Raw genomic sequence first — 144179 nt, 5'->3', positions numbered from 1 at the left:
AATATTTTATAATCAAGCCACACCAATCTCAGAATATCATAAGAGGGCAAGGCCAGACTGTATCCCCAGATTCATAGGGAGGAGCAAAGTGTCTTAATGAGCAAGCAATCTGTGCTGAAACTACAGCATTTGAGACCCAGGTTGAGAGTTGGGGTGGAAAGGGGAGGGAAGTGGGCAAGTGGGCCAGGAGGAGCAGGAAAGAAACGAAACCCAGAGATGTGGCCTGGGCTTGGACCTGAGGTCTCTGAGAGTGACACACAGTGGTTCCCTGACCTACTACACTCGCCAGCAGCCATGTTTGCTCCCCCCAATCTTGTGATTTGTCCTTTAACTAGGATAGTGGATGCAGGAAGGCATTTATTTGGTGTCTGAAGTATACTTTACTTATGGACAGCCACGTGGCACAGTAGATAGAGTGCTGGCCTAGAATCAGAAAGATTCATCTTTGTGAGTTCAAATCTGGCCTCAGACATTTACTAGCTATGTGACCCTGAGCAAGTCATTTAACCCTGTTTGCCTCAGTTTCCTCATCTGTAAAATGAGCTGGAGAAGAAAATAGCAAATCACACCAGTACATTTGCCAAGAAAACTCCACATGGGACCAAGAAGAGTCAGGCATGACTGAACAACCAAAGAGGATGCTACCCTTTTACTCCTCTTCTTCCCCCATTAAGGAGAAGCCCCATTCTCAAAGAAATAGTAAGCACCAAAACTCAATTGTAGGTTCTGTGTGTGTACACTGGGCCTGCACTTAGGGCACCACAAACTAAGAATTCCATGTCCCTCCACCTCCACGGGTTAAGAGACAGAATCGATAATAGAAAGAGCATCATGCTTGATGACGGATGAGCCGAGTTCAGGTTTAGACTAATACTATTGTCTGTGTGCTAATGAACAGGACACCCTCTCTTGAGCCTTTTTGGTTGTTGTTCAGTCATTTCAGTCGTTTCTGTCATGTCCAACTCTTCATGATCCCATTTGGGGTTTTCTTGGCAAAGATACTGGAGTGGTTTGCCATTTTCTTTTTCCAATTCATTTGACAGATGAAGAAACTGAGGCAAACAGGGTTAAGTGACTTTCCCAGGGTCACACAGCTAGTAAGTGTCTGAGGCCAAATTGGAACTCAGGTCTTCCTGACTCTAGGCCTGGCACTATCCAATGCTCCACCTAGCTGCCCTTTCTCATTTTAATAATGGGGATGATACTTATTTTCCTTACACCTCTTCTGCCAAGGTTGTAGCAAAGCACACTAAAAATCTTAAAAACTATATAAATAGGAACTCTTTGATTAGTTATTTGTCTATGCCTTATCCTAGGCAATGTGCTATATAGAGCACTGACTGTGGAGCCAGAAGACCTGAGTTCAAATCTACTGCTTACGATCCGTGTGCCTTTAGGCAAGACACTTAACCTCCCTGGGGCTCGGTTTTCTCATCTGTAAAAAGAGGAGGCTGGACTAGGAGGCCCTTCCAGATGTAGGTCTATGAGCCTATTGGTGAGTGTTCCATTTAGGACTGGAATGTCCCATGTTCCAAGCCAAAAGCTCTAACCAGGAGTCCCCAAGGGCCTCTGCTCCTGACTAGCTCTATGACCATGTGAAAACCCCTTAAGCAATCTGAGATTTGGGCAACTCTCCAAGACTTACTTAGTAAGTTATTTGCATTGAGCGGGAATCACTGTGTTATGCAAGAAAGTATGTACTAATACATCTTTATTAATGTATCTTCGGTCTGAATGGACTTTGTTTTCTCTTGTTTGTTGGAAACTTTTCAATTGCTAAGACACAGCAGCCATCTCCAGGATTCATGGGATTCCAAGCTAGCAACTTCTCCCCTTTACTGGAAGGTTTGCACGGCAGATTGGTCCAAATAAACAAGACATCTGAGTGAACAGAGCTGTGCTCTAATTTTGTGTACGGTGTCAAATGCCACACTTGGCACAGGGCAGGCAATTATCAAGTGCTATTTTAAAATGAGATAATGCCATATGCCTTATCTCACTAATCCTTATGCTAGGTCTTCGAGGAATGGAGTCTAATTTCCCCTCCTGTATACAGCTGTCCTGATCTCCTGGATAGTTTGAGACCTCACCACTCATTCCTCTTTGCCCTCAAACTTTCCCCTCCATGTCTGCCAAATATGATAATAAATCCATATCCTGGTAAGTGGGGTACTTGGGGAGATGGTGAGGAATAAGGGGAAAGTATCATGAGGCCTATGTTCTGGAATCATGAGTCTTCCCCTTCCCCAAATTCCATATCGTTATTTAAGTACCATATTCATTCATGTATACATCTGTCCATTCAATAATCATCTGTTAATCATATACTGTGAGTTTGGCGCTCTGCTAACTACTGGAGGTTGTTGCTGTGTCTGAATCTTGGTGACCTCATTTGGGCTTTTCTTGGCAGATATAACTGAATAGTTCACCATTTCCTTTTCTAGCTTATTTTCCAGATGAGAAAACTGAGGCAAACAGGGTTAAGTGACTTGCCCAGGGTCACATAGCTGGTAAGTGTCTGAGGCCATTTGAACTCATGGCCTGGTGCTTTCTCCACTGTGCCACTAGTTGCCCTAAGGACTGGAGATATAAAGCCAAAAATAGTAAGAATTCCTGTCTTCAAGAAGCTAACATTCAGCTGGAGAGGGTCGGGGAGGATAGCATGTATGTACATAGATAAACACCAGCAAACCACAAGGTGCACTAAGACTTTTGGGACACCCTATATTGATGAAGTACATCAAAGTAACTTTTTCAGGAAGGTGGGTAGGAGGGAAAGCCCTAATAACTAGGCAAGGAGGATTAGGATAGCCCTCATGTAGGAGCTGAGACTTGAAGGAAGTTAAGGATTCTTTTTTTATTTTTAATTTTTAATCCTGGGTCTTCTTTGCCCATTCAGGGGCCTGATCCCATGGCTGAGTGACATATTTTGACCTTTATTTTCCACCTGGGCTGGTTCACTTTTGTCTAGGCAGCCTGATGACCTGACCCCCACCCCCATTAACTTCCCACAGAACCATTCCAATCTCATTCTTTGTTATTCCTCCCCCTCCCCTACACCAGCCCAATCAGTCAAATCTCATACAGATTATTCATTCCAGTCTCTGGGCTTTTGCCTGCATCATGAAATGACTTTCTACTCTCTTCTCTGCCTCTCCATCTCCCATGACTTCGTTCAAGTTCACCTCTTCCTAAAGGCCCTGACTACCACACTGAGAATCCCATTACCCAACATCTCACTTGTGTATGTGGTTGATCCCACGCTATCTTTCCATTGTGGGTGCTGATCCTGCTGAGGGAGGTCAGTTCAAGGTATGTCCCCAACTCTTGCGGGGCCTTGACAGGTTGGAAAATCACGGGGACTCAGAATCAAACAGGAACCTTCTGGAGTGGCTGGGAACCAAACGGTTCTCCCTGTCCTCATTGGTGGTAGAGTGATTCAGGCTTCCCAAATCTCCCTCGGGCCAGAAAGGCTGTTTATGGGACATCTCAGGACTACAGTGGTCATTTAACAAGGCTGTAGCCTCCCCCAAAGAAGCAGCTAGATGTCTCAGTGGATAGAGTGCTGGGCCTAGAATCAGGAAGAGTCATCTTCATGAATTCAAATCCAGCTTCAGCCTAGCTGTGTGGGGAAGTCATTTAACCACTCTTGCCTCAGTTTCCTCATTTGTAAAATGAGCTGGAGAAGGAAATGGCAAAACCATCCATTATGTCTGCCAAGAAAACCCCAAATGGAGTTAAAAAGAGTTAGACATGACTGAAAGAGGCTGATCTGGTAGCTATAGAGGCCTCCTGTTATAGTGAATAGAAGACCTGCTCTTAGAACCATGAAAAATTGTCTTCAAGCCTTGCCTTGGACATATTCTGGCTCTGTGATCCTGCCCAGGCAGTAACAGTCTAAGAGTATAAAAGTTGCTGTTCTGCATTAATCCAGGCAATCCCCTAGAGTGCCCTATACAAATAAAATCATAGATCTAGTAAAAAAAAAAAAGAAAGACCCCTGCACAACCGGCAAGTCAGCATTGGGGTAGAGCAGAGCTTTCAGAGATATCAGCTATGGTCCTAGTGGCGTTACTGAAACACTAACGTCACCCTGGACAAGTTCTCTGGACTCTTTCTCTATAGCAAAGGGTACCTGTTCTGGACCTACCTCTGCCTCCCCCAAAAGACCCACTTACCTCCTCTGGAGAGGAGACCAGGAATCCATTGGCCTCTTGGCTGCCAACTCTACCGTCCTTCACGCTGTCGTCAGCAGCACACGTGGGCTCCCGGTAGGGAGCCTCTGCGTGTATGAAGTCGCTTTGTCTCTGAGCATAGGCCTGGAGGATGCTTCCTCTCTTCTCCTCTGGGAGCTCTTGCCACAGATGGGAGATGGCTGTAGAGACGATGGGCAGGGTCACCTGCTCAGAGGAGACAACTCCATTCTGCATCAGAAGGTCCACTGTCTGCTTGTAGAAATAGAGGTATCTGGAGGAGAGGAAGGCCAGCGGTCGGAGGAGAGGGGTGGTCACCAGGAGGCCCTGTAAGAAGCCATTTATCCAAGGTGCTGCCCCCAGCCTTTTACTCTCATGCCCATTTCATTCAGGTGTGTCTGTCTCACAGATTCTCAGAATGGGAAAGGACTTTAGCCAACTGGGGAAGGGATGGTCAGAAGGTCAGAATCCAGTATCTGCATCAGAGCAGGACTGTCTTCTAAAATACCCTCTAACAAATGGTCATGCATTCCAAAAGATCCCAGATGCTACCTACTTTCTGACAGAGAGATGATGGAGTCACAGTGCTGATTGGGATACTCGGTTTTTGGGGTTTTTTTTTTTTGCCTTTTTGGAGGGAGAAAGGCAGGGCAATTAGGGTTAAGTGACTTGCCCAAGGTCACACAGCTAGTAAGTGTTAAGTGTCTGAGACTGGATTTGAACTCAGGTCCTCCTGATTCCAGGGCTGGTGCTCTATTCACTGTGCCACCTAACTGCCCCATGGGATACTCATTCTTGGACATGACCAGTGGGGGAATTTGCTTTACTTGCTATGCATATTTGTTACAAGAGGATGATTGATTTTTGTTGTTCATTGTGGGGAGAGAAAAAAATAAATGCTTGTTAATGAAAAATGATTTTAAAAATACTTATATACTCCTTAGTCACAGCAGGCCAATACATACAGGTAGTGGTAGCAGGATTAATTCTCCCTATTAGACAGCTAGGAAGACTGAAGCAGAGAATAATGAAATGCCTCAGTCATGAGTAGGGCTGGGAATAATGTCCCCAAAGTGGCTCGCCCTCTTGATATTAGACCCAGCTTTGTCCTAGATCTTAAGATTTTCTACTGATGGGGTAAGGATGAGTGATAATAAACGGTTCTTTTTGGATCATACCATTTTGACACCCTACTTGTTCCTGGGGTCCTTTAATTTTTCTGCTCCAGTCCCAAAGGCTAAAGCAGGACATTCCTGGGACAACTTAACTAGAAAACATAGACCTGGCCTGTCTGGGAACGAGTATGGTGGGAGGCCTGTAGAGAGGCTGTGGTTCTATTTCTTGGTTTGTAAACAAGGGAAAACCTGATTTGCCTGTAAGGAAGGAATATTGTTGTGAAGTGCTACCATGGCCTTTTGGAGAACTGCCTTGGTAAGTCCCTTGGTGTCCATGATTATAAACTCCATGAGGACAGAGACTTCAGCTTACATAAGCCTTCTCTGACCTCCATCCGCAATGCCCCAAAGAAAAGTCATACTAATTTCAGCTACATATAGGCCACACATCCAAGCAAAGATTCTTAACAACCAAAGCTTTCCGAATAAGGCAGGGCTATCTCAGAGGTTCAGAAATTCCTTCCTGCTAGAGGTCTTCAAGGGGAGGCTGTCTGACCTCTTGTCACACATGGTGAACAGGAAGGATTCCTATAATGATTGGGGGTTGGACTAGATGACTCCTGAGTTCCTTCATGATTCTGAGGTTCTGTGGTACTATAAATCAATAACCCTAAGGTCCTTTTGCAGTTCTAAAATTCTGTATTTCTATGGATGCTACAACTACAGCAACTTCAAAAGAAGAAATGAATCTTTGCAAGGGACCTCGGAAAGGAAGGGGTTCCGATCTTTGTGGGAAAGCTGGACCTTGAGTTTGCCTGGACAGTGACTTCGCTTTGTGCTTTGATGATATAGTGAATTAAGTATTGGACTTGGAATCCAAATGTGTGAGTTCTACACATATATTAGCTGTGTGACCCTGGGCAAGTCACTTAACTCTTGGCCATAGTTTTCTCATCTATAAAGTTGGAATAATAATAGCACCAAATTCATGAGGTTGTTATGAAGATGAAATTAGACAATATGTTTATAATATATCATATAACTTTTAAAATGCTATATAATTATAATTAACTCTCCTTCAATAAAATAGAGCTAGGGAGTGAGAGATGAAGACTTTCTTTATGTCTTTTATTTTATGTCAGAGAGCCCAGTGTAAGACCTATATACCTCATATGCAAGATAGGGCTCATGTAATAGTCTTAAAAGATGCCTATCAGCCAGGTCCTGGCTCTATGGCGTATTATTCAAGTAAATGTCCAGGGCCTTGGACAGCCCATAGATTTCATTTCTGAGCATGGGAAATGCCCAAAGCCTGTATAAAAATACTGTATTGGTGCCCTCTGCTGGCCAAGTTCTACCCTGATGCTTTGCACATGGAGATTAACTTCTGCCTGGAAGAAGAGGGGGTGACACCGGGGGCTGCCTCTTTAAATCACCAGAAAGATCAGAAGATTGCACACTATAAATTTAGAGCTGAAAGGAATTTTAGAGGCCATGGAGTCTAAGCCCTCCATTTTTGTTTTTTTTTTCTTCCTCTCCCTTTTATTATTTTAATTTGTTATTTTAAGAACCTTTGAAAAGAATGGACAAATTTATATTAAAACGCAGTTGTGTATGTATATGCAGTACGTGTGTGTATGTGTATAGATAGATGTAGATTTATATAGAGGTTCCAGGTTAAAAACCTCTGCTTTTAGGGATAGTTGTGAAAACTATGAAAAAGGAACCTAGGAGGCCCACCATAAGCCACTTCACCAACCAGAGCACTAGTCTAGGTCAACGCTTTTTTGCTCTGTGACTGAGCCCAGCAATGCTACATCCTGCAATCAGTATCTCTGGCTGGTCCCCAGAGGGCCTGACTCTTTCCTTCTTCCTCTGAAGCAATTCAAACTAGAGATCCAGCCTCAGGACCCTTTCTCTCTCTCTCTCTCTCTCTCTCTCTCTCTCTCTCTCTCTCTCTCTCTCTCTGTCTGTCAGTCTCCTCCCTCTTTCTCTCTGTCTCTTTATCTGTCTATCTCTCTGTGTGTCTATCTGTCTCTGTCTCCTCTCTCTCTGTGTCTCTTTATCTCTGTCTTTCTCTGTCTATGTTTCTCTGTCTCTCTGTCTCTCTCACACACACACACACACACACACTAATCATTACCAACACCACCAACCATTGGCTATCACTTGCCTACCGTTCAAATTCCATCAAGTCAGGAGACAAGGTAACAGGGCACAAGTGGGAGACTTCACCCCTTCTCTCCTTTTCTTCCTCCTCCACAACTTCTCTGTCAAACTCTTGAATCAGATACCAGATTGCTGAACCATTCTCTCCCATGTCTTCTGATGTCATGCTGGGGAAAGAAACAGAGACACATGTTAGATGGGCAACATCTCTAGCATCTACCCCTCCCTCCCTCCCTCCCTCTCCTTTCATCTTTCATTCCCACCCCCTAGGTCAGGCCCTTGGACTGATTTCATGGTACCACTGGCTTGGACTGACTACAATTAATGATCCCCTGATAAGGCTTCCTTGTTGTATTTTCTCCTCCCACCTTATACCTCCAGACTCATGTACATACCCGCTCATTTCGCTTTTTTGATGAAAAGTAGCACTCACCTACCAACTGTATAAAGCTCAGATCTCATGGCTTGGTTCCATCTACTGCTCCTACATTTCTAGTTCTGTCTTGTATTATCTCCGCCCCCACCCCCCCCACCTTTCTCCAACCCACATACTCCATGCTCAAGTCAGACTGGGTGACTTGCTCTTCTTTGCTGCATAGGTCCCATACTTACCCACTTCTTTGTTCTTGTTTCCATTATTTCTCATGCCTGGAACAATCTCCCTTACATTTCCACCTATTGAATTCCTGTCCATCCTTTAAAATTCATTTAAAAAGCCACCTCCTCCAGGAAGCCTTCCCTGGTTCCCTAAGTTGTTATCTAGTTGTTTCAGTCACATCTGACTCTTCATAGCCCCATTTAGGGTTTTCTTGGCAAAGATCCTAAAGTGCTTTGCCATTTCTGTCCCCAACTCACTTTACAGATGAGGAACTGAGTCAAACGGGGTTAAGTGATAACTAGTAAGTGTCTGAGGCCAGATTTGAACTCAGGATGATGAGTCTCTCCAGGCTTACTATCCGTTGGACAACATAGCTGCCCTAAGTAGGTAATGAGTGATCTGCCCCCATCCCCAGGCCTCATATGACACTGTTCGCATCTCACTTATTCACTATTTTATATTAATCAGTTGATAGACATTTGAGTGCCCCGGATTGTGCTAAATGTTGGGGATTTGAAGACAGAAGTGAAAAAATCTCTGCTCTCAAGAAATTGACATTTTACTGGGGATACAACATGTTCATAAATATATGCAAGATAAATAGAAGATAATTTTCAAGAGGAAGGCACTAACATCTGGGGGAAGAGGGGGAGGTCTTCTACAGAAGAAAATGGCTCTTAAATGGAATCTTGAAGCTAGGAATTCTGAGATGCAGAAATAAGAGGAAGTATATGTCAAGTATGAGGGAGAGCTTATGTCAAGTATGAGGGAGAGCTTATGTAAAGTCGTGGAGATGGAGGGTAGGGTGTCCTGTGTGAAGAACACAAGGAGGCCAGTCTGGCTGGGCCATAGTGTCCAAGAAGGGGAATCATGTGTGCCAAGGTTATTCAGGTGTGTCAGACTCCCTTGCTAGGCTATAAATCCCTTGAGGCAGAGATCTAAACTTAGCAGCTCTTCTAGAATCTAGCACAACGCTCAGCTCCAGCGCTCTGAGACTTTGGGAGTCTGCAGAACCTTACCTGTGATTGTCGGAGTATATCCTGGCATATTCTTCTTTGACCTCCTCTAAAGTGGATGCGTTTCCATCCTCCAGGTTGAAGGATTCTGTTGGCAGGAAGAAGGGAAGGAGTTGCAAAGAGTTGGTGCTGTCCAGACGAGAAGCCTGACTGACACTCTACGGTTCAACCCTAAGGAGGTCCTGAGGACAGCTCCCCATTCTAGACATGAGAGGCACCACGGGAGAGAGAGGGAGACTCAAAAAACCAGCAATGAGTGCAAAGAATTAGTAAGACAAGAAACATGGAGGATCACAGAACAAAGAACCCTAGAGATGGAAGAAGCCTTTGAGATCTCGTAACTCATCCCTAGCCTATCTAAATATCCTCCTCCCCCTCCTCTTTTTCTTTCCTCTCCTCCTCCTCCTATCCCTCTTCCTCTTCTTCCTCCTCTCCCTCCCTTCCTCCTTCTCTTCCTCCCCTCCTCCTTCTCCCCCTCCTCCTCCCTCTCCTCTTCCCCCCTCCTCCTTCCCCTCCTCCTTCTATCCCTCTCTTCCTCCTATCCCTCTTCCTCTTCCTCTTCCTCCTCCTCCTAGTCCCACTGGTTGATGAGAGACTCAGAGTGATCATTTGACCCTTCAGCCATATCTAGCTGTCCTGTCTCAGACAGCTGCCAAGGACCCCAGATCAGACTGCTCACATTTGTCTCTCATTTAGTGAAACCCTAACCGGTCTATCCAGACCTAAACCCCAACTGACTGAGAAGCAGGGCTAGGTTTGACCCTGGAGGGGGAGAAGGGGCCCACTGATACCCGGTTACCTTTCATCTTCAGCAAATTATCCAATGTTTGCTCCAGTTCCTGAATGTGATTCTTCGCCTTACGCAAAACCTGCCACTGAACACAAAGGCAAAGCTGAAGCCCCTCCCTGACCACTCTGAGCAGGTATGTGTTGCTGGAGGCAGAGAGGGCTGTCCTCGTGGACCCTTCTTTCCCACTAGTCACTCACAATCTTTGGGCCATTTTGGTGCAAGTGATAGGAATGGTCAAGATTACCAAACCCAAATTCAATTGTAAGGATTTAAGACTTTAAAAGAGTTCATGTAAATGGGTTTTATATGAAATACCAAAATACTTGGATAAGCAGAGATCAGCAAAATGTTACTTGAGTGTTTTTTAGTGTTTTGTTAAAATGCCAAGCTGAGATCAGCAACTTAAATGTTGATGCTTACACAGTGGCCACGACTCTGTCTCTATAGATTTTTAAAAAACAATTTCAAACCTGTCTGTTGATTACAATGAGATGATAGTTTTAGAGCTGGAAGGGACCTCAGAATTCACATCTAGTCCAGTCATTCTTAACCTGGGGTGCATGATTTTCTTTCCTTTGATATTCTGATAACTGTGTGTTAAGTTTTCTTTGTAATCCTTTATTTCATGCATTTAAAAACATTATTCTAAGAAGGGAGGGGGGTCCCAAAAGCTTCACTGAACTTCCAAGGGGTCCCTGGCAGAAAAAAGGTAAAAAGCCCCTGATACAGTCCGACTGAAGGCACAATAGGTGAAGTGAGCTTAAGGGAACATATTCTAATAAGGACAGTGCCAACACATGGATCTGGGTCCTCTGACTACAATTCCAGTGCTCTCTGCCCCTGGGCCACAATATTTTGTCTTGGACATTACCAGGAAGAAACCTCTTAACTTGGCAAAGGTAGAAAAAAAACCAATTTGATGGTATAGTCAATGCAGCTGGTGCTAAATCTGTTTGGTTTGAATCAGGCTTTAGGTAAGTGCTTTAAGAATGGCCTAGAAGAATCCTGAAGGCAGGGATTGTGGCTTCTGCTTTCTTACCATGGAATACAATTATCCCTTCCCTATTGTGACTTTCCCTGTTGTGGTTTTGATATATTGTGGGTCAGCATAAGAAATTAAATGGGAATTTTGGGGAGTTTTGCTGAAGCCGCAGCTGACGTGCAAAGGCCAGCAGATGACACAGAGCCTATGACCAAATACTTAACCCAAACTTTACAATTAGGTACTATAATCACCCCATTAAAAAAAGAAAAAAAATCAGACTTCTCTGGCACGAAGGGACGACCAGCAATTTTTACATAGATTTTTCAGATCGAGGTGGTGCAATGGGGAAGGGATAACTGTGCTTAGCACATTGGTTCGGCATACTCCTTCACTGACTAAACAATTCTATTTGCTACAACAGAAGATGACCTAGTTTGAATATCAGTCTTCAGGATGCCTAGCTCCAATGTACATAGGTAAACAGAATTAGCGGATTTGGCTTACCTGTAACAATGTGCTGCCAGTTAATATTATAATCCACTATACAAACAATGACTTAGCTGGAGAGTGGGGCCTCCACTGGGATTCATCTTTGTACCCCTTCCTGCCATGCCCAAAGCTGGTATTTTGCAAATGTTTATTAAATTTTATTAGCATTACACTTCATCTAATAACTCAATAAAATAGCCACCACCGAAACAGGTACAATTTCCAATTGCATTGTCATCTTTCACCCTGAATTGGAGAGCCCAGAAATTTTCCTCCTGGCTTTTCTTCCCCCCAAAGTGTGAAAAGTTAGCAAAAGGCAGACACAATTTAAACTTCCGAAATTCTTATTCCACAAAGTGAGACAAGGCAGATGGCTTCTTTATTGCATTTTACCTTATTTTACGGATTGCATCTGGTAGGAATGAAGTTTGCAATTTTAGGTGAACTCACACACTAATCAGATGTATCACAAGAAGATGCTCAGATCAAAGCAATGGCCAAGGAGCTCTGACCAACCCAAAAGACAATGAAGAAGGACCAGAGGCAACAGAACAATAGAAAACATTTCCCATTTAACACAATCCACCTTAGCTTCAATAGCCTATTCAAAATAGAGGTACATTTAATGTTGCTCCAAGAAACACTATGTCTCTACAAGGCCTATGACCCAGTGGAAATTATGCCGGATTTGGAGCCAGAGGATATGAGTTCCTGCATGACCTCGGACAAGCAACTTCATCGATTCAGGCCCCAATTTCTTCATCTGCAAAAACCGAGGGGTTTGAATAGAAGGCCTCTCAGGTTCCTTTCAGCTCTCAATCTATAATCCTATATGCACTAAAAGGATCCAGTGTCTCAGAACTATAGGGATAAGGAAGCAGAAAGAAAAGGATTCTTGTCCATGAACTCCTCTACTGTTTATAATGATTTATCATCCTGTAAAGTTTGTAAAGAAGATCCCGTAAAATCCTCTTCTTTCTGTTCTACTTCCATATGGAAGTGTATGTTGTATTTGGTGTTTGTTAAATTCAGAAATTTGTTTTAATTGCAAAAAAGGTAAGTACAAATTTTTTTAAAAGTTTGCAAATCACTTTACATACATCCCCTTGGTGATCCTTATAAAAATCCTGAGGTAAGTGTTATTGTGGTCCTCATTTTATGGATGGGAAGACTGAGGTTCAGGGAGGCTAAATTAATTGCCATGGGTCACGCAACTAATAAATGTCTAGGGCAAGAGGTCTACTTGACTCCAAGTCCATCACTCTAGTTGCCTGTCTCTACTGGTGCTAAATGACAGGTCACCACTCTATTTAGCACCCTCTCCATAGTGAAGGAAAAGTCTGAATTGTAGCTTCTTTCAACTCAGATGAACATTCTCCTTCATTCTCCTTATTTTAGTCATTTAAGTTAATGTAGCAAATACTTCCTTGCCAGCAGAAAGACACAATTCAGGACTGTTCCTTTCTGGATGACCACAACTTCTGATGCATGGAGAGATGACCTTTACTATTGTTCTGATCTAGGGGCAGCTAGGTGATACCAAGAGGGCCTGGAGTCAGGAAGACCTGAGTTGAAATTCAGCCTCAGACACTTACTAGCTGTGTGACCCTGGGTGAGTCACTTAACTTTGTTTGCCTCAGTTTCCTCATCTGTAAAATGAGCTGGAGAAGGAAGCAGCAAATCACTTCAGTATCTTATCCAAGACCCATGAATCATGGGTCACAGTCAGACAGGACTTAAATCACTGAATAACAGTAATTCTGTTCTAACTTCCTGCTATAAAAGTGATCCTAAGTTGTCAAAAGCTCTTGAGGAGGGAGGGCCCTCTCTGACAACTCCACCTCAAATTAGAAAGACTTCAAATGCAGACCCTGCAATGGGTGGCATATCTTTTGTCTGAGGTCCAGTCTCACTGAGTCCAAAGAGGCCAGAAACCATCTGTGCCCATGGAACCTTCCATTTAAATCAAACCAACAGGTCCTTAGGAACAGCCCACTTACATGCAAGGCAAAAGGCAAATGGATGGAGTGGAGAGAGGTTTGCCTTTAGAGTCAGCAAGGCCTGGATTTGAGCTTTATCTGTGACACACACACACACATTAGCTGTTTGGAACCGGGTAAGTCATTTAATCTGGGTACTCAAGGCAACTCTCTAGAAATTTCAGGCAAGACTACAGGTCCCAACATTGATGAAATTCCATGTGCACGGGGCTCCAAAAGAATCAAACCAAAAAACTCTGTGACTTCAAGTCTCTTAAAGTACAAAGACAAAAAGGTAAGCAGCCCCTGGCCTCTCAGAGCTTACATTCTGTTTGAAGGAAAGAAATAATCCCAGGGCTAACCTGTGCTTTTTAGGTTGTTCGGAAATGTATTGTTTAGATGTTTAGAAGCTTCAGCACCTTCTCCCTAACAAGATTTTCTTATTCTTTTGTATCCTCTCAGCTACTAACTCATAGTTCCAACAGTAGGGAGCAACAAATATAGAAGACTGACTCAACTATCTAGCAGGGTTTTTGTGTTTTGGGGGGTTTTGTTTGTTTTTTGCTAAGACCAATGACTGTATGGTGGTCACACAGAGAACCTAAAGGCTAGGAGTGGCTTCTCCTAAGCTGAGGCTCTTTTCTCCCACCCTAAGATATTAATAGTAATCTCTACCATTTATAGGGGCAGCTAGGTAGCCCAGTAGATAGAGTACCAGGCCTGAAGTCAGGAAGACTCATCTTCCTGAGTCCAAATCTTGTCTCAGATACTTACTAGCTGTGTGACCCTGAATAAGTCACTTAACCCTGTTTGTCTCAGTTTCCTCATCTGTAAAATGACTTGGAAAAGGAAATGGCAAACCATTCTAGTACTTCTGCCAAGAAAACCCCAAATGGGGTCATGAAGAGTCAGACGTGACCAAAAATGACTGAACAACATCAAAAAGCATTTGTAAAGTGCATTAAGGTTTGTAGAGTACTTTATATGTATTATTTCATTTGATCCTCATAGCAGCCCTGGGAGGTGGGTACCAATAGCCCCATTTTAAAGATGTGGAAACTGAGGCTGAGAGATGTTAAGTGATTTGCCAAATGCCACACAGTTAAGTTACAAAGTCTGCTAAGGTCACAATTAACAAAAAATTACCACTAAAAGAGTCAGTACTTTACCATCTGCACTAAAATACAGCAGTCTTAGGCTCAGAAAGGACCTCAGGGGTCACAGAGTCTAACCCGGACCTAGACAAAAATTCCCTTTACACCATACCTGACGAAGGGTCATCTGGACTTTGGCTGAAGCCCCCCAGTGATGGCAGTGGTGAGAGATGCCAAACCCTACCCTGTCCCACCCCTACTTCTGGGGAGGGGGGGGGAAGCTCATGCCACTCCTGGTGGGCGGCTTGAATTGTTAGAAAGCCTTTCCTTACATCGAGCCTAAGTCTACCTTTGTTCAGTGTCATCCAAATACTTGTGGTTCTAACCCCTGGAGCTAAGAAATCTAATCCCCTTTCCTCCATGATTGCCCTTCCAATACTTGCCAGATAGCTCTGGGTTGTAGACAGTAGTTAGAGGGCAAAGGTACAGTGAAAAGCGGGTGCCAAGATGCTACAGCTCTATTCTGAAACCAAGTGAGTGGGATGAAGTTTCACGAGTGATCTATGAGAGCCATAGTTGGTTTGAGGAGGGAAATGGAGTCATCTCCCTGCTCTAGGGAAGACTCAGGTTGGAACACTCTTCCTACTTCTCCCCATGTGCATGCAGACAGGGATGCTTCATACACATGGGCACAGAGATCTATGGCAATGTCCCAGCTGGAATATCATGACCAACCAGTTAACCAAGGGGTTAAAGCCACACTCCATTGCACTTCTCTGAGACATCTTAGACCTTCTGGGGACGGGGGGATTATATTGTCAGAAGTAACTGAAACACGGAGAGCTCCTGTACAACCCCCTCTCCCTGCCCCAGCACACCCATATTCCCTGTTGCCTGTGCTATCCTGGCAGGTTCCTCCATGATCCCTCTCCCCCATTATGCTTCCCTACCAACCCCTTTACCCCTATTGCATTTTCAGGTGAGGAAAAGATGAGTTCATTGATTCATAGAGTTAGATCTGGGAGAGATCCTTGGAGGTCACCTAAAGCTTTTTTTTTTTTAAGGAATTGGGGTTAAGTAACTTGCTCAAGGTTACACAGCCAGTTGTTTCTGGGTGGGGTGGTAAGTATCTGAGCCCAGATTCGATCCCAAGTCATCCCAACTCTGGGGCCGGTGCTCTTACTCACTGAGCCACCTGGCCACCCCCTAAAGCTTTTTTAAAGATGAGGAAGGGCCGGCTAGGGTTGCAGTGGATAGAGCACCAGGCCTGGTGTGGGGAAGACTCATCTTTGTGAGTTCAAATCCAGCCTCAGACACTTAGTAGCTGTGTGACCCTGGGCAAGTCCCTTAACCCTGTTTGCCTTGGTTTCCTCATCTGCCAAATGAACTAGAGAAGGAAATGGCAAACCACTCCAGTATCTCTTCCAAGAAAACCCCAGATGGGGTCATGGAGAGTCAGACATGACTGAACAACAACAAAGTGAGGAAACTGAGGCCCAAAGCACTTAGATGACTTGTCCTTTGTCATAGAGGTAGCAAGCAGCAAAGGTGGGATTTGAATCTAAGCCCTCAGGCATGAAATCTCCTTCCTGATCCTGAAAAATGTGGAATTCCTCAGCTATATCCACTAAGGAGGTGTGTATGTCAGCGTGTCATTTCCCCTCCCCCTTGAGCCACTCACCCCTGCCTCCCCATACCTTTGATGCTGTATTATTAGAGTGAGAAAAAACCGTTCTCCTAAGGCTGTTGAAGAGTCCGGCCATTGTTGCACGATGCTGGGCCTGAGACAAGCGTCTCCGCAGTGCCCGGGGCTCTAACTCCTGTAGCTGGGCTAGGAGTCTGGGAGCCACTCTGACATATGGGCTGCTGAAGTCTCCAGATGTCTCCATTAAAAGCTGCAATGGAATATGAAGCCTTTTGCCCTAAATAAGTAAATCCCCAGGGGGGAGGGGAGAGAGAGAGAGAGAGAGAGAGAGAGAGAGAGAGAGAGAGAGAGAGAGAGAGAGAGAGAGAGAGAGAGAGAGAGAGAGAGAGAGATAATGTGGATGGAAGCAAAAGAGGAAGAGGGAGAATGGAAGCAAGGGACCCCCACACTCACACTCATTATCCACAACAGACCCTGACAGAAATACAGCACATGCACACAAAACTATCAACACTGGGTTGACAGTCAGAGGTCCCCACTGAGTCACAGAACAAGAACACCAGGGCACCAGGTAGAGTCCGACTCCTTAACTTCTTGATATAGTTGATATGGTCAAGGGAGTGTCCTTCCAACCCAAGCCCTATCCTTAGATCCTAATTCTAAGATACAAGGCAAACTCCTCAGCCTGGCATTTCAGGCCCTTCACGATCTGGCTAGAACCTCTTTCCAGACCTTTTTCATATTACCCCTTTCCTGTACAGTATTTCCCATCACACTAGCTGCTCTATTCCATCTCTGTCCCGCATGCCTGGGGTCCATTCCCTCCTTCTACTGCCTTGTAAAATTCAAGTCTCAGTTTGGATGCCACCTCCTATATATGGGCAGTCTTTTCTAATTCCTCCCTCAGCTGCCCCAGACTGCTTTTGTTTTATATATCCAGCCTTGTGCTTTGCACATAGTAGGTGGTAAGAAATGTTGAATTCAACCAAGCTGATCTCTACCAATTTTCAAACAGCTGGGACTCCTAAAAGATAGCCCCCACCATGAGATCACAGATTTAGAGCTGGAAAAAGGGATTGTAGAGGGTATCAAGACCAAACCCCCCCCCCTTTATTTTACACATGACAATGAAAGAGATTAAGTGCCTGGCCCAGAATCACACAACCCACAGTGTAGGCAAGTGTCTAAGAGAGGAGTCGAACCAAATCTTCCTGCAAATCCAGTGCTCCATTCAGACTATGTGGCCGGGCCTTGTCATCTAGCTACAAAATGGGAAAGTCCTAGGACAGCTACAACATAGCATTGGCTTCCCTTTATCTAGTGCTTTAAGTGGAGATTTATGGTCTTATCTTACAAGCAGTGCTTACTGAGGATAATCCTTTCTTCTATTGGAAATATCTTCACTATAGCTAGAAATATTCTGGGTTTATGGGGATGGAGTCCCTTCCCTACAGCAGGCAATGTTAGTAATCTCACTATCCCTCCTGCAGAAGATTGGGTGTTTCCCACGGCAGCCATAGCAGACCTGCATAGACTCTGCACACTTATTTGTACAAGTTCCTGACAATCCATTCCTTCAAGGGATTCAGGCTATCCTAAAGTCATGAAGGGATGTCCAGAGTGTTCCTTTTTTTTGAGGGGGAGAATCACTGGCTCTCAGAAGCAATGCATTGATCATTCATTTCTCCATAATTATCTAAGCCTCAATTTAATTTTTGCCAGGAGAATTCTGACAATGGTACAGCAACTGTCAGCAGTTGGGAGAAGGAAGCCTTGAAGGGAGAATAAATTCAAATGCATACTAAATCATAGACTTAAAATGCCTCTCCCCCCCCCCAATGGAAATAATACTAGATTTACAGTCTGAAGACTGCCTGCCACTTAGTACTCATGTGGCCCTGGGAAGATCGATTCATGTCTCTGGGGCTCAGTTTCCTTATCTGTAAAATGGGCATAATAATACTCCTCCACAGAGTTGTAAGGTCCTTGAGGTCCAGGATTGTTTTTATTTTTGTCTTTGCATCCTCAGTACCTAGCACAGTCTTGATGCATAGCAGATGCTAGACAAAAAAAAAATGCTTCTTGAATTGAATTTTTGTTGTAAAAAATGACCCCAGTGAGCCCAAAAGGAAGCATTCTTTCTTCTAACACACTAATCTCCACCTGTAGCAAAAATGAGCAGCAAGGCTATTTCTCCTCCACATTTTACTGCTAGGGAGCTTGGAAAGAAGGCACTGGACAAGCTTTTAATCTACTTCTGTTTCCCCACAAAGTCCCTGTCATGGGGCCTAAGAAGAGTAGAGCAGGCACCACAGTGAAGAGATTGCCAGCCAGTCCCGTGTAAACAATCACCAGCCCCTGAAAAGTGAAATAGAAACACTTACTAGCCATGTGACCTTGGGCAAGTCACAACCCCAAATGCCCCTCCAAAAACAAAAGCAAAAGAAAAAAGCAAAGAAAAGTGAAATAGAAACAAGCGCTGTTTTTTACTGCAATTTCCCAAGCCTCATTTACCCATTTGTAAAAGATATAGACAACCCAAATGATGACTTCTGTTTCTATGGCACTTCACGTGTCATTGGATCCTCACAATGCCCCTGTGAGGGAGGGGGAGCAAGAACGATCACAGCCAATATACATGGAAGGAAACTGAGGCTCAGAAAGTCACTTGCTCCAAGACCAACTAGAAGATAAAAGAGCCAAGATTCCATTGTGGTATTCTCACTGCCTTCCATGACCTCACACTGCCTTCCAATAAAAAAAAAAATTCTCTATCCCTCTCCACCCCCCAAAATAAGAAAAATCAGACTTGTAATCAACTTTTTCCAGACCCTGAATAGTGACATCTCATGCTAGTGAAACATAAAAACATACCTATATCTCTTTTTTCTTCACATTTTCTAAAATCTGATAGGCAAAATGAACAAGATCCTGAGAGGATTGTTGTGGAAGTGTACACACTCAAAGGCAAGCATTTGAGGGTTCATTACTTAGCTACACTGGTGTGTGACACCCAAATAAGACAGTGGCTGGACTTGTATTGACCCTTCCACCCTTTCCTACTTCTCACAGGCCTGAGCACATGGATAGCCAGGGGCCCAAGGTACCATTTTTCAGCATTACCAAGATTCTTCCCAAATGCACCCTTTGCCTGAATTGCTAGTTACTAGATTGGCTGTATAGAGGAAGGTCTCAAAGTTACCGGGTAATACTACATTCATTTGCTTGACTTTTTAGAACCTAAGTCTGACCATCTCACTCCCCTAATCAAAAATCTTTAGCCTCTAAGTTAAAATGCAAACTTTCCTCCTTGGCATTTAAACTCCTTTACGATCTGGCCCCAACCTATCTTTCCAGGCAGATTTCACATTACTCTTCCTCATACATTCTACACTCCAACCAATCTGCCCTATTTGCTGTAGTTTAGACACAACTTTCTATTTCCCCCCTCTGTGACTTAGCATGGGCTGTTCCCCCTACCTGGAATGCCTTTCCTCCTCATCTCTGTGTCTTAGAATCCTTGGGTCCCTTCCTGACTTACAAGTGCCACCTCTTATATAAGGCTTTTCCTGATCTACCCTAGATTTTTAGTGAACTCCTCACCCTGTAAAAATATATACTCAATACTTTGTATTGAGTTATCAGTGTAAAAATTGTTTCCCTTACCCTCACTCCGGTAACATGTCAACACTATAAGTTCAAAGATCACTTCCTTTTTTTCTTTGTATCTCACTTTGTAACCCCTCCCACATATATTAGACACTTAATAAAAGCTTGTTGAATTAAAAGAGGTCAACTAATTTCTATAGCAGCACTTCTGAGGTGGTCAGTTCAAAGTCTGCATTCATTCACTTCTTGAGATGAATGGAGGGACCCCCTTTTCTCGTGAGTATAGAGGATGGTGGTCACGTGCCTTCCACTAGGCAGACTGTCTAAAATAGAAAGGAAGACATAGGCAAAGGGCTGAATGTGACCATGTTCCATGAAAAATAAATTCTCAGGCTGCTTTTGACATAGACACTGCCCGTAGATGATTCCTGATCTGTGTTGTCTTTTCCAGCACTACCTTTATCATAGCAAAAGCTCACACTAAGAGAAAACTTGCTTACTAAGTTCTTATAACACAAATATGATTAATTCAAAGGTCTGCTAGACTTAGCTCATACCCAGATGATTGTTAAATTTATAGTGTAAGCATTTACATCTCAGGAATTGGCAAAAAGCTACAAACCAGAGCTTGGTTTATTGTTTTATTGACTATCTAGACTTAAAAAAGGGATGAAAAATGTTAATAATTCAGATTAAACTTAAAAGTGTGTTATGAGCACATGTCAGAGATCCAGGTGTTAAACATTTACTAGCACACCTCTAATTATCATATTTATTTTGCAGAAAGGAAGGCAAAGCTTAAAGAGGTTGGGACTTACCCAGTTGTTAAGAAATGCTAGAGTTAGGAATAAAATCCAGAGCCTCTAATTCCCAATCACAGTGCCCTGGTATGTTGCCACCCAAGTCAAATGCTTTTATAATGAAGGGACTGTGTTGATCATTTTGTTGGATTAAAATTTTTTTATACTGAATTTTGCCTAAAGTGAGTGAGTAGTCTGTTGACCAGCGCTTGGAGAGATTTTTGTTCATGTTACTTAACGGTCTACAAGACTGATAATACATCTAGGAAATCAGAAGGGCAAATAATGCTATCCCTGTTTTGCAAATGAGAACACTGAGTATCAGAGGAATTAGCTGACTTGTTTAAGTCATACATCTGCTAAAGATCATGGCAGAGACAAACCCAGGGAGGCCGAGTCCAAGTCACTAGACCACAGCTTGTCTTCAACAAGAGTGATTGTTGTAATGGTATTTGATCTGCATGGCCAGATTTGGTCTAGACTGCAACTGTAATAACCATAAAAGGATGTACTGGCCAAGAGAAATGATGAAGGGACAAATAATGCTCAAAGAATGAACTGCTCAGTTCTCATTAGAGAACTCCCATAACCATATAGAATGAGACAAGGGTTTCTCTTCCCCAGACCAATAGAGCACCCCCCCCCTTTTTGCTTGGGCATAGAGATGAACTTATTTAAAAATTAAGAATATAGATTAAAATGCTTTTATTTTTAAAATGAAAGTACTATATGGACAAGGTATTATTATTTCTTCTTTAAGAAGCAGTTTCCAGCTACATGTTAGGGAGCCCTGCACCTGTCTTTCATGATTTTCCATGATCCATGTTCCCCCTGCCTGCCTACCCCATTCAAACTTACCTTCCAAAAGAAAATCTCTACCTTAGTCTGGCCTGTTCACTCTTCTGCCTCTATAACTTGCTTACCCCCACACCTGCTTCTGTTAGACAATAGACTGAAAATTTTTTGTTACAGCATTTCATCTATAATGATATACTTCATTTAGTCTCCACCTATGGAAAGTGCAAAGGGATGTTAGTCTTCAGGGCCCAGACTAGATGGCATCTCTTCCACTGATCTCTCCTTTCTTGAAAGATTTATTGCATTTAGAACACAATTTGGCATGCAGTTAGAGTCTCATATCTAGTCTCTTTCATATGTAAGTTTTATCCCTTCCTCTCCCCCCAAAAACACCCAGTTAGAAGCTTCTTGAGGGCTAAGTCCTTGTCATTTTTCTTGGGTATGCCTTATGATGTTAAGCATAGTGCTATCAATAATACTGTCTCCTTCTATTGACTGACTTTTTTCAACACAACTCCTTCCCTCTCTCCCTCCACAACACAAGGACCACTAAAATGTTTTCAATTCTCCATCCCCACAGCATAAACCAGGCAGGCCTAGGGAGGGACAAGGATTTGTGAGAAAGAAGACTGCAGGAAGATGAGAATTCCTCTGGGAGAAGGGGAGGCGAGAGGGGATGGCTTGTAGAGACAAAAATAAAACTGGGTTGTTGAAAATTGCTAAAAAAAAAAAAAAGGCAATGATTTCATAATAATTATTTTTTTAACCCCATTCTCATTTGTAGATAGATGATCCCTGAAGTTTGAGATTGATTGCAGTGATTCCATTTCTTGAGTGACCCTCTCCAAACTACTGGCACATGAGCCCATGATACAGCTTTTGGTATCCAGATTAGATGACCTCTAAGGCCCCTTTCAGCTCTAAATCTGTGATCTTATGTATTTTCTTTCAAAAGAAAAACAATCTTAAACATTTTGCCGTGATTGTTACCCTCACCTATCAAACACTGGTCATTTTTAATTATTTCCAGTCCCTGCATGTTTCTGTTAGTTCCAAGTTCAAGTTGGAAGAGTCAAAACAAAGAATTTTATTTTCTCTCTCACACACAAAAATTATTTTAAAAGTTTCACTATCCTTTGAAATAGATGTTTTAAAAATCTTTAGGCTAAATTTTGAGTAATGCCTGGCCCCTCTGTTTCAGCTACCCCTTTTCCTCCTTTCTCAACTCTTTAATTTTATGATTCAGTCACAGTCATGAAGTCCACATTTTGTATCTATAGCCATAGAGATATATTATCTATCCAAGTCGAGAAAGGAGTAGATATAGAAAGTATTCTTTCGTGCAGTTTGCCACCCATCGTAGCTAGTTTTGTTCGGTTTGGTGTTTTGGCTCCCCCAGGCACAAACACAAATAAATACAGACAATATTTGCTCGCTTAAGTCACACTTGGGTGAAGTCACACCTGCGGCAACCACGAAGTTTCAAATGCGGAGCGCTGGACACGCAACTGGCCAAAAGCATTCAGATACACGTAAGTACGTGCACAGGACTTACACGCGGGAATGCCTTTCCAGGGACAAACGCAGGGTATCTGTCGCAGATGGCGGCACCCACACATAGACGAATTGGAATTCTCGCCCCGATACTCAAGCTTACACTCCCTGACATGCACACGCTACTTCTCAGACACGCAAGGAGACCCATGCCCTCACCTACAGAGGCACGGGGAGGGGAGCGCAGCCGACAGCTCCCTAAACTGCAGCCCTCCCTCTCCGCATTCCCCTGTCTAGCCGCCAGGTACCCACACACACCAGCACAGCCTGCCTGCGCAGCTGTAGTCCAGCTGCTGCCGGGACCCAGGGCAGAAAATGCAGCACCCCAACACACGGCCACTGACCAATCCCCGCCCGGTCCGTGGACTTCCACAGCCAATAAGAAGGCGCAACTGCCCGGCCAATGAGAGAGTGGCGGGACTATTACAGTGTAGCGAGTCAAGAGAAAAAGACTAGAGAAGGGACAGAAGGCTTGACGAATTTCAGGGGAATGACCTTGTTTGATTTCGTTATCTTGCCTGTACTTTTCTCTTTTGCTGTCTGTGTGTATATGTGTATGGGTGAGAGTCTGATAAAGATAGATAGATGAGAGACAGAGACACAGACAGAGAGAGAGAGAGACAGAGAGAGGTAGACAGAGAGAGACAGAGACAGAGAGAGACAGAGACAGAGAGAGACAGAGACAAAGAGAGACAGAGAGACAGAGACAGAGACAGATGATAGGTAGGTAGTAGACGATAGATTGATAGATAATAGGTATAGATAGATGATAGCTATAGATAGATAGATGATAGATAAATGGATAAAGAAATAGATTATATAGATTGATGGATAGGTAGATGATAGATAAACCTATAGAGGATAGATACAGATAAATAGGAAGGTAGGTAGGTAGATGATGGATAGAGAGAGAGATGATAGATATAGATAGATGGATAAATGATAGATTGGGGATTGATATAGATAGATGATAGACAAATAATTTATTCACATCTGTAGAGAATAACAATACCCAGCCTCATCTGTTATTTATGCCATTTAGCATTTTTGAGAGATCCATAGTATGTCAGATTCTATAAATATTAAATGAAAAGATGATCAAATATATATATATGAGAGAAATGAAAAAAGTTTTGACAAGGGATGTGGGAATGAGTTGAGATAAGAAAGGAAGAAATAAAAGAAGAAAAATACAGGAGAAGTGTTCCTGAGAATGCAAAATTTTTAAGTATATTATTTAAAGTACATGATAAAAGAGTGAGAAAGAAAGTGGTGAGATGTAGGAGGTAGGTCTATGGTTGATCATGTATCCACATTATCCAGGAAAGTGTGGATTTTAAGAAAATAAAGTATAATTGTAAGGATGTTTTTGTAAAGCTCCATTTTAAGGGACAGCCTTTCTTATTCACACCACAAATTCTGATTTTTGGTTGGGCAGATATGGTCACCACACTTTCAGGGAGTAGGAATCCATGTACAAAACTCCCCTTCCCCCCAATTCCTTCATACTTCTTGCCTTCTTTGGGGAGTCCTTTTTCTGTTTTTGGTTTTTGCTTTGCCATGGAATAAACATCTTGGAATGTTCTTAAGATTCTTATTATAGGGTAGCCACACTAGTGATATTTGTGTTATAATGAAAAATTGGACACTCAAAGGGTCCACACTAGGGGAACAGATGAGCAAATTATGTTGTCATAGAAACATAGAATGCTAGAGTTGAGAGATAAATCATCTGGTCTAATCTAATTTTAACTCACTTAACAAGAATTGTATTATGTCAACACAAGCAAGTATGTGTGTGAAATGATGATGTGGGGACCAAGTTGGAAGTCAAAATAATCCATATATACTGATTACAACCATGTAGAAACCTCTATATGTACAGAAATATGGTTTAGAAAAGACAATGGAGATGGATGTAAATAGAGTTCAGTTTAGATTAGATGCTTTCTTCATGCAAGGTATTTGTTCACAATAAAATTATATATAATCAGAATAATGTGTATGTGTCTACAGCCTGATTTGTTTGTTGATACTGCCTTTTCTCTAGAGAACCTCCTCACTTTCCCACTCTAATCTATCCCACTCTAACAGATTCATGGAACTACTTATGTCAAATCACCCCTCTCTGCTCAAGTATTCACAGTGAACCCTTATTACTTATCATAAATGACAAATCTAAACTCCATAGCCTAGCAGTCAAATTTGATGTCAACTCTACCCATGTCCACATACAGCCCAGTCTCCAAACGCTGAGCTTTTCAATGCTTTCTTCTTTTTTCTTTTCTCCTTTCTATTCTTTCTTCTTCCTTTTTCTATACATGAAGCTTATTGAAATGTCTAAATCCTTCTACTACTCAGTCATTTTTTACTTATGCCTAACTCTTCATGACCCCACTTGGGGTCTTCTTGGCAAAAATACTGGAGTGGTTTGCCATTTCCTTCTCCATCAAGATGAGGCAAACAGAGTTGAATGGGGGGGGGGGGGGGAGAAGGCAGGGCAATTTGGGTTAAGTGACTTGCCCAGGCTCACACAGCTAGCAAATGTCTGACATTGGATTTGAACTCAAATCTTCCTAGCTCTAGGCCCTCCACTTTATCCACTAGCTTCCCAGCTCATTCATTAAAATAATAGAAGTTTGAGAGCTGGAAAGAATCATTCCCAGCTCATTCATTAGAATAATAGAAGTTTGAGAGCTGGAAGGAACCTCACAGTTCCCTTCCCCTCACATATTTTACATGAGGAAACTGAGGCCTCAGAAGAAGTAAATCGAAGTGTTTTCCTTGGGGAAAACCCTATTAAAAGCCTTAAGGGAAAGCTGTTAGGAAAAGGTGAGAAGGGCAGAGGTCAAAGAAAGGTTAGAATCTCCAACTGGAAGAAGAATACCTAGGACTTTAAGGATATTAACATCTTCTGCAGCCTTTAGAAAACCGTCCTGGACATACTTTGACAATCGGGCAAGTCACTTAACCCCAATTGCCCTGCCTTCCCCATCCAAAAAGCAAAAAAAAAAACAACAACAACAACAACAACTGACTTTTGTTCCATAGGCAGAGGGAACTCCCTTGTGGTAATCCTTTCTAGTGAGGTAGTCACCAGCCCTTTGTTTTAAGGACTTGCTTGGGGCACTAATAGGTTAAGTGACTTGCCCAGAGTCCCACAGCCAGGATATTGATCCTGGGCCTGCTCTCTATCCTCTGGACCCCCCTAAATGTGAGTTATTATTGTGATTAATGATGGTTATTATAGCTTTTGGATTTGGTTCTGGATCACAGAGGTCCACAAGCTGTTGTTCAGTTGTTTCACAAGTACAGAGGTATATTTTATAGTCATCTCAAGTAGCACATTTAAGTACTTGGAGTCTGTTTCAGCTTATGCCAATACCCCAGTTATCTCTGGAAGCATAAAATCAGAGACTTCAAAGTGGGAGGGAACTTAATTGTCATCTACCCCAATCTTCTATATTTTGCAAATGAGATTTTTACAAACTGAGACTTAGAAAAAGGATATGAGTCAGTCAAGGCTTAGGCAATAAAGAGCAGAGCAGATTTGAATCCAGACATTCTGATTTAAAATCTAGTGGTCTTCTCACTGTACCACCTAATTATTCAGAGCACAGCTGAAAATCAGGAAGGCCATTGAGTTGCCAAAGTAAAGATGACAAATTCCGTGGACTAAAGTTCACTCACATTACTTGTAGAAGCTCTCACTCAGAACCTATTCACTTTTATTTTAGACGTGCTGCTAATGCATCTAGTTATCTGATTATCCGGGACTCAAGAAGTTTAGAAACTCCAAAGGGATAGTGGGTTTTTGTAAATCAGCATTTAAAAATGCAGGTTAGCTCATATTGGAGTATAACTGCACTGAAATGAGAAGAAAACAAATGGAAGGCATGAGAAAGTGTTATTTAAGTTAGATTGTTTCATAGTTTGTGGAAAAAAAAAGGGAGGCACTTTGAAATTTGTAGTTTAGCAGTTTGGGATACAGAATATGGCCATGGGAAATTCCACAGAAATGGTTACATACTTATTCCACGGTAATATGACAACTTAACCTATAGTGTTTCACCAGCAAATGCAAGAAAAATGACTAAGGTGTGCATGCTCTTTGAGCCAGTCATCCCACTACTGGGTATATTCCCCAAGGAGGTCAAAGGCAAAAATAAAGGGCAGATAGATAGATAAATAGACATACACACACATACATACATTTATTTACCTATAAATATTCATAGCAATGCTCTTTATGGTAGCAGAAAGTTGTTGTTCATATATTAGGGAATTAAACTTTGGTATATGAGTATGGTGGATGTAGTAGATAAATTATGGATATAGAAAATTCAGAGGAACATAGGAAGATTTGTATGAACAGAAGTGGGGAAAAGGAGCAGAACCAGATCATGATATGCAGTGACTACAACAGTGCAGACCAAAAGGAAGCCAAAATCAGAGTAAATGAAAAAACTAGTGATGATCCTGGAGAGAATGTGTGATGAAACATACCTCCCTCCTCATGGTAGAGATGTAGGAGACTATTAGGGCAGAATTTTGAATGCGTTCTCAGATGGACTTACTGGTTTTGCTTAATGTTTTTCCTTTATTTTTTTTTAACAAAAGTGGAATTCAAACTGAAAGTGGGTAAGGAGGGTTTATCTTTTTTTCCTGAAGTAATTGTGATGAAATGGGAAAAAGGAAGGGCATTAACAAAATATAAGGATAAAGATTGCATATGATTTCATTAGCATAAGGAACTCCCTATCAGTATTATATATATAATATATAATATTATATATAAATATATATTTCATATATAAATATATATTTTATATATAATATAAAATATAATATTACATATAAATATAGGTGAGGGAACTTGTCTATTAATGTAGGTCAGCAATGTCTCTGCAATTTGTAGTCTTAGTTGCCTAGATTAGTGGTATCAAACTCAAATAGAAATGAGGGTCCCTAATCAGTACATTAGGATCCTGCCAGCAGCACATTGACTTAGTTTTAAAATGTATTTTATCCACATTTTGTTGTATCTTTGTTTTTTTAAATATTTCCCAATTACATTTTAATCTAGTTGGAGACATTGAGGAGTGCCTTGTGTTTGACACCTCTGGTTTAGAGCACTGAGAGTTAAAATGACTTGTTTGGTTACATGGTCAGGATGTGTCAGATGCTGCACTTAAACCTAGGCCTTCCTGACCTTGAGAGTCATTCTCAATTCACTATGCCATACACTCTCTCATCAATAAAATGAATTTTTAAAAAAGAGTAAAGAACAATGGTTTAAAAAAGTCATGCCACCAATATCTCCTATATTTAAAGCTTATTCACTTAGGAAGGCTAATTTTCCCTGCTAAAGTTTATTTGGGAAGATACCCGTGATTTCTTTAATCAACAAAATAACCCAATTGCTATTCTGGGCTTGCAGTACATTTTTTTTTTGGAGAGGGAGTGGGGGAAGTGGAAGAATGGAAGGGCTGTTTTTAGGGCCCTGATTTTACTCAACACATTAAAAAGAGATATTAGGTTTCCTAGAATTTTAGGATTTAGAACTGACAGATACCTAAAAGATCATGTAGTCCTGTTCCTTCATTTTACAGATGAAGAAATTGAGTGTTAGTGCAATGAAGTACCCTTCCAGGATTCAAGCCTGGAAACCAGGTCCTCAGATTCTAGAACAAGACCAACCTGGGAGGAATTCATACACCCACTCAAGGAAGAAGCACATGCCCAGTAGATTTTAGCTAGCCAGCAGCACATAGCATGGCAGGGAATGATCTCCTTACCTTTCAGCACATCCCAAAGAAGAGGGAGTAGCAACATGGAATGGAGTCACGGAATGGAGTCACCTACTGGAATCACCTGATTCTTCTCAGTGTCCACACTGCTCTGCTTATGTGCTTAAAATGGATGGGGTGGGGTGACCGTACAGGCACCTCGAGGTCAGCCTTGCAGAGCACTCTAGGGCCAGTGCTCTGCTTCTGGACTAAAGCCGTGTCCCCACAAATAAACATGAAATGTTTTGACTTCACTTTAGAAAGGAGATTTCTTAAAAGTGATACCAAAGGGCTTAGAAACTGGGGGAAAGAACAGTTAAACTCCCAACGAGACAAACCCACAGGTGGGGAAGAAGAAACAGGAAATGTCAGCCCAACTGGCAGTTAAAACCATCTCTTCCTCTGAAGTCTAACAGCATTTGCAGTCTTTATCAACCACTCAATTTAGCTCTTCATCCAAATATAGTCTCCTACTGTTGGCTCTACTGAACATGTATTAATTTTCTGCCTCCAAATAGATTGTGAGCTCCTTAATGAACTATTTCTCTTCTCATACATCTAATAACAATAGGTAACATTTACACAGTGCCGGCTATTCTGTATCTCTGCCAAGAAAACCCAAACGGGGTCACAAAAAGTTGGACATGATCGAAACAATTGAACAACAAGAACTATGTACTAAGCATTTTACAAATATGATCTTATTTGATTTTTACAACAGCCCTGGGAGGTAGGTGTTACCATTTCCTCCATTTTATGGTCAAGGAAATGGAAATGGAGATTGAGTTGTCCAGATTCACACACATCTAATGAATCTCTGAGGCTGCATTTGAACTCAGATCTTCCTAACTCCAGGCCCAGCATTCTATCCAATGTGTCACTTAGCTTCCCTCTTCTATCGAGATGTTTAAAGTGTTGTTTAACCATTTTTCAATCCTGTTGGTAGATGTATTAATGAGGAGGTGGGCTAAAAATCTTTAGCTCTGTCTGCTGAGAATGTGTCTTGATCATGAGACTCAGCTGCCTCTAGCAATCTGGACCATCACTACCCATGATTGTTTCAATCATGTCCAACTTTTTGTGACCCCATTTGGGGTTTTCTTGGCAGAGATACAGAAGTAATGGTAGGCACTGTGTAAATTGTTGGTTTTCTCCTTCATAAGCTGACTTACCCTAAACTCCCATGGAGGGGTACAACAACATGGTTTTATTTCCTAGGGGCAAGCATTCACCTAGATTAGACTCTGTTTACACTCTAGCTAGAAGTAAGGTCTTTTAATTGGGTGGGGTCCCATTCACAATGGCAGAGCACGGTACCCAGAGGATTTGGATAATCTCATCTATCAGCAAAGTCCTTTAGAGACTGGCTGACCTACAAGGGCTGATTCCCTAATGAGGAAATAAAGGAAAAATAATTGGTCATTAATGTAATAGAAAATAATCACTCCTCTCACTGAATGTTCCTTTTGACTTGCCCACTAGAGAGTGGGCCAGCGGGAGGAAGAAGTGTGCTCCTTGCTTCGCCGCTGCCGTTTTCAGTCTTTGCTGGATGACGGCAGCAAGCAATCTCTCTGAGGATGACCAGAGGAAAGGGCTATGGAGGGAAGATAAGTCCGTATTTGTGGTGTTTAGATGGCAGCAGGACATCTATGTAGAGATATCTGTTTGTTAGAGTGCAGTGTGAACTGGGGCATTGGTGTGCTGGAGGCAGCCTACACTGGCTCCCGAGAGCCAATTGTTAAATTTCCAGTGTGATCATTTATACCTTTTGTTGTTGTCCAGTTGTTCCAATTGTGTCTGACTCTTTGTGACCCCATTTAAGGTTTTCTTGGCAAAGACATTGGAGTGGTAAGCCATTTCCTTCCCTAGCTCATTTTATAGGTAAGGACATTGAGGCAAATAGGGCTGTGGCTTGCTTAGGGTCACAAAACTATATGCCAGATCTGAACTCAGGGAGATAAGTCTTCCTTACTATAGGCCCTGCACTGTATCCACTGTGCCACCTACCTGCCAAACTGGTAATCAGCAAATACTACAGATCAGGCCTTGATTTCTTGTTTTATTGATTGACAAGACTTAAGAAAGTTATGGAGAAAACTTTAATAATGCATATTAAATATAGAAGTGCTTAAACTTCATTTTTTTTCCTGGAGAACTGATCTCCATATAATAAACATATAACAGCACATCTCTGGATTGGGGTAAAAGAAAACAGACAAGTAAATTTGCTTGCCATATGCATATAACAACAGAATCCATTACATAGAATATGAGTGGCATCCTGACATAAAGAGAAAAGTATAAGGAGCCTAAACTGAAGCTTTGGGAAACCTAGGAGTCAGGAATGTCTGTATGAAGTGGAGCCCTTAAGGAAAATACTGCTAGAAAGATTGTCCATAAACATGAGACAAAAATGATGTGGACAACATCTTGAATCCCATGATCAGAAAGGAGATCAAAAGCTGCAAAAGAGGTAAAGGATAAACTGTTTCCTCTGGATTTATTTGTGAGAAAATAGTCAGTGGAACACGGGAAAAATCTCAGTGGAATGAAACCTCATAGTATAATGAAAAGAAAATTGAACTAGGAAGCAAGAGACCTAGATTTTAGTCCTGAATCTGCCATTAACTATTTCTTTGACTTCTGGCAAGCTATTTCCCCTCCCTGTGTTGAAGTTTTCTTATCTATTCAATGAAGGAGTTGAATTAGGTGGGATTTAAAGTCCCTTCCAACTCTAGAGGGTAGAAGCTGAATTATAGAGGAAAAGGAGAGAGTCTGCTTTCAGTAAGTTAACGTAGGTAGTTTTCCTCTTTATTCTCTGTAGGGAGACATCATTCAACAAACCCCTGTAACTAAAAGACCTGAAAGCAAAATTTTGTATATAATCACAGACCAATGGACTCATACTGCTTACTGGTGAGTGCTCAACAATAGCATTAAGGAATTTGCAAATATTGACTATGCTGTTCATTGAAGGTAATAAGTAGAAACTTAAAGGGAGAGGAGAGGAGTGGGAGGAGAAGGGGAACAGAGATTGGTAGCAGGCTCTAATAACGTCATGAGCTCCTGGAAGGAGAAGTACAGTAAATATTTCTTCCTTGGCCAGTTCTCTTTTTTAATTGCCAAGCTCTATTTTGAGGGTTATCATTTTCTAGGTAGGCAACTCAGCTTATACCCTCGAGTCCACAGTTGACTTTGTCACCATTTTGGTCTCTGGAGGATCAAGCTTCTTTCCTATTTGCTTCTCAGAAACACCTTTTTTATTTGTTCATTTCATTTGAAGCCTTTAATTTCATAGGAATATCCCTGATTAATTCAGTCTGTTTTTCACTGGTTTTCATCCTTATAATAGGAAGTAGGAATGTCTAATAGGTAGACCTGGGAACTTACCTCTGCCTACTATGTCTTTGTATTTAGAGCTAAAAGGCAGAGCAGTATTTCCCAATCTGCAGGCCACAGGTCCATGGGGTATGTATGCATGTGGGGTTATTGTAAGGGGTTCTTAAATCCATTTGCATACCAAACATTTCTATTCTGTTGTATTATGTATTTTTCCAGTCAATGGACACTGACAGTATACTACTATGCATACACCTATGTGTACAAAATTATTTATAGCAGCACTTCTTATAACAAAGAACTAAAGACAAAAAGGGGAGTTCATAAAATGGAGAATGATGTAAAAATGTGTTATATGAATGTAATGAATATTATTGTGCTGTAAGAAATGACAAATGTGGGCAGAGGCCCAGAAGACGACCCTGCAGTTCTCAGAGGCATGATCAACATGGCGACAAGTTGACCCACCAACCAGAAGGGCCACTGCCAGGCCTATCACTGCAGGGCTGGGACTGAATGGAGCAGGGTAAGAATCAAATGCAGGGCCTCTGGCAGGGGCAGCAGCTACTCCTGGGACTACCAATTCACAGCCCAGAAATTTAGAAAGCCCCTATCTGGATCTCCAGGGACCAGGATGACAGAGTAAACCCTGGCTGCTCAAATCTCCCCACACACCCTGAAAACATAGTAATTATTGCCCCAGGGCAAAACCTTGACCAGTAAAGGCTTGGGAACCCTAAGAGGAAGGGCATGGCTAGGGCCCTGCCTCAAAAAGGGTAGAAAGCAGATTGCAAAGACAAAGACTCTGGAGTCCTACTATCATGAAAGGGAGGAACCAAATTCAGAGGGAGATAGTATTGACTCTACACCCACTGCAGAAGCCTCAACAGGGAACTGGTCTCAAGCACAGAAAGCATTCTCAGATGAACTCAAAAGGAACTTTGAAAACCAGATTAGAGAGATAGAAGATAAAATGAATAATTCTTTTAAAATCAAAATTGCAAAATTAGAAAAACATTTCAATGAAGAAAACAGCTCCTTAAAAAGAAAAATGTGTTGGGGTGGCTAGGTGGCTCAGTGAATAGAGTGTCAGCCCAGAGTCAGGAGGACCTGAGTTCAGATCCAGCCTAAGACACTTAACACACACAAAAATAACCTAGCCGTGTGACCTTGGGCAAGTTACTTAACCCCAATTGCCCTCCAAAAAGCAAAAAAAGAAAAAGAAAAAGAAAAATGTGTGATATGGAAAAGGAGCTTCAAAAACTAACTGAAGGGGCAGCTAGGTGGCACAGTGAATAGAGCACCAGGTCCTGGAGTCAGGAGTACCTGAGTTCAAATCCGGCCTCAGACACTTAACACAAAAACTAGCCATGTGACCTTGGGTGAGTCACTTAACAGCAACTGCTCTCCAAAAAGCAAAGAAAAAAAAACCTAACTGAGGAAAATAATTCGCTAAAAACTAGAATCAACCAAATTGAAGCAAATAACCCTATGAGGAACCAAGAATTAGTCAAACAAAACATCAAGAATGAAAAATTAGAAAAAGAGGTAAAATATCTTAATGGAAAAATAACTGACCTGGAAAACAAATCCAGGAAAGATCATCTGAGAATCATAGGCCTACCAGAAAATCATGATGAAAAAATGAGCCTGGACAACATCTTCCAAGAGCTCATCAAGGAAAACTGTCCTGAGATACTAGAACCAGAGGGTAAAATAGAAATCAAGAAAATAAGACACCTCCTTGAAAGAGATCCCAAACTGAAAAGTCCAAGAAATATTGTGGCCAAACTCCAGAACTACCAGGTAAAGGAGAAAATACTACAAGCAGCCAGAAAGAAACAGTTCAAATATCGAGGAACCACAGTGGGGATCGCACAGGATCTAGCAGCCTCTACACTGAAAGATCAGAGGAAGTGGAATACAATTTTTCACAAAGCAAAAGAGCTTGGGTTACAACCTATCCAGTGAAACTGAGCATATTCTTCCAGGCAAAGAGATGGTCATTCAATGATATAATGGATTTCTAGACCTTCCTGATGAAAAAGACAGAGCTCAATGGAAAATTCAACCTCCAATTATGAGATGCAAGAGAGATATAGAAAGGTAAACAAGGAAAACACACACACACACACACACACACACACACACCCTGTTATTTACTAAGAGCAAACTGTTTATAGACAAGTAGAGGGTATGAGTATAAATTACACAAAATGATGATTAAAAAAAAACCTTATTGAGGGCTACAAAGGGACTGCAATGAAAGAAGAGGAAAGAATGAAGTGGAAAAGGGTCAATTATGCCACACAAAGAGGCATAGAAACAATATAGGAGAGGAAAAGAAGGGAGGGAGATGAGAATCATATGAGCTTTTGCCTCATTGGTTCTGGTGCAAGGAGGGAATAACACAATCACTTAAGCATAGGTAGGACTCTATTGAGAAGAGACACAAAACATATCATAATAGAGGGAAAGAGGAGAGGGAGAGGAGCTTTGCATGAGAACTGTTCCTGTCATTCTTGGTGTGAAGAAGAAATAACATGCTACATTAAGTATAAAAATATCCTTATATTTTTATAAGAGGGGGGAAGGGCTATGAAAGGGGGGGAGTGGTTAGAAGGGAGGGAAGAAGTAAGGGGGAAGGGGAGGAAAAGGGAGGGAGGCTGAAAAGAAGGGAATACTGAGGGAGGTGGTGGTCAAAAGGAAAACTCTCAATGAGGGGAAGGGAGAAGGGGAGAAAAATAAAAGCATAAACAAGGGAGAGAATAGGAAGGAGGGAAAGAGACATAGTAATCATAACTGTGAATGTGAATGGGATGAACTCTTGCATAAAATGGAGGTGAATAGCTATATTATATATATTATATATATATAAAACTATAATCTTACAATATGCTGTTTACAAGAAACACATCTGAAACAGAGGGATACACACAGGGTAAAGGTAAAAGGCTGGAGTAAAATATATCATGCCTCAGCTAAAGTAAAAAAAGCAGGGGTAGCAATCCTTATCTCAGATAAAGCAAAAGCAAAAATTGATCTAATTAAAAGAGACAAGGAAGGAAACTATATCCTGCTAAAAGGCACCATCGAGAATGAAGCAATATCATTACTTAACATATATGCACCAAGTGGTATAGCATCCAAATTCTTAGAGGAGAAGGTAAGGGAATTAGAGGAAGAAATAGATAGCAAAACTATGCTAGTGGGGGACCTTAATCTCTCCCTCTCTGAATTTGATAAATCCAACCTCAAAATAAACAAGAAAGAAGTTAAGGAGGGGAATAGAATTTTAGAGAGGATAGGTATGATAGATCTCTGGAGAAAACTGAATGGGGATAAAAAGGAATATATCTTCTTCTCAGCAGTACATGGCACATACACAAAAATCGACCATGTACTAGGACATAAAAACCTCACAATTCAGTGCAGAAAGGCAGAAATATCAAATGCATAATTCTCAGATCATGATGCAATAAAAATCATATGCAATAAAGGGCCATGGAAAGATAGACTAAAAACTAATTGGAAACTAAACAATTTAATCCTAAAGTATGAGTGGGTCCAACAAGAAATCATAGAAACAATCAGTAACTTCATTCAAGAGAATGACAATAATGAGACAGCATACCAAAATTTGTGGGATGCAGCAAAGGTGGTTCTTAGGGGAAGTTTTATATCCTTGAGTGTATACATGAATAAATTAGAGAAAAGGGAGGTCAATGAATTGGGCATGCAATTGAAAAAGCTAGAAAAGGAACAAATTGAAAATCCCCAATTAAATACTAAATTAGAAATGCTGAAAACCAAAGGAGAGATTAATAAAATTGAAATTAAGAAAACTATTGAATTAATAAGTAAAACTAAGATCTGGTTTTATGAAAAAAAAAACACAATAAAATTGATAGACCCTTAGCCAATATGATAAAAAAAAGGAAGAAGAAAACCAAATTATGAGTATCAAAAATTAAAAGAGTGAATCTATCTCCAATGAAGAGGAAATTAAAACAATAATTAGGAATTATTTTGCCAAGTTATATGCACACAAATTTGACAATCTTAGTGAAATGGATGAATATTTACAAACATATAAACTGCCCAGATTAACTGAAGAGGAAGTAAATTACTTAAATAACCCCATCTCTGAAAAAGAAATTAAACAAGCCATCAGTGAACTCCTGAGGAAAAATCTCCAAGGTTAGACAGGATTTACTAGTGAATTCTATCAAACATTTAAAGAACAATTGATTCCAATACTCTAGAAACTATTTGGGAAAATTAGTGGAGTCCTACCAAATTCTTTTTATGACACAAACATGGTACTGATACCTAAATGAGGAAGAGATAAAACGGAAAAAGAAAAATACAGACCAATTTCCCTCATGAATATAAATGCAAAAATTTGAAATAAAATATTAGCAAAAAGACTACAGCAACTTATCACAAGAATAATACACTTTGATCAGGTAGGATTTATTCCAGGAATGCGAGGATGGTTTAATATTAGGAAAACCATCAGTATAATTGATCATATCAACAATAAAACTAGCAAAAACCACACGATTATCTCAATAGATGCAGAAAAGGCTTTTGACAAAGTACAACAACCATTCCTATTAAAAACACTAGAAAGTATAGGAATAAATGGAGCCTTCCTTAAAATAATAAGGAGCATCTATTTAAAGTCATCTGCAAGTATTATATGTAATGGGGATAAGCTAGAAGCATTTCCAATAAGATCAGGGGTGAAACAAGGGTGTCCACTATCACCCCTCTTATTCAATCTGGTACTAGAAATGTTAGCAGTAGCAATTAGAGAAGAAAAAGAAATCAAAGGAATCAAATTAGGCAAAGAAGAGACCAAGTTATCACTCTTTATGGATGATATGATGATATACTTAGAGAATCCTAAAGAATCAAGTAAAAAACTACTTGAGACAATAAATAAATTTGGCAAAGTTGCAGGATATAAACTAAACCCACATAAATCCTTGGCATTCCTGTATATTTCTAATGAAATCCAACAGCAAGAGATAGAGAAATCCCATTGAAAGTTACCGTAGACATTACAAAATATTTGGGAATCTACCTGCCACAACAAACCCAGGACCTATATGAACACAACTATAAAACACTTTTCACACAAATAAAGTCAGATCTAACTAATTGGAAAAGCATCAATTGCTCATGGCTGGATTGAGCTAATATAATAAAGATGACAATTTTACCTAAATTAAATTACATATTTAGTGCCATACCAATCAATTTACCAAAAAATTACTTTATAGAGCTAGAAAAATTAGTAACAAAATTAATTTGGAAGAACAAAAGGTCCAGAATATCAAGGGAATTCATGAAAAGAAATGCTAGGGAAGGTGGCCTAGCTATACCAGAATTTAATCTGTATTATAAAGCAGCAGTCATACTTGGTACTGGCTGAGGAATAGAGCAGAGGATCAATGGAATAGATTGGGTACATGAGACTCAGCAGTCAATGACTATAATAATCTACTCTTTGATAAACCCAAAGACCCCAGTTTTTGAGATAAGAACTCACTATTTGACAAAATTGCTGGGAAAACTGGAATACAGTATGGCAGAAACTGGGCATAGACCATTATCTAACACCATATACCAAAATTAAGTCTAAATGGGTACATGATCTAGGTATAAAGGATGATACTGTAAGCAATCTGGGAAAGCAAGGAATAGTTTACCTGTCAGATTTATGGAGAGGGGAAAACTTTATGACCAAACAAGAATTAGAGAGCATTATAAAATGCAAAATGGATAACTTTGATTACATGAAACTGAAAAGCTTCTGTACAAACAAAGACAACGTAATCAAGATTAAGAGGGAAGTGGGAAATTGGGAAAGAATTTTTGCAACCAATGTCTTTGATAAAGGCCTCATTTCTAAAATATACAGAGAATTGAGCCAAATCTATAAGAATACAAATCATTCCCCAATTGATAAATGGTCAAAGGATATGAACAGACAGTTCTCAGAGGAAGAAATTAAAGATATCTATAAGCATATGAAAAAATGCTCTAAATCACTATTGATTAGAGAAATGCTAATCAGAACAGCTCTGAGGTGTCACATCTCACTGGTCAGATTGGCTAAGATGACAAAACAGGAAAAGGATAAATGCTAGAGAGGATGTGGAAAAATTGGAACACTAATACATTGATGGTAGAGTTGTGAACTGACCCAACCATTCTGGAGAGCAATCTGGAACTAGGCCCAAAGGGCTATAAGTAATTTCATATCCTTTGACCCAGGATTACTACTTCTAGGGTTGTATCCCAAAGATATCACAGAAGGGGTAGGAAGACCCATATGTACAAAAATATTTATAGCAGCTCTTTTTGTGGTGCCAAAGAATTGGAAATTAAGAGGATGCCCATCAATTGGGGAACGGCTAAAACAAGTTATGGTATGTAAATGTAATGGAATACTCTTGCACCATAAGAAACGAAGAGCAGATGGACTTCATATCTACCTAGAGAGGCTTATACGAACTGATTCTGAGTGAGAAGAGCAGAACCACCATTACAGGTACAATGTATGTGTGATGACCAACTTTGATATACTGGACTCTTCTCAGTAATGCAGGGCTATAAGTAAACTCCAAAAGACTCATGATGGAGAGAGATGTCTACATTCAGAGAAAGAATAGAGTTTGAATGCAGATTGAAGCAAATTACCTGCTCTCTTTTTTTTTTCTTGTTTGGTTTGGTTTCCTCTTTCCCATTGTTCATTCCATCTGATGCAATCCTTCTTTATAACCTCACCAATGTTTAATGTGAAAGTATCTGCAGATCCTATACCTAATTGTATGCCACCAAGGTACGGTGGGGAGGCAAGGGGAGGGAGGAGGAGAAAATTTGAAAATCAAAGAACTGGGGAACTGAAACTTGTAAACTCAAAGTAAATGAACAAATTAATAAAGACAAAAAAAAGAAATGACAAATATGAAGGATTCATAGAAACTTAGAGATAGTTATAGGAATTGACACAGAGTGACACAGAGCAACAGTAGAACTTATGTGTCACAGAGAACCAGTAGAATTTATGTGATGATCACAATAATGCAAAGGAAAACACCTGGGAAAGATATCGGAACACTAATAAATGCAGTGTCCACTGATGGATCCAGAAAACTGATGATAAAGCATACCTTTTGCCTGTTGTCATAGAGATGAAGGTCTAGAGATGGAAAATGACAAATACATTCTTATAAATGGCCAATGTGTTGATTTGTTTTGTCTGTCTATACTTATTGTTACAGGATAGGGCACCTATTTGGAAAGGGATATGTTAGAGGACAGAAAGGAAATAATGTCAATAAAACATTTTTAAAATACACAGAACACAAAAGAAATTCATAAAGGGACAAAAACAGGACAATTTTTATTGCTACATTATTAAATTTAATACAATCAAAAAACCAAACTGTACATAAAGAAGTTCATATGTGTTCTTTTTTGTTCTTTTTATATTGAATTATTTGCATTTGCTGATGATTGATTTCATAAGTTTAAAAGAAAATATAAACAACTATAGGCAGTCTGGATATAATTGGTGTAAAGATCATCCAATCTAAGCAACTCATTTTATGGAAACTGAGGTCTAGAAAGAGGAAGTACTTTGCATAAAGGCACACAAATAGTAAGTAGCAGAGTCCTTACTCAATTCCATGCATTCAGTGTCAGATCTTCCCATTAAAACATATTGCCTCTAACTCTGGAGGCTGTTGCTATGTATTACTAAGAGCAGTCTCCAAATGGAAAGATTGACAGATCCCCCAGTTGGGTTTCCTGTATCTTCACTTGCAGATATTTGGTTTATTTTTCCCTTGAAAAATGATTTTTTTTAAAGGGGAAGATATTTCCATTAATGACTATGAGCCTGGCTATCCTGGAGGAGGCTGGAACCTTTGGGCAGGGAGACTCCTTTAGAATCAATCAAGAGACCAAGTGATAAGACGTCATGGAGGTTAGAATCTTCATAGTCAAAAACAATAATGATTAGGTGATAGGTAACATAACAAGTCAGACAAATCACTTCAGCAAAGTTAAAGGCAAGTCAGTCGTGGAAAGAAAGAGCTCAAGGCAAGTGCAGTACCATGGATAGCTCCACTCGTAACTACTGGGTTTCCTCATGAGGTAAGCCCTGTTTACTCAGTTTTACCTGACCCAGCAGCTCAGAAATATCAGTTTGTTGTCAGAGGCAGGGTTATTAAGAGTTTTTTTATCTTCTAGGCCCTGACATCCCTGGAGGTGAGGGTTAGAGACTTCACAGAAGAAAATGATGGCCCTTTCACACTCTTGGCAAACCTTTTCCCCTCACTCTGTCTCATGAAAACTTGTGAACATTGAGCAGACTGTTCAATGGAATAAGTAATCATATTATCAAGGAGGAATTTCTGTGTACAAGTTATATCTAATTGATTTAAATCACAAGTATAGTCTCATAGGGGCGGCTAGGTGGTGCAGTGAATAGAGCACCAGCCCGGGAGTCAGGAGGACCTGAGTTCAAATCTGGCCTCAGACATTTAACACACTTATTAGCTGTGTGACTTTGGGCAAGTCACTTAACCCCAACTTAACCCAACTCCAAAAAGCAAAGCAAAACAAAACAAAACAAAAAGTATAGTCTCATAGTCCACAGGTCATTTGGTAGAAGTTCAAAGTGTAAGAAAATCCTCAGGTACTACCTATACTCACTTCCTATTTTAGTCTTTAGGTCTCTTTTTTTTTTTTGGAGTTATTATTTTTCTGTCTAGTACACCATGTTTTCATTCTCTAGTGCTATGCTTAGCCTTTAAGAGCCTCTTCATCTCTATAGAAACATAACTCCTGTTTGAGCTGCGAATTAACCCTTTTCTGGTTTTCTGTTGAAACTGCTATCTGCATGATACCTTTCCTAACTCATCTTGTATCTCTCTGAGTTCTTTATTACTCCCAGGAATCTTATTTCCCTTTTGTCTCTTCTTTTTAATACTTGATCCAAGCACCTTTTAGACAGCTGTTTTTCCAATCTCTTGAGAAAAAAAGTTTTAGGGGACAGTGTTATGGGATGAGGATCAGAAGATCTTCCCTGCCCCTTGGCCCTTTGATAGGCTTAAGTGACTCTGAGAACCTTCCCTGATTTGAAAATATACTTTGCCCCCTAATAGACTGAATGTGGTCACCTGGAGCCTGTGGCAGGAGGCTTGTTTTTCAGGAACGCCCACACCTTGTTACTTTGTGATTGGGCAGTGGGTCAAGAGGGTTGTGATATTCTCTGACCCAGGAGAAGGCTATATATACCCTGATGTGAGGTTTTGCTTTGGGGCTCACTTTGGGAAGAGTTGTGTGATTTGGCCAGATGAAACTCTGGGCAGCCATTGAGTTCCCCAGCTTTGAAAACCTAGATGTTTGTGCTTCCCTATCTGGTAGCTAACTAGTTATGTAATGGTCAGATAGCTGGAAGCCTGTCTGCTGATCTGTTTCTCTGTCTGCTTGTAACTTCTGTTTGTATTCTCTGAAGTACAGGGTGTTGACTTTTTCCCCCGAACTAGGTAAATGATATATGTTTGATTAAAGTAAGATTGTTAACCCATTTTGAGTTGCTTTCCTTTAGAAAAGCATATCTAAGAACCTGTGCTAGCAGCCGTCCTGGGTATGCTAGGGTGCTTGCCGCTATAGACAGGTAGGTGATGCCATGGATAGAGCACCAGTCCTGGAGTCAGAAGGACCTGAGGTCAAATTTGGCCTCAGGTACCTGATACTTACTAGCTGTGTGGCTCTGGGCAAGTCATTTAACCCCAATTGCCTTGCAAAAAAAGGAAAAAAGTTTTCTTGATGTCTTTTATCTTTATGTCATGGTCATTTCACACACACACACACATACACACACACACACACAGATTGAACCCTCCCTTGTGCCTAAGAAAAGCCATTAAGCAAAAACATTCTATATAGCATCACATCTGACAATATACAACATCCTATCTTACTGGTGTCTCATATGTCTCCCCTGTCTTGAATGTACTACCTTTTTGCCTCAAAAATCTTAGAATTCCTCTATTCAGGTTTAGCTCATGTACCTCCTCCTTTTCTCATTCTCCCACTTGTTTCTCTTTCTCTCTTCAAATTATCATGTATATTCTTTTCTATTTATATACTATATCATGCAGTAGGATACAACTTCCTCAAAACCAGGGACTGTTTTGGGGGTTTCTTTGATTTTTTTTACTCTAGTACTTACCACAATGCCTTGTTCCTGGCTAAGAGATATGTATAAGAACTGGACTTATGATTTCATTGATATGGGGAACTCCCAGATGAGGAAACTCCCTTCACCAAGCTATTTTGGCACTTTTTTTTTATTTATAAGCAATCAGGGTTAAGTAACTTGCTCAAGGTTACACAGCCAGTTATTTCTGGGTGTGGTGCTGAGTATCTGAGCCCGGATTTGATCCAGGTCATCCCGACACTGGAGCCGGTGCTCTTACTCACTGAGCCACCTGGCCGCCCCTATTTTGGCACTTTCTTTGCAACTTATAGCCATAGAGAGTTGCCTAGAACACTGAGAAACTAAGTGACTGACCCAGGACCACACATCTAATACTTGTTTAAGGTGAGGCTTAAACTCAGGTCTTCCTGGCTTTGAATGCCCAAATTCCATTCTCCATGGGACACCCCCACTTAGTTTCTGGTGATTGTGATGTCCTGACTTAAATTGGATTTACATGAGGCAGAGTTGAGTAAAGTTATCAGCCTCACTCTTTATTCCAGTGTCACTGAAGTCCAGCGGCAAGACACAAGTCAAGATGACTGGCTTTGGTCCAGGATACAGTGGATGACCTTGGCATCTTCAGTGTCTGATCAAGTGCCTGTTTCAATTGCCATCATGTCTGTTGGAAGAAATTGTTCTCATTTGACCACTCCACAGAGGGAAGTCTTCACATGTTTGGGGTAGAGATCCCCTAACTTACTGATGGGTTTGAAGCCTGTTGGTCACCCTCAACATACTTCATGCAGAGATGTTTTGTTTTGTTTTGACCAGGATGTGTCCATTGCCCATGCTGCAACTTCTTGAAAAAAACAAATAGGTGGATAGGACTACTTTGGGGAACATGTAAAACTTTCAGGTCACCAGTCTGAACTAACCTAAAAAGTTGGAATAATATAACTCTCCGTACCCCCAAGAAAGCAGCAACAGGACCAGTCCAGATCTTCCCTGAAGAAGTGTACTAAGACTGACCTTAACATCAAATATGAAGTCAGGAAGTAGGCTGGAAGGATGAACAAAAAAAAAAGTAATCTCACTATAAAAAGCTATTATAATGACAAGGATGCTCAAGGCAGCAGCAGAAAGAATGGCTCCAAAACTACAAGCAAAACCTCAAAGGAAAACACAGCTTTGGCACAAATTTTACAGAATTACTGGAAGAGCTGAAGCACAAATTAAAAATGTGTTTATGTAGTGCTTGTGGAAAATCCACCTTTTATTTTGAGCCTCTGTTGGCAGTTGTCATAGAATTAGATTTGCAATAACTTTTTATGCTGGTTGGTATTTTGATTTACTCATGTCTCTAGCTTTTAGTCCTTAAATTGGGGTTCTGTGTCAGAGCCAGACTTTTTGTCCCTTGCCAGGTGTCTGAGTAGGGTTAGGATTGGTCTTAGTCCTCTGAGTTTTTTTTTTGCTTTTTGGAGGGCAGTTGGGGTTAAGTGACTTGTCCAAGGTCACACAGCTAGGTTTTGTGTTAAGTGTCTGAGGTTGGATTTGAACTCAGGTCCTCCTGACTCCAGGGCCAGTGCTCTATTCACTGTGCCACCTAGCTGCCCCAAGTCCCCTGGGTTCTTGCACTGGCCTCTTCCCATGGTAACTTCTGACCCTCCACTGCCTGCTTCCCTCTCCCCCCTCCTCCACATACACATACACACTATGCACCCTTTCTGGAATCTCAGGACAGAATGCTAGGGACCTCAGAGCTCTTAGGTAACTGAGATTGTCTGAGTGCTGCCTCACATCACTCTGATTACTAGCTCTTCTGGGGCTTCCAAAGTTCTCACCCTGGGCCTTTCTGACCTTCCCGTGATTCTTTCTGCCTCTGAATATATAGCCTTGATCTCTATATAAATCCCTGGCCCACCACTACCACATTGGATTTGTTTTCTGGTTTTGCTGTTGCTTTCCTATTGCCTATGGACTTATAACTGGTTTTTGTGCAGTTCTGTCATGGAATAAGTAATTTGTGGTAGGTTCTCATTGGATTTATTAATCATCATTTGTTCTGATACAAATATCTAGTTTTTATTGAAGGGGAATATTGGAGCTGGACAGCCTGTCTTCCACTTATCTCTATTGGGCAAAGTACTTCCATCTATCACAGAATAGCTAGAGAAAAGACATTTTTGCCTAATGAGTTTAGTATTATTTTAGGAACGCATTTCTTTTCTTTCTGTTCTTTCATTCTAGCCTCACCTTCTCCTCTTTATTAATCTTGATAAAGATTTAGACATGATCTTGCTGCTGCTACACTATATGCTCCTCAGAGACCATCTATTCTACATCTTTATAAAAATACTTTTCAGGAACTACAAATAATGAGGCAAAGTCTAAATTTGTTCAGAACACAAATAATGGATTTAGAACTGGCAATGATACATCAGAAACCATGGTTTACCATCATATGACTGAAGAAGAGAGATATGAAGTTGATCAATATCAGAGTTGAGGAAGTCAGTCAGAATGGACTCCCCTCATTAACATTTGCAGTAATTATAAGGAAAATAAAATTGTACTTTGATTTCAGGGATTAAAGTGAATAGAGCAATTGTAAGAAGCAAAACAGGATGACTAAAACAGAACTCAATCAAGGTACAGTAAAGCAGACCTCATAAGTAGAGGGTGTAGAGTCAGTCTAGGAAGGGATTTGTCCTATGTAAAGTAGAGAAACCAACTGAAATATGGGGACCTTGATACTGTAGAGACAGATAGTTCAGGAAATTTTTCTAAATGTAATTACACCTGCCTTCTACCTTGGTAATGGTTCTTTCTGTCTCTGTCTAATATTTAAAATTATTTACATACAGAAGTTCATGACCATCATAAATTGATTCATTGTGTCCCCACCCAAATCTGGAAAAGTCTTCTAATAGAGCTCATCTTATTTTCCATTAAGATTCTTAATCTCCTTTCCAAATCTGCACGACCCCAAAAGAAAACATACTCTCATAATAAATTAAAACATATACAATTTACTGCATTAAACTAAAACTAAAAGAGGTATTAAAACTCTGAGTACTGTGCCTTGCTTAAGTAAAAGATCTGTTATCTCCATCTCCCAGAGGTGGCAGCTGTTGGTAATAAGGGCTGGGTTCAATTTTATCATTACCAGGAACCAGAATATGAGATTTCCAAATACTGGTGATCTACCCCTTACCTAGTAGAAGCTAAATGAATTTCTTCCCTACTCACGATTTTTCACATTTATATTCAGGTGAGTCTGAATATATATATTTTCATTAAGGAAGTGCTTCCTGAATAATTGCAGCAAAAATCCCAAGAAGGAAAGGAAGGAATCAATTCATCATCCTACTGCCGTTCCCATGACTTGGGGCCTCACAAATGATTACTTCAAGTTCCCTATCCAAGCTATCTCAGAATTTCTCATCAAGGAGGCTGTTCTGGTCAGTAGTTTCCCAGGCTGATAGCACATTGATAACTAATAATCCTGGAGAGAGATGAAGAGTGGTGCATATTTCTATTTGTTTGGCAGGGCAACCTCTTCCCAGCACATTCCACTGTCCATATGGATTCCCTCTGACCTGGTTGTGACAACAAACCAGTCAACAATGCTTTTAAAAGTTTTGTTGTGCACTGCAATTAGCCACAGTATCCTGTACCATTTATCTCCTGATTCCTTGAGTCTTTGGTCCCTGGAATGTGGGGGTCTAGGAAGAAACTAGGGAAATATGAAGCAAACTCCTACCTGCATAAATAAGGGCCACGTAAAAGTACCTGGGGGAATAATTGTTCTGGATAGTTAAGATTTCCAGGTAGCTGAATATTTACCTCTTTGAGGTTTATATCTTTTAAGAATTTTCATTATTTTATATGGAAACATTTGTTGCAACACACTATTTTTTCCTGCCTTTAAAAAGTAATTTTTTGGATATATTTGGTTTTTACAACATCTACATTTCCCAATAAATCCTCTTCACACCCCAACCATATTTCATAGCAAAAAATTTTAGGGGCAGCTAGGTGCCACAGTGAATAGAGCACTGGCCCTGGAGTCAGGAGGACCTGGGTTCAGATCCAGTCTCAGACACTTAACACACACACACACACACACACAAAACCTAGCCATGTGACCTTGGGCAAGTCACTTAACCCCAATTGCCCTCCAAAATAAAAAGCAAAAACAAAAATTTTAAAGGGGGGAGTATGTGGGACACCTCAGCAAAACTAACCAACCTATTTAAAATACCTGATTTTATATGCAGTATTCCACACCCACAGAGAGGCTCACATTCATGTCTCTTCTTTGGGGCCAAGTTTGGTATTTTAATTAGCAGCATTCAGTTAAAAAGATTTTTTATTAATATCTTTTATTTTTACATGATGTACATTTCTCATTGCAGCCCTCCTTTCATGCCCTTTCATGGAATCTCTTTTAATAAGGAACTAAAAAGAGAGAAAGGAAAAAAATTCCATAAAACTAACCAACATTATTTTTTTTAATCTAATACATAATTTCATATGTAGTGTTCCATATCCATAGTTCTCTACCTCTGAAAAGAAGCAAATGGAGATATCTTCTCATAATTCTTCCTGGGAACTAAACTTGGTTATTAATTACAGCATTCAGTTTTGATTGTTTCTTTGTCATTCTCTTTATTTACATTGTGGTCATTGCAAATATTATTTACTGATTCTGCTTTCTTCACTTTATTTTTTAATTAATTTTAAAATATTTTTCCAATTATATGCAAAAACAATTTTGAACACTCATCTAAGAAATTTTTTGAGTTCCAAATTCTCCTCCTCCCTTCCCCATTCCCTCCTTGGGAAGGCAAGCAATTTGATAGAGATTATACATGTACAGTCATGCAAAACATTTCCATATTAGCCATGTTGCAAAAGAAAACAATCAAAGAATGAAAGGAAGGAACAAAGTTTTAAAAAAATCATGCTTCGATCTGTATTCAGGCTCCATCAATTCTTTCTCTGAAGATGGATAGAAGTTTTCATTTTAAGTCCTTTGGAATTGTGTTGGATCATTGTATTACTGAGAATAGCTATCATTCACCATTGATCATCATACAATATTATTCTTATTATGCACAATGTTCTCCTGGTTCTTCTCACTTTACTTTGCATGAGTTCATATAAGTCTTCCCAGGTTTATCTGAAACCATCCCCCTTATAGCATTTCTTTTCCTTTTTTTTTTTTTTTTTTTTTTTTAGCAATGGGGGTTAAGTAACTTGCTCAAGGTTACACGGCCAGTTATTTCTGGGTGTGGTGCTAAGTGTCTGAGCCCGGATTCGATCCCCAGGTCATCCCAACACTGGGGCCGGTGCTCTTACTCGCTGTGCTACCTGGCCGTCCCTAAGCAATTGGGGTTAAGTTAAGTAACTTGCTCAAGATTACACAGCCAGGTGTTTCTGGGTGGGTGCTAAATGTCTGAGCCTGGATTTGATCCCCAGGTCATCCCGACACTGGAGCCGGTGCTCTTACTCGCTGTGCTACCTGGCCGCCCCCCCCCCCCCCTTATAGCATTTCTTATAGCTCAATAGTATTTTGTCACAATCACATACCACAACTTGTTTAGTCATTCCTCAATTAATGTGCATGCCTTCAATTTCCAATTCTTTGCCACCACTAAAAGAGTGGCTATAAACATTTTCTTTTTTTTTACAAATAGGTCCTTTTCCTTCTTTTCTGATCTCTTTGGGATACATGTCTGGTAGTGGTATTGCTGGATCAAAGGGTATAGTTTGATTGTCCTTTGGGCATAGTTCCAAATTGTTCTGCATAATGGTTGGATTAGTTCACAAGTCCACCAACAGGGTGTTAGTGTCCCAATTTTTCCACATCTCCAACATTGGTCATTTTCCTTTTTTGTCATATTAGCCAATCTGAGAGGTGTGAGGTGGTACCTTAAGAATTGTTTCACTTTACATTTTTCTAATCAATAATGATTTTGAGCATTTTTCATATGATTGTAGATAGCTTTGATTTCTTCTTCTGAAAACTGCCTGTTCATATCCTTTCACCATTTACCAACTGAGGAATCACTTATATTCTTATATGTTTGACTCAATTCTCTCTATATTTGAGAAATAAGGTGTTTATCAGAGAAACTTACTATAACTTCCTTACCACCCACCCCGCCCAGTTTTCTGCTTTTCTTCTAATCCTGGCTGCATTGATTTTGTTTGTGGAAAAGTGTTATTTTTTTTTTTTAATTTAAATGCTGGAGAGGATGTGGAAAAATTGGAACACTAATGCATCATTGGTGGGGTTGTGAACTGATTCAGCCATTCTGGAGAGCAATATGGAACTATGCCCAAAGGGCTATAAATAATTTCATGCCCTTTGACCCAGCAATACCACTTCTAGGGTTGTATCCCAAAGAGATCATAGAAGTGGGAGGAATACCCATATGTACAAAAATATTTATAGTAGCTCTTTTTGTGGTGGCAAAGAATTGGAAATTAAGGGGATGCCCATCGATTGTGGAATGGCTAAACAAGTTGTGGTATATGAATTTAATGGGATACTATTGTACTATAAGAAATGAGGAGCAGATGGTCTTCATATTTACCTGGAGAGGCTTATACAAACTGGTGCTGAGTGAGAAGAGCAGAACCAGGAGAAATCTGTACACAATTACAGACACAACATATGTGTGATGACCAGCTTTGATAGACTGGACTCCTCTCAGCAATGCAGGGTTATAAGACAACTCCAAAAGACTCATGATGGAGAGAGATGTCTACATTCAGAGAAAGAACTAGAAAGAACAGAGTTTGAATGCAGATTGAAGCAAACTACCTGCTCTTTCTTTTTTTTATTTGGTTTTGTTTCCTCTTTCCCATTGTTCATTCCATCTGATACAATCCTTCTTTATAACCTGACTAATGTCTAATGTGAAAGTATTTGCAGATGCTATACTTGATTGCATACCACCATGGCGGGAGGAGAGGGATGGGGAGAAAATTTGAAACTCAAGGGATTGTGGAACTGAATCTTGTAAACTAAAAGTAAACAAACAAATTCATAAAGACAAAAAAAATTTAATGTAATCAAAACTATCTATTTTGCTTCCAGTAATCTTCTCTGCCTCTGGTTTGTTCATAAACTTCCTTTATCCATAGATCTGATAGGTACATTTTTCTATGCTCCCCGAGTTTGCTTATGGTGTCACCCTTTATTTCTAACTCATATACCTATTTTTTTTTTACCTTATCTTGACATACAGTGTAAGATATTGATCTATAACAAGTTTCTGACAAACTGCTTTCTAGTTTTCCCAGCAATTTTTGTCAAATAGTGAGTTCTAGTCCCCAAAATTTGGATCTTTGCATTTATCAAAAACTAGATTATTATGATAATTTACTATTGTGTACCTAATCTATTCCACTGATCCACCACTCATTTCTTAGCCAGTACCAGATTGTTTTATTATTACCACTTTTTAATACAGTTTGAGATCTGGTATTGCTAGGCCACCTTCCTTCTTTCTTTTTTCATTGATTCGCTTGATTCTTAACATTTTGTTCTTCCAGATGAATTTTGTTATTATTTTTTCTATCTCCATAAAATAATTTCAGGTAGTTTGAGTGTTATGGCACTGAATAAATAAATTAATTTATGTAGAATTGTCATTTTTATTCTGTTGTCTCAGCCTACCCATGAGTAATAATATTTCTCTAGTTGTTTAGATCTGGCTTTATTTGTGTAAAAGCTGTTTTCTAATTGTGTTCCTGTAGTTCCCGGGTTTGTCTTGGCAGGTAGACTCTCAGGTATTTTACATTGTCTGTAGTTATTTTAAAAGGAATTTCTCTTTCTATCTCTTCCTGCTAGGTTTTGTTGGTAATATACAGATATGCTGATGATTTATGTGGGTTCATTTTATATCCTGCAACTTTGCTGAAGTTGTTAATTATTTCTACTAGATTTTTATTGGATTCTTTAAGTATACAAAAATGCTTTATGAATTTCCATGTTATGCTTGCTCCATATTAATCTTATCTGTATCATTCCAATTATAGTATTTGTGCTATTGAAGCAAGCACCTTACTTCATTTTATTTCATTCATGTGTCTTTCTCTGCTTCTTAGTAGTCATCATACTTATAATTTCTTACAGTGAAGTAATATTCCAAAGTGGATGGCCCTTGAAAAACCTTTGCATGGTGGTAGAGTCTCTGAGAAATATACCTCCAGAAGCCAGGAGATAGGGAGTCCTTCCTTTCTGACTAAGGTGTATTGAAAAATGCACCTCTTCAATGAGGTTTGGATGGAGACCATATTGGGAGCCAAATATTGCAAAATATTTTTACTATTTAGTCCTTGATCCTCTAGAGTATGTGTGTGTGTGTGTGTGGGGGGGTGTTAGTTGCTATTTGGTAATATCAAAACTGTTTGGTTGGTTATCTTTTATTCTCAAAGAGGACCAAAATGACATCACTATGTTGGGGTCAAGTTAGAGAGTCCAACTGTGGCTGATCAGACCAATATGAGCTTGGAAGACTCTACCACAAGTTGGGCAAAAATAGTCCATGTGAACATTTGGAACAGAGATGTCTCTAAATTTGCTCTGTGAGCAAAGCAGAACCGCAGTAGCTCACAAGAGTTGTAAGATGCATAATCTTAAAGAAAAATGATCCATAATCTTAAAAAGAGTAGGTTTGATATCTAAAGGATGTATTTAATTTTAATCATTTTATAGCTTCTGTTACTACTCTCGGGTTTTCCTTTTTAGGTTATATGGACTATAGAACATATAATTAATATTCTTATGTAGCAAATGTTCGTGACCCCTAGACTTTTCTGTATGCTTATTCTATGGAAAGGGTTCTGGGGCTCTCTTTCTTCTACATATAACCCCATAGGTTGAAGACAATTTCAGCCACATTTTTGGTTCAGAATTCATCTAAGACTTAAAAATTTAGGGTGTCTTTGAGATTAAATCCAATACACTGTGGTTTAATAGTGCTACTTCAAAGAAATTATTGGTGTCTGAGGTCAGATTAGAACTCAGGTTTTTCCTGAATCTAGGCCCAGCACTTTGTCCACAGGACCACCAAAAGGCATTATAAAAAATCTTTAATATTGTAACAAATGTCTAAAAGTATTAAAAACAACCTTAATACCTTTTGGTGGTCCAGTGGACAGAGCGCTGGGCCTAAAGTCAAAAAGGGAGGAGCAGTTGCTACAGATCTCAGGTATGCCTGAGGATAGGCAGGTGGCACAAAACCTTAACAGGGAGATGCCATTGTTAATTACAAAAGAATAGAATCTGTTTTCGTTCCCTAAATATTGGATTCAAATGTAAGCTCTGCCATTTACTTGCTATGTAATTTCAGTGTTGAAGAAAAAAAAATAATATCAACAATGTACTCGGCAATTTAGGCTCAAATCTTCCAGAAACAATTTTATTTAATTTATCATTAATTTATATTTTTATAGATCTCCAAGTCATTTCTAGCTTGGAGAGACAGCAATCCAAATTGTCTGCAAAATGCAAATTGTCTGTCTTCTGACATCACTCTCTGCCCTGAGACAATTTGAGGTAACATTTACAGGAATCTTTTGAACCATAAGAAAAAACAGATCATAATGTGGATAGAGTATTGGACTTGGAGTCAGGAAGACTCATCTTCCGGAGTTCAAATATGGCCTTAGACACTCACTAACTATGTGATCCTGGGCAAAACATTTAACTCTATTTGCCTTAATTTCCTCGTTTGTAAAATTAGCTGGAGAAGGAAATGTCAAAAGATCTATGTTGCAAAGAGATAAAAGAGGAAAGGGTCCTGTGTGTACAAAAATATTTGCATTAGTTATTTTTGTGGTGGCAAAGAACTGGAATCTATTGGGGGGGGGAATAATGTCTATCAACTAGGGAATAGTTAAATTATGTCACATGAATGTAATGTTATAGCATTATGCCATAAGAAACAGTGAAGGGTATGGTTTCAGAGATACCTGCAAAGGCTTGTAAGAAGAGCAAAGTGGGAAGAATTATGCAATGTATGCATAAAAACAACAATATAAAATCCAATGATTTTCAAAATTTAAGAACTCTATTCAAAACAATGATCAACCATGATTCCAGAGGACTAGTAATGAAGAATGTTATCCATCTCCTAATGGAGAGGTGATAGATTATATACAGAACAAGGCATACATTTTTGGACATGGCCAATATGGGGATTTGTTTTACTTGACTTTGAATATTAGTTAAAAGAGTTTTATTTTTCCTTATTTTTTTTAATGGGTAGGGAGAGTTGGTTAGAAGAAAAAACCCCAAATGCCTGATAATTAAAAAAATAAAATTTAATTAAAAAACAAAACACAATAAAGCAAAAATTAAACCATCACATACTTTATACCCTGTGATTTCAGCGCAAAAGCATAGAGGAGGCGGGTAGAAAATATGTTTAAATATATGGCACAGGATCATGTAATGAAAGTGATGCATTTAGGGTTGCAGACTTGTAGACAAAAATCAAACCAAACCAAACAAAAAACCCTACAACAACAAAAAACCCAACTTCATGCCTAGCTACTTAACATGGTAAGCATTGAATGGTATGTAAAAATGAAATTGACTAGATTTTAACTAACAGGAAATAATTTGTCAATAAAGAGTCATTTCTGAATCAACTGTCTATGTAAAGTCAGATCTTGTTTTTTTGTAAATGCATGTGTGGGTGTTGGGAGAGATACAAATATTAAATAATATGTGGTCCCTGTCCTCATCAAATTTATAGTATACTATGGAGATAAGATACAAACACAGATAATTGTTGTGTATATATATATATATATATATATATATATATATTACAAAAATGCATTCAAAAGTTCACAGGACTATTGAGCATAGATCTAGAGGGAGTCATATAGTTTAACTCCCTCACTTTTCAGACCAGGAAATTGAGATCTGTGAAAATTAAGTGACTTTCCCAAGGGAATATAGTTAGTAAGTGGAAGAGTCAGGACTTGAACCCAGGACCCCCAACTCTATATCCAGTGCTCTTACTGTACCTTACTGAGGTAGAATCTCAGACTTTTAGAGCAAAGGTCAAAATTAATACCAGATTAGAAGAAAGGATAAAAATGAGAAGTGGATATGGCATCCAATAAAAATAACTCCAACCAGAACATTTAAATAAGCCACTGATGCTGAAAAATGGATAAAGGGATAGATATTGATAGAGATTACCATTATTTTCTGAGGAAGTTTAAGTAAGGTAAGCTAATCACAATAAAGTGACCAAAATTATCTAGAAACTATCACAATTGGCAAATATTTGCTTTTCTTGCCAAAAGGAAAGATACTGTAGTTAAGGACAATATAAACTTACAAAATTAACTCATTTATATAATCTTATGAAAAAGGATCGTGGAATATTAGGTATAGCATCATATCACAAAACAGCAAGACTCAGTGCTTATAGGGGGAAGAAGTATAAAAGAGACCTTAAGCCAAATCATACTGAGAGTACTTCATGATAAAACTAGAAGGCCAGACAATAAAATGGAAAATGTCTGCATGTTTTGTACAGCAAACTATTTTCTTTATCAATCACAGTATAGAGTCACTACACTTTGATTCTAATATCTAGTATTAGTCTTGATATAATGCAGGAAGAAACAGTAAAGGAACTAAAAAAATGAGAAAAGCAATCTAACCACATCAGGTACACACAGAAGCTCTTTCCTGGGGGTGAGACAATTTTTTGAAAGCCAAGGAGATCAGGTAAGAGGTCATTATGATAATCATGGCAAGAAATACACAAGTCAGGGATAGTGGCCAAGACTGAAGAGAAGGGGGTGGTTGGGAGAAATGTTGTGGAGGTGGAATCAACAGGACTTGGTATCTGATTGGAGATGAGGGGTGACAGAGAAGGAAGAATCCAAGATGACCCAATGGTGTCCTTGACAGAAATAGGAAGTTGAGAGGAAGGGCAGATGTGCAGGAAAGATGGTACATTCAGTTTTGGACATGTTGAGTATGAAGAATATGTTGGAATCCAGTTTAGATGTCTATAAGATGTTTGAAGGTGTAGGACTCTAGTTCTGGGTACAGATTAGGACTGGATAGAAAGATCTGAGATTTAACAATGGAGACAGAATAGTTGCTGTCATAGGAATGATTGAGATCACCTAAACGGAGTTTGAAGATAGGAGAGAAGAAGGCCCAGGACACAGCCTAGGGTGGAAGGAAGAAGATGGCCTAGCAAAGAAGACTGAAGACTAATCAGAGAGGAAGAAAAAGAACTTCTCAAAGAAGAATTTATAGGAGAAAATGGCATCTTAGAAGCTAAAAAAAAAAGTGTTCAGGAGGAGTTGGCCAACCATAAATAATGCTGAAGAAATGTCAAGAAGAAAGGTCACATTTGTGGGACCCTTGTGTCTTTGGGACATGCCTATATCTATAAGGACACTCTCTGGATTAAATCTCCCAGAAGTCTATATGAACAAAGAAAGCATTCATTGGGAGAAGGTCCTGAACAGGATGTGCCTTCCCAGGAAAACATTTATGAGGTGGATATTGGAAACCCCTGTATCTATGTGGGGGAGACAAGAAATATTAATCAAGAGAAGAAAAAAGTAGAGAGGAAAATATATGGCTACTATGGCTGGGTGCCCTACAAACCATATCTTATCTAGCTAGGATATTGTAATCATTGGATCAAGTGAGATAATATATGTAAAGCATTTTGCAAATCTTAAAGCACTATACAAATGTTAACTATTTATTATTAATAATACATTTCCTATACCTACTAAATCCAGACATTGTTTCTGATAGCAGGGGTGGAAAGAAACAGTATAGGGGAGAACAGAAGATGTAGAGTCATCCTGTGGGATAGTCAAGCTTCCCATGACCATGGTGTGAGGACCAGTATATGCCAAGAATTTTATCAGAATTTTCTACTGTCTTCTATAAGTGGATGAGCTATTTTTTCTCCCATAGTATTAGATTATTAGAGATATTAGGGGTTAAAGGAGGTAACAAGTCAGCCTGAATTTTGCTGGTGAATGTAAGCTTTTTGGGAGTGGGGAGACAGACTTCAGTCTGGGGTGTGCAGGAGGTACTTTCCTGGTTGACATAAAAGTGATGGTAGTGTTTCACTTTATTCATTGTTTGACTCCGCTGGATATTATAGTGCTTTTAATTTTTAAGGAAATCGTGGGCTTTCTCCCCAAGAGAGGTACAGTTAAGCGATTGAATAACAACAGGATTGCGGAGGAAAAAACTCCGAGTATTTGGGAAGCTCATGAACATTCATTAGAGTAGATAGTGCCTGAACCGAGTTGTGCTAGTTTGTAAGCAGACAGGTACAGTTTAGAGACGGTGGGTAGTCTTTGAAAGTTTCAGGAAAGGGTGGGGATCTGAAGTAGGATGGCCAAGGTCTAAGGAGTACCGAAGGAAGTAAAGGGAGTCAGTCAAAGTCGATTACTCTCTTAGGAGTAGACTTTAAAGACATAGGACGGATAGCTTAAGGAGAGGCAGGATCTCGTTAATCAATTAATGAACATTTATTACGTGGCACTGTGCCAAGCCGCTGCGCATTTTTCCTTCCCTTCTTTCTTTCTTTAGGAAGTTTAAATCCAAAATCTGGAGTCCCGGTATTTTTCTCTTGCGCCAAGCGGATGAGAGCACAGGGAAATCTCGTAGGGGTCGCATCTCCGAGAATAAATAAATGCATGAATGAATGAACAAACAAAAATATAAATAAATAAATAGCATTCGAATTGACAAGCAGTGCAGCCCCGCCTTGGAGAGGATGGGGGTGGGGCCAGAGGCGGGAAAGGGCGTGACAATTAAGTCGCGTCCGGAAGGGGGCGTGCCTGTTTTAACTCCGGGGCTGGGGGCGGGCCCGGCCGGCAGCGTGCTGACGTCACACGCCGTCCACCAGCCGGCCCTGCCCCTCCGCCCTGGCGCGTGCTGGTTGCCGCTGCAGCTCCTCCCTCGTCTAGTTCGTCCTGGGGCGGAGTCTCCGTCCTCCCTGTCGCCTCCGCGCTCCTGGCTCCCTCGCTGGGGCTCAGGCTCCCGGTGGGTGCGATGGCGGAGGCCGTGGAGCGCACAGACGAGCTCGTCCGCGAGTACCTGCTCTTCCGCGGCTTCACACACACGCTGCGGCAGCTGGACGCGGAGATTAAGGCGGACAAGGAGAAGGGGTTCCGGGTGAGGAGGCCGCTGCCTCCGGGGACCCCCGGGGAGGCGGGGGCCAGGCGGCGGGGCAGCGGGGGCCACTGGTGGACGCAGCCGGACGCGGGGGGCATCTACGGCTCAGCGGCGGCCGAGCTTCCACGTGCGAGCGGCGGAGCCCCGGCTCTCCGGCTTAGCAAGTTCGGTTTCTGCCCCAGCGGTGCTCGGTGGTTTGGGCTGCCGCCCCAGTGGCCGCTTCTCTGTAAACAGGCTCCTCGCTCCCCGCCCCGCTGGCCTTCGGGCATCGATTAAGTGCCTGCTGTGTGCCGGGGCACCGAGGTGGGAGGGGGCCGCAGGTGGCCAGTCCCCGGCAGCTTGGTTCCCTGTGTGTTCAGGGGAGTGGCATCCTCGGGTGACTTTGCAAATAGCAAAGCTTGAATGCCCTGTTACACTCTGCAACGCCATTGGACGGCTACTTAGTAAGCGCCTTCGGTTTGCGAGGCTTTGGGCTAGGACGGTGCTGGGACCCCAAGGCAGAACGGAGACCCCCTCCCCAGGAGTTTGCCTTGTGCCTGCTGGCACCTCCCTTCCGAGATCACAGCTGATTTGGCTTGTATCGGTGTGTTTGGGGAGGGGGGTATGGGGGCATAAGAATGGCCCTCAGGAACCTCCAAGTTCCTTTCCAGCTCCAAACCTATGATGCTGTGGTCTGTTTTCTGTTTTGTAGAAGTCAGCAAGCACTTATTTTGTGCCAGGCTACATGCTGAGTCTTCAATGGCCAGGTCTGTATCCTCCGCACTTGGCCCAGAGCCTGGCACATAGTAAGTGCTTGTTGACTTCTATAAACCAGAAAACAGACCATAGCATCATAGATTTAGAGCTGGAAAGGAACTTGGAGCCCCCCTCCCCCATTATACAAATGAGGAAACTGAGGTCCAGAGGGATGATACAGCTAGCGAATGTCAGAATTTGAACCCACCTCTTTTTTCTCTAGGTTCAGCATTCTATGCACTCCAGCAGGCTGCATCTCATAGGAAAATAGGAGGGAGAGAATACTGAGGACTGGGGTGGGGAGTGGGGAGTTCAGTAAAGGCTTCTGGTTGGAGTTGGCACATGACCTGAGCCTTGTGAGGAAAGCTGGAGATTCTCAGGAAAGTGAAGGAGGAAATTGTTTTGGGCAGAGGCCAGAAATGGAATGCTCAATTCAGGGAACAAACAGGACAGCTTGTCTAGAATGTAAATAGAAGGAAATAATGTGAAGAGAGTTTAGGAATATAGGCTGCACTTTTAGTTCACCATATCTCAAAATGCACCTAGGACCTAGGATAGAATTTTACAGCTGGAAAGGACATTAGTGATTCTTATCTTAGTTCATTCTCTTCATTTTACAGGTGCCTAAATGAATTAATTACTCGATTTCCAGCACAAGACTCTGATGGAGCCTGTACTAGAACTCAGGCCTTCTGATTCTCATTTCAGTGTTCTTTTCATTCTACCAAAAACTTTGACTGGGTTGAACCAAATGTCTAAAGTCAATTAAATTAAAAAAAATTATTCCTTCCCGAACATTTTCAATAGTGGCTGAAGCTTTTATGGTGAAAGGCTCAGCAAGTTTCTTTTGATGGTCAGAAGGCTTCACAGCAGAGACTGAATTAATTGACGTGTTGTTTCTTGCTGTCTGTTTCCCATCTGTTTCTCTATCCCATGCTCTTCTCAGGTGGATAAGATTGTGGATCAGTTGCAGCAGTTAATGCAAGTTTATGACCTGGCAGCACTTCGAGATTATTGGAGCTACCTCGAACGTCGTCTCTTCAGCCGATTGGAGGATGTATATCGGCCTGCTGTCAACAAACTAAAGACCAGCTTGTTCCGTTTTTATCTCATCTACACGATCCAGGTGCCTAGGGTTTGAGGGCCTTGCCTGAAGCAAATATGATTTATCTTCCATAAGATTTTAATTGAACCACAAAAGAGGATCCTGAAAGTGACTATGAGGCAGGCAGTCTCCTTGTTCTTCCTTAATATCAGTGTAGCACCTTAAACCTCAGTCTGCCTCTCTGGTTCCTATTTCTCTCTTCCCTTCAAGTCATAGGCTCTCTTTTCCTTACTATTTTGTTGTAAAGATTTTCCTTGGCCTCAGGAACAGATACTTTTTTACATGAAAATTAGGGAGGAATTATTTACAGGTTGTCATTTTGCATTCATTGGGTCTTTTTAAGCAACACTTGAAAACAGTAATGTGGCTGAGCTCAGTGCCTGTTTCCTTCATGATATCTAGAGGAATGACTTTGGGGTCTTGGGGTAGTGAGTAGCTTGAATTAGTAGTGGAGGCTTCAGGATTGCTGTTTGATGTATATACATAGACTATATGTATAGTGTATACATATAGCATGGAAGAATCTAACTCCTTGACTTTCTTTTTTCTCTTTTGTGTTGATGGCAGACAAACAGAAATGATAAAGCTCAGGAGTTCTTTGTGAAGCAGGCCACCGAACTCCAGAACCAAGCAGAGTGGAAGGATTGGTTCATCTTACCCTTTCTCCCATCTCCAGATACCAACCCTACCTTTGCCACCTACTTCTCCCGGCAGTGGGCTGACACTTTCATTGTGTCCCTCCACAACTTCTTGAGTGTCCTGTTTCATTGCATGCATATCCTTCCACCTGTTTGGGAGTGGATAATGGGGAGGACTTTTTGGAATGGTTGTTCCTGTGGGCTCTCCCTGAGCCACCTGGACAATTCCACCTGTTGTCCTTGCGGCTGATGTTTTTATTTTCACAGTGCTTTATCATTTTAATATGTAAAATATATTATGATAAGTACATTAATTACATCATGTTTGAGAGGCAGCAAAGTGTAATGGGTAGTAATATACTTGGAATCAGGAAGACGTGGTCTCAAGTGTCTCTGCCTCTTGCTAACTGTGTGAACATGAGCAAGTCATTGGATCTCTTGAACCTCAAGCAGCTCTCAGAATGAAGTCATTTACTACCACAGACCCCTGAAGGGGCAGAGTTCTGCTGCTATGCTTCTTAAAATTTGTCAGAGAGTGACTTGTAGGAAGGATTAGGGTGCTACTGTTGAACAGTAGACCATGTGACCTCGATTATATTTTTCTTATGTTAGTCATGGAAACTAAAGTAGCCAAACTGAGAAGAAATCAATCTCCTAGTTGACAGAGGCAGGAAACCTGTGGCCTTGAGGCCACATGTGGCCCTCTAGGTCCTCAAGTGTGGCTCTGACTGAATCCTCCTTGGAGCAGAACCTGCCACTACTGAGGGCACTTAATGCTCTCAGGGACATTATTTATCTTCTATGTGATAACCTAGAATTAGAGGTCAGAACAGAAAGAGAATTAGAATTTCTTCCCTTTTGGTTAATGTTAGTTACTCTGACAGCAAATGGAACTCTCTTACTGAGGTCCTTGGGGAAAAGACAGCAATTACAGGAATATGATGAAATGGGTTTGGGTTTTTTGTTTAAATCTAGATTGCCATTAAGTTACTGTTTGATTGTTTTTATCATTGAAGGTGAGATCCATGAAGCCTGTGGCCTTCATTCTCTTCTCTTGCCTTGAAATACTAGAGAGAAAAGGGGAGTCTTTCTTTTGAATTAGGACACCTGGTGAAGTACTGATAAGTTCCTAATTGGCAAGTCCCACCCATTGGGTCCCGTCTCTGCCTATGGAAGGAACCTGTTTTCTTGTGGGGTTGAGAACGACTTCTAGCTTGCTTTTTTGCTCTTATCTTTCAAGTGTTCTTTGCCTTGTTCCTGCCCTTATTTCTGTGAGAAATCTTGGAGAGGAGGTATTAGTTACTTGGGTTAGGAGCAGTCTTAACATGAACATTTGCCTGTTCAAGAGAAGTGCTTCTGTGTATTTGTCAGACTATTTTGGCGTTAAGAAATAGGAAACTAACACTTTAAAGACAGGAAGCAGTTTTAGATGATGGTATTGGGAAAAGCTTTGCTTTAAAAAAAAATAAATGTTCGTCAGTTCATAGATCTAGAGCTGGTAGTGACCTCAGACGCCATCTAGGCTGGCCCCCTCATTTAATAGGTGAGGAAATTTAAGGTCCAGGGTCATTAAATGACATGTCCAAAGTCACACAGCTATTAAGTATCTGAGACAGAATTTGAACCCAGATCTTTTTGACTCCATGTCTACCACTTTAAATAGTTTACCAGGTTGCCTTAATGTTTTGTTGATGTTTTTTAAAAAAGCACTGCTGCCACTTTCCAGTGCTTTCATTTATCCCTCCTGCCCCAATAAGACCTTCCCTTACAACAAAGAAGTATAAGTCAACAAAATAAATCAACAGGCTGGCCATGTCTGATTATGTATACCTCATTGCCTCTGAGTGGGGGGAAGCAGCTTCACCAATAGTTTACTGACATCACTGCTCTGGTGAGAGTTCTCTTACCTTTATTTTTATTTGTCTGCTGTCTTTCATTGCTATTTTCCTTTACATTATTGCCATCTATTTTGTTCTCCTTGTTTTGCCTGTTTAAACTTTGCTTTCTCTATTTTAACTGAGGCTGTTAAGTGTCATGATGTTATTAAAGACCCTTTGCCCCAAACCAAAAATGTGAATGCAGGTGGCTATCTGGGTGATTGTACCAGCTCAAGAACACTTTGTCATACAGTATTGTAAATCTTGCCCTGCAAAGTAAAGCTATCCATGTTCAGCTTGAAAAGAGAGAAGCAAATGGGTGATCCTTTTCCCCCATCTGATGAATTTTCACGTTTCTCAGCCGACCAATTGGCCACATGCCTGATGAGTCACAAGACTCTAAGATCTTATCCAGTCAACTGCCTATTGTTAGCTGGCTAAGGCCTGGCTCCTGGCTTTGGTGTGTGTAGTTACTACTTAAAAAAAAAATCTGACCTGGGTCCTACAAATTTGTTTTTAAAAATGATCATGGAAAAAAAAAAACTGATCACTGTAAAAAAAATACAAATGTAAAAAAGTAAAAATTTTTATCATTTGGTAGAAACTTTAAATTTGCCTGTATTTGCTGGCCAGGCAAACTTTAATGTGCTCCTAAGCAGTGTTCTGATGGAAATTAGACCAGTCATAAAGTATTAATATTAGTAATAACAGCTGACAGTTATACAGCATGTTATAATTTACAAAAAACTTCACATTCATTATCTTGTTTGATCTTCATCTGATGAATTGTTGGTAGTATATCCCCCTTTTGCAGATGAAGAAACTCATACTCAAAGAAGGGAGTAATTTGTTTAAGGTTTGCACAGCTATGAAGTAGCCAAGTTGGTTTTCAGACTTAAGTCTTCTAGTTCTAGGTCCAGTATTCTTTGAACCTCACCAGAGCTGCCATAGTCCAGATAGTTTCATTAAACGTTAAAAAAAATGTGCTCTGTATCATTTACTTCATTAAACATCTGTAATGTGCAAGATGGAGTAGGAATTGATGCCAAACATTTTGTAGATGGGTTTATTCTTTAACTTGGTGAACCTGTGCCAGTAATCCTGAACTTTGAGGCTGAGTGTCAGAGAACTTCTCAGGTACAAGAGGAAAACGAAGTTTTGCGTCAGAAGGTTTGTTCTGGTTTGAGAGTGTTTCCTTCTGCTTTCTGGGCATGTGATGAGGTAGCAGCAAGTGGCCACAAGGGGGGTGGGGGAAGGGAGGTCTCCTGTCATGTTGCTGTGGGAGCGTGGCCACATCAGTAGTTTGCAGAGTCTGAGGCCTCTACTGATTGAGAATCAGACGCCATTTCAGTATTTTTGTTTTCTGGGTACCACGAATTTGGATTGTTTTCGGCTATGGACATGACTTCTCGGTAGCTTTTTGGCTTGTGGTTTCTTCTACTCAATCAAATACCCAGTGTTGGACTATATGTGTCCCATAGTCTGAATAGCTTGAGAAATTTCCTTTCATACCTGAAATGAGCAAGATAGATCTTAGGGAAAAGTAATGGCAGGCTGTTTAACCCTGAGGCTTTAAAAACTCTAGGGTTTGGGGGAAATAGGAATTTTGTTCCAATAACTTAGGTGAAGTAGCTAAAAGGAACCATTTTAGTTTTTTAACTTAAAAATTTCTCTAGCAAAGTGGTCTTTACCAAATCTTCCCCATTTTCAGTGCTAATTTTTCTGGACAAAAAAATACTGAGGGATGGGATGGGCCTGTTTGGGAAAAAGTTAGTCATAGTTCTTTGCACTAATTGTTATGGCAGAGATAAAAGTGAGTCTGTATGTTGTACATTAAAGAAATAGGAGAGGGGCGGCTCCAGTGTTGAGAAGACCTGGAGATCGAATCCCAGGTTCAGACACTTAGCACCCACCCAGAAACACCTGGCCATGTAACCTTGAGCAAGTTACTTAACCCCAATTGCTTAGGGGCGGCCAGGTGGCTCAGCGAATAAGAACTCCGGCTCCAGTGTCGGATGACCTGGATCAAATCCGGGCTCAGATACTCAGCACCACACCCAGAAATAATAACTGGCCGTGTAACCTTGAGCAAGTTACTTAACCCCAATTGCTTAAAAAAAAAAAAAGAAATAGGAGAGGGAAAAACTTTTTTAGGAGAGACTTGGCAAGGCTGTATCAAGGGGGAGGAGATCTTGGTATATAAGCATTTGTACCCCTGCATATCTTCCATTTAGTCCTTAGAAGCAAATTTATTGAGATGTAGTTGTGTGTAGATGAACCAAAAAAGAAGTAGAACTTTAATTGGGTGGAATACCAATATGCTAACGTCTGGGGCATAAGTGAGACTTCTTCATTATTTCCCAGGGTCCATTGGTGAGGGTATTCCTTCCCTCTTGCAGATCACATACCCTCCTAAGGAGACTCTTGGTGAGTTACTGATGATCCGTCTTAGCTAGGCTTCTTCTTGGGTGAAGGGGTGGTGTTTCATCACATTCATACTTGAGACATGCTTTGCTTGTGAGGACTCACATGTTTGCTCTGTTGGCATAACTTTTGAGGATTCCTTCCATGTTAATTATAACAAGAGCAGATATTTCTGTAGCACTCAGTCTGCAGAGTGCTTTACATACATTGTCTCCTTTTATTCTGTGAGGTGGGTGCTCTCATTCTCACTTTACAGCTGAGGAAGCCAAAGTGCAGAGAAATGAGGTGACTTTTTAAGGGTTTCAGAACTAGGAAGCCTCTGAGGTAGATTTGAACCCAGGACTTGCTGACACCATTCTAAGTACTCGGGCTATTCTGCCACCCTACCTTGATGAACTTGAATGAAGACCTGTCCCAAATACTTATGGTGAAAACCGTCAGACCAGTGATATTCATAGAAACTTCTTTTTTTAAGCAGTCGGTGTTAAGTGACTTGCTCAAGGTTACACGGCCAGTTATTTTTGGGTGTGGTGCTGAGTATCTGAGCCCGGATTTGATCCAGGTCATCCCAACACTGGAGCCGGTGCTCTTTCTCACTGAGCCACCTGGCTGCCCCTAAGCAATTGGGGTTAAGTAACTTGCTCAAGGTTACACAGCCAGGTGTTTTTGGGTGGGTGCTAAGTGTCTGAGCCCGGGATTCTATCTCCAGGTCATCCCAACACTAGAGCTGGTGCTCTTACTCACTGTGCTACCTGGCTGCCCCTCATAGAATCTTCTTGATGGTCTCTCAGGGTTGGCTGTCTTCCTCCAGTTTTGGTCCCCCCCCCCCGTGGGAATGTTTGCTACCCTCTTACCCTTCCAGTAGTTACAATTTTGGGATCTCATGTTTTCTGTTTGTGACCAAAAGAGGGATCCTGCATTTCCCAAATAGTAAGAGTTATGATTGTTGAATATGGAAAAAAATCCTTTAATGCCACAGAGTGGTACCAGATGTGCCCATTGGCAGGGCAGTACTTGGTTGATGTGGCAGACTTACTTTTTGAGCTCTCTGTTAGAGAAGATGTTGTGGAATGGTGAGATCTATAGACTTGATAAAGCTAGAAAGCCTCCTAGACCTGAGGGAAGATCAGGTGAGAATACCTTCTAACTCAGCCCCATCCCTACATAGCTTTTTGCATTGCAAGCAGAAATCCATCGGATGAAGAAAGAAGAACAGCAGCTTGAGGAGGAAGAGGCAGTGGTCCAACACAAGCTCCCTCATTATGTGTCCAACATGGACCGCCTGGGAGACTCAGAACTGTGAGTTTGAGTGGCATTTACTCGCTTGGGGAGGATTCGGTCCTTAGCCTCTTTGTACTTTTTTTTTTCCTACTTTTTACCCTATGGCATTGTCTTGGTAATGGCTTTGTTTCCTTATCCTGCCCTGAACACTTACCTTACTTGGTTGAGGGAACTGTCCCAGAACGTCTTTTCGACATGTACCGTCCTTCTTTCAGAGAGAGTTAGGAGCTCAGCCTTTCGTATTCTTGGTACTGCTCTCCAATGTAGGCTGCCTGCATGTGTCTTGTGAAGTTTTAGATAATGAAATGAGGTGACACGCATTTTAGTGACTTTGAGAAGTAGCCTTTTATTGATGAAACTTTCTTAGTTTCTTAACACTGGAGCTCTGTAAGAAGCTATGCTCTCATTATAGAGAAGCAGCAGATTCCATTAATACTAAGAAACAGCACCAAGAAAGCAAATGGCTTGGAGCTTGCCAATTTATCCAAATAGCTTGAGCCCTAACAAGGAACACCTTACGTATCCCTGGTAGCTCTGCGGTCCTGCTGTGCCTTCCTTCAGCTCCATAACAACATTGTGTTTCTCTTTTGATCAGTGTCATGGTATGTAGCCAGAGGAGTGCTTCACTTTCCCATTCCCCTAAGATGGGGTTCTTCTCTGCCCTGCTGCCTCAGAGTAAGAAGAGTCCCTCCAGAGTGTCTCCAGCTCCCGGTCCTCCTCAGGCACAGTCCTCTGTGAAAAAAGAATTAGCTAATAATCAGGTGAGTGTCTAATTTCTGCTTCCTATGTACTAGTTCCCAAACACATCTTTGACATCTGACAATATTTCCAAGGCACATGGTCACTTTTTTGTATTTATCTTCAGATTCTACATTAGAGCCTAAGTTTCTTTTCCTTAAGGTTGTATCTTTTCTTTTTTTCTTCTTGTGTCTTCTTTGATGTTAGTATTGCAGGTTTTGGATAAGTAGAGGAGCCAAGGGGACAGAGAGGGAAGATGTCATCTTCCCTTCTGATCTCAAGTCTTTCATTCTGACAGTGAAATCAGAGCTTTACCATTGATTGTTGTGTGGTGTTCATCTTAAGTTTTGGCTAACTCTTGAGACTCACTGTTGCCTTTCAAGCTGATCAAGATGAACTATAACTGTATGACATACAATAGTCTTTGAAGAGTAGATTTTAAACTCTGAAAATTTAGACATGTATAGCAAAATCTACTGGGGAATAAATGTTTCTTCATAGCAGACCCTAGAACCAGTGTTCCTCCTTCAAACCAGCAATTATTTGCTGATTCTATAAAGGATTTTCACCTTTTCGCTTGCAAGGTACTTGCTTCTATGCCAACTACCATCTAATAACCTAAATGCCCTACTGAGATTTTTCTCCTCAAGGAGATAGCGCCAGCTATAGTGAAAGTTAATATATTTTATATAGATAAGTGTCTCTTAAACTGTCATACCATATTGGGTGGGTGGAATTGCTCTGAATTGCTTTTAGAGGCAGGTAAGACAGGAAACTGGTTTAATCTGTTTCCTTTTTTCTTTTATATACACCATGCAGGCCTCACAGAGTGGCACATTTAAATACTTCATAAATATTAGTTGAGTTGAATTCTCATCACAAGCACCAGTTAAAGACAATGGAGCATCTTGGGTGGTGCCATGTTACTAGAGTATTTGGCTCATTGATCTTAGGACCAGGGCTGCTATGTAAGCATGTGGGGTTTCTATTTTGTTCTCGTTCATTGGCAAATTGGGGTGAAAAGTCAGCTTTTCCATTATCATGACTAATGTTTATTTAGTACTTACTGAATACAAAGTGCTTTACAATTATTATTTCATTTGACCCACCCAGCAACCCATCAAGGTAGGTGCTGTTATTATCCTCATTTTACAGATAAGGAAACAGGCAAACAGGGTTAAGTGACTTGCCCAGGGTCACACAGCTAGTGTCTGAGGCCATATTTGAGCTCAGATCTGACTCTAGGCCCAGAGTTCTATCCATTGCTCTGCCAAGCTGTCCCTACATGTTAGGGTTGTGGTAAGATGTGAGTACTAGAACAATGTAACTTGACCATTTTGAACTAAAAATGCCATGGAAATTAGAAGTTGCAAACAGTTTGGTAAAAAGTTGTTGTTTTGGGGTGGCTAGGTGGCATAGAGTGAATAGAGCAACTGGCCATGGAGTCAGGAGGACCTGAGTTCAAATCTGGCCTCAGACACTTAACAAAAAACTAGCTGTGTGACCTTGGGCAAGTCACTTAACCCCAAATGCCCTCTGGAAAGCAAAAAAAAAGTTGTTGTTTTCCTCCTTGTTGTCTTTCTGCAGCATTTGACCCTGATATGAATTCTTGCTCCTTGGGCTTCACTGTCCTGTCTGTGTTTTCTTCCTTTGTCTGATAGCTTCTTCTATCTCCTTTCTTGACTCCTAAATGTTATTTTCTTAAAATTCTGTCCTTTGCGTTTTCTCTCTTTCTGTAGTGTCTCCCTTGGTAAGCTTACCTCTGACCTCAGCTCCCAACCATCATTGGTTTGTCAAAGTCTCAAGTTAACACCATGCTTCAAACCTGGGTGTGTCAGGAATAGAATTAGAGAAATCAGAGAAGCTGGCTTTGGGGAGAGGAATCTGTTTTGGATATGCAGAGTTTGAGATGCCAGGAGAACATTTCCAGTTGAAAGCAATTAGAAATGCAGGCCTGGAATTTATATATCTTTGCCTATGCCTATACTTAACACCCACATACCTACACCCAGTTTTCATATGTGTGTATGTGTGCACAGTATAACACATGCGCACACATACCTTGAACATGTATACACATGCAGATGTACACATACTGTATTGTGTGTATAATATACATGTATATATGTGTGTGTATGACTTTTTGTCTTCTTACTTAAGTCCCTCATCTTGTCTCTCTCTCTATATATTTTTTTTAGTTTCCATCATTCATTTCCACAAGATTTTGAGTTACAAATTTTCTCCCCATTTTTCCCCTACCCACCAACCCAAAACAATGATCCCACTGAATATCCCCTCTCCCAATCTGCTCTCTCCCATATCTTCCCCTATCCCCGCTCTGACTTTTTAGTAGGGCATGGTGGATCTCTATGCCCCAGTACCTGTATATCCTATATCCCAGTTACATGGGATATATTTTTTTAAACATTCGATTTTAAACTTTTGAATTCCAGATTCATTCCCTTCCTCCCTCACCACCCTTACTGGAAAGATAAGCAATTCAATATAGGTTGTACATGTGTAGCTATGCAAAACATTTCCATAGTAGATATATTGTAAAAGACTGACTATATTTCCCTCCCTCCTATCCCACCCCCCACTTGTTCTGTTCTCTACTTTGATCCCTTCCCTTTTCAAAAGTGAGTGCTTCCAACTTCCCTCCCCCCGAGCCTGCCCTCCCTTCCATCATTACCCCTCTCATCCCCTTCCCCCCTACTCTCCTGTAGGGTGAGATACCCTATTTAGTGTGTATGTCATTTCCTCCCTAAGCCAAATTCAGTGACTGTCACATTAGACATTAGTCAGGCTATAAAGAAGGATTGTATCAGATGGAATGAACAGTGGGAAAGAGGAAACAAACCCAAACAAGATAAAGAAAAAGAGCAGGTAGTTTGCTTCAATCTGCATTCAAACTCTGTTCTTTCTAGTTCTTTCTCTGAATGTAGACATCTCTCTCCATCATGAGTCTTTTGGAGTTGTCTTATAACCCTGCATTGCTGAGAAGAGTCCAGTCTATTAAAGCTGGCCGTCACACATGCTGGTGTCTGTAATTGTATACAAATTTCTCCTGGTTCTGCTCTTCTCACGAAGCATCAGTTCGTATAAGCCTCTCCAGGTAAATCTGAAGTCCATCTGCTCCTCATTTCTTTTTGTGTCTCTCTTTCGTCTCATAATTGAAGGTTGAATTTTCCATTGAGCTCTGTCTTTTTCATCAGGAAGGTCTGGAAATCCGTTATATTATTGAATGACCATCTCCTTGCCTAGAAGAATGTGTTCAGTTTCACTGGGTAGGTGATCGTGTTCAGTTTCACTGGGTAGGTGATCGTTGGTTGTAACCCAAGCTCTTTTATCTTGTGAAGTATTGTATTCCACTTCCTCCCGATCTTTCAGTGTAGAGGCTGCCAGATCCTGTGCGATTCTCACTGTGGCTCCTTGATATTTGAATTGTTTCTTTCTGGCCGCTTGTAGTATTTTCTCCTTTACCTGGTAGTTCTGGAGTTTGGCCACATTTTTGGACTTTTCAGTTTGGGATCTCTTTCAAGGAGGTGTCTTATTTTCTTGATTTCTATTTTACCCTCTGGTTCTAGTATCTCAGGGCAGTTTTCCTTGATGAGCTCTTGGAAGATGTTGTCCAGGCTCATTTTTTCATCATGGTTTTCTGGTAGGCCTATGATTCTCAGATGATCTCTCCTGGATCTGTTTTCCAGGTCAGTTATTTTTCCATTAAGATATTTTACCTCTTTTTCTAATTTTTCATTCTTGATGTTTTGTTTGACTGATTCTTGGTTCTTCATAGGGTTATTTGCTTCAATTTGGTTGATTCTAGTTTTTAGCGAATTATTTTCCTTGGTTAGTTTTTGGAGCTCCTTTTCCATATCACACATTTTTCTTTTTAAGGAGCTGTTTTCTTCATTGTAATGTTTTTCTAATTTTGCAATTTTGATTTTAAAAGAATTGTTTATTTTATCTTCTATCTCTCTAATTTGGTTTTCAGAGTTCTTTTTGAGCTCATCTAAGAATGCTTTCTATGCTTGAGACCAGTTCCCTGTTGAAGCTTCAGCTGTGGGTGTGGAGTCAACACTGTCTCCCTCTGAATTTGGTTCCTCCCTCTCACAATATAGGATTCTAGAGTCTTTGTCTTTGCAGTCTGCTTTCTATCCATTTTGAGGCAGGGCCCTAGCCACGCCCTTCCTCTTGGGTTCCCAGGCCTTTACTGTTTAAAATTTTGCTTTGGGGCAATGATTACTATGTTTTCAGGGTCCGAGGGGGGAAGCCCAGATAGGGGCATTTTAAATTTCTAGGCTGTGGGTTGGTAGTCCCAGGAGAAGCTGCTGCCACTGCCAGGATCCCTGCATTTGACTTTTACCCAGCTCCGTCCAGTCCCAGCCTTTGGGTGATAGGCCTGGCAATGGCCCTTGCAGTTGGTGGGTCAACTTGCTGCCACATCGATCAGGCCTTGTCAGGGCCTCTGTGCTGGCCCCTGTTGTCTTCTCTCATCTTCTCTCTAAAACTGAGAATATGAAAACCAGAGTCATCTCCCACACACCAGTGTCTCTTCCTGACTGCTCTTCCCTTTCTCCTTCCCTCTGTCCACTTAGTTCTGTTGGTTGCTCTCATATGTTACCTCTGCCCCCTGTGTCATGCAGGCCCTCATTGCGGGACTATTGCAGTAGTCTCTGAATTGGCAGTCCAGTCATTAAAAAAAATTTTTTTTTTGCTTCTTCAGTTTTCAACATTCACTTTTATAAGGTTTTGAGTTCCAAATTTTTTTTCTCCCTCCCCTCCTCCTTCCCCAAGATGGCATGTAGTCTGATATAGCTATGCATGTACAATCATAATAAGCATATTTCCACATTAGTCATATTGTAAAAAAAAGAATCAGAACAAAATGGAAAAAAAAACAAGTAAAAAAATGAGAAAATAGTATGCTTTGATCTGTATTTAGACTCCATAGTTCTTTTTCTGGATGTGAATAGCATATTCCATTGTGAGTCTTTTGGAATTGTCTTAGATCCTTGTATTGCTGAGAAGAGCTAAATCTATTAGAGTTGGTCGTTGCACACTGGCTGTTACTGTGTACGATGTTCTCCTGGTTCTGCTCACTTCACTCAGCTTCAATTTGTGTAAATCTTTCCATAGTTTTCTTAAGTCTATGTGCTCATCATTTCTTTTTTTTTTTTTAAAGCAATCAGGGTTAAGTAACTTGTTCAAGGTTACATGGCCAGGTGTTTCTGGGTGGGTGCTAAGTGTCTGAGCCCGGATTCGATACCCAGGTCATCCCAACACTGGAGCCGGTGCTCTTACTCACTGTGCTACCTGGCCGCCCCCTCATCATTTCTTATGGAACAATAATATTCCATTACATTCACATACCACAACTTGTTCCCCACTTGATGGGCTTTTTCTCAACCTCCAGTTTTTCGATGTATTAATAATTTTGTTGATTTTTTTTGTCTTTTTCATTAATAAAAAGTTCTTTGTTAAATGGGATGGCTCTCTAGGAAGGGAGAAATGAAGGAATACATGGGTAAAATTGGTATGACATAAAAAGATATCAATAAAATGCATTTTTAAAAAAGAGATGATATTAGAAACCAACAGCTGGCTACACATATATCAGACAGAAGGATTTGCTTTCCTGTACCAGTGACCCGTGATAGCAGGATAGGCTCCCACCAAAGGATGGGGACAATGTATTTGCCAGGAAACTTGCCCACTGACCAAGAATGCTTCAGATTACATTTTTACAGAGGGAGAGGATAAGGAAGTACTAAAGTTGGTACTACAGAGGCCATTAGGTCTATCTTTCCCCAATTCTTGCCCTGTTGTCTCTAACCCCCACGAATTTCCACAGGTCATGCCCAGTGTTGGGATGCACTCCTATCTGCATTTCTGACTATTAGAATCTCTGTTCTTTCAAGGCTCTGGGTGGGTGCTCCCTCTTTTATGAAGCTTTGTCTACTCTCTATTCACCTGCAAGTGAACTTGTCCTTAAATTTCCTTCAAGTATTTTGTCTGAATCTATCCTGTCTTTTGATCACAAGCTACCTTATATCACATGTATCTGCATACACATCTAATTCCCTCTATTAAACTCTGAGTTCCCAGAGGTAGTACTTTTTCATCTCTGTGTCCCTGGCACCAACACAGCTTGAAAGTAGCAGGCACTTAATGATTGACTATTGTATTAAATAGAGTTTAGAGGAGTTCATGCCTAAGGACTCACAGATGAGAACCTGAAAAGCTTATCTATAGTTGGGTTTTTTTCCCCAAAAAACTTCTAACATATTATAGGAAACACATCACTCTGAATTTCAACTTTTTACACACAAGAGGTGCTATAAGATGATGAACATCTTGTTTTCAAAGTTGTTAATAGCAAAACTTTACACTCCTACTTAAGCTTTAATAAAATCATAATTCTATTTTAATTTAAATTTAAATTATATGTTTACTGAAAGTCTCATCTGTATCAGAAGCTGTACTAGGTATTTCACAGAAGATACAAATAAAACATGGTACCTGCCTTAAGGAGTTTATAAATCAGCAGTAGGGCATAAGTACTAAGGAGAAGATTACAACCTTGAAGGTAGGGGGCAGAGTTTCAGGGAATGCTTCATAAAGGAGGCAGTGCTTGAGATGGGCTTTGAAAAGTGTTAGAATTTTGACAAGTAGAGATTAGCATGACAATGGCATTACAAGCAGAAAGACTAGCATGAGCAAAGGCCCAAAGGCAGGAAAGTGGCAGGAACATGTAGTTCACCTTGGTTGGAACACAGGAAACAGAAAAGGAAGTAATGAAAGAGGCTTGGTGATGCTGTGGCCAGAGCAAGGAGTTTGTACTTAATTCAGTACACAACAGAAAGCCATTACAGGTTTTAGTTGAAAGGTGTAACAGCAGCCACCCTGGCATACCCAGGATGGCTGCTAGCACAGGTTCTTAGAATTGCTTTGCTAGGAAAGATAGCTTGTTCAAGGGATTGACGATCTTTTTGGGTTTTTTTGCCTTTTGGAGGGCAAATGGGGTTAAGTAACTTGGCCAAGGTTACACAGCTAGTGTGTGTGTGTGTGTGGGGGGGGGGTTGTGTGTGGGTGTGGGTATGGGTGTGTGGGTGTGGGTGTTAAGTGTCTGACGCCCGTACTCAATTCGGTGCTTCTGACTCCGGGGCCAGAGCTTTACTCACTGCACCAACAATCTTTTTTAATTACAGTCATTAGTTCAGGAGAAAAGTCAGCACCCTGAACTTCAAAGAAAATGCAGAGAAAATACAAGCAGAGAAATAAAGATCAATAGACAGGGCTTCTAACTGATTAGCACAGGTCAAGAGACAGATCCAACTGTCTGACCAAGGTAATACATACATAGTTACCAGAGAGAGAAGCACCAACATCTGGGTTTTTCAAAGAGGCGGGGGAAGGGGGGCTCCTTAACAGTTACCCAGTCTCATCTGGTCAAATCACAAGAACCCTCTTCCAATGAGTAAGCCTCAAAGCAAAATGCTATTTTTGTAGCAGAGTATTTGTACCTTTTTTAGAGCCAGAGGTCATCACAACCCTCAGTGACAAATTAACAAAAAGGAAATTAACAAAAGGTGTGAAAGCCTTCCTATAAGTAAGCCTCCCCTAAGCAAGCTTCCCTTAATGGGCTCCATGTGAGACTTATTAATGGGAAGGGAAGATTTTAATCCCATTAACATTACAGAAGGTGAGGAAATAATGTCAATTTAGCAGTCTCCCATAAAATGGACTAGGGAAACGGACAACTAAAGACTAGAATGCTATGTTCTAAATCATGACTGATTAGAGAAATGCAAATTAAAACAATTCTGAGGTACCACCTCACACCCATCAGATTGACTAATATGATTAAAAAAAAAGAAAATTATAAATGTTGGAGAAGATGGGGGAAAATTAGAACACTAATGCTTTGTTGGTGGAGTTGTTAACTAATCAAACCATTCTGGAGAACAATTTAAAATTATGCCCAAAGAGCGATCAAACTGTCCATACCCTTTGGTCCAACAATACTACTTATAGGTCTATATCTCAAAGAGATCATAAAAAAGGGAAAAGGATCCACATGGACAAAAATATTTATATTAAAATATATATATATATATATATATATATATATATATAAAATAGTGAAATCTTGCTGTTCTGTTTGCTTAATTCCAAATTATATTTTAAAACGATTCACAGTTTCACCAATAATACACTAATATATCTATCCTTCTACAGTTTCTCTGACATTGATTATTTCCATCTTTTGTCATTGTCAAACCTCTGGGTTGTTTTGATTTCATTTTTTCTCATGGTTCCATTAGTTTTCAATTCTTTTTTTTTTTAAAGCAGTTGTCGTTAAGTAACTTGTTCAAGGTTACACGACCAGTTATTTTGTGTGGGTGTTAAGTATCTGAGGCCAGAACCAATCCCAGGTCTCCTGACTCCAGGCCAACGCTCTTACTGAGAACTTTGAACTGTTTGATCATATCCTTTAACCACTTATCTATTGGAGAATGGTTTTTGGCCTTATATGTTTCTTTTAAGTTGTTCATCATGGGTACCAAGTCATTATCTGAGAAATTATATTTTTTCCATTTGACTCCTTTTCTCCTAAGATGCATCAATTTTGTTTAAGCAGAAACTTTTTAATTTTGTTTAGTCAAAATGATCTATTTTATCTTTTGTAATTTCCCTTCTCCTTTCTTTAAGAATCTCCTTCCCATTGTTGGGAAAGGTATATGTTATTCTAAATTGTTTATGGTATTTAATATTCAGGTATCCATTTTGCACCTGTAACTAGAATATATATAAGATAAGGTATAAGATGTTAGTCTAAGCATAATTGTTGCCACACTGTTTTACAGTTTTCCTAGTACTACTTAACCAGAAGGGAGTTCTTTCTTCAATCAATAAACATTTATTAAGTGTTCATTATGTGCCAGGCCCTGTGCCAGTCCTTGTGAAGGAGCTTACAGTCTTATGGGGGAGTGTAACGCCAAGCACAAGCAGCTTTCAGGTTCAGATTACAAGCATAGCAAACTCCATTTATTCAGTGACAGATTAAGACATTTGCAGAAAATCAAAGGACAGCATTCACCATGTGTAACTCAATAATTTATTAGTCCTTAATTCAGTTACCAAGTACTAAGGCCCAAGTACTCCACCCCTGGAAAGTACATTTATTTAGTCAATCACAGTCTTTTCTCTGTTCAACTGGAGATTAGTTTCCAGTCATAAACAAAGTACATTCATTTGGTCCATCACAAAGCACAAAAATCAAAGTGCCCCACCCCTGAATCACAACTGAATTATAGTTATCATCAGTTACCACCAAGCACCTTCTCAAAAGGGGCAATGGAAAGCACAAAGGCCATCTACCCCAGAGCCACAACAAGGTTAAGATAACACAGCATTCAATACCCAAGGAGAGGTCTTTTCTTCATCTTGACCCAAGGCAAGTTCTCAACAATTCCTGTTCCTGGGAAGACAAAGCTTAAGAAAGCCACAATATACATTTGCCAGTGTCCTCAGCATTTCACTCTCTGCCTGCCAAACAGTCTCAGGACCCCTGAAAACATCAGCAAGACCCTCCTCCAGGATTTCTGTAAACATATAACAAGAAAATCCTCCTTTAGGGCTTCTGAACCAACAGCAAGGGTCCAGGACCTCTGCAACAACAGCACTGTCTTTTACCAGTAGATGAATCTGGCAGAGTAAAATCAGAACAGACAGAAAAAATACCGGCACCACAGTCATGCCTCCTCAGTTCTCGGCAGCTCCAGGTGGCAGTTCTCAAAAATCCTGGGCAGCTCCAACTGGCCCTCAGCAATCTGGGTGGCTTCACATGGCAGCTCTCTCTCTCTCTCAGCAATTCTGGCCCCCAGCAATTCTCTCTCTCTCTGTCTCTCTGTTTCTCTCTCTCTGTCCCTCTCCCCCTCCCTCCCTCTCTCCCTCCCTCCATGATGCTAATCCCAAAAGTTCTTTTGGCCTCTCTCTGCTTGGGTCTCTTTATCCATGGCACCAGCTCCTCTTTTTGTGGGATTCACAAGCTCTGGGTTTTAATACTTAACCCAAAACCCAAGCCAATACAGGGGGATCTTTAAATTCCATTACCATTACAGGGAGACAATGTGCAAGCAAATATATACAAAACAAGCTATATAAAGGATAAATAGGAAATAATTAATGAAGGGGAAAGCACTAGAATTAAGAGGCGTTGGGATAGGCTTCCTGTAAAAAGTGGGGTTTTAGTTGGGAATTAAAGAAGTTCCAGCCATGGGGTGCTAGTCAGAGAGAATATCTAGAGCTGAGAGCTGAAGGGTAATTTATGTAATTTATGGTTTGGGATTCATTAAACATTAGATTTTATTGAGTTTCATTATTTCTGATTCTCCTTTTTCTAGTCTATTCCATTGATCTATTTCTCTTTTAATCAATACCAAATGGTTTTGATGACTGGTTCTTTATCATATAGAGTAATATATCTTCTTTTCTTCCAAAGTCACAACAATCATTGGAAAAATAATTGAAAATACTACTTATAGGGGTGGCTATCTGGCACAGTGAAAAGAGCACCAGCCCTGGAATCAGGAGGACCTGAGTTCAAATCCAGCCTCAGACATTTAACACAAAAACTAGCTGTGTGACCTTGGGCAAGTCACTTAACCCCAGTTGTCCCTCCAAAAAGCAAAAAAAAAAAAGTGCCACTTATGTTTCTTACCTATTATTTAGATTCATAGACTTTAGAGCTGGGAAGGATATTAAAGATGATCTATGACTACAAAGGGGTAACCTCAGGTCCAGAAAGATTAATTAAATAATTTGGCTAATATTGCATAAGGTCTAAATCCAGATCCTCAGATACCTTCCCTCTCACAAAGCATTGTTTTTTCCAACTTCCATGCTATCTTTGTGTCTTTAGAGAAGTATTTTTTATTTCCTCTGATTGTATTCTCAAACAGATAAAACAAATGGATGACGATTAGCTAATCTGAGTGTTTGCAGATTCTTTGTCTTAGACATGTAGCTAAGGAAAATAGCATACATTACTGTTTGCCATAGCAGAATTTTTTCCTTCCAAATATTAAATTGACTAGAGTTCTTTAAGTATCCTAGGATTTCTTTTAAGAATCCTAGATATCATCATAATTTTTAAATGCCATGGTTTTCACTCTCATCTTGCTAAGTCATATACACTTTGCTAGGACTAAGGAGAGTGCTGTGACACTTTTCCAAAGTTTTTGTTACCTTAGCCTCTTCTAAATATCAGTAGATTAAGGTCTTTGTTCCCAGTTTTTAGATGTTGAGAACTAAGGTAGAGAAGTGGTGATATTCTTTTCATCATACATGATTACTGTTAAAAGTATAAATGGAATCTTGATACTCCAGATTCCCTGATTTACTTATGGAGTCATTGAGCTTCTGCTTGGCTTAAACAGTGAAATCTAAACTTTTTGAAAAAAATAGACAACTACTAAATGAGAGGTGACAATATGGCATTGATGACGCCATGTAGCTTTTTTTTCTATTCTTCTTGCCTGCTGTGGCCTGGGCATAAACTGAAATTGAACATCCATTGTTCTGATTCTTGTCTTCTAGATCCTTAAAGGAAAGGAAGTCACAACAGGAGTCAAGGATGGAAAGAACATCTTCAGCAGCTTATCAACTGGAGAGCCAGGCTTGGCGCATCATCGGCAGAAGCGCCTGCAGGATCATGGCAAGGAAAGAAAAGAGCTGTTGTCCAAATCCACTTTCCAGGTATGGCCCTCTACTCCATAAGAGCCAACAGCTAGTCTTCTTTATATTCCCTTAACAATTGTAGGTTATGGGGTGGCTAGGTGGTGAAGTGAATAGAGCATAGGCCCTGGAGTCAGGAGGACCTGAGTTCAAATCCAGCCTCAGATACTTAACACTGTGTGACCTTGAGCAAGTCACTTAACCCCAACTGCTCCTCCAAAACAAAAGTAGGTTATCCCAGAGCATTGATGGAGAAATTTGCTTTGCAGTTCAGATTTTATTAAGCAAGGCTATTTTCATTTCTTAGTCATGTAGAAGTATTTGATGTTTTTTACTTCATTTTGTTTGTGAAGGATTGTTTTTGCTTAATTAATTTAAAATGAATTTTGACAGTTCATTAGAGAACATTTTTTTGTGTCCTCTTTCCTCCCTATCTCTCTCTCTTTTTTTGGTTTGGTTCTTTTCCATGCTAGTATATTATTTATTGGTTATGGTTGCCAGCTATCATATGTAATATTTTTTTTTTGCTTTTTGGAGGGCAATTGGGATTAAATAACTTGCCCAAGGTCACAGGCTACATTGTGTGTGTATGTGTGTATGTGTGTAATCAGAACTCAGGTCCTTATGACTCAGGGGCCAGCACTCTACTCACTGTGCCACCTAGCCGCCCCATAATATTTCTTTACAAGACCATTTGTACAGAACTTAGAAAGGACTCCTGTACTGTCCCCATACTTAGTTGGGTAGTAAGGACTCTAGCAGCTCTACCTGTTATGTGTATGGTCGTCTTCTCTTGTCAGCAATAAAAACTTTTAGTTTTTATTATGTTTGTGAAAAAGCATAAGAACAGGGCTCTGCATGTTTGACAAATAGATGGTTGAGGAGTTAATGAAGGGCAGATGGTCTTCTGTTGCACTTAATGCTACAGTGATGTATGGTAGCTGGGTGAAGAGGAATAATTGAAATGGGGAAGTGGATCCATGTCATCAGCCATGTGGAGGCTCACCAAAAATGGCCTATCTTCCTGAATAAAGAAATAACCCCATACCTGAAGGAGGTGGGGACAGCCTTAGAAGCCACACCTTGAATCCAGCCCTACCGGAGGTTTCTTTAAAGATGCCCTCTATAGCTGTTGGGAGTGGGTTTGTCTATAAGTACCATCCTCCTTCTTATCTGGGGGTGTTTATTTATAACTCAACTAGGGTAGCTTTGAAAAGAACTTTTGAATTTCCAGGGGATACTGGAAGTTTATTAACGTCAGTTTGTCTCAACTGTAGGGTACATGAAGCAGAGTAATGTGCAGTAAGGCTGGAAAGGTAGGCAGGGGGCCAGGTTGTGAGAGCTACAAATAGAGGAGTTGAAAATTGAGTGTAAACAACATGACTAATATTTAACATGATTGTATGTGTATAACCTGTGTCAGATAGTTTGCAGTCTTTGGGGAGGGGGGAGGGAGAGAGAAATTTAGAACTCAAAATTTTACAAAAATGAATATTAAGCTGTTTTTATGTGTAATTGGGGGAAAATACTATTGAGAAAAAAAATAAAGAAAATAGAGTGTAGATCTCCTCTATATTTTACTTGTTTCATTTGCTTGAGGTAGGGTCCAGAGAAGAAAACAGAAGTTATTGGCCCAGAGACAGAGCCTTCCCCAGAGCTCCATAATGAACAAGCAGACCTGATTACCAGAGCTTCTGGAGCTGGTGTAGAAGGGAGTGGCTTCCGACCTGAGCAGCCTTTCATTGTATTGAGCCAGGAGGAGTATGGAGAACATCACTCTTCCATCATGCATTGCAGGTGAGTAACTGGGCTAGGAACAGCTTAGAGGTGGCAGTGATGGAAAACCAGCCCATTGTCAAGACAGCCTGTACTCCTCTAGCTGGAATTTTCAGTCTCATGCCTCAAGGTAGTTAGTGGAAGCTGTTACTGGCATTGCAGGGAAGGAATCGAGGCTTGACAGTGAGGATGGGAAATTATTAGAGGGAAATTGCGCTATTATCCCCAAGATTTTAGAAAAAAATAGATGCTTAGGAATCCAGAAATCTTCAGGCCCCATCCTGCAAAGAGATGGAATTGGACTGATGGTCTCATGATTCAGATTTTAGTTACCCCACTTAGTCTAATAGAGAATCATAGAAATCCTGGGTTAGAAGGAACTGTAGTTATCATGTAGCCAGTCTTCTCCCAAAGTATGAATCCCAGCTGCAGTAGGATTACGAGTGTCATTTTTCCTCTTTTTAAGACCTTCTACCAAAGGGTATTTATTTACTTATGAAGGCAGCCTGTTACGTTTTTGACAACTCTGATTAAGAGGTAATATTTCCTTATGTTGAGCCAAAACTGGCATTCTTATAACTTCTACCAATTGATTCCGTTTCTACTGGGTAGAGCCAAGCAGAACAAATATAATTCCTTTTTATTTCTACATGTTAATGGTGTTATATGGCTATTCCCTCCTTATCTTCTGTTTTAGGTTAGGGGGGTCCCAGTGATGTGACCCTCCATTTTCGTTCTAAACAGTAGGGTATTTATTGGTAGTGAACACAGACGATGCTATGATTTGATGGAACAACTCTTCACTCTTTTCAGTTGTGTTAAGTGTGCAGAGAGAAGCCAGGCAGAGTGATTAGTCAAAGCTTTTGTTTTCTTAAGGTATATTAGGGGTTTTATTAGAGCCTAGGAATTCTTAGGTTCTTAGAATTTGGGATTCTCTTTGTGCTGGATTCTTAAATTTAGACAATTTAAGATACCATGGTATTAATTAGATTAGGTATTTTTGAATTTAATCTTCCAGTATTACCCCTAGCAAATAGAAAATAATCTAAACTTTGTCAGGGAGAATTGTAAGATTAAGGAAGGAGGACACTGACAATTAATATATATTGTTTTTCTCCTTTAGAGTGGATTGTTCTGGGAGGAGGGTTGCCAGTTTAGATGTGGATGGAGTCATTAAGGTGTGGTCATTCAATCCCATCATGCAGACCAAAGCTTCTTCTATTTCCAAGTCTCCACTTCTTTCTTTAGAATGGGCCACTAAGCGGGACAGGCTGGTGAGTAACCTTATTACCTGAGTTGCCATTTTTGTAGTCTTTGAATTTCTGAAAGCCTTTGTATAGAGCTCTTAAAATTCACCTCTCTCCTATCTACACTTAACCATGTAGCTCCAGATATTCTTGCACCTTTAGGGATTTAGGCTTTGTGTCTGTACTGAGAAATAATGAAGTCACAATTCTTTTATATCTCCTTCCACCAAGGGAGATTTAAGTACCACATGTCTAGAATTTCCTGGTCACTGTTGTGTTCCTCTTGTATGTCTGAGTGGCAACGTGGCTATAATACCAGGGCCTGTGTTACTAGGATTTGTGATTGGAGCATGGTGGAATTTTAAGGACAGTCCTCATGGTAGCAAGCTCCTATAACCCTTTCTGGAGCTGAGGGCAGCAGAGTTTGATTGTGGGAGTTTTCAGATACAGTAAGACTCAAGCAGATTGGGCATGTGCACTGTCTGGCACCATTATAGTGAACTCTTAGGAGTAGGGGACCCCCAGGCTGCCTGTGGAGGAGATGCTTATCTAGGTTATAAATAGAGTGGACCAATCTTCTGTGCCCTTCATCAGGGAGATCAGACTTTCTTGGGCAAGATCAGGGAGGCCCAGTCTTCTAACAAAACAAAAACCCAGCCTTCTCATGTGGTACTTTTGGTGTCTATTGTATGAGTCTTACTTCCTCCTTTTCTACACTAGCCCTATTCATTCTTTCCTTGTTTCATCAATTCATCAAAAATAGGCCTTTTAAATAGACCCCTTTTGATTGCTAAAACTAAAGAAAATAACTTAAGATTCCTGTGTTACATAAAGTCCCGTTTACAGTTCCCATGATTGTGGTTGTCTATCAGATTGACATTGGTTCCCTCTATATTTTGAAATTTGTGTTCATGATGTAGAAGTTCCTAAATAGTGAATATAGAATTACCTTTTTACATTTTTTCCTCTTTGATAGGGTCATACCTTGACCTATCAAAATACCCTGTCAAAAATATTTATTGTAAATACTTAACAAGGTAGTTGTAAAGTATGGGAAACAACTTTCACCCCTCAACCTTTGTTTCCTCTAAATCTTAAAACTTAGCCTATATTGTTTTAAAACAATATCAGGGTCCAGCCCTAAGCAAACAACTTGTATGTTGTTTTGAAAATATTTTTTCAGTGTTGTGTTTACTGTGTAGATTGAATTCTTATTGAGGTGAGGGACTATGCCTTCTGTTACTTTTCTGGAGCTCTTCCCAGGTTATAGCAATTTAGGGAAATGGTTTCCAGCCCTCAGATTTGGGAATCCTTGATCCCTTAATGGTATTAGGATCAATAGACTGTGAGACAGTGGTTTAGGGGAGAAATAGCCCAACCATGGGCAGCTAGGTGGCACAGTGGATGGAGGGAGAGGCCTGGAGTCAACAAGACTCATCTTCCTGAGTTCAGATCTGGCCTCAGGCATTAGCTGTTCGACCCTCGGCAAGTCACTTAACCCTGTTTGCTTCAGTTTCCTCATCTGTAAAATGAGCTGGAGAAGGAAATGGCAAACCATTCCAGTATCTCTGCCAAGAAAATCCCAAATGGGGTCACAAAAAATTGGACACACCTGAAAAATGACCAAACAGTGACAACAACAAGCCGGTCATCTGGACTGTGAATAAAAGAGCCAAAGCATTCGTAGGTATTCAATCATCCTTTAAATTCAGGTGATAAATGGGTGGGTAAAAAGGCTTCTTTGCTTCCATACAGGTGTAATGTTAATGGGATTTAAGATCTTCCCTGCCCATTAATAGGCCTCAAGTGGAGCCCATTAAGGGAAGCTTGCTTAGGGGCAGCTTGTTTATAGGAAGGCTTTCACACCTTTTGCTAATTTCTGATTAGGCAGTGAGTCAGGAGGGTTGTGACGCCTTCTGGCTCTGAGAACTGTATATATACTCTAAGTTGGTACTCTGCTTTGGGAGCTTGCTTAGGAGAAGAATCTTGTGATTCCCTGGTCAAGATTCTGAGTGGCTATATGTCCAAAACTCTCCAAATGCTCATATGTAAAGGTTCATCTCAATCCAGAGATGTATGTAAAATGTGTAGCAATATTGCTTTGATTCAGGCAGTCAGAGCCCTGTCTGTTGGTATTTCTTTCTGTCTTTTTTTTTGCTTTTTGGAGGGCAATTGCGGTTAAGTGACTTGCCCAAGGTCACAAGGTGTGTGTGTGTGTGTGTGTGTGTGTCGCCAGATTTGAACTGGGGTCGTCCTGACTCCAGGGCCAGTGCTCTATTCATTGTGCCACCTAGCCGCCCAATCTTTATTTCTCTGCTTTTATTTTCTCTGAAATTCAGATTGCGGTCTTTTCCCCAGACCTAGTGAATGTAATTGACCCCTTACACAGCTGTCTTTCCTAGTAAAGCAGATCTAAGAACACAGCTGTGCTAGCAGCCATCCTGGGTATGCTAATGTGGTTGCCACTACAACAGGCAGCAAAGTGCCTCAGATAAATTGCTGGGCCTGGAGTCAAGAAGGCCCGAGTTCAGATTTGGCCTCAGACACTTGCTAGCTGTGTGACCCAGGGCAAACCACTTAACCCTGTTTGTCTTAATCTACTGGAGAAGGAACTGGCAAACCACTCCAGTATCCTTGTCAAGGAAACCTCATGGACAGTATTGGCATGATACAGGCCACGGAGTCACAGAGTTGGACACAACTGAATAACAGCCCTTCCATATACATACCCTTTGACTACGTTGCCTTCTTGTCTTCTAGTTCCCTGCTAGATTGACCTTTCATTTACATTTGAACTATATTTCACTTGTATAGAAATGTTGGGCTAATGTGGAAGCTGCCTTGAAGCCTTCACTTGCCTGAGGTCCATACATGATCTAGGAAAGGCCATAACACACTTAGCAAGTGTTATTGACTTTGTTCTTTTTCTTTTTTCTCTTCTGCTTTTGTCTCACCAGCTTCTGCTGGGCAGTGGGGCGGGAACTGTGCGTCTTTACGACACTGAAGCCAAGAAGAATCTCTGTGAGATCAGTATCGATGATGACATGCCTAGGTGAGCAAAGAACAGCCTCCCTCCCATTCATGGGTTTAGAGGAACATGTTAATTTATTTTGCTATCACCTTGATTTCTGAATATATCCCTCCCTACCTTTATCCCTTGTTAAAGAATAAAAAAGATGCACTTCAGTAGAACTAACCTGCACGTGAACAATTTGATGGTATGTGCAGTGTTCCACACTGGAAGTCGTCTACATTTCCAGTGAAGAAGGGGAAGCATTATTTCTCATCTCTTCTTTGAGAACAAGCTTGCTATTTAATAATTACTGCATTTAGCATGGCGGGGAGGAGGGTGTTCTTCATTTATGCTGCATACATTGTAGCATGTATTGTTTTCCTGCTTCAACTGACTTCACTCTTCATCAGTTGATGTAAGTCTTTCCCATGTCTTCCCATGCAATCCATTCTAGTTCTGGACAATTCTAATTGTTAGGAACTTTTTCCATAAGGTAACCAAAGGCCCCTTCTAGTAATTTGTACCCATTAGCTTTAGGTCCATTTTCTTTGAGTAAGCAGTGCATGTCTAATCTCTCTTCCACATGACAGCTCTTCATATATTTAAAGGTCATGCCACCCCAAATCTTATTCTGTTACAACCAAGTGATGGCTTTATTTCTAGTTTTTTGCTACCACAAAAAATGTGGCAATATTTTGGTGTATATAGTACCTGTATTTCTCTTTTTGACCTTTTTTCATGTATTCATTATTTTTATTTTTTTAATTTATTTTTTAAATGCTTTATTCACTTCTGATTTACATCATTCATTTCTGCCAGATTTTGAGTTACAAATTTTCTCCCCGTTTTTCCCCTAACCACCCCCCCCAAATAGCAGTCCCACAGGATGTCCCTTCCTCCAATCTGCTCTCTCCCATATTTTCTCCCATACCCCTTTCGACTTTTCCAGTGGATCTCTATGGCCCAGTGCCTGTATATCATATTTCCCAATTATATGTAAAATAGTATTGATAATAGTGTACACACACACACACATACATATTTGAATATTTGATTTTAAAACTTTGAATTCCAGATTCATTCCCTTCCTCGTCACCCACCCTTAATGGGAAGATAAGCAGTTCAGTATAGGATGTACATGTGTGGCTAATGCAAAACAATAACATAGTAGATATATTGTAAAAGACTATATTTCCTTCCCTCCCCCCAGCCTGCCTGCCCTCCCTTCCATCATCTCCTCTCTCATCCACTTCCCCCCTACTCTCCTGTAGGGTGAGATACCCTGTTTAGGTGTATTTCATTCCCTCCTGAAGCCAAATTCAATGGGAATAAGGTTGACCCATTCCCTTTTGCTTTCCTATTCTTCCCCTCCATTGTAACCATTTCCCCTTGCCTCTTTTGTATGAGATAGTTAACCCCATTCTGTCTCTCCCCATCTCCTCTCATTATATTCCTCTCTCACCTCTTAATTTCACCTTTTAAGTATCTATCATCCCTTCCTGTTAAATTGGTCTATGTATACCTGTAAACATATATACATACATTCACATACGTATTCATATGCTCATATACCCTCATATATAGACATATGTGTATATATATATATATATATATATATATTTCTATTCCCTTCAAGTACTGAGAAAAGTTTTAAAGTTACAATTATTGTTTTTCCATATAGGAATGTTAATAGTTCAACTTTGATAAGTTCCTTATGATTTCTTTTCCCTGTTTACCTTCTCATGCTTCTCTTGCTTCTTGTATCTGAATGTCAGATTTTCTGTTCAGCTCTGGTTTTTTCATCAAGAATGCTTGAAAGTCCTCTATTCCACTGAATGACCATATTTTCTTCTGAAACATGATACTCAGTTTTGCTGGGTAGGTGACTCTTGGTTTTAATCCCAGCTCCTTTGCCCTCCGGAATACCATATTCCAAGCCCTTTGATCCCTCAGTGTAGAAGCTGCCAGATCCTGGGTTATCCTGATTGTGTTTCCACAATATTCAAATTGTTTCTTCCTGGCTGCTTGTAATATTATCTCCTTAATCTGGGAATTCTGGAACCTGGCTATAATATTCCTAGGAGTTTTCTTTTTGGGATCTTTTTCAGCAGGTGATCAGTGGATTCTTTCAACCTCTATTTTGCCCTCTGATTCTAAAACATCAGGGCAGTTTTCTTTGAGAACTTCCTGGAGGATGATTTCTAGGTTCTTACTTTGATCATGGCTTTCAGGTAGTCCAATAATTTTTAAATTATCTCTCCTGGATCTATTTTCCAGGTCAGTGGTTTTTCCCATGAGATACTTCACATTGCCTTCTATTCTTTCATTTGTTTGGATCTGTTTAACAGCATCTTGGTTTCTCATAAAGTCATTAGCTTCCATTTGCTCCAATCTAATTCTGAAGCCATGATTCTCCTCATTGAGCTTTTGAGATTCTTTTTCCATCTGGCAAATTTGGCTTTTTAAGGCATTCTTCTCCTCATTGCCTTTTTGAGCCTCTTTTGCCATTTGAGTCAGTCTGTTTTTTAAAGTGTTATTTTCCTCAGTCAGGCTGTTGACTCTCATTTCATAATTTTCTTGCATTGTTCTCAATTCTCTTCCCAATTTTTCCTCCACTTCTCTTATCTGCTTCTTAAGGTCCTCTATGGCCTGTAACCAGCTCGTATTTTCCTTTGAAGTTTTGGTGCAGGAGTTCTGACTTCACTGTCTTCCTCCTGTTCCATGCTTTGCTCCTTTTTGTCCCCAAAATTGGAGTGTAATGTTGGAATCTTCTGTCTGCTTTGTTTCCTTTGTCTGGTCATGTTGCCCCTCAGTCGCTTGACCCCTGGACTTTTTGCCACCACAGTAGGACTCTGCCACCAGACAGGGGAGCTTTCGTCCCAAATGCTGGGGTTTTCTCAGTTGCCGGAGGTATTAGATGGGTACCCTCTCTGAGGTCTCCACATGCTCTGGCAAGCTGGACACACACCCCAGGACCTCCACCCTAGACTGCAATCCAGATCCAAGCAAGTTAAAACAAGAGCGATTACCCCTCAGACTGATCTCTTGGTCCCCCTACACTCTGCAGGCCAGGAGCTGAAGCCGCCATGTGGTGCTGGCTGGCTGTGCCAGCACCGCGTGCCTCAGCAGCTTCTTGCCCCCAGGGGCAGAAGCCACGCACTCCCACTTACTGGTCCCAAAGTCCAGACTGCACTGACCTCTCACTTTGCAGCTGCTGCTGATCTGGAGTCCCTCCAGCTGGCGCTAGTCAGGCTGGCCCTGGGGCTAAAGCCTCGGTGTGGGGCTGGGCTCGGCTCCCAGAGCGCTGCGCTGTATTCCTGCTGGCCTGCTGAACTGTCCTCAGCGGGAGGTTAGCTTCTTTGTGTCATTTTGTGGGTTCTGTAGCTCCAAAGTTTGTTCAGAGTCCCCTTTTACATGGATTGGAGTTGGTGAGAGCCGGAGCCACTGGGAAGTCCTGTTTCTACTCCGCCATCTTGACTCCACCCCCTCTCAACTTTATGTGATTTATGCCATCTCCTTTTTGATCTGAATGAAATAGAACCAAAGACTACTTCTTGTGGTCACTTGAATAGAGACTTCTTTCCAGGGTCCCATCAGTAAATCATTTCTGAACTTACCCATCTAAAATATTTATTCTATCTTGCCATCTTATATACAAGAATACTGTTAGAGACTTTGTCGTAGGCCTTGCCAAAATCCAGATTTGGTAGTTGCACATCGTTTCTGGAATCCACTAGTCTAGTAACATTATGAAAAGAGAAAAGAGGTTATTTTGGAATGACTGAGTCTCAACAACTCTGGCTTAGTAATCACCACCTCTTCTTAAAAGTTTTTAAAATGTGGCGCAGTGAGTAGAGTAGCTAGCCCTGGAGTCAGGAAGACCTGAGTTCGGATCTGGCCTTAGACACTTAACAAACACAGACAAAAAACCTAGTCGTGTGACCTTGGGCAAGTTACTGAAACCCAATTGCCCTCCAAAAAGAAAAAGAAAGCTTTTAAAACTTTTATTATAAACTTAATAACAATCAACAGTCAAATACATATGTAAAATAGGGAACAAAATCTTTATTAAATGAATTAACAGCACAAAATGAATTTGTTCCACGTCTCTTTATGTGTCTCTCTGAAATTCTGCTACTTTGGGCTTCCTTATCTTTAAAGCAAAGAGTTTTTTAGTCAGTGTATGTACAATTCAGGTTCTGCTCATTTTGCATTGTATCACTTTCTATAAACCTTTCAGTGTTACATCTTAAGTTTTATTTTTTATGTTACCGTAATACTCTATTACATGACTATGTTATAACTTTTCTAGCTATTCACCCTAATGTTGTCTGTGAAAAGTACTTCCAATTGTCTTGGATCACAAATAATCTGGTTACTAATTTATTTAATATTGCTAGTTCTCCTTTAATCTTTTTATGAATTTTTTAGGATCCAGTTCAGTTGAAAGATCAAAAGGTATGATCAGTTTTGTGATTCAGATCCTTTTGAATATTACAATGTTGCTCTCCATAACCCACCTCTTTTTATAAAAACTCACAAACCAGCCCTTTAGTAAGCTAGCCTGCCTCTAGCTTACAAAATCCACTTTATTTCCCTTTTTGAAAATTGGGACATTGTGAGTCTCTCCAGTCCTGCTCTATGCCTTTCCCATTTGCCAAGACAAATATCAAAAGCGGTGATTTACCAGTCATATTTGCAAATTCAGTCTCCTGAGATTTGGTCAGTTGATCAGGTGATCTGAACTTATTTAGGGTAGTTAACAGCTCTCTTGCTATCTTGGGTTTCAGTTCCATGAACCATTTTTGTTTTGCTTTTCTGAGTCTGAAGATCCTTTTCTTTGATATTGAAAAGTAAAACAAAACAGGAGTGGCATTCTACCTACATTCTTTTCATTGTTCATTATTGTCCTGGGCTCTCACCACCATTGACCTTCCTCTTGCCACTGAAGATGGCTTTTTTTAAAAGACACTTTTTATTGTCTTTATCATTTATCACAAGCCTCAGCTCATACTGGTTTTTGTCTTTCTGATGCTATTCTCATAGGACATTACAGCTTTTTTTTTATTTCTCAAATGTCTGCCCTTGTTTAAATGCCCTTTTATAATGTAAGTATTGATAAGCTTCTTGCTCATCCAAATTGGTCTTCTCTATAGATGTCTCTCCTTTTTCCTTATCAGTCTTACTTGTAACTCTATCACCACAATTCATTTTTGAGGCTCCCACCTCTTTCAAGTTGATTTCTCTTTTAGAGTCTTGGTCTATGGAATCCTGTCAGTCCCTGAACTCTTTGAGATCTGTTCTGTTAAAGTTCAAGGTACAAATCAAACTATGCCTGGCATTTCCCTAAACATTTTTTTTTCCTATTAATCATGGTCTGATTTAGAATAGTAGAGCCTTGAATTATTTTCTCTTCTTTTTGTAAGATCTTTTTGTGAGTGAGGAATCTGACTGAGCTTCTTTTCTTGTTCCTTGTAGGATTCTGTCACTTGCCTGTAGCCCCAGTGGGACCTCCTTTGTCTGCTCAGCTGCAGCCCCCAGCCTCGTTTCACAGATGGACTACACAGCACTAGACAGTGGCATCAAAGGCATGAACCAGGTTCCTGGGAAGCTCTTGCTGTGGGACACTAAAACCATGAAGCAGCAGGTACATACATGGCTCTTCCCCTGGGTGTCTCAGCTGCTCATGGCAGCCTCTCAATAATGTCTCTGGCTGTGGGGAATTAACAGGCTTCAGTGGCAGGACGAGTGGCAGTGTCATTCCTTTTGACAATTAGCAGGTTGCCTTATTTAGGTTAAGATTTTTGTGTTCCCAAACAGGAACAAATAACTGGTTTCATAATGATTTCATATTTTTTAATGTTCTTAAAATGTGAAAGAATTTGGTAGGGAAAGAATGTGAATCAATATTAAAGTATATCTTAAGGTCAGACTTGTAGTAACTTCACTCGTTTAGAAGGGGTACAAACAGAGAGGATACCTGATGCAGAATTGTGTGTAATTTAAAGTAGAAGTAATTAACAGAAGTGAAAGGGAATTTTGCTGGAAGATATAAGAAGCATACAAAAGAACTATAAAATTACAGGAGTCTAGGGCCATTTAGAATAAAAAGGAACAAGCACCCCTATACTTAATGGTCCCTGAAGACTTCATTGTATGACAGCCCAGTACAGTAACCGATATAAATATGGTGACTGACTTCATTAAGAAAAGTTTAAATGAAGTTCAGTGTAATCTATTTAAGAAGGCAGAAAAGGAGCCAGATCATTTGAGGAAGATATCTCCCTATAGAATTTTGGAGCTTAAAGGGGGTAAGCTTAGGGATTTGGAAAATTCACTTATTTGGCACATTTCATTTTCTTGACTTCACTAGATAAATGAGGTATTAATATGACTAAACAGTCTCTAGCTTTATAATGACTTGTTTTCCAGATGTTCATTTGTAAACCAGTTTGGAATTTTGGAAATGCTTTCTCAAAGAAACAGCATTATAAACCATTTAGGTTCACAGGCTAGCCCACAAAGACCTTGTAATTGAAATATATAAAGTGAAATTTGCAGTGAAAAATAGTAGAAAATAACATTCTTGCAGATGTAGGCCATTTCAGGTACCTTAGGGACTAAATGGCTTTTGTGAGTTGATCTGGGAACTTATAATCATTTATAATGTTGTTCCTCCTTCTCTGTTCTGGCAAGAATATCACAAACTCCGGTATTAGTATGTATGAAATATTCATGAGTTATGAAGTGGCCATACTGAGATATGCTGTGATAAAAGGCAGCAGATGAATTATCAATATTCTTACCCTAAGCCCTGTTGGGAATCTGATTTTATCTTAAGTGAGTGTCTTAACTGAGTAATTTGGCTTTGATTCTTACTCAGGGTCATATAGCTGGTAGGCCAAAAAAATAGGTTTACTTTCTCCCCCTTTATTTTGTAAGAGAACCCACTATCATAGTCATAGAATTCTCAAGAATATAGCATTCAGAAAAAAGGAAAAATTAATTAGTAGTTTATAGTTTCCTTCTCCAGAAGTCTTTATTTTTTTTGGAGGGGGGAAGGCAGGGCAATTGGGGTTAAGTGACTTGCCCAAGGTCACAGGGCTAGTAAGTGTTAAGTGTCTGAGACTGATTTGAACTCATATCCTCCTGACTCCAGGGCTGGTGCTCTATTCACTGCACCACTTAGCCACCCCAGAACACAAACCCTGTAAGGGATGGAGGGACTTTAATCTTTATTTCTGTATCCCCATTTTCTAGAATATAATGGATAACTTTAAAAAGTATTCATTGAACTGTCTACAGTATTCTGCCCCCTCATCCATGCCTCTTGGTTTTCCTGGCTTCTTTTAAGTCTAAGCTCAGGTCCCACCTTCTGCAGGAGGTCTCTCTTTCTTGCACTCTCTTGAGCTCTCCTTTTCTCCCTGCCCCCTTCTTTCCCTCTTTCTTCCCCTCGCCCATTCTCCCTGCCCCCCCTTTCTCCCTGTCTTTTTTCTCTCCTCCCCTCCCCAGCTGCTAATGCCTCCTCCTTTCAGATTACTCTGTAGATAGCATGTGTATATTTACATGCTGTATCGCCCATTCAAATATGAGCTCCTTGAGGGCAGGAGAGCTTGTTTTTCCCTTTCTTTCTATTCCCTAGTGTTTAGTACAGGGGGAAGTGAGTGGTCTCAGAGTGAGTACTTATGAAATGTTTGTTTTTCCCTTTCTATACCCTAGTGCTTAGCACAGGGGAAAGTAGGTGGTCACAGAGTGAGTGCTGATGAAATGTAGGTTACCTATCTCTGACACTTACTGCCTTTATGGCCATTGGGGCAGTAAGTGTCAGAGATAGGTAACCTGAGTCATTTAACTTCTTGGGGCCATTGACAGCACTAGAAAACTGTTACTTGCAAAATAATTGCCGATTGGCTTTGGTAGAGGGAATTTCTTGTACCAGGGAAATCACAGGTTCAGACAAAATAAATTAGGTATGTTATTACTTCAATTTCTACCTCGGTTATTACATGAAAAGCAATTTATGAGCCTTAAAGCTCAGTGTGAGTTACAATTAATAGTAAGAATGAGTCTGAAATGTTGTAAGCCTTTTAAAGAGATATCATCATCATCATCACCACTATCACCACCACCAAAGCATGGACGGGCTCATTTTAGAAAGGACACAAATGATTTGGAGTCAGAGGACCTTGGTTTGATTCCTGAATCTGCTACTTACAGTTTATAACAAATGTTAAGCAGGTCACTTAACCTCTGAAGGCCACTTTCTTGATGGTGAAAATAAGGGAGGGGGTTGGATTATATGACCTCTAAGGTCTCTTTCTAGCTTGAAATCTATGATCCTGTGTATTATCTGATGTGAATGTTCTATAACAAATGTCTGAGAGTCTTAGAAAAGGTGTAGTCATCACAGTATAGAAACTGCTTGCAGTACAATTCGAAATCAGAACTTTATTTGGCCAGTGCATTGATCCTTAATGCTGAGAGGGAGCACCAAGCCTCATACAGTGCTTCAGTCAGCAGCTTGTGCACTGTACTTGGGAGAGCAGAGCAGTAGCTTGCTAGGGTCAAACTGACACTTACTGATGGCTCTTTCTTACAGCTCCAGTTCTCCCTGGATCCAGACCCCATTGCTATTAATTGTACTGCTTTTAACCACAATGGGAACCTGCTGGTCACAGGGGCAGCTGATGGTGTCATTCGACTCTTCGGTGAGTAGTTCTGTCTCAGAGCAGTCACTGGGTCCGTGAGGATGGAAGCACAATCAGGACTGAATCCGTGGGGAGGGAGTGAGATCCAGCTGCTTTTTGGCCTGTGTGCTTTTGCACAATAGCTTATCATGATAAGTTTTTTCTATCATGGTTAACATCCATGTGATCTGTGTTAGGGGAGGAGTTGAGAGGTAATGAGGGTTATTGCTTCTTCCATTTGGGCTTCTCATGGATTGAGTGTCAACTGATCTGTGACCCAGTGAGATATATGTTTGATCTGGAAGCTGAGAGTGGTGCTATTCCACCGGAGGGGCAGGAGGGGCGGGCACACTAGCTCTTATCTTCTCTCTGTAAATTTGTTCTGTATAGAAAGAAGAGAAGGCAAAATAGCAAAGTACAGGGGAAGGTTTGGGTCCACCTTGGTGGCTCATGGTTTACTTGTATTTTGGACAGTTTTTCAGGCTGAAGAGACATCTCAACCCTTAGTTCCCACCTATTCATAGCTTCATGAGGCCCTTTTTGTCTGGGGGCCATCATCGCTTCCTCGTTTCATGAATTTCCCAGCTTCTCCCATTAAGGAAGGGCAGTAGAATATCACTGACTAATAACAAAGTACTTGGTCGTTGAACTTGGGTGAGAAGTCTTGGGTCTGAGTCTCAGCTCTGACGTTACTGTGACCTATAAAATGACCTCTAGAGTCTCCAGACAGTGGAGCAGAACTATTGAGCAGGGTCCTGAGAGGGACTTTTCACACTTTGTACTGGGAAGGAGTTTCTCTGGAGTGATAGATGATCTAGTTAATTCAAACTAAAGAGTTATAAAATACAACCAATTAATTATAAAAGCATAGGCTTGGGACCATTGAATATAAAGGGAATTCTGTAACTTGTTTTCTCAGATATGCAGCAGCATGAGTGTGCCATGAGCTGGAAAGCCCATAGTGGGGAGGTTTATTCTGTGGAATTTAGCTATGATGAGAACACTGTGTACAGCATTGGCGAGGATGGCAAGGTAGGTTGCGTTGTGGGGTAGGTGGGTGGGGATTTGAAAAATTCCTCAGGGAAGACCTGCTTGTCTTGAGTGGTATTAGAGGTGATGATATTCATGGCTCTGGACAATTCTATTTGGTGTCAAGACTTTTCCCTCCTCATTGGCATGGGTTCTCTTAGATTCTAATAGTTAGCATTTGCTTCCTTCCTCTTTTGCTTCTCTCCTTGTCAGTAGGAAGTGGCTGATATCACTGTAGGTGGCAAGGATGGGAGTGGGTGGTAGGAATTGAGAGGCTGCAGGTTGGTGTATAATGTGATAGTTCTGTGAAGGGATTCAGCTAACTCTCTTTCTACTATTGTTTTCCTCCCATAAGCTGCCAAAGTCCCTGAAACATTTTTTATATGCCATATCTTGCTTCTGAAGGCCTCGTTTTCAGAAAGGAGGTGGACTTAACAAATTGGGCTTCCATTAAACTAGAATAACACCAGAGGCACTTCTTGACTGTGATGATCTCTGTGCTCCTGGTGCCAGATGCTCTTTATTTAAATAGCTTTAAGTGAAATGTTTTTGTTTTATACATTTTCTGTATTTCCCACTATGTTCTCCTCTTTCCCCTGTTCCTTCCCAGAGAGTCCTACCTTCTAATAAAGAATGTTTTTTTTAAAAGGGGGAAAAAGTCAGCAAAACTAACCAGTGTGATTAAAAATATTTGGTTTGTGCAGTGACCCACACCCATTTTTCCTTAGCTCTTCAGAGGAATCAGGGGAGGTATTTTCTCATATCTCTTTAGAACCAAGCTTAGTCATGATACTTGGGCACCATTCAGTTTTGGTTGTCTTGTTCTTTCCATTCCTATCATCATAGTCATCACTTACATTGGTTTCTGGGGTTCAGCTTCATTTTATGGCTACTTTTTAATCAGCAACTTTTCTTCTTATTCTTTTGTAATTCCAGTTTATTCAGTGGAACATCCACAAGAGTGGCCAGAAGGTGTCTGAATATTCCCTCCCCATGGATGCCACAGGGCCCTTTGTGTTGTCAGGTTACAGTGGATACAAGCAAGTCCAGATTCCACGGGGTCGTCTCTTTGCTTTTGATTCTGAGGGAAATTACATGCTGACTTGTTCTGCTACAGGGGGCATCATCTATAAGGTAACAAGGGTGAAGCAGTAATTCCTGAGTGTTTCTCTTGAAGGCCTCAAAGTCCCTGCTGACTCTAAGTCTCTCCTTTGTGAGTTTGTGGGTGGATGGGTGCTCTCTATATGGATTTCTGCCTCTAATCTAGTACGAGTTTGATCTTTTCCTCCTGCCTCAATGGTTGGTACTTCTGGAGTTCTTTGTAAAGTCATTTTGCCCATGTCTTTTGATTTGACTGGGATTGTGAGGAAGAGAAAGTGTGTTCCTACAAAGTTGACAGCATCAAGTGGAAAGAACTTTGGGTTAATGTCCATCACTAGCAACTGCCTGACTCTGGGAAAAGAAATGTTAATAAGGAGAAAATCAAAGTAATCGGGCAAAGTATGTTGGAAACAAAGTTCTAGACAAATGAGATATTATGTTACTTTCATAAATCAACCTGGTATCAGACTTCTTAACAAACATGTGCCCTACTGGTTATAAACATGTAACAATCTTTTACCAGGATAGAAATCTGGTGATGTGACAAGTACTAGAATGACTTTTTCCTGAATTGTTACCAAAGCATGATATACTTCCTATTTTTGTAAGATAATCCACTTGAGCTATTAGCAATAATCCTTTATGGTTGGGGGGAGGGAGGTGACAGTTTATATCTAGTCAGCCAAACCAGAGTGCCCAGGGATCCAAGCACACACATCCTTGCTCAGATTCAGTATGCCTCCTCACAATCCAAATAAGGTTTGGCAATTTCAAGTGAGCTGTGCAACTTTTCTTTAAGGGTTTCTTCATTTCTGGTGGCATTCTATTCCAGAGTTCTCTCATTTATTTGTCTCTTTTATCTTGTCTTCCTTTGCAGTTGAGCAGTGATGAGAAAGTCCTGGAGAGCTGCCTGAGCCTCGGGGGTCACAGAGCCCCGGTGGTCACAGTAGACTGGTGCACAGCCATGGACTGTGGGACTTGCCTTACTGCTTCAATGGATGGCAAGATCAAGCTGACAACCCTGCTGGCTCAGAAATTCTGACGGGGCACTAAGCCAGGGAAGCATTACAGAATGCTTATGGAATCAGTATTAGCATGAGATTGAGATCACAGACTGGAAAAGAGGAGACAGAGACTGGCAGGTTTATTATGGTCAATTGTCAGCTGGCTGGGGAACCATGGGGAGTAGGAAGCCAGAAAACTATTGTTCCTGGTTCCTTACAGACTCTGATGTTACCCTGAGCTCCCATTGGACTGTGGCAAGTGGCTCAAGAAGACAGATTTCTGGTGACTTTTGCTCTGGCTCCTGTGCACCTTGACAGTATTTTGTGTACAGACAGTTCTTGCTTTTAAGTGGACTTTTCCGCAGACCTCTACATAAAGTGATTTTTACATAATGCAGATTTTCCCTTGGACGTGGGGAAGGGAAGGAGAGGAGCAGGAAGGGGGCTGAGCACCTGTGGAGGGAGGGGGCCAGCAGACAGTTCAAGGACAGATGGTGGCCAGAGACAGAGAAGTGAGAGCAGGAGGAGGACCATGTGGGGGCTGAGGCCAGCTATGTGAGGGCCTTACCAGAACTAAGAGGAAGAACACTTGCAGGGCAGACAGGTGGGGTCTGGACATGCACACAGACAGGAGAGGATAGGTGACATGCAGGAGCCAGAGACAGATTTGTGCTACCTAAACAGGAATGGACAGGAGACAGACACGCATGGGACACGTGGGTGGTTGGAGCATGGCGAAGATCATCTATCTTGGTGCCAAGTGTGGCAATGGTGGTCTCTCTGTGTGTCTGTTCTATTTTCACTTGGGAGAATTGGGTTGTTTTTTGGAAGGGGAGGATTGAGGTGGAAGGCCAGAGCTTGGAGCCAAGGAGCAGTAACAGAGAGAGCATAGTACTACTATACAGTCAAGTTAACACAGGTGTTTTTTGGAATGTGGATTTCTTTCAAAATTCTTTATGTAAAGATAAATGTACATAATGCAAATTTATGTAAAGCAAGAACTGACTATATTTACACATTTCTCCCTTTCTTAAAAGAATATTGTTCTCACTGTGCTATCTTTCTGTAGAAGTAGTAATGGAAGAGAAGCTGCTCCTGTAACTCTTTCAGGTGACACTTAGTTGTGATCCCTTTACATTATTCAGAAAGCAGAAGCATTGGGAGCTTAGCTGTCTCCTTATCTCCCCAGATAGAAGAATTAAGATGAAGCATGGTAGTGTGGTATAAAGGATAGTGCTGGATTTGAAATCAGCAGCATGGTAGTTCAGTCCTGCCTCTGATGGTGATTTGTCTAGGTTGTGAAAGAAGCCAGGTTTCTTGTTGCCCAGGTGCTGGTACTATAACTAACTAGTTCAACAACTAATAAGCATTAAGCAGGTCTGATACATGTCTCTGAATTCTGTGTTCCTTAGGCAGGCTTACTGAAACAGTTCTCTCCTCTTTCATAGCCTGTGGGCAGTGGGAAATAGCCCATTGGTACTGTTGTCATAGCCATTTTGGTGAGAAGTGCAGTCAGCAGGTCTGGAACTTATATAGATAGCTGTTGAAATAAAAATGATAATAATAGTATCCATAAAATGTTAAGGCTTGCATAGCACTTTACATGTGTTCTCATTCACTCTTTACAAAGGCCCCATGAAGGTAGGTGCTATTGTTTTCTCTCTTTTAAAGATGAGAAAACAGACCAAGAGAGGTTAAATAACTTAGACTAGGGTCACGCAGCTGGTAATGTCTGAGGCTGCATTTGAACTCAAGTCTTCTTGACCCCAAGTCTAGAACTTTTTCCACCCTTTACCTAGTATTGCCATTGAAATTGACTCATTAAAGGGATCACTGGGAAGATGATGGCTATTGAGGCTGACAAGATATAAACATGAGTCAATAACTATTCATCCTGTCTCTCCACTGCCAGAGGCTGGGCTGGTTCTAACTCAGTTCTGGAGCTGCAGTTCTAGAGGATGCTATCCTTAGGTTTCATTACCTCTTAGTTTTCCATGCCCTTAGCGGTACTAGGAAGATAAATAACAAATCTAGTGCTTTGTTCTCCTTGGGAATGAGGAAAAAGTGAAAGAACTGAAATACATACTGAACCTGCATTTGAGCAAGCTTGAATGTGAGTGTAGTGGCAGATTCCATTTACTGCATGTTAGTGGAATATTCCATTTACTGGACTATTGGCCATGTCCCTCTTGAGAATACATTCTCTTGTCTTCTTCTTGAAGCGTATGTTCACATCATACTCTTCATTGTTTTTTCTCCAGCCCACATATTCTGACCCTTCCCCTATCCCAAGTGTAGGAAAATCAGGGGTAAATGTTTTTTTTTTCTGTAATTTTTTCTTTTTTCCCATCCCCTCTGTTGAAATGGTAACCATGACTTTTCTCTATTTTTGTTAATGCCACCACCTAGTCTTAAAATTTAGGTGTTAACTTTTGATTCTTCTTGAGCTCCCACATCTAAACTACTTGCCAATTTCTTATCATTTCTCCTTCACAGTATCTCTTGAGTCTTTCTCCTCCCATATGAAAAAAAAAACTCATTTGTCTTAGTTTATCTGTAGCTAAGAAAACATGCCATAGTAGGTAGAGTGTTAGCCTTGGAGTCAGGAGTACATAGGAAATCTTGCCTCTGATGAAGATTATCTGTTTCGTCTAGGTTGAGTTACTTACCTTTCAAGTTGCAAGCCACTTGTTAACCCTTCCCTACCAAGTTATTGACAGGTTGTAATGTGTATTGGTGTTCCACTGACAAACCATAGAACCTTCAGGAATCTTGTCAAGTGGATGTGCCATCTTGAAAATAATAGAGTAGGGGGGACTAGGTGGCGCAGTGAATAGAGCACCGGCCCTGTATTCAGGAAGACCTGAGTTCAAATGCGGTCTCAGACACTTAATACAAAAAATAGCCATGTGACCTTGGGCAAGTCAACCCCAATTGCCCTCCAAAAAGCAAAAAAACCCAAAAAACAAAAACAAAAAAAGAAAATAATAGGGTCACATGTTTCCATTCTATGACTCCCATTTAGGTTAACCCCTCCTATCACACCAACTGTGTAAGCATCCTGGTTCAGACTCTCAATCTATCATGTTCTTGTTTTATAACCTTATATTTAGACCTCCCAGCTATAATTTCCCCGATTTCCAATCTATGCTACATACTGCTGATTCACGTCTTAATGGGGCTTATTGCTCTGCCATACCACCTTTGTGACTTCCCATTACCTACTTAATAAAGTATATGCACCTTAACACTGACCTTCAAGGCTCTCTACAATCTGACATTAAAAGCCACTTTTTCCAGGCAGCCGAATTGTGCTCATTTTCCATTCTTGTTCTTCACTCTGCTGTCCCTACCCTCTTTTCAAGAGCCAATCTGTTGCCTGCCTCATGAAACCTCCTTTCTTGGATTCCCCCACTACCTTCCTTCAAATGTCTTGTGACACTTTTTTTTTTACTCTGGGGAGAGGGACCTCTTTTTGCACTTCACAATTCTGCCTTGTATTATAGTCATTAGTGTATACCTACCTTATCTCCCTCCCCACTCCCCCCTTATTAAATTCGTAAGCTTCTTTCATCCAGGGCTACATTATTTTTCACATTTGTATCTCAGTGCCTTGCACTTAGTAAAACCTTAATAAACAAATGAATTTGTTGAATTATGTGACATACCTATCAGTGGCTTCACAGGGCACTGAAGGGTGCAGGTAAGTGTATTGAAATTCTTTGCCTCACCTAAGAAGCTTAATTCTGAGGGGAGTTTTGTGTTCTGGTTCAATGAGAAACAAAAATGTTTTATTTGGCAAACACAAAGTCCCATCTATATCCACAAATGTTAAGAATTGCTTCACTTCCTTGGGGTACTATTCTATTTTAGAAGACATTAGAAAGCAGTTCCCTCTGCCCTGGAGGTAGCTAAGTGGTGTAGTGGATAGACCACTGGGCTTGGAGTCAGGATGACTTGCTGAATTTAAGTGAGAAGTACAGAGTCACCAGCCTCACTCTCCTCTGGAGCCATCTGGGTCCAGTGGCAAGCCAGAACAGGACCACTGGAGATTTGGACATTTTCCCCCCTAGTTTCTCTATAGCATAGAGAATAGAAAACAACATACTTAAAAAATTTTAAGTGTAGCACTATTGACTATATGTTAGATTTTTGTAGGTCATTTTGTGGTTGCGTTTCTAAGGTTTCCTATGGTTTTTGCTTCTGAGTAAAGGAATAAGAAACCTCTGAATTCTGATATTTTATTCAGCCAGTGTTGACTGAATATCTGCTATTTTCAGTTATTGAATGCTGGTAGTGGTAAAAAGGATATAAAAACGAATACAGTGGCCAGCATTCTGTTAGGAACGAAGATTTATATAGATACATGTAGTATAAGTTAATATTTTGTTAATGCCATATAAGGGGTATTTGTAGTTCATTTGTTTTCAGTGGTGTCCGACTCTGTGACCCCATTTGGAGTTTTCTTGGCACATATTGGAGTGGTTTGCCATTTCCTCCTCCAAATGATTTTACAGATGAAGAAACTGAGGCAAACTTCAATTAAGTGACTTGCCTAGGGTCACACAGCTAGTATATATCTGAGGCTGGATTTTAACTTGGGTCTTTCTGTCTCCAGCCCCAGCCCCACCTAGCTGGCCCAAGGAATATGAGCAATGTTAAAGGACTTTAGAAGAGACTGTAATGGCTAGGGATTGTTTCAGTGAACTCTGAACTGGCCACAGGTGAGTGGAATTTTGATAGAGTGAGTGAGTTGAGTAGAAATTCCATGTAGTGGAAGTGGCATGAGTACAGGCAGGAAGTGAGGCAGCAAAGTATGATGAAAATTTTGAGAATTGGCTGGAACAGAAACCTCATAAATGAGCACAGTAGTAGTCAAGTATAAGGTAGATTGAGTCCAAATCTTGGGATGTCTTGGATACTGCACTGAGGAGTTCGGATCTTTATTTGGTGGGCAGCGTTTGGCAAACCATTGAAGGTTTCTGAGGGGAGTGACAGCCAAAAGAAAGTACTTTTGAGACCCTAAGGCTAAGTCATCTTGCCACAAGATCCTTGTTTCCCTTAATGACCAAGGGTTCTAGATTTACAAGACGGTTGTCTATTGTTAGTGCGTGGCCTAGTACAAGGGTTGTGGCATGGAGTTAGCTGCACCCTGCGGGATTCGAACCAGTGACCCCAGTGTGTGAGCACCAGGACAATGGGAGATGCCCCTGCCCTCTACCCCACACCACCCTTTCCCCGTGACTCTAAGCGCCTTACTAGCATGTTGCCGCTTGTAAAGTTTTGCTTTTTTCTAAGCTTCCCCACCTCTTTTTTGGGGGGTGGGGGGGCTGGAATTGACCCAGACCACACTAACCAGGCTGGCCACGCCCCCTTTCCCAGCCTCTAGGTAGAGAACTGCTGGTCTTCCTGACAGACACCCCGTTTCCTAGAATAGCAGGGTCTCATTTTTAGTTGGACGTATGGAGTCGTTTTGGGGCGATGCATTTTTATAGGCTTCTTTAAAACAGCAAAAGGTTTTCGCGGGCTTTCCTGCCCTCTTCTCGCAGCCCAGAGGTGAGGCCCGTGCTTTCTACCCCAAGCTTGCCCTACGGGCAGCCCTCCAGTGGGAGGTGGGGTGGTGTGGGACCCAGACGCTCAGAGCGAACCGGGGCTGCAATACAAATACGACCTGACAGGGAGTCAGCGTGCGGCCCGCTGTGATCCACAGGCGTCTATTAGCGTTTAGCACCCCCGGTGTGGGGGAAGGGCAGGCGGGTTTGGCGTCCCCAACTTTAGACCTCTTCTGGCGCGGGAGCCTCGCAAGGGCGGAGGCTAAGGACAATTTGAGGCGGAAGGCCCGCCCCTTCACACTCATTTCTCCTGGGAGGAAGCCCCGGGAGGGGGGAAGTGGGCGTGGCTTCCAGGAGCCGGCGGCCGTGGGTGGAGGGAGCCTGCGCAAGTCGCGCGGCCTCGTGCCGCCGGCAGGGGGCACTCCGTCCTCTGCGTCCGGAAGCGGAGGCCTCTCGCCCGTCGGGGCGGAGCCGGCATCTGGAGCCTGGACTTGGAGAAGGCGCGGAACCGCGCGGGGGCCCGAAACCCTTGAAGGTAAAGGAGAGTGAGTGCGGGACCAGGCCCAGCAATCCATCTGACCCCGAGGATCGAGGGGCGCCCAGGCTGAACCCGCCCCGGCCTCGGGGAAGGGGCGGGAGAGACAAGAGAAGGAAGGCCGTGTAGGTGCCGCGGTCTGTGTCTGCCGGGCCGGCGGGAGGCGTGGCTCTGTGGGTTAGCCCTGCTCCGTTAACTCCTTTGGGCGCACCCTGAGGAGGGGTGCTGGGCCAGACGCCCTCCGAGCCTCTTTGACCCGTGACGGAGGCTGAAGGCAGTTCTTGGGAGGGGGGAAAGCCCCATCCTCCTGCCCGGGTTCAGAGCCCACCCGCGATCTCGGGAAAGCCCCTACCGCCCCGAGCCCGTCCCCTGCTCTCTAAAATGGGCGGGGCCGGAGTAGATCGATGGCCGCCCGAGGCCCCGACCTGGAGCCTTCCCAGGTAGGCCCATTACCTGCCCCTGGGAGCAGGAGGGTCGCTGTCGGGGCGGACCCGCGTGTAGGGCCCAGCGTGCAGCCCACGCATGGAACGAGAATCAGGTGGAGGCAAGGACCCCAGAGCGAAGTCAGTCGGAATTGATTAGGCGCCTGCTGGGTGCCGTGCTGGGCAAAAACAGTGCCCCAGTCCCTCTTCCAACTCGATGTGCAAATCACCTGGTACTTAAAAGATTTCTTGTTTTTCAGTCAATCAGTCCTGATCCCTCAAGACCCCGTTTGAGGCTCTCTTGGCCGAGAGGCTGGAGTAGTTTGCCATTTCTTTTTCCAGCTCGTTTTAGAGATGAGGAAATGGAGGCAGACAGGGTTAAGTGACTTGGCCAGGGTCACGCAGTTAGTGCTTGAGGCGGAATTTAAACTCAGTGCCCGGGACTCCAGGCCTGGCACTACATCAGCTGTGCCACCTTAGCTGCATTCAGGGTAATCTCAGAGGGAGGTTGTGGAGGAGGGCAGGGTGTCAAGGGGCCAGGGATGGGGGAAGACCTACAGAAGGTAGGAGTTGAATAGAGCCTTGAAGAAAGCCAAGGAAACCTCCAGGAGATGGAAATGAGGAGCGAGAAGGTTCCAGGATTGGTAGAGAGACAGTGCAGAGGGAGAGAATTGGGGCAGAGGCTAGAATTCAGTTGAGCAAACTTACTGTGTGTAAAGGGCATTTTACTAGGGCTAAGGAGGCTAGGATTTCACTGAGAAGGTAGGACTAGGCCTTAGTTTTAAAAGATCTATGAGAAGAGATTAAATTCAATGAACATTTATGCTCATGCCAACTTGGGAGGGTGGAGGGAAAGTTTGGAGCAGACATGGTCCTCACTCATGAGCCCCTGGTATAGTAGGAGCATAAACAGCTAATAGATAATAGGATATGATAAAGTCTTTTTAGGGAGAAGAGTATGAACATAGGAGTGGAGGCAAGAATGCTACGTATAAACAGTGGACCAGTTTGGCTAGATCTAGGGCCTATAGGCTTTTTTTTAAAAAAGACATAAATCTGATGTGTTGAGGTAAACTAGAAGGAACCAGGAGAGAGACAGAGAGAGAGAAGGAAGATACAAGAGAGGGAGTGATTGATGGAGCCCGGTCTCAGCCAACAGATGGGATCACTGAATCTTACACACAGGGCCTCCACACGGTTATAGGACACTAACAATAGCAAGATAAGCCCAAATGAAATCTCTACCATGAAGGTGTCAGTGATACCCTGAGCCAAAGATGATCTTTGAACTCTCTTGTCAGTTTGCTTTATATCTTTCTTATGGTGCTTCTTTTACTTGGAAGCATTGTTAGTCAAGACGACAAGCATTTATTCTGTGTGTCAGGCACTGTGCTAAGAATAATAAATAAATAATAAATAAGATTTAACTTTGTTACTCTGACAAGTGTTTGGTTTTTGCTACCTTGAAACAGGAAGGCCATTAGTGGGCAATACCTTCATCTGTGACACTGCATAGCTCCTGAGTGCTCTGCCTGGGAATCTGTGGACAGATGGCAAATGCACAGCCTGAGAGTAAAAAGAGGGACCTTCCTCCGTGGATGACAACCCAGGTGGCTGTGAGGAAATCATTGCCAACATGGAGGCCAGATAAGAGGAGAAAAACCACGGTGCAGTCAGCAGATGCATCATCAAGGTGAGTTTTGCAAATTGCTGCTGCATAGCAGCAAAACCTTTGTGGTCTAGGGCCCTTTTAGTTGTGAATTAAATGTAACAAAAGAGTAAACTGAGGCATGTTTCTTTGAGCAAGGTGGGGCATGAAACCTGAGAATAATATAGGTCTGTGTCTGCTTCAGTTTCCAGCCAGAGATCCAAGTAAGAGGACAGCTTTTAAAGATTTGGGGAGTACAGAAAAAAAGAGTAGAACAGGGTGGGTGACATCATGGGATTGAGGGTAGCATGATATAGCAGAGGCATGGGAAACAACACAATTGGCTGGAAATTTGTAATGAGGAGCTGGCAATAATCTCCTCCTTCCCTCCTGAGACTAAGAAGTGTTCATTGTTTGAGTCCACCTGCAGGGCCAAAGGTAAGGGCCCAGACATCTTTGGACAGCAAAGCAGACATCCTTGAAGGATAGCTTGGTAGTGTAAAGATACTAGGCCTGATTCCCACATCCCCCATGGTTAGCAGTATTCCTTGAAACAAAAAGAACATTGACTAGTGAGAGAACTGGGTCTCTAAACTGTTTTATGGTCTGTTTCTCTGATCCACTAGCCCTTACAGGGTCTTTCCTCTCACTACTTGATACATTTGTTTTTGTTCAATTAAGAAAAATCTATTTTCCCCTTCTCTTACCACTGGAAAAACATCCTTGTAACATGCACAGATGTAGCAGCAAGCACCCTAGCATACCCAGGGTGGCTGCCAGCACAGGTTCTTAGATCTGCTTTTCTAAAGGAAAGCAATGCAAAATGGGTTAACGATCTTGCTTTAATCAAACATATGTCATTTACCTAGTTTAGGGGGAAAAGGTCAGCACCTCAAATTTCAGAGAATACAAACAAGTTACAAGCAGACAACAAATACAGAGAAACAGATCAGCAGACAGGCTTCCAATTATCTGACCATTACATCCATACCTAGTCAGTTACCAGAGAGGGAAGCACCAACATTTGTGTTTTCAAAGCCGGGGAGGCTCTCAACTGCTGCCCAGAGTCTCATCTGATCAAATCATACAACTCTTCTCAAAGTGAGCCCCAAAACAAAATCTTACATCAGAGTATATATAGCCTTCTCCTGGCTCAGAGAATGTCACAGCCCTCTTGACCCACTGACCAATCACAAAGCACCAAGGTGTGGGCATTCCTGAAAACAAGCTTCCTGCCACAGGCTCCAAGTGACCACATTCAGCTTATTAGGGGGCAGAGTATATTTTCAAATCAAGGAAGATTCTCAGAGTCACTCGAGCCTATCAGAGGGCCTAGGGGCAGGGAAGATCTTAAATTCCCATTCCTATAACAGTAGACAAACAAATCAAATTTACTAACTAACCATATTCAAATAATATGTGTTTCTTTCTACACCCTTATTCCATTACCCATCAGTCAAAAGGTGGGCAGCATTCTTCATCATCTCTGGAATGATGGATAGTCATTGCATTGATTTCAGTTTTTAGGGCTTTTAAAGTTATTTATTTGTCTTTATGGTTTTGTTATTGTATAAATCATTCTCCTGGTTCTCACATTACTTGGCATTACTTTGTACAAGTTTTCCAAAATTTCTCTGAAACTGTCCCTTTTTAAATTTCTTATGGCACAATAATATTATGTTATGTCTGTGTACCATAATTTGTTCATCCATTCTCCAGTTGATGGGCACCCTCTTAGTTTCAAGTTCGTTAGATCTTCCTCTTTCTTCATCTATCAATAGCCCTCTGTCTAGAAGGGGGAGCATTCTTGGGTTGGAAGGAACCTCCAGAGTGCTCATCCATTCCTGAGAATTTCTATTCAGAAAAACTTCTTGAGTAGGAGAGTTCTATTTCCTTCACAGGACTGTAGAATTTTAGATATCTCCTTAGCCCAAAGCACTACCGCACAAAATATTTCCCCACTACAACATACCAGTAAGTGTTCAGTCTTTTTTTTTGCCTTTTGTATGGCAACTGGGGTTAAGTAACTTGCCCAGGTTTACACGACTAGTTGTGTGTGTGTGTGTGTGTGTGTGTGTGTTAAGTGTCTGAGGCTGGAACCAAATTCAGGTCCTCCCGACTCCGGGGCTGGCGCCTTGCTCACAGCGCCACCTAGCCGCCCCTCTTCAGTCTTTTCTTGAAGACTCAGTGAAGAACTGTATGTTTTCTCCCCAATTAGATGTAAACTTCTTAGAGAACTAAAGGACGCACAGACAAGCTAGACAGACTTGAAATTGATGTCTTGAATTTATTACATACTTTTAAAAAAGACCAAAGTATTCATAATGAAGATTTGTGGGTTCAAGTGCAAGTCTTTTTTCTGTCCTTTGTATGTGGAATGCTTATGTTTATTGGTATTTGTCAAATCCAGAATAACAAAAAATAAAAATTATTTTTAAAAAGCAAGCTCCTTGAGGGCAGGAGCTGTTTTTGCCTTTCTTTGAGGGCTGAATAAAGATGCATGTTGATGGACTGGTTGAAAGGGTACCCACTGCTTCCCCTTCTGCTGGGGAACAGTTCTAATTGCAAACCTCTGTCTAGGCTCTGTTTGTCTCTTGGCATTCTCCACTTATTGAGAGTTGTGTCCCCTGGGGCCAGACTGAATAAGTGGAATCCCTCTTCCATCTGGCTACCCTTTAAATACTTTTAGAGCTCTCTCTCCATTTTCATCACACACACATACCCTTCTCTCTCTGTCTCTCTCTCTCTCTGTCTCTCTCTCTCTGTCTCTCTGTCTCTCTCTCTCTCTCTCTCTCTCTCTAGGCTTCCACCAATCCTCAGTCACTTCAGAAAACATTTCATTAGCATATACTATGTACAAAAACTGTGTGACCTGGTGAAGATGTAAAGGTAAATAAAAATGGTGACTTCCCCTTAGTGCGTTTTGGAGAATCAGCTATCATTAGAAAATGTAGTGAATACTGATGACAAACCAGCTGTCATCTCTTTTGTATGTATATGTATTTTAAAATTTGTATCAGTTGGGTATATGGGGAAAGGCAAGGGCTGAGCAGTGGTTTCCAACTTAAATTCCTTTATCTGAGAGCCCTAGGCTTCAGATCCTACGTGGAGCAGACTGTTCATATCAAAAGGATGTGTATGCTCTCATTCTTGGCAGACAGGGCTGGGGATACACCATTCTCAGTTCCAGTTTCCTCTTTGCATCCATCTTTGCCTCTGTTTCTTTATCTTTCAGTCTTCCCCCTCTACGAACTGTGTACCTCATGAATGAAGCCGAATTGGTGGATGTTGCTCTGGGTATCCTGGTTGAGGTAAAGACTTTTCATTCTAGTGGATCCCAGTTTGTATTTTTATGAACAGAAAACTCCTGAGGGTAGATTTGGGGTTTTTAATGCTTAATGTTAATAGTAGTAGATATTAGCGTTTCTGATTGCCTTAGTATGGTCTAGTTGGGGATCGGGGTAAAGAACATTTATTAAAAACCTATTATGTGTTAAGCACTTTACAAATACTATCTTATTTCATCTTCACAACAACCTTGGGAGTAGGTGCGATTGTGATCCATTTTATGGTTGGGGAAACTGTGGCAGACAGAAGTTAAAAGACTTGCCCAGAGTCGCGCAGCTAGCAGGTATCTGAGTCTGGATTTAAATTGAGACATCCCTGACTCCAGCCCCAGCATACTGTCTGTCCAGTGTGCCATCTGGGCTAATGTGGCCTCCAGATGATTTTTGATTGTGCATCTCTGTCTGTTAGTAATTTTTCCCCACTTGTAGAGGAGTAGGGTGGTGTTGTAGTGTTGGTTTTCCCAGTGGGATACTTGGGTCAGAGTTTGGTTATAACTGCTCTGAAGCAGCTCATAAGGGAGAGGATTGCACAGCTCTGGGATAGGTCAAAGGATATGAGCTCTATGAATGACTTTTGTGGGGAGGGTGGGATGTGAGGCATCTTCCCACTCTGATTGGTCGATCATATACACCCAGGGGTTAAGTCACAACTCACTTGGGGCTGTGTCATAGCCGCTACTTTGGAGGACTGTGATTTGGAGGAAGGGGAACTAGGCTTGATTAGAGGACCTGAATTTAAGTTTTGGCTTTCACTAGTTGGGAGATTTTGGGGAAAATACTTAACCTTTTCTTCCATCAGTTTTTTCATCCTTGAGCAGTTATTCTTAAAATGGTGGGAAATTCTTATATTGCTTACCTTGCAAAGTTGTCCTGAGGGACCATAAAGATATAATATGTTGGGGCAGCTAGGTGGCGCAGTGAATAGAGCACAACCGGCCCTGGAGTCAGAAGGACCTGAGTTCAAATCCAGCCTCAGACACTTAACACAAAAACCAACAGTATGACTTTGGACAAGTCACTTAACCCCAATTGTCCTCCAAAAAGCAAAATATATATATATAATATGTCATATACTTGATAATTGGAAAACACTATGTAACTGTGAACTGAGGCTTGGGAGGCACAGTTTCTGGTCCTGGCTCTGCCACTGACCAGCTGGGCAAAGGGCGAGTTACTCATCTCTTTGGGCCTCAGTTCCTCATTTACAAATTGAGGAAGTGGGTTTAGAGCTGAGATTCTTCAACTTTTTTGTAGCAAGGACCTTTTGGAAGCCTAGTGAAGGCTATGGACTTCTCAGAAATAATTTTTTAAATACATAAGATAAAATTCATAGGATTGCAAATGAAACCAATTATATCGAAATATAGTTATCAAAATATTTTTTAAAACAGGTTCACAGACACCAGGTTAAGAACCCCTGGACCTATAAATAACCTATTAAGTCCTTTCAAGCTTTCTTTAGTCTTTGACATTTTTTAATGATATTCTCAATCAGTCAAATTTTTCTTTCCCAACTTCCCATATATAATACTGGTGATGATGACAATGATGACAGCTGACAGTTTCTTAGCATTTTTAAGGTTTGTAGAGGGTTTTTGTTGTATTCAGTGATTTGGTCCCTGCAGCACCCCTGTGAGGTAGAGGTCTATTATCTGTATTTCTCAGAAGACTCTAAAACTCAGGCTCATGGAGGTGAGTTTCTTGCCCATAGGCAGTGTCTGGTAGGATTCTTGAATCATGTTCTTCTTGACTCCAACCCAGTATTCTTTCTCTCTTGCTTCATGCAGCCTGTCACCACACTCCTCTTTCTGACTCTTCACCCATGCTTTCTTCTGCCCACTGTGTTTCCTCATACAAACATGGGCTAGGGAGAATATGGATGTCTGTGTGTGCATCTGTATGGCCTAGATATTTCCTTTGTCATGGTTATGCAATTTTTGTGTAGGGAGACAGGAGTGGGAGAAGTATTCTGCCATTGTGCATGTATGTGATTTCTTAATGGGCCTAGAGTGGGTACTTAGCTGCTGTTTCCTTCCCTCCTTGAGTTCCTTTGAAGTTCTTTATCTTGGCTCATTCAAAAGTGTCCTACCTAATGAAATGATTTCTTCCTACTTTCCTCTTTTTCTTTCTTCTGTTTGGGGCTAGAAGTTTGACCTCCTGAGCAGACTTTTCCCTAACCCTCTTCTGTCCCCTCTGTAGTACTGGCTTCTCTGCAGAGCTCTTCAGAGGTGTGTATGGGGGAGGGCAAGAGGAGGTGGAGAGGGAATGTGGGTGGCTATGGGGGATAATGAAGGGGAAGGGAATGACTCATGGTCCAGAAATCACCCTAGACCTGTAGGATTTTTTGGTCCTATATAAACAAACTAGGATGTCAGTAAAAATACCATTCTTATCTTTCTCCCCCCTGTTTAGTGCCATAAACAGGAAAAGCCTTTGGAGCACATATTGCTGCTGGGAACTGATAAGGCCGAAACTACACAGCCCAAGCCTCCCTGGGCTTCTGAGAGCTGTAGTGATGGAGAGGAGGAGGTGAATGATGCCCCTCGGATAAGTCCCTCAAGCAAACAAGAATATTCTGCCTCTGGCCACAAGAAGAACTCAGAAGATAAAGAGGATGAGGATGCATTAAAATATGTGAGGGAAATATTTTTCAGTTGAGAAGATGAAGAATTCAGAGGACGTTTTGCTTTGTGTATGTTGGGGTGCTTCCTTGTCCCTAGTTGCTAAGTTTAACTAGCAGGGAATGCAGTGCTGTGCCCCATGTTTCCCATGCATCCTTGGGGTGAGGCTTCTGCATCCCAGAGCTTTAGCCCTGGGCAGTGAAACCAGGGCAGTCTAAGCTGGTATTGAATTGATGGTGTAGTAGCGATCAGTTAAGTCTGTGACCAGGAAAGTCCTCACAATTATTATGGGGTAGCTCTACTTCAGTGTAAAGAATCTCAAGTCTGTGGTTGTGGAAACTCCGTGGTCAGCTTATCTAGAGGATAATCACATTCTGGGAAAAACTGACTCGAACCAAATGCATATAAGACTAATTAATGTGTACCAGACAGGCAATTTATAATGGACAGTGAGGAAGGAGACAGATATCTATGCTGAGCAGTCCATATTTTAATATTTTCCCTGAAGCTTTGGATGTATGGATCAGACTCAGAGCTCATGGGTTGGCCCCAACTACAAAAGCAGCTATTTTAGGTGAGATGAGAGAAGAGGAGGAAGGGAGCAGGTTAGGCGGCCTGCTACTTATGCCAGTGTTGCGCAATGAGGTGACTGGAAAAAGGAGGCAAAGACCTACTTACCCTTACTCCTGTGGGGAATCCACTCATAACCAGGGCAGTTTTGAAAAATGGGGAAGATATCCCTGCCTGTGCAGCAACCTTCCTAGTATTTTTAATTAAAGTATTTAATATGCACTGGGAAATAAAAAATTCTTGTGATTCACTTTGTTGCAGTAGTCTGGAACTGAACTTGCAATATCTCTAAGGTATACCCATATACAGGATTCCCTCTTGATACTAGGTAGACATTACAGTCTTATTAAAAATTTTAGATTAAGGAAAAATGCTCTGAATCCTGCTGTATGTATTCCTTAGAAAAATGATTGTTCTTGTAAACATATCCTATTCTCAATGATACGGACAAATGAACACCTCTTGATGGTAGTCTGTACATTTCTTCCCTCCCCCTATAAAGCTGACAGGTGTTTTAACAACATGTGCAGAGAAATGTTAATTATTTTCTTCTAACCTGAATAATCAGTCAGAGCCAGCCTCCACATCTACTTCTGGGAAACCAAAAAATTCACGACTTGGTTTATTGTGATATTTGCTTTATATTGTGGTGGTCTTGAACCAGACCTGCAATATCTCCAAGGTGTATACACAAAATACATAGACACAATTATATCTGTCTGCTCTCCTAAATATTGATGGTCTAGGAGCATTACTTTTAATGTCAAGATGCTTTCCTGATCACTATTTCTCAAAATGGAAGGGTATCCTAAAGTTAGGCCTATAATAGGGCTCCTTCCCACCAAATGCTAGTTTCACACCACCACAAATAGCTAACAGCAAACAAAAGCTAAATAGAAATTGGAGAAGTTATACAAATTAAAATATGCCAGAAAATCCATAGAGTAATTGAACTTTCTCCCCAGGAGCCAGATATCTCAGCTCAGGCAAAAGAAAGACCCCAGTCTTATTCAAGGGAAAATCCTTTAGAGGATAATCTGGAAATCAGGGATGGGTTGAATTGCTGGCTCCTCTATGTATCTTCTGTTGCTTCCCAAAGTCTTTGCTCTCAAAGAAGAAAGTGTCTTCAAAGCCTTCACCTATAGAAATGTGACCTTTTATTTAAGTCCCAGGAAGAAATAACCGTTGTTTTGGGAATCTTCTGTAGAAGTATTGGTTAAAACTCTGCAGATGTGTTCTCTAAGGGAGAGGAGAGAAAAGATCACAGGGCTGGGGACACAAGCTTAGGAAACATCCACAGTGAGAGAGCAGGAGGAGGAAGAGAAGCTTGTAAGGGGATGGGACGGAGATACTAAAGGAATAGCCAGAGAGGCAGAAGAACCAAAAGTTGTACTTATTCACCTGGTAAAGATGGAATCAGAGAACAGAGATAGTAGAAATTGTCCAGAAAGAGATATGATACCCATTTTCCTCAATAGGAAAAAAGTGAAGTTTCTCCTTACTTGTGACAAAAGGCTGCAAATTTATAGCTTCTTAATGCCAGCACCTGGGAGTTAGAGGAACCCAATTTCTTTTTTTTTTTTTAAGCAATTGGGGTTAAATAACTTGCTCAAGGTTACATGGCCAGTTATTTCTGGGTGTGATGCTGAGTGTCTGAGCCCGGGATTGGAACCAGTGCTCTTACTCGCTGAGCCACCTGGCCGCCCCGAGGAAACCCAATTTCTAAAGCAGAGATAGAATGAACTGTATTCTATTGGTGCTCTCATTCCTCTGCTAAATAAGGAGTCTAGCTACGTAGTCCTTGTCCTTTGGCATATCACCATTGGAATCACTGGGCATCTCTGGAAACAGTTGTGTGGGCATATTGCTTGTGTGTAATAAGGGAGGCACAAGATTAAACGAAAAGGAAATCTGCAGGAGATGGCACAGATCATTCCATGTTATCCTTATGCAAAATGAATAGCCCACTTGCCCACAGGCTTTAAAAGCCAGGTGAATGATACTAAAAGCACAGAATACAAACATATAGGCTATTGTGCTTGTATCTGAAAGAAACAGGATCATCTCTGATTGGAGCAATAGATAAGTAGGCCCATATTCTCAACATGTAGTCAAGGATCGTAGCAAGCTGTTTACTTTTTTTCTTTCATCCCTAAAAAGAATGTGATTTGTCCTTCAAGTTCATTGCCTGTGTTCTTTATGCCATATTGCAAGGTCCAAGGTCTAAGTACTTTCCCTGTCTTCTTGCTGCCATATTGCAGCCATTTCAGAGCAAAGTTTTATAGGACCTAAAGTCTTCCTAAGGGCAGCTAGGTGGAACCACTGATAAGAGCACTGGGCCTGGAATCAGGAAGATCCTTTGAGTTTAAATCCTGTCTCAGACACTGGCTTTGTGACCCTGGACAAGTCACTTTAGCCCTGTATGCTTCAGTTTCCTCATCTGTAAAATGAGCTGGAGAAGGAAATGGCAAACCACTCCAGTATCTTTGCTAAGAAAACCCCAGATGGGGTCACAGAGTCAGACGTGACTGAACAACAACAAAAGGTCTTCCCACATCTACTTTTCTATGGTAGAAGGAAAAAAAAGACTTAAGATATAGATATGGAGAAGAGTTAACTGAATTTTATCCCTCCCAGCTTTCCTTAGGGGAAAAGGGCAGATGGACAGGAGTGTCTCTCATACATCCCCAGTGATCCTTAGAAAACTTCTGTGGGTTTGTATCTGTTCCAAGTAAGGCCACAGCTGTAGGACTGCTCTCTCTGTAAATGTAGGTCTTTGTTTCCTGGGGCTCAAGCCTGCCCCTCTCATAACTAAGGAGGTACTTGACAATGATAAGCTGAAGCAGTAGCATGATGTCTGCCACAAGCAGGGCTAGAAACTCAGCACCCAGCTCTGAGGGTTTGATCCACCGAGAGGTGTAGGAGAGGAAGAGCAAAAGTCCGCCGAGCAGCAGCCCTGCTGAAGTCCCCAGGACCACCACTGTCAGATTCCACCTGTCCTCGTTACCATGACACCAGGCCAGTAGGAGTGGCAGCGGGGCAAAGAGAGCAAGGACAAGAGCCCCATAGACACCAAACCTGGCCAAGGCAATTCCAACCTGGGACACCTTCATCCCTTCCAGCTCAGGGAACTGATGGCACAGGAGAGAGTGGATGCTCTCGTTCCACAGGCAGAAGTTGTAAAAGCCAATTTTCATGGTGGGGAGGTCAATGAGGTTGCCTGACCTCCAGAGCAGGGCATACAGCAGCAGGGAGATCACGGCAGCCATGAGAATAGCAATGCACAAAGACAGGAAGAGTCTGCAGCCTTTTGACTTCATGGTGACCATCCTGACCCCTTCTCCAACTTTCCTGAGCAGTAACTTTCCTGAGGACCTGAAATAAACACACCAATAAATGCTTAATTTTTCACCTTCTGATATGCACATACACACTTATGCTATGATGCACACAAAGTCCCCAGCTTTTTATAAACACAAGCAAGCTATTAGCTGGACAATCCATGGACAAGGATCATCAAGAATATCTGGGGCTAGGGGCGGCCAGGTGGTGCAGTGAGTAAGAGCACTGGCCCTGGCGTTGGGAGACCCGGGATTGGTTCCGGCCTCGGATACTTGGCACCCACACAAAAAAGAGCTGGCCGTGTAACCTTGAGCAAGTTACTTAACCCCAATTGCTTTAAAAAAAAAAAAAGAATATCTGGGGTCAGTGCAGCTAGGTTTTGCAGTGAGTAAAGTGCCGGCCCCGGAGTCAGGAGGACCTGGGTTTGGATCCTCAGACACTTCACACACACACACACACACACACACCCGTGTAAACTTGGGCAAGTTACTTAACCCCAGTTACCCTCCAAAAGGAAAAAAAAAAAAAAAAGGAACATCTGGGGTTAGGATCATCCTTATCACACGGCAGACTAGGTGACAGGTTTCATGGTGTTATTTAAGGGACACCAAGAAGGCATTTGACCCAAAGGAATAGGCAAAACCTAGCGTTCCTAAATTAGAAATTAGCAACATCTCCATTTTACAGGTAAGGGAAATGAGGCTCAAGTTAAATGATTCATCAAGGGGGTCATGAGATTTAAACCTGGATTTGTTATGAATTCAAGTTCAGTAACTTTTTCCACTGTATCCTCAGGACTCATAAATAATAGACTCCTTAGTGTTCCCAACTGGGGTAATACAAACAATTCCTTCCTGGAATCATTTAAGTTTCCTGTAATGCATACTTTGTATGGTATGGGACTCCAGACCAAAGGCAGGGGGGAAAAAGGATAATTTCACTCCTCTTTTAAAAAACCAATTATGGATTAAAGATATCTTAGTAGACGTGGATTTTCTAGATCCAATGGCCTTTTCTCAAACCTCATCCTTCTTGATCTCTGTCAACACCTGTCAATCAGCCTCTCTTCCTTGACACTCTTTTCTCTCCAGTGTTTGGGATAATACTCCCTTCTGGTTTTACCCATCTGACTGCCCCTTCTGTCTCCTTTGCCATGCCCACTAGTAGTGGGCACCCACAGAACTCTATCTAGGGCCCCCTTCCCCCTCTATACCACCTCATTTGATCTTACCAGCTCCCATGGATTCAATTGTCTTTTCTATGCTAGTAGGTCTTATCCAGCCCCAACCTCTTTGCTGACCTCCAGTTTTGAATTTCCACCTGCCTTTCAGACATCTCACACTGGATGTTCACTAAACAAATTCCACACGTCCAAAACTGAACTTACCATCTTTTCTTCTAAGCCTAGCCTTCTCCAAACTTTGCTATTACTGTTGAGGGCACCACCATGCTTCAAGTCCCCTTGGCTCACAGCCTAAGCAACGTCCTTAATTAGCTAACATTTATATAGTGCTTACTATGTGCTGGGTGCTTTACCATTTTCTCAATCCATACAGCAATCCTAGGAGGTAAGTGCTATTATTATCCCAATTTTATAGATGAGAAAACTGAGGCAAATAGAGATTAAGGAACTCTCCCAAGGTCACACAGCTATTGTCTGAAGTTGGACTTGAACTCGTCTTCCTGACTTTAGGCCTAGCACTGTAACCACAGCACCTAGGTGCAGCTCTTCATCTCCTCATGCCTGGATTTTTGCTAACCTCTTGGGTGTGCCTGCCTCAAGTCTTTCTCTACTCTATCCTCCATTCAGATGCTAAAGTGATTTTCCTAAATTATAGGGTAACTTCCCCTCCCCCCTCAACTAGGATCAAATACAAAGTTCTATGGTGTTCAAAGTCCTTCATAACCTATGTACCCCTCCAACTTTGCCAGGCTTTCTGTCCCCCAACACATGTACTCTTTGTTCTGGCGATACTTTATTCTAGTGACACTTTCTGTTCCATGAACAAGATGTTCTGTGGGGGCTCTGGACGTTTTCTGTCTTCTGGGTCAGGAAGGCCCTTTCCTCACCTCCACCTTCTGGTTTCCTTGGCTTCCTTCTAGTCCTTCAAGCCCAGTTATGCTACTTACTATGCATGGTGACGAGGTGCAGGCTCTGGGAACCCCCTTGAGCTCTCTTTGAGTCCTTGAGGTACAGGCTCTGAGAACTCCCCTTGAACTCTTGATTAAATCTCATCCCATTTGCATGAGGCCATAAACCTGACATTGTGTCTGGGCCCAAACCTCTTACTAGACTTTCCACCCTTAAACCTATCAAAATATCAATCCACCCTTGAACTGTTCTAGCCCACCATACTTCCCACTCTTAATCACTTATTAGGAGCTCACCACCTCTAGACAATGCATTGTCAACTTACACCTTTATAGAGTGTTCTCCATGATAGAGAACATCTCCCTATTTGGGGGGTTTTATTTTTCTCATTATTTAAAATTTTAAATCAGATTCAAAATCAGAAGGCCCTTATACAGAGTTATCTTTGGGGTTGGATTTATCTATCTATGATAGAGTGTGATAATATGTATGAGCTTCTTCCCCATACTTCCCCCTTCAGCTCTGTTTCTGACTTTCCTAACTTGGTTACCATGTTTCAATTGCCATATCACCATGGCAATATCTTTTCACCATGCCAGGCCCCCTTTTCCCACTGAGGAATTCCTGCTGAGGTTTCTTTTGGGGATGGGCTCAGAATAGCCAATCTTTAACTCCCCTCTTGCTCTGATTTGGACTTTTTTGGATTTTGGCACCATTTCCCCACTCATGTTGTTGAGCACAACTCTACCTTCCATTCCCTTTTTTTTTTTTGGAGGGCAATTGGAGTTAAGTAACTTGCCCAAGGTTATACTGCTAGTTTGTGTGTATGTGTGTGTGTGTGTGTGTGTATGTGTATGTGTGTTAAGTGTCTGAGGCAATGAACTGGCCAGCGCTTTACTCACTGGGCCACCTAGCTGCCCCTCCATTCCCTTAATTGATCTGTAAGCAACAGCTCCACCTTCCATTCCCTTAATTGATCTGTAAGCTGGCATTTTAGCATAACTCCACCCTTCCCTTCAACTAATGGATCCATGGGTGGGGGTTTCAGCCTAGGGTAAGATCCCTGCTCCATTCTTCCCTGTCCCCTGCCCCCCCCCACTCCCTACCTGGTGTTCCCCATCTCCACCCATTCTGGGTTCCCTGTACCTCAGCCTAGTAAAAACTTTGAGGTTTTGAGGAAAATTCAAATATACATTGACCAATCACTGATTGTAGTTTCAGCTTATGTAACCTGACTATTGTAATCTCTTTAAAAACTGGCATATTGTTCATGCAAATTCACTGTCTGATTTGGGTATGTGACCCCGGAAGTCTTGTGGTAATAAAATCCACTTCCAATTTTAATCTCAGGGTTCTTCTGTCTCTCTCCTTTATGCCTTACAATGTATCCTGTCCCTCTCTGCATTTCAGTTGCCTTTTGTAATGTCTCCCTCCCCCCCCCCCATTAGAATGTAAGCTTCTTGAGGCCAGATACTGTCTTCCTTTTTGCTTATATTCATATCTCTAGCTCTTCACAGTGCCTGAAACAAATAAAGTGCTTAAATAAGTGTTGATTGCCTTGCCCCATATTGCCATAATGCTTTGGAACCACAGAAAATCACTTATTGGGAGAATGATCCTAAGCTATTTATTTCAGGAGGCTGTGTTTGGGTATGCAATTTGGGGACATGTTTGAGGCAGGAGGCTTTTGAAAGGAGTACTGGAGAGTCCTGTAGGAAAAATCAAAGTGACCTGAGATGAGTACTCTGAACTTCTGGTTCCCAAGGAGGAGCATTCATCAGGGCTGGGCTTCTGACTCAGACCTAATTGATCATGGTGAAGCCCTAGAATTTCCTATTCATCTGGTTCCCATGATGAGAAATCCAGTGCCATATTGCTGCTCTACCCCGAACAACTGATCTACCATATCAATACATCAATATCAATATGTGGGAAATGGGCAGTTCTCCTTCTCCCCTCCCCCCCACTCTACTAGCTTATAGTGCAGGGCTAAAAAGCAAAAGCTTGAGAGGACTGAAAGCCTACATCCCAGGCCTCAAACACAACTTAAATTCTTCCTCATCTACTTTGCTTCCTTTTCACCATGTAATCAGATTGTCGAAAGTGTAGAATATGTAGAAGTTCTGATACAAAAGAGGTGGGAGAGATTTTTAAATCTGTACAGAGGAGACATGGGAGAGGCCAACCATATGGTGATTGGAAAATTCTTAAAATGACTATAGAGGCATGCAAAAGAGTTTGAAGGATTCTGCTCCTAGCTTACTGAGGCTCTGTTCTTCCTCTGATGGCATTTGGTGAGAGATGACACTGGAAGGGGCAGACTGATACAGCCCCTTGAAAATGTCCTTGATTTACCTTAATGTATGTTCTTTTGTGTTAATTGAAAGATTAATCCAGAGGCTCTGACCTTGAGAACTTTGAAAGGTCAGGAGAGTAAGTCTCCTAGAGTCTGAGAGTCAGGTTTCATGTGGGCAAAGGCATAGGATGTAAACAGATGTTACTAATTATTAACTGGACACAAGGAAGAAACAGGGGGTTGGAGCACTAATCTGAGTAGTTTTGACCCCAAATCCAGGTAATGTAACTAGAAATAATAGAACCTGTTACATATGCAAGAAAGACAATTTGTTGGAGTAGAGCCTTTAAGGATGTGTTTTGAGTATCCATCTGACTGGGTATGGGCCCAAGCCGAGACCTTCACCCCTACCCCAAAAGAATGGGTCCCATTTGTCTACCTGCCTGGAAAAACCCCACCTTGAACTTTCCTAGATTTTTCCCACTAGATCAAGTAAGTCTCCAGTGTTCTCCTGAGGCTATAATCCTCTCAAATGGACTTTCCTAGTAACCTACTCTCAATCTCCCTATTTTCTGTTGCCCAGCCCTCCATTGTCTGTTACAACCAGGATACCCTGGCTAGTTTCCACCCTCGATCCTTTGTGGACCCCATTCTCTTGGTCCAGGTCTTTGACCTCCAGTCACCCCAGCCTACTGGCCACTCCCATTAAGATCCTCCCTAGACCCCTCCCCCTCTAGTCACCCAGACTACTTGGCCACTCCTAGATCCTTTCTGCAGTCTTTTTATATATAAGATCCATCTTATTTCCATTAACGTGCTCAGATTCAATCTAGTTGGCTTGTCAAAACAAATTTCACTAATTCTGAGATTCCTGAAGAGTCTGGCCAATATGGTGGACATTTAGAATCACTCCCACCTTGGACAGTGTTTTAACCAGTGGTTTTTTTGTTGGGTTTTTTTTTTTTTTTTGGCTAAAAGAAGGTTTGGGTCAAATTCACTAGGGGAGGAACCGTGCATTGATAAATATTTCGGGGTCCCAGCACCCTTAAACCTCAAAACATTGGAAGATTTTGGTGAAGCTGTTCACCCCAGGGGTCAGACTCTGGAAGTCAAAAACCTTGAATTGAAAATGAAGGGTGAGAGAAGACCATTTCTCCTTTCCTGGAGGGAGCCTTTTAGTAGATTTGCCTAAAAGGCCTATACCCCTGGCCCCTACACATTCCCAGTCTCCCTTATTTCTTCTACTGAAGTGATGACACATTTTAGCATTTCTTTATTTGTGTTACTTCAAGCCCTGCCTAATGTGCCTTTGCATTTGTATTGTAATTGTGGCTGAATACTTCACAGAACAAATCCCCTTAATAAAAGGATTTGTTCTGTAAAACTTGGATTCTGTCAAAAGGACCCAAGGACCTAGAAGGCCACGTGTGACTTTGAGGCTGGAGGTTCCCTACCTCTGGTTTAATTTAGCATTTTACTTCTTACAAACAGGATCACTATTCCCTAGGACTTTGGGTTTCCTCATCTAAATGAAGGGATTGGAATAGGTGGCTTCTGGGGTCCCTTCAGGCTCTAAATGGAAGATCCTATGTTCCTTCTTAGAGTTGAGTCCCTAGAGACAAACTACAACCCTGAAGCAGGATGGATCAATCACCAGGAGTCTGCTGCCTGCCAAGTTCTGCCACTGCTTTTGTCTTTTGCTTCCTGACTCACAGCTGATACTTTTAGGGGAGATTTAAATTAGAAATTGAAAGCAGGCCAAACCAAAATGTAAATGCTTTAGTGAGTTCTGGGTTGTTTCTCTTGCTGTGTCCTTAAATATTGATAGATCCCAGGTCCCAGGAGAACATGAAGGGCAGCCTGAACTGAGAAGGCTTCCTGTTCCTCTTGTTGCTTGTGTGAAAAAGAAATTCTGGGTCTTAGAATAAAAACTGTGACTATCCAGTCAGGGTTCTCCAGTTTACATGTCTGCCTCCTCAAGACTGCAAATGCTTTTAAGACCATTGGCTTCTCCTTTTTTGTGTGTGAGGCAGTTGGGGTTAAGTGACTTGCCCAGGGTACCACAGCTAGTAAATGTCAAGTGTCTGAGGCCAGATTTGAACTCTGTTCCTGTTGACTCCAGGGCCAGTGGTCTATCCAGTGGGCCACCTAGCTGCCCCAAGCTTCTACTTAATGTCTTCAGTGTCATATGCAGCACTGGGCATACAGTAAACACTTAATAAACATTTGTTTATGTAGGGAGATGGTAAGATTTTTCACCAGCCAAAGCAGTAGTGGTTTTGCTACTGACAGATATGCATGATAAAGGTGGGAAAGTAAGCTAGGTAGATGAAGAGCCATGACCTTTTCCTGGCTGATATTATTTGTATGCAAAACCAGAGATGATTTGGGGAATGGAATGCCTAATCCTAAGTGAGACACTTGTCTGGAATAGCCAGTTGCAGTCTCAACATAACTGCCAGCAAGGAGTTGAAAAGGCCTACAGGTAGCCCTAAAGAAACAGGGAACAGTTGGGATTATACACCTAGATGAGCTACAGCCCATAGTGCCCTGAAACCATTTCTGTTACCTTTCTTCTGGGGAACTCTGAACACCTTGTCTAAGCAGTTTCCTTCATCTTTTCAAAGATGGCCTGAAAGGAATATTGGGGAAGATTCTTTTTGCATAGAGGAAGTAAAATAATTTGATATGTGCAAACAGATATTGGAGGTAGGAATATCTTGTAGATCCCCTTTCCTAGGTATTTGTTAGAGACACTAGCCCACATATGGTTTGGTGGGCAGTTACTGGGTTCCTTTCCCACTCTGGTGCTGCCTTGTATTATACTTTCAACCAGACAAAGCAACAATGTCCAACTGGTTGCCTAGATACCGTTGACCTGGCTATTGTCTATCAGAGGGAACAGGGTAGAACTGCTCATTTCTGTTAGGCTGGCTCTCCAACATGATCTTACATTACATACTCTTTACCTTTCATACTTTCTACCAGTCTCTGCACCATCCATGCCTCTGATAGCTCTTCTACAAGCATGGCTGTGTTTCAGGTGAAGTGAAACGTCATAGGGCATCATTCTTAGCTTAATATTGAGTATATATCAGCAGGTGAAAATGAAGAGCGGATTCTGATGAGACAGATGGAAACTGGGCTGAAAGGAAGGAATTAAACTTCTGGCAAAGGCTTTTAAAGGCATAACTTTAACCCAGCTGTGACATAGAAGACAAAGGGCATGCAGAGATCATTTGGGAAAATATTCTTTAAAAGTTGGTACTACTGAAACAACTGGAAGATATATTAATCTGGCAAGAGCAAAGACAGGCCCATTGGATTGATCTTCTTTCCTTGATAACAGTCATCGTAACTGCTCAGGTCGTTGTTCTGGGTTTTTGGCTATAATATTGTAAAGTGGGGGTGTGGGCTGGTAAGACCCAGAAATGGTATGTTTGCTGCTCTGACACATTCTGTATTTAAAGGATTCTGTGGAACAGAAGTTTGGAAAGAAAGCAGAGGTGCTTCATTGGGCTGCCATTGGCTGCCATTCCATGAGCTTCTGGAGTTGAATAGCATGAAGAGAGAACTTGGGTTCTCTCATTCCTTCCTGCTCTCACATGAGAGAGACACTATGGTAACGTGAAGAGAGCACTGAATTGGAAATCAGAGCTGCTTTCTAGACCCAGCTATACCAATTACACTTATGAGAACTTGAATAAGTCATTTAGCTTCTCTGAAACTCAGTTTACACATTTATAAAAAAAAATCTCACCCCAGCCCTTTTCTCTTAATTTCAATTTTAATGCCTCATTGTGACAAGGAGGTGGCCTTGAATCTAGTCTAAGTGGGCTTCTCTCATATCACTGTGCCTTTGCACTGATCATTCCACATACTTGGAATGCATTCCTTCCTATCATTTACTCATGGAGTCTCTGTTCTTTTAAGACACAGATCAACTATAAAACTATAGCTTTTTTTGTAGCTGATATATGATGGTCTATTTAGAGAACCATCACAAGTCAATCACAAATTATTTGAAATAATAACTTCAGCAAAATTACAGGATATAAAACCATAGAAATCAGTATTTTGTATATTACCTATAAAACCCAACAGAAAAGGATAGATTCCATTCAAAATAACTACAGAATTAGATTAAATATTTGAGAGTCTATCAACATGACCAGCAAGATGGAGAATATCACAACCTCAAACTTTTCCAAAATAGGAATTAGGTACAGGAGATAAAGGAAGTTCATTTGTTTCTAGGGTCTCAGAACCCAAATGATGTAACAATTTGGTGACCTAACAGCACAAAAGACTACTTGCTAGTCCTTAATGAGGTAAACACTCAGCACCCACCGGCATCAAGACTGTACAAGCTGATCCATGGTTTTTCATTACCACCCCACCCCCATTTCCTCAGCCTCAGAAATCCAAAATGTAGAAGCTTGCTCAGTTTGAAATAGTGGGTTATAGCGAGGCAGCACCGCCACAATAGAGTTCAGCTAGAGAAGTGGGGTAGAACACTTGTGGGGGTGTGGCATTCCACTAACCCCAGAGGAAAGAGCCCATCTGGGGCCAACTCTGAACTTTCAGAAGTCGCTTGGGACAGAGACCAAGCTGTGAACTGGCCTTTGTAAGAAGAGGCCAAAATGGATTCAAGGGAAATCACTCAAAGAGGGAGGAGTCAGAAAGTGACCTAAAGGGGACTATAAAAAAAGACTAAAATTGCCAAAAATATGTTCAGAACTATGAGAATACAATTACAAAATCATCATTCTTTATAGAAATGTAGACCTAAATACTTGTAGAAATATTAATTTGTTCATGGGTAGCCCATGCCAGTGTAATGAAAATGACATTACTACCTAAATTAATTTACTTACTCAGTACCAAACTTTATTAATAAAATTTATCTACTGGAACAAAGGGTCAAAAAAAATATCAAGGGGAATAATGAAAAAAATGGGGAGCCTAACAGTAGTAGAACTAAAGCTATATGATACTGGTTAAACAATCCTGAAGTGGATGAGTGGAAAAGGTTAGGTATATAACTTACAGAAGAAATATTAGTATGGTGTTTAATAAAATCCAAAGACCCCAGCTACTAGGGTAATGACACACTGTTAAAAGAAAAAAAAATCCTGGGAAAACTGGAAAACAATCTAGAAGAAGTTGGGCATAGAATGAACAACATCTCACACCATGTGCCAATATAAGTTCTAAATGAATACCTGACTTAAACATAAAGGGTGACATCATAAATTAGAGGAGCAAGGAAGACAATAACTTTTTCCAACTATACAATGGATAATTTTGATTATATAAAAGTTAAAAGGTTTTGAACAAAAGCAATGTAGTTAAAATTACAAGAGAAATAGTTAACTGGAAAAAAATCCTTGTAATATATTTTTTTGTTAAAGGTCTTATATCCAAGATACATACAGAACTTATTCAAATTTATAGGAAAAAGAGCCATTCCCCAATAGACATATAGTCAAAGGACATGAACAGGCAGTTTTCAAAGTAAGGAGTCCAAGCTCTTGTTCTTAAAAGCCAAACCAAAGTGCTACAAGTCGCTAATAAAGAACAGCAGTTCACAAAACAGGAGGTGCAGAAGGTCGAACCTGGAATCTGGAAGATATCAGACCTCAGAGACTACTTCTGTGGCTCTGAGCAAGTGACATAACCTCTGCCTCAGTTTTCTCATCTGTAAAATGGGGATAAAAAGTAGGACGCCTAACTCCTAGGGCTGTTGTAAGGATAACATGAGATATTTGTGAAGCATTTTGCAAACCTTAAAGCATTATGTAAATTCTAGCTATTAAGATATGGCGGGGTTGTTATCGGTATCATTGAACAGAGTGCCTACAACTCTGAAATCAGACGTATTCTCAAGTCTGCTCTGCCTACACCACAGGGTTGCTATCCAATGATACCACACATGTAAACTGCTCTGTAACTATAAAGTACCATGCAAATCTGAGATATTATCATCACTGTGATTTTTTGGTGGCTCCCAGTAAGGAAGCCCCCCCCCTGCCCCCCCCCCCCCCAATGCAGGTTGGCATTTTCCTCTCATTCTTAAAAATCTTCCTGTAGCCCCCAGAGATTAAAAAGGGTTGCCCGGGGCGAGGGTCGGGGGGGCCGCCCGGGGGGGGGAGAGCAAAGGGGGGGGGGGGGGGGAGGGGAGGGAGGATGGATGGCTCCTGCCAGTGTGTGCAGCCAATTCCCTGTCTATTGCCCCAGGCTGTTTCTCCTTATCCTATAGAAGACCTGCTGATTCGGCAGTAGGTAGGGCCCCAAATTAAAATAGCCTAACCTCCTTCCTGCTGCGGATAGGTTATGCTAGAGACAGACTGATGATAGCCGGTTGCCACGGTCACATGACGATCAGAAGCATGCACATTTTCTCCTGACATCTTGGCCATAGGCTGCCCTGCCCTATTGTTTTTTCAGGGCTAATTTAGAGAACTCCCAAGTGTAGCAGAGGGGCTCTAAGGAAGACTACGCTGGAATTTACAGTCGGTTTAGAGAACAGGGTACTCGTCTAAATTTGTCCTTTGAGCCACTGGCGTGTAGTGACCCAGATTGCATTATTTGATGATTCATGATGGAGGAAGAGAAGAAATGAGAGTCAGAGTTGAGTAATTTGTCTGTGCAGTAGAGAGGCATGAGGGGGGCAGGGAAGGGAAAAGGCAAAATTAACAGAAGAAAAGAGAAGCTCGATAGGGCTGGATTTTTGCTTGTCTGAGAAGAAACCATTCCTTATGTCAGTCTCAGAGCCTGAGCTACATTCATGTGACCACATATATGCACTCAGCAGATCAGTGCAGTGGCTTAGGGGTAGAAAAAAGGAAATGGGTCATCTTTCCCCTGACACAAACACCAACCCAAGATGCTTGCAGTTCATTTCCCAAAGAGTTTTATTATGGAAACAGGTATCCCTGACTGTAATAGATCTAGGCCTTCTGCTCCCCTCCTGAAACTGTAGCAGGAGACTGATACTTTCATGACACCCATTTAGGCAGTATTCACATTCAAAAGATAAAATATCAGTCCCGCAATTGAAGACTTAGTTTTGAATTTTAGATGATTTACTAAATACAATTTTTGTTTGCCCTTTCCCCCAGCTTTTCAATGTCAGCCACAGTTTATTGTGCTAGAGGTAGTTAGTGAGTTAACATTGACTGAGCAGGTACCCAAGGTGATTGAATATTGTACTGGTTGCTTTAAGTCGTTACAAAGGAAGGAGAAGACATGGTCCCGGCTCTGAAATTTAGCATTAGTTGTGTTTTATGGAATAAATGGAAAAAATACATAGAATATCTGCTCTTACTGTATGTGCAGTTACTATTGCCCAGGGTCACAGGCCAGGGCACTGCAGAGGTAGAATCTGAACCCAGGCTGTTCTTACTCCGATGTGGATTTTATTTACTACCCCACATGGATCCTTGAAAAGACCCTTTATGTGCAACAGAGGTAAGAGGTGTCAGTGCCCCGACATCTATGTTGTTCCATATCGATTATGTTCATAGACCACTTGTTTTCTTCCAAAGTTCACACGAAGAAACAAGATGCTTGAGGTTTTTTATTAAGCTGCAAGGGCAATGAGTCAGCAATATGATGTGGAAATGACAAAAGCACATGATGTTAGAGCACGGGTGGGGAACCTGAGGCCTCAAGGCCACATGTGGCCTTCTAGGTCCTTGGGTGTGGCCCTTTGACTGAATCTGAGCTTCATAGGATAAATGCCCTTACTAAGCATTTGTTCTGTAAAACTTGGACTCAGTCAAAAGGACTGTCATTTTATGAAAAGACAGAAATAAAAGGTAGTTTAAAGGTTACCTAAAGTTTGTTTTTCAGTCTTTTTATTGTGTCCAACTCTTTGTGACCCCATTTGGGGTTTTCTTGGCAAAGATACTAGAATAGTTTGCCATTTTCTTCTTCAGCTCATTTTACAAATGAGGAAACTGAGGCAGAGTTAAGTGCCTTTCCCAGGGTTACACAGCAAGGAGACCAGATTTGAACTTAGGAAGAGTGGTCTTCCTGACTTGAGGCCTGGGACTCTGTCCATGGCACCACCTTGCTGCCAAACTACAGGTTACTTTCTAGTGGCATGTAATAGGATCTGCTGAATGGTCACACCTGAATGAGGACATATACGGAATCTTATCAATCTGTGGATGACATATAGCTGAGAATAGCTAATTTGCTGGGTGACTGAAGAACCAAGAGAGAGCTTAAGAGGAAGGAACGGGCAGCTGAACCTACCAAGAGGGAATTAAATGAAATAAATGTAATGCACTGAATGGTAACTTTTTTTTTAATATAGAGGGCAAGTAGTTGGAAAGCAATTTTATATGAAAAATTCATGGGATTTTAGTTGACTTGGATCTCAGTGTAAGTCACTGTTGTGATGTGGCTGCCCCCAAATGCAAATGCAATCTTAGAAGGCATCAATAACAATTATATACATATGTGTGTATGTCTGTGTATATATGTCTGTGTGTATATATATACACATTTTTATTCATACATGTGTATATGCACATACATATTTATAAAGCAAGGGAAGTGATAATTCCATTGTAGTCTGCCTTGGTCAGACTCCCTTTGAAGTATAGTGTTCAATTCTGGTTGATACATATTAAGAGGAACATTGATAACTTGGGGTTCATTTTAATGAATCAGCTTAAAATCACTGTGAAGTACCTACAAAATGCCATATCGTGTGTCAGACCCCAAAGATACCAAGACAGAAAAAAACCCAGAAAAACTTGTTTTTCAGTCACTTACATTTTGTCAGGGAACCCCCTCCCCCTGCAAAAAAAAAAGCCAAATATATCCAAAGTAAACACAAAGTGGTGGTGGAAGGGAGGAGAATTAGAGGGTGTGGTGTCAAGAAAGCCTCCTGTGGGAAGTAGCTCTGGAGAGGAGCATTGCAACAAGGGAGGGAGGCTAGGATGGGAAGGTGAGCATGTACAAAAGGAGCCTGACATAAAATCCAAGAATGCCACAGCCAGAGCTAGAAGGAAGTTCAGGGATTAATCAGCCAGGATTGATCATGTGCCTACTATGTGCTGGGCATTGTGCTAAAGCACTGAGGATGCAGAGAGAGTCCTTGCTCTCAAGGAGCTTACAGTCTAATGGATCACCTAATCTCATCTCATCAAGGGTAGACAGGAATTTATAATCAGTAAGAGTTCGACCTATAGGCAGACCCAGTAGAAGCTGTTCCTTATGGATCCCTTTTTCAGTTGCTACTTCCCAGCCTCCTTTCTCCCAGATTTTCCATCCTAGGTAAAGAAAGAGTGTCTGGTGCCACACCCCTGCTGATCACATGGTTGAGGAGACCTCAAAAGTAGTTCATTTTCATGGAAAAGTTGGAGGCATCTGTCACCCAAGTGGTCAAAGGACAGACACATCAGTTGGTCAGGTGTTATTCAGGAAGGCTGAATAGTCGAGCTTTTGAACTAGTTTTAAAGGATGTGATGGTCATGGTTTGGCAAAGAGAAGAAAGGAAGGTGCTCAATAAGGGAGGAATGGAATGTTCAAAGCATGGAGGCAGAACAAGTATTGAATCTTTGGTGGGAAGGAACCACAGAAGCCATTTACTGCCCCCTTTAAAGAATTCTTTCTGCACATATAGGTGAATCAAGTTAGCTATGTAGGTTCAGGATGTAAGACAGACGTCAACACATGGATGTAACCTAAAGACTTTTCTGGTACTCATGGTAGGTAATAAGAATAATAAAACATTCCATTTATTTAAGAATTTAAAATGAATATATTTATGTTTTTATTCCTGTATCGTGTTACCAATATGGCATAGTCAGTATAGGTAACTAGGAGGTGGGGCTATTAGGGTACTTGAACTAGCTTTTTTTTTTTTGGAGGGGGGTGGCAGGGCAATTGGAGTTAAGTGACTTGCCCAAGGAGGTCACACAGCTTGTTAAGCGTCTGAGGCAGAATTTGAACTCAGGTCCTCCTGCCTCTAGGGTGGGTGCTCTATTTACCTTGCCACCTAGCTGCCCCTCAATTAGCTTTCATGTCAAGTTCTCACAAAATTTCCAAAGTGGATTACAGGTCCTAAACCAAGACTGGGAGCAAGAAGGCAGGAGCAAGTACAAGTGAAGAGCAGTGAGGATGAAAAGCAGAATTTAAGCAGTACTGAAGTTCAGTTCTAGAACTTTTCAGAGGATGGGTCTAAAACACTGGCAGATACACTCACTAAAAGAACAAGGACAGGAATCAAGAGGCACCTCTGGGACCCACTTCACCTGCCATCACCTGAGCAGGTTCCGTCTTTCGAAGGACACCTGTGAGGCCTCTACCACACTAGCGTCTTCATTGGAATCTTGGGATTGATTTGGCCTAGCAGCTTTCCTCTGCAACTATGGCTAGCAAATCCCAATCTTTTCCTCACCTGATCCTCATTATTCAGTCCTGCCAATGGTCAACAAGCAATTAATAAGCATTTACCATGTCTGCCATCTACGGTGTAAAAAAACCCTTCACTTGGGGGTGGCTAGGTGGCACAGTGAATAGGAGCACCGGCCCTGGAATCAGGAGGACCTGAGTTCAGATCCAGCCTCAGACATTTAACACTTACTAGCTGTGTGACCTTGGGCAAGTCACTTGACCCCAATTGCCCTGCCTTTTCCCTCTCCAAAAAGCAAAAAAACCCAAACAGACAAAAACAACAACAAAAAACCCCTTCCCTGTTACCTTTCCTCAAATTCTCCAACTATTTAGAGCAATTCTAAATCCCCCCAGAACCCATCCTTCAGGTGTCTACCCCTTCCACTTGTATCCTCGGCAAAGACTGCTCTACTATTGTTTCTCTTTTGTACTAACAGAAAAATCTTCGTCCACTTAGTTTCCTTTTCCTGGCACTGGAACCTGGCTCTTTTCTGAAGGTACTCTCTCCAATTCTGGGTGCTCCTTCTTTAATGACTCTTCTTCCCTCTCTGCTACCCACCTCTTACCCAAGGCAGGAGATGTCACTGCATTTCTTGTTCTCCACCTCTACAGCCAGAACTACTCAGTAGCCTCTTCTCCTTTGACCTTCATACCATTCATAATTCAATTATTCTGTCCACTCCCTTGAATTCTCATAGGGTAGGCTAGCAGATCCTCTGGCAGGATCTACCAAGCTGGAAAGGCTTCAACTATGGTCTTGGTGATAGTCTGTACCTGTTGTCTCTGGAGCTGCATAGCTAAGTACAGAGAAATGCATCATTAACCAGAAGGTTGTCCACAAAGTGAAAATGCACATACGCACGCATGTGAATATGCATGCACAAGTACATAGCTTGCACACATATACATGTAGTGTAAACACAAGTATATCTGCATAATCACATGTGGGTGTGTATACACTTGAATTGTTTCAATATTTTCTCTTTCAGTGAATTCTATTTAATGAAAGAGTGAGAAAAATTGTTGGATAACCAGATCTGATTTACATACTAGTTGCAAGAAATGAGCTGACATTCAATAAATTAACTTCTATAAAAGGAAAAGCCTAATCAGAGTCCTACATTCTTAGCAACAGAAATGTCAGAACTCTATATTTTCTTCTGAAGCTGACCTCATCAATACCAACAACAAATCTGATGAACTCAGATTCTTGGACCATCATGCATTTTTTTGGGTTAGTAGCTGGCAGTCTTTTCTCCTCTTATCTCTACTTGAACTGATACAAGTTAGTGATTCATTTTCCTCATGTCTGTTAGAATCAATGCAAAATGCTGAAGCCATTACTTACCAAGAAGATATTTATTAAATTCACATATTTGATTACCATTTTTTTTTTTACATCATACACTCTTAATATGAAGTGAGAGGCCAAAAAGAGGGGATCTTGGGAAGGATAGGGATGGGAGGGGTTGGGGATATGGGGAGAAAAAAAGGCAAATAGGATTCAGCGAAACAGAGGAAATCAGAAAGAATGTTCACGAATATACATGAAATTTATCCCCCACTTCCACCCCAACCCACCATCACCGCATGCTAAATGATCCTGGAAGAAATAAGTTCACGTTTGGAAGAAGAGATGGAAAGATAGCTGAGAAAGTTTGGTGCATGGGTACTTACATCACAGGATTCATGGTGCCAAACCAGCGAGAAAATCCACAGACTATGAAGGAGTTTAGGTATGCCCTTGTTTAGGGCATACTTCTTTCATGCACGCTTGAGTTCCTGGTTTAAGTCAGCCACTTCAAACTTTGCTTGTCTTTGCTGAGAGACACAAGTAAATAATCCTGCGCACTTTAATATATTCCTTGTGACGTCTGATTTAAACAGCTAATTTCACTTTCATTTCTTATAACTCATTTGCTTTGTAGCCAGGACTTCTCAGAAGCAAATTTGGTAAACAACTTCTAGCACTTTGTCTGAAAGGACTCACGAGGTTTCCGAGGTTTCTGTGTTAACAAAATTGTGGCGAGCAGGTTTAGGAAGTCAGGGCAAAGTGCCTATAATTGTTCCAAGAGCCAGGTCTGTACTCAGCTGTTTAAGCATTAGGATGTTACATAGCAAAATAACAACAACAGCCAGGTCTGTGTCGGGGCGGGGGAGCCACGATAGCACAGAGCCAAAGATTATTTTTCTTTATGATTGGAAACCTTGATCAGGCTTAGGCTTGTGAGTAGGAAATTAGCTGGTAATGCTGCTGCATATTTTAATCCTTTTTTTTTTCCCCATGGAAGAAGGGAATCTTTTTCCTTTTTTTTTTTTTTTAAAGCAATTGGGGTTAAGTAACTTGCCCAAGGTTACACGGCCAGTTTTTTTGTGTGGGTGTTGAGTATCTGAGGCAGGAACTGATCCAGGGTCCTCCTGACTCCAGGGCTGAGCTCTTACTCACTGCGTCATCTAGCCATCTAGCCGCCCCTGGAAGAAGGGAATCTTTGATTTGCTATATAAAAGTGAATACTCTGCCCTCTCCTTATGGGCTATTAAACCACTGACATGCTACAATGACTAGATGCAGCCCTTGCAATGTCACTGGCAAAATGGGATTTTTACTAGAATCCAGGTAGTTAACTATGGATACATCCTAGTGAAGCAAAACAGAACAGAAGAAAGGGGGGAGTTCAGTATTTCTTTTTCAATTATTGGCCCTTGTTGAGAGGAAGGCAGGTGGGATGAATTTAGGGTTAGTAGAACTTAGTGCTACTATAGAAAAGGCATGAAGGTGTGAAAAATAAGAACTGAGTTTGAATCCTAGTTTCAATAGCTGTTAGCTTTGTGACCTTGTACAAGTCACTTATCCTTTCTCTGCCTAAGTGATTTCATCTTTGAAAAAGGGGAAAGGATACTTGCGTTGCTTACCTCACTTGGTTATTGTGAGGAGACTACTTTTTAAACCTCCAAGTACTATGTAAAATGTGAACTTTTACTATGAATATTGTCCATGTGCTCCTGTTGATAGTGTTCTGATCGCTTCAAGCCCTAGAACAGCAAATGACAAGACGTTACATACACGTTGCCCAGATTGTCTGGGAGAGTCCATCAGGACTACCTTGGAGAAGCACTGGGGATAAACAGGGAGTTCTGGCCAGAGCTGAGGAGGAGGAGAAGCAACTGAATTACATTTGGGAAGCTGTAAAGTGCTTTCAATGATCTTGAGATGCTCCTGGTCATAAAAACCATCTTTCTTAACAGATCTTCTGGGAGGCAGCTTGGAGTAGTAGACAGAGAGCCATGGTCACATGGGGAGGAATAATTGGAGAGACCTACAGGGTCACAGTAGCAGATGACAACTCAAGTCCTGTCATGTGTCTCTGAGAAAGCCACCAACTTCTCACTGCCCTAAGTGACTCTCTAAGATTATACATTGCAGAGCAGGTGCTGATCTGCATTGGCAGAATGGGTTTCCCCCTTGGGAGTTCCCTTATGTCAGTAAAATCACAGGTCCAGACTTCTGGCTAAGATGGCAACATGTTAGAACCCAGAGGAATCCAGATCCTGCGCCAGACATATCAATAAATTTCAAAGGAACAATGACCAAGAAAACCAAAGAAAAATGGGTAGGAACTACATTATCCAGTGCAGGACCACATAAGAAACCTGAAGGAAACCCATGGAAGCCTTAAACAGAGATAAACCAGGATCATGGGAAGGCAAGTAGCCCAGACCCACAGCAGGAGAGAGGGCCAGACCAGTGAGTGCCCACATAGCCCAGGCCTGCCTCAGCTCTCAGGCAGTCTAAGCCCAACTGAAAACCCAGGCAGCCCGCATCTGAGCAAGTTTCGAAATTGGACTCTTTGGAATTAGAATGAGCAAACTGAAAGTAACGAATCCACAAGAAATATTAAAACAAACAAACAAAAACTTAAAAAGGAAAAAACAACAACCAAATTCAAGATATTTCCAATCAAACTGAACAAAATGCAAGATGCTTCCTATCAAAAACAAAAAACAGCCAGAAAGTTATCTAAGAATCACTGGGTTACCTGAAAATCTGTACTAATAAAAGCCTGGATTCCATTTTCCAAGAAATAGCAAAGGAAAATTTCACTGATTTATTAGAACTAAAAGGCAAAGTGAAAAAAAAAGAATCCATTGAAATAATTCCTGAAAGAAATCCCAAAATGAAAATTCATAAGAATACCATTGCCAAAATCCAGAGTTTCCAGGTAAAGAAAAAATACTACAAGCTGCCAGAAAGTATTAGAAGGCAAAATTCAGCAATATATTCTTTCTAATAAACACACCTAAAATATGATTCACACAGAGTTAAAATAACAGACTAGAGCAAAATCTAGTGTGCTTCAGTTGAACTAAAAAAGACAGAGATAATGATAATTATCCCAGATAGTGTGACAGTAAAAATAGAAACAAAGGAGATAAAAAATAAAAATGATTATGTATTTTTCCCTTAACTTTAACATTTGATTCCTTCCCCCCCCCCAACTGCATGTTTTATGGATGCTGAAACTATGGAACTCCCAGCTAGCAATTATCCACGCTGAAGATAAGCAGAGTAAATACTGAGTTGAGGGGAAATAACCAAACAGTTAAGGCTATCCCAGTGTGGACCAACCTATCTCCAGAGACAAAAGTCTCTTTATTGAATATCATTAAACAAAAGTTGCTTTTACCATGTGTCAGCTATGCTATAGAGGGGATAGTTATGGTATGACTGGACTATCTGGTCTCAGGTGCTGTGATTCCCTGGTAAATTCCACACCAGGAAGAGGAGGACTTCAGGGGAGAAACAGGATGGGGACTTTTAAGGAGAAATAAGAGAAATGAACCTAGCAATAAGAAGCGCAGGCTGGGGTGGAGAGGTGAGGGTGACCATTGACCCTGAAGAGGTTGTAGGGAAAGCAGACCGTTGAGACAGAATGGAAACTTGGGTTTGGGGGAGAAAAAGGAGTGGCAGTTGCTCCTCAGGCCAGTAGAAGTACAAGTGTCAAAGATTGCCCTGTGGCTTCTGGGGAGACAGTTCCTCCCAAGAAGGAAGGTCCTCCCTACTGAACACTGGACACCAGGGCAAAGCTATCTAGCCCTATGCTAGTGTCATCTTCGATACCTGTGTCTCTGCCTTTGGGTGTTTCTGTATGTGGGACTGTGTGTCTCTTCATTCATGAATGCAAGTATGCCTGTGTCTCTTTCTACATGTACCATTTTGTTATCTTTATGTGTTGTATGACATCATTTATCACAGGACCCTGAATATAATAAGTGAATCAGCCTAGAAGTAAGGAAGACTTGAGTTGAAGTCTAGTCTCTGATATATATTAGCTGTGTAAACCACCAGCAAGTCACTTAATTTCAGTGCACCAGGCAACTCTTTATTCTGCAGTTTGGAGAACAGTTGTTGAGTTGTATCAATGAAGGGAGTTTCCATAGTAGCAGTTCCTGAGACTTATGAAATTACACATTCATTCTCTCTTCCCCTCGCCCAAATACCCAGAAACTAAAAGTGCCTTGTATAGGATAGAAACCTAATTATCATCTATTGAATTAAATCGACTTCTTTTAGTTAGAAGTGAAAAATAATCTGAAATTTGAAGAATCAGCATGATGGAAAGAAGACTGGATTTGGAATCAGAACATGATCTGAAGCCATTTATTCCATTTATTACTAGTATGTACCTTTGGACAAATATTTTTCTCCCCAAACTCTCCCCTAGTCTTAAGTTCCAATTACTGTCAAAAGTCCTGATCCTCTCAGTCTCCCAGACTCAGAACCTAGCTGTCATCCTTGACTCTTCACTCTTTCATCCCCCATATATAATCAGTTAAGTCCTGTCATTTCTCTCCTCACATGGATATGCCCTTTTCTCTCCTCTGACACTGTCACCGCCTAGGTGCAGGCCCTCATCACTTCAGTTCTGGACTATTGCAATAGCCAGCTGATTGGTTACCCTAAATTATCTGTCCATCCCAATCCATCTTCCTTTCAGTTGTCAAACTGATATTCCTAAAGCACAGGTCTGACTTCTGTCCCCTCTTGTAATAAACTTTAGTGGCTCCCATTTACCTTCAGAATCAAATATAAAATCCTCCATTTGGCATTCAGAACCCTTCGAGATTGATGGGCTAGAATGATCTTTTTGTTTTTTTCCCTTTTGTCCTTAAATCTGAGTTCTTGGACAGGAAACTCTCTACCAATGCAGAGCAGCAAGTATTCTTAGTTTCCTAGACGTTGGGAGATTTAAGTGATTTAACCTATGTGTCACCTACCTGTTAGAGGTGAGACTTGAACTCAGGCCTCCCTGAGGCCAGCCCTCTATTCAATGTTCCTTCCAGTTGCCTCTCAGATGTGATTTATATAGGTACACATAAAATTACTGGTAAATTTATTAATTTATAGGAAATCATATTAACTTGATTAATAGAAAAGATATCCTATATTTTCAGTGGTGAAATGCCTTAATATAATACAATACTATTGTTTTTAATAGTTTTTTTGGGGGGGTTATAGTTACTAAGGAAAACTGATCAAGCAGATCTACAGGAAGCCCTCTGATTACTTCTCAGTGCCTAGGGCTGCCTCTGACATGATTACAGTCTAATAGTTGGGAGAGGGGGAAGACAGGATCTTGCTGGAATACTTGCTCTTCCTCCTGCGGTATGTAAAAATGAGCCACAACACCCAATTACTTCTCCTTAACTTTCAGAGCAAAGTTCAGCAAGGCTATGGGGGTAGATTTCGGGTCTCTCCCTCATCCTAAGAACAAATCGCAATTTGCAGGTTTAGTATAGGGTGATCCAGAAGAGAAGTTCCTGCATTTGTAGCCCTTTGCCACCATCTTTTTCCTTTCTTTCTTTCTTTCTTTTTTTTTTTGAGCCCAAATCAGAGACCAGAATTGCAGAGAGTGGATTCTTCCAGGGGTATGTGTGTGGTGTGGTGGAGTGTGGGATTGGAAAAGAGGTGGTAAGGGGGTAGGAGGTACTTTCTAGGTAATTCTAAGTTCTAGAGTTCCCAAATTGAGAGGGAGAAGTATACTCCTTGGAGAACCAAAGCAACTATCAATGTAGTCCCTGGAGCTGTATGGGGGGAGGAGGGTAGAGGTTGGAACTGGAGATTTGGACCTTGATATTCTTTCCTGCTATTATTATGTTACTCAGACACTATAGGTCCATCTAGATTGTAAATTCTTTGTGAAAATTCAAATTTTATGTGGATTTATTATTATTTTTCTTAATTTCTGCAAGATGTCCCACCCACCAAAGAAGATGGAGTATCTAGAATCTGTAGTTTAGGATGCAATGGGCCAAACTTTTTTTTTTTTCACACATCTGTTGTCTTTCATCCAGTTTTTAAATCAGAACATTCTTACTAACAGTTTTTTTAAGGCTGGATGAATCGTCCTTTTGGAATTCCAAATAAGCATTGGTTGGTCTCGTTCAGCTTGGTAGAGATCTATGTGGGTAGTGTCTTGTTGGTTGAATGCTTTAAATTAAGGAATTTGTCTTTCAAAATATTAATATCCATCTTGAGGCCTGACAGGAAGCTTTCCCATTTGCTTCTGGGAGGTTTCTTGTATTTAGATTTTGTGACAGTGACTTCAATTTTTTTTCTTGATCTTAGAAATTTTGAGAGCCGACAAGCTTTCAAATGACTTCTGCCTTTCACAGGTCAGGGATATAGACCAAGACCATTCTGCAGAATTTATCTTTCTTTACGATATCCCATTGCACCAGAAGTAAATGTTTTCTGAGTGGTATCCATGTGGTGAGATGTTTTTCTTTATATCTGGAAAACTGGCTGGATTTAGTCTAGGAAAGAAATGAAATATGTCAATCTTTGCCCAAATTGCACCTTTCTCTGCCCTATTCATGTATTTGCCATAGGGTATAAAGTCATAAGAATCTCATTTCTTCAGTAAACTTGTTTATTTTTATAACTTCAACTATAAACTCATTGACCAAAATATGAGATGGTTTCCAGTGTCAAATACAATAGTGTGTTTTTCCTCAGTTATCTGTAAATCTTTTATCCCATTTGGAATTCCTGTTTGGTTAAATTAGTTCAACCAATGAGTATTTAAGGAGAAAAAGTTTTAGTGTTTTACAACTCAAAGATTTACAGAGTTGGAAGGGATTTAAGAGGTTATATCCATTCCAACTTTTACCTGAACAGTAATACCCTTCATCTTTATAAGAATGGCTCCCATATCTCTAGTTTTGACCTCTCAGTCATATTTCTAATTGCCTATAGGACATTGCCATTTGGATATCTGTTGTCATGTCAAGCTCAGAAACTGGCTATGTTGACTTGATTACTTAATGACTCTGAGTATCAGATTCCTAATCTCTGAAATGAGCATGGGAGTAAGGGGTGGAGGCTAGATTAAATGACTCCTAAGTTTGCTTCCAGCCTTAAATTTATATTTTATTCTATCCTGTTCTATGAAATGTCTTTTATATTCCTTAAATCTTGTTTTTTTGACAGTTTAATATTTAATTTTTCTCTAATTTTTTCAGTGTTAGTTTTATTTCCACATTTGTACACTAAATTTTTTAAAGGCAGAGGTCCATTTCTTAAACTTCTTTTGTAGTCCCTAAAAACTAGCACTGAACATAGGAGATACTAGTATCTTATTTCATCACTCATTGTCCTTTGAATCTGATGAGATATTTAGTCTTAGATCAACTGTGACATGTCAGGGATAGATGAAAAATGCACTCTGCCTGCATACCATGTCCTTGCTGCTTTAGTTTATCATAATGATTGATACAAGTCAAAGAGAATATTTCATTAACCATGTTTTATAGTCACTCCTAGTCTCATCTCCCCACATCATTTAGAAAGCTAGTTTTTATCTAGCAAGTATATTCCAGTTGAGTTTTGAATTGTCAAATGTTTCTACCTCAAGAATTTCCATCATCACCAGATGGGGTATAAGATACCAGTCAGTTCTTCAATAACTGAGCTTTTGCCTGAAATTTGACCAGGATGAGAGAGAGCAGGCAGATAGCAAATATGACATGGAATGAGGATGTACCACAAGCATTGCTGACTTTGCTGATGTAGAGAGAACCCATAGCTTGGATGACTAGTTATTTCCAGGCACTACGTATGGCACACTTATAACTAGCAAGGCTGCTATTACATGTTTTGTACACCTCCTGCCTTAAACCTGGATTCAGGGTAAACCAGGAAACATGATTCTTCCCCTTCCCTGTTTAACCTAAAATCTAACAATAAATAATGGTAATTATGATGACAATAATAGTAATTCTAGCTAACATTTCTGTAGTACTTGCTAAGTGCTTTGTCATTATTATCTCATTTGATCCTTACAACAGCCCTGAGTAGGAGGTGCTATGTTATTGTACTCATTTTACAGATGAGGAGACTTGAGTGACTTGCCCAGGGTCACCCAACTGGAATGTGTCTGAGGCTGGATTTGAACTATTCCAGACCAAGTGCTTTATCTACCCACAGCACGACCTAGCTACCAGGTAAAAGAGAAAATCAAGAATAATGGCCTATCCCAGAAACAGCTGCATTAAAAAACAAAGCCAAAAAAGTCTCTTTAATAATGTTAAAAATTATCAGGTTTAACAGATTAGCACCACATAAGACAGACTGACAAGAAATGCCTTGCTCTCCATACCCTGATTGCCTCATTCTATCTAGGTTACCTACTTGTGCTCTCATACCTATTTGCACTCAGACTAGTGTGTGACCTTGGGGGAAAAGCATTTAAAAAGCTACTGGCCCCACAAGCTCTTGGCTTCAAGTCTCTTAAACTCTCTTGCAGTTGGTGCCCTAGATAGATCTGGATGCCTTGTTTCTCTCTTAAGTCCTAGGTCCCAGATTTCTTTGGCCTGGAAGACTTTGGACTGTTCATTGTTCCGTCCCTTTGCCATAGTTCCTGACCCAGCTTTTCCTGATTTTTTTAAACATGATATCTCATCTACGTAGACCCAGAGGATCCACTTGCTGTTCTTCCATTCATTGCCTTAGCTAATCTTTCTAGGTTGAACTTGTAGCCCATCTACAATATGTAGCACCTACCAGGCCCCAGTTCTAAACATCCTCTTAACTGGCTCTCTTCTGCTGTTGCCCAAAACTCCAGTATGATTCCAATATGTTGAACAAGAACAAAAATAAAATAAGGTGAAATATTTCACCCATTCCCCTTTTCTCTCACTCTTTGTACTTCTATGTAATTTTTAATCTACTCTCAGTCCTTTGAACAAACTTCATAGATGAATTTTCCCTCAAAAATTCATCCCTGCAGTACTCTCATGTCATGGTAAGGGTTTTATTTCTGTCTTAGGTCTAGTTCATTTATTAGATATATGTCTTTAAACAAATTCCTTTACTTGGTCCTCAGTTTCCTTATCTATAAAGTGAACAGGTAGGGTTAGAAATTCTTTCCATTTTTATGGAAATATTCTAAGGTCTAATACTTTGGACTGGTTCTTTACTATGGAGATTATTCTTTCTTTTCTTTACCTAATATCAAACATTCACTGATTTTTTCCTTCATCTCCAATCTGTTTTAATTAATTCCTAAATTAATTTCCTCTTCCACTGCTGTTAATGTTCGTTTTGTTTCCCTTTGGAGAATGCTGGTTATAATCACTTTCCTTCTTTTGGCAAGTAAAACCAGTTAACTATTTGATCTTAGTTACTTCATTTACAGTTATATATTTCTAGTCTAATATAAATGATTTATAATTTCACATGCTGTAAACATAACTTCTGCCATACATGGTAAAAAATTAACAATGGTCCCATGCAAGTAACCAAGCAGCAAGGCCTGGTTTTCTATTTCATAGAGTTGCTGTTATTTTCCTTGGCTTTGAGCCCTCTTCCTTTGTCAACCGGCACTGTGCTTCTCTTCTAGGACACACAATTTCATAAACCTTATTCTGTATGGAAAGAGTGAATTCAGTGAATTTTAATGAATGGCAGAATATTGTTGTCCTACCGGTACTGGATCTCTATGTTAGATTGACGTTTAAATGGTTGTTTCATTTGAGGGCTTTGTGTTCTTTGAGCACTCTCCACAGCCGGGAATAAGAATCGAAACATTTCTTGAGATTGAAAACTCTTATTCTTATTAAAGATACTCTTTGTATTTTCTGTCCAATTCTTGTTAGAGTTCTTCCTTAGGGAAGTTATAGGTTTTCTATAGTTGTTCTTTAGCAGATCTGGGGAATGAGAGTGGAAGAAAAGTTATATTGGAAGCCTCCAATTCTCAAGAATCAAAGCAAGAATGAGTTCCCTAACATATTGATTGGGTTTAGCTAGGCCTAAGAGACAGCTAAGTAGATAGATAAGTTGGGCACAGGATCTGGCATTATTGGTAGAAGAAATGAAGCTTTTATTGTCCCTGGAAAAATATGTCAGCAAACTTTAGTTCATAATTTTGTTGCCAAGAAATGTAAGGCAACAGTCTCAAGAAGGCCAGATTTCAGAAAAATCACTATCTTGGTTCCCTAAATTCTAGTAGGCACAAATTTCTTGAGAAAACAGACACCGCTTCTTGCACTTGCCTAACTAACAAAACTAGGCCTCCCCACATCAGAATGGGATTCGATTCCAAAGGTGACAGTACTGAAGCATAGCGCTTTTCTTCCATATCTCCTAAAATCACAATTCTGAGGGAATAAGTTGGAGGATTTTGTCTGACAAGGCATCTATCTGGATCCAGTCTGAAACTCAATGGTGTCTCAATTCAGTTCCCTTCTTTTGCTTACCTTTTGAATTCTTTTTGTGATGTATAATTGCAACGATGATATCTGTCACAAAATTTGGTATATATGTTATAAAATCAGTGTAAATGTATTTATTTATACTCCAACAGTGAGCAGAAATAAATTTGTTTTCTCTGTGCTTTCCACTTTTACCAACATCTGACATATCCTTATGTGAAGAAACCAAACTTAGCATAAAAAGACAAATAATTATAATGATTGGGTACCTGAGAATATTAACGACATTCTCTCCAATCAGATGTCACTGGTCCAAGTGTATGTGTAGCCTGGGTAAACACTGAGCTTTTTACTCTGGATCACTCTGCCATTTGTATTCTGTACATTCTAGAATGCCTTACCCTTTCTCTGTGGAACAGTTCATATTATTTTACCTGAGCTCTTGCTTCCTCCACTTTGCCTCCTCTATTTAATATCTTGGTTTGGTGACCAAAGGATGAAACTTCTAAACAGGAGCTGAGTTTTAAAACACACACACACACACACACACACAGATTGCTTTGTTTTCATGATTGTGACTATGGGGCCAAATGGTTTTCCTCTCAGACTCTCTCTGGTTACATTGTTAAAATGGAAGTCAAGTGCTTCTGTTGAGCCTCACAATCAGTCATAAAACCAGTGACTTGCCTAGGTATTCATAAATACCCAGTTACAATTTTAAAGCTCTGTGTGTGGGTGTTTGGAGGTTAGGGGGTACAGTGTCCTTTCCTAACTAGTTTTTGGACATTGCTATGATGACCTGAAGAACTTGGATTACAGCAGTCATCTTCAAACTTTTTTTTTTTTTAAACTATGTAGGCCACCTGGAACTGGGTTGAATCATAAACCACCTAGGGTTAGGAAAACCACTTCTGGACCATATGGGGCTCTTTAATAGAACTACAATCCTTGAACAGAAGCAGACCTTAAAATGGCCCTGGGGAAGTTTCACTTTCTGTAGTATCTGGGGTCACAAATTGTTACTCTTGAGAATCCTCCTCATAATGCATTCTGTAGAGGGTGCTGCAGGCATTTGGCTGCGATTGCCAACTTCATTTCAGGCTGGTGGGAGTTACAATAACTGGACAAGATTTTGTTGTTTTGTTTTAAGTGGTATGGGGAGTGATGATGGTGGGAAACACGAAACAATCTCCTTCCCCCAATCCCTGCCAGTTTACTTTAAATTAAAGGTTTTCCTTTTCCCTTTTTTCCCCTATTCTTTTTAAGAGTAGGTTAAACTGAAAGTGTTGGGGATAAACTGCCTAATGATCCTTTTTCTTCACAAAACTGGTTCTGGTATTCCTAGTTTAGAATTGGCAACTGATGATTATCCCTATTTGAAAATCATCTTTATATTTTAATGGAACCTCTAAAATTTAAATAAAATTTGGTTCTATCTTGGAACATATTACAATTCTGTTAAAAAATTAAAGAACCTTCTTTGGATGTCATTATCTTCTCAGTCCAGCTGGAAGATTTTCCACTGGGGCACTGCTGGGATGTTGTCTTAAAGTTGTTTCCATTGGCACTAAGTTTTTTTGGCAGACACATTTTCCGAATTTTTTGCTCACCAGGTCCTACGGGTTCTGAGATATTTTTGGAGTGGTCATTATTAAAAGTTAGCCTATGTGAGCTGAAAAAGATTGGGTAGTCTGAGTTATTAACACATTTTCAATGTTAACAAGCAAACTAAAAAACTAAAGCAGGAAGATCTCCTGCTGTGTGCATTTGAGATATCTTTTGTTTGTTTTTTTCCCTCTATAATTTGTTTAAATAAATATAGTTGACAATAAAGTCACATGCAGAGAGGAAAATTATCTAATCTCTTGCTTTCATGTGAGCTGGTACACAGGGATCCAAAGCAGATTGGTATCTGAGAAGGAGCTGTGGTATCACCATATTTGGAATCTCCAATAAATGAATAGTTTGCTACAGCTGGGCTAAAATCCTGGCTCTGTTCTCTTTGTGGTCATGGGCAAGTCACTTCACTCATCTCTCTGGGCCTTAAGTTTCTTCATCTGTTAAATGAGTTAAAAAGCGTGACAGTCTCCACTCCCTCTTCCAAAGTCTACTGATTCGCTACTAATTTTTTAAGTCTTTAGGGCAAGAGATTCCTCCACTCTACCACCTATTCAGGTTCATTAAATAATAAAGAAATTATTGGTGAAGTGAGGAAAGGATGGAGAAAAATACCAGATATTAACACTTTGTGTTCCCTCTATTATGCAAATATGGGCAAATTCCTAACTGTTCATGTACTATGCAAAAACGTTTCCTTTGTCCAGATAGGTTGTGGCCACAGCCGTAGCCTTGACAGCTGACCCTACTGAAACAGTTACAGTCAGGGCTGGCCCCAAGCAAAATTGTGAAGTAGGAAAATTTGTCTTTTCTCATATTCTCCATTCCTCTTTAATCCCACTGCCTCCCCTAATTTGGAGGTATACATTGAAAGTATCATAGACCCCTAGAATACTAGGAAAAGGAATCCTTTCTTTTAGCACCTTTGCCATCTCTGGTACCCAGTGCTCTCACAAGAAACAGAAAGCAGTGGGATAAACTGATTCACATTACAGTGTTGGGTACTTAAAATGCTAATACTCCCAGCCGTATTGTACTTTCAAAGAAGAGCCAAAGGAAGGCAATGATTCACATGGAATCACCAGTGGTGAAATGTAAGACTTAGCAGGGAGATATTTTGGGGGGTAAAAGTATGTGCTTTCCTTGAGCCCCCCAAATCACTAAGGCGGTTATCTCCTCAACTTCCTTTCAAAACTGACCCTGCCTAGGTCTATTTGGAAGATTGTCACTTTAACAAGTTATTATGAAAAAGTGATTTTTACAGCTTCTAAGAAAGCAGAAAAGGAATGAGTTTGTCAGAGATCAAAGTTGTAATTCTTTTCTAGGGCAAAGCAGAAATTTGTCCTACCTGAGGTACCTTTTTAGTAGCCAAGGTGGCACTGGTCCTGGTATCTTCACTATACAAGGAAAAATTATGGTCAGTGTTATGAAATTATAGCTCAAGATTAGCAAGAAATTGAAATTTTATAGTTTCTAAACAATGAATTTCTACATATTTTTGGAGACAGGAACCATTGATTAAATGTGACACCATCTTTTTTAGAACTGCTAAGAAACCTGATGTAAATAACAGTTCTAGAACCTTCAACTCAGGAGTTTCAACAGTACTCTGATTATATCTTGGTACAGTGGAAAAAACATAAAACCAGGCTATCTAGGTTATAATCTGGGCCCTAAATATAACAGCTGCATGACCTTGGATGCAAATCACTTGTTCTTTCTGGACCTGAGTTTCCTCTTGTTTAAAATGAAGAGCTACACTAAATGATCTCAAAGGTTCTTCAGGCTCTAAGTCAATCTTATGATGCCATTTCTCTACTAGAAAATCTCTGGTGGGGGCGGCCAGGTGGCTCAGCGAGTAAGAGCACCGGCTCCAGTGTTGGGACGACCTGGAGATCGAATCCCGGGCTCAGACACTCAGCACCACACCCAGAAATGACTGGCTGTGTAACCTTGAGCAAGTTACTTAACCCTGATTGCTTAAAAAAAAAAAAAGAAAATCTCTGGTGGCTACCTATTGTCTACCAAATAAAGTATAAATTCCTCTTCTTGGCATTTCAGGCCCTCCACAATTTGGCTCCCCCAAAACTTTTACCTCATACTACTCCATATAACATACTCTACATTCCAGGTACTCTGTATCAGGGCTTCTTAAACTTTTTCCACTCCTGACCCCTTCATCCCTTCTTAAGGGTCAAGACCCACAGGCTGGATGACATTCCACCCACACCATTTGTCTCCAGGCCTCTTTCCTCGTTTCTGGAATGGATTCTTCCATCTCCATCTCTGTCTGTTGAAGTCCCTCCCTTCTTCAAGGCCCAACTTAAGGTATGACCTCCTCCATGAGTACACAGGGCTAACTAGGTCTGTCTGCAATGGGGAAGATGCTAGGTGCTGTGATATCATTGCACTAAAGAATTCCTGGTGTGGACACTTTTTCAATAGGTGCCAATCAACAGCTCTTTTGTAAACTAAGGTCCTAGAGAGATTTACCAGGGAAAACTGAGAGGTCAGAGTGGCAATGGGATATACTAAGATTAAGATTTATGTAGTCCCTAACCTCAAGGAACTTGCCTTCTACTGGGTGAGAAATAGAATTTTGGTAGGGAACTTTCTCTACTAGTCCCCCGAATTGCTTAGTAGATAAATATTAGGTAGTTACCCGAGTCACGTAGACATAGACTTGCTCAAAGTCACCAAGTTAGCACCTATTAAAGGTGAAATCTATAACCAAGTCTTCTAAGTCCAGTACTCTATCTACTAGACAATACTGTCTCTTTTTAAAAACAGGACAAAACACTGCTAACAAACCTAAATATCATATTTAAAACTTAGATGAGCAGGGCAATAATCCATTCAAGTGGCCAGAGCTACAGTGCCCCAAAGACTTTTTTCTTAGGTTCTGGGTCTGTACCCTTGGGCACACTGAGACTCTGTTTTTAGATAGTGGTACTTCTGAGGACTTTAGTTGACCTCAAACTTAACCTGAAAAAGTGTTATGGACTCACCAAGGGCTGAATATTCCATGTTCAAGCAAGTTCTACCAAGGACACAATAGCTTTTATATAGTGCTTTACCCACCCTCACAACCTTGGGAGGCAGGTGCTATTATTATCTCCATTTTACAGATGAGGAAACTGAGTCAGAAAGAAATTAAGTGACTTGCCCAAGGTAGCAAAACTAATAAATATCTGAGATTGGATTTGAATT

At 41.0% G+C, this 144179-nt stretch overlaps 4 protein-coding genes across 6 annotated transcripts in view; 2 read left to right on the top strand and 2 right to left on the bottom strand.

Annotated features, from left to right (window-relative positions):
- The window catches only part of STRA8 (stimulated by retinoic acid 8), a 24647-nt gene extending 8330 nt beyond the window's left edge, over positions 1-16317 (bottom strand). The window contains exons 1-5 of the mRNA XM_069086988.1: positions 16126-16317; positions 9891-9966; positions 9095-9179; positions 7486-7644; positions 4179-4467 (exon numbers count right to left, since the gene is read on the bottom strand). Coding sequence (XP_068943089.1) covers positions 4179-4467; positions 7486-7644; positions 9095-9179; positions 9891-9966; positions 16126-16317 — 801 coding nt within the window. The remainder of the gene's footprint in view (positions 1-4178; positions 4468-7485; positions 7645-9094; positions 9180-9890; positions 9967-16125) is intronic.
- A 39799-nt stretch (positions 16318-56116) lies between these two features.
- Positions 56117-98102, top strand: WDR91 (WD repeat domain 91). The gene is made up of 15 exons (XM_069087284.1): positions 56117-56402; positions 58084-58263; positions 58810-59017; positions 61845-61927; positions 64350-64480; positions 65058-65223; positions 76805-76963; positions 78546-78739; positions 79842-79992; positions 82923-83017; positions 88457-88625; positions 91578-91686; positions 92585-92697; positions 93631-93828; positions 94673-98102. The coding sequence occupies exons 1-15, from the start codon at positions 56280-56282 to the stop codon at positions 94835-94837; spliced, it is 2244 nt and encodes a 747-aa protein (XP_068943385.1). The 5' UTR covers positions 56117-56279; the 3' UTR covers positions 94838-98102.
- A 2634-nt stretch (positions 98103-100736) lies between these two features.
- On the top strand, positions 100737-109744 carry CYREN (cell cycle regulator of NHEJ). Of its 2 annotated transcripts, none has more exons than XM_069087282.1 (4): positions 100737-100886; positions 102781-103001; positions 106192-106267; positions 108716-109744. In XM_069087282.1, exons 2-4 carry the CDS (start codon positions 102859-102861, stop codon positions 108959-108961), a joined length of 465 nt encoding a protein of 154 aa, XP_068943383.1. In that variant the 5' UTR covers positions 100737-100886; positions 102781-102858; the 3' UTR covers positions 108962-109744. The 2 variants fall into 2 exon arrangements, with proteins under 2 accessions (XP_068943383.1, XP_068943384.1); XM_069087283.1 differs by having other exon boundaries at positions 100886-101011.
- Positions 109745-110115: 371 nt separating this feature from the next.
- TMEM140 (transmembrane protein 140) lies at positions 110116-129860 on the bottom strand. Of its 2 annotated transcripts, none has more exons than XM_069087280.1 (2): positions 129318-129860; positions 110116-112869 (listed from the first exon to the last, which is right to left on the bottom strand). In XM_069087280.1, the coding sequence occupies exons 1-2, from the start codon at positions 129329-129331 to the stop codon at positions 112119-112121; spliced, it is 765 nt and encodes a 254-aa protein (XP_068943381.1). In that variant the 5' UTR covers positions 129332-129860; the 3' UTR covers positions 110116-112118. The 2 variants fall into 2 exon arrangements, with proteins under 2 accessions (XP_068943381.1, XP_068943382.1); XM_069087281.1 differs by lacking the exon at positions 129318-129860 and adding an exon at positions 123538-123760.
- Positions 129861-144179: the final 14319 nt, after the last annotated feature.

This window comes from Petaurus breviceps, unplaced genomic scaffold (assembly GCF_028583685.1).
Source record: "Petaurus breviceps papuanus isolate PSGF00001 unplaced genomic scaffold, PetGlider_PUasm1.0 181, whole genome shotgun sequence".
In the NCBI taxonomy this organism is placed as follows: Eukaryota; Metazoa; Chordata; class Mammalia; order Diprotodontia; family Petauridae; genus Petaurus; species Petaurus breviceps.
The sequence above is the reverse complement of the archived record's forward strand: the minus strand, read 5'-3'. Positions and strand labels throughout refer to the sequence as shown.

Bases quoted from the DNA above. Each gene is read 5' to 3' on its own strand.
- CYREN (XM_069087282.1), top strand. From the start codon at position 102,859: ATGGCAAATGCACAGCCTGAGAGTAAAAAGAGGGACCTTCCTCCGTGG. The intron at 103,002-106,191 runs GTGAGTTTTGCA...TTTATCTTTCAG, and splicing joins TCAGCAGATGCATCATCAAG to TCTTCCCCCTCTACGAACTG. The intron at 106,268-108,715 runs GTAAAGACTTTT...CCCCCTGTTTAG, and splicing joins CTCTGGGTATCCTGGTTGAG to TGCCATAAACAGGAAAAGCC.
- WDR91 (XM_069087284.1), top strand. From the start codon at position 56,280: ATGGCGGAGGCCGTGGAGCGCACAGACGAGCTCGTCCGCGAGTACCTG. The intron at 59,018-61,844 runs ATATCCTTCCAC...AACTTGGTGAAC, and splicing joins TGTCCTGTTTCATTGCATGC to CTGTGCCAGTAATCCTGAAC. The intron at 78,740-79,841 runs GTGAGTAACTGG...TTTCTCCTTTAG, and splicing joins TCTTCCATCATGCATTGCAG to AGTGGATTGTTCTGGGAGGA.